Genomic DNA, 106,196 nt, shown 5'->3' with positions numbered 1-106,196 from the left:
ACTGGACAAACAGGGGGCTATGGGGGGGGGGAGGAGCTAAACACAATTAAAATCACTAAGAAGGTGGTACTCAGTATAATAATAGGACTTAAGGCGGATAAATCCCCCAGACCTGATGGCTTACATCCTACGGTCTTGAGAGAAGTAGCATTCGCGATTGTGGATGCATTGGTGATTATTTTCCAAAACTCCCTGGACTCAGGAAAGGTCCCAGCAGATTGGAAAACTGCTAATGTAATGCCCTTATTTAAGAAGGGAAGTAGACAAAAGGCTGGAAACTATAGACCAGTTAGCCTAACATCTGTGGTTGGTAAAATGTTGGAGTCCATTATTAAGGAAACAGTAACAGGGCATTTGGATAAACATAATTTAATAGGACAGTCAGCATGGTTTTGTGAAGGGGAAGTCATATTTGACAAATTTGCTCGAATTTTTTGAGGACGTATCATACAGGGTGGATAAGGGGGAACCAGTGGATGTGGTGTATTTGGACTTCCAAAAGGCATTTGACAAGGTGCCACACAAAAGATTACCGATCAAGATAAAAAATCACGGGATTGGGGGTAATATACTGGCATGGGTGGAAGATTGGCTATCTAACAGAAAACAAAGAGTTGGGATAAATGGTTGGTTCTCGGGCTGGCAATCAGTAACTAGTGGTGTTCCGCAGGGGTCGGTGCTGGGACCCCAACTCTTTACAATCTATATTAACAATTTGGAGGAAGGGACCGAGTGCAACGTATCCAAGTTTGCCGACGATACAAAGATAGGAGGGAAAGCAGTGAGTGAGGAGGACATAAAAAACCTGCAAAAGGACATAGACAGGCTAAGTGAGTGGGCAGAGACTTGGCAGATGAAATATAATACTGGAAAGTGTGAGGTTATGCACTTTGGCAGAAAAAATCAAAGAGCAAGTTATTATCTAAATGGAGAAAAGCTGCAAAGTGCTACTGTACAAAGGGATCTGGGGGTCCTGGTGCATGAAACACAAAAAGTTAGTATGCAGATGCAGCAGGTGATCAGGAAGGCCAATGGAATCTTGGCTTTTATTGCAAGGGGGATGGAGCATAAAAACAGGGAGGTCTTGCTGCAGTTATACAGGGTATTGGTGAGGCCACACCTGGAATACTGTGTGCAGTTTTGGTTTCCATATTTAAGAAAAGATATACTTGCTCTCAAGGCAGTTCAGAGAAGGTTCACTCGGTTGATTCCGGAGATGAGGGGGTTGACGTATGAGGAAAGGTTAAGTAGGTTGGGCCTCTACTCATTGGAGTTCAGAAGAATGAGAGGCGATCTTATCGAAACATATAAGATTGTGAGGGGGCTTGATCGGGTGGATTCGGTGAGGATGTTTCCACTGATGGGTGAGACTAGAATTAGGGGGCATAATCTTAGAATAAGGGGCTGCCATTTCAAAACTGAGATGAGGAGAAACTTCTTCACTCAGAGGGTAGTAAATCTATGGAATTTGCTACCCCAGAGAGCTGTGGAAGCTGCGACATTAAATAAATTTAAAACGGAGATAGACAGTTACCTGGCAGATAAGGGAATTAGGGGTTACGGGGAGCGGGCAGGGAAGTGGAGGTGAGTCTAGGTTCAGATCAGCCATGATTCTATTGAATGGCGGAGCAGGCCCGAGGGGCCGTATGGCCTACTCCTGCTCCTACTTCTTATGTTCTTATGTTCTTATCTCAGTATCTTATTCTCTTCAACAGGAAACCCTTCTGGGCCCTCTCCCCAAGGCCCTCCACCCTCACCTCAGACACTAAGCTTATCAAGTTCTTTGTTGCCAAGATCAAAACTATTGGCGTAGCTTTTTTTGCTGAATCCACTCCTTCTCTTTGCCCCCAGGCCCCAGTCCTGCCCCAGTCTTCCACCCACCCTGGCCTGAACCTCAATTTTATGAAGATGCTCCTTCATCTCCCACCCATGCTCCCCAAGCTTATTTCATCAGTGAGATCCTCCCCCTGGCTCCCTAATTGCCCTTCCCACCCAACTCATGACCACTCAACTCCCCTTCCTGACCCCAGGCTAACTGACATTATCAGCAGTTCTCTCCCTTTGGGCACTATTCCCCCTCCCCTTCAAAACTGTCATCATCATCCCCTGCTCAAAATACCCAGCTTTCACCTTCCATTCTTACTTTTTTATCTAAGGTCTTTGAATGTGCCATTGCCTCCCAGCTTTGTGCCCATCTCTCCTGTTTGATCCCGTCCAATCTGGCTTCCGCCAAGTGCACAGCGCTAAAATGGTGCTAACCATGATCTCAAATTACATCCTTAGTGACGGTAAATTACGTTTTTAAACGCGGCCCAATTGCGCTGATTCATGGCAAATTCTACGTCCGGCGGTATGCAAATGAATTTGAGCGGAATCTCGAGAGGAAAAACACTTTTCAAAACTAGCGCAATTTTGGGCACACTTTAAGCCCGTTTCTCCTATATAAGTACGAGTTGTTTTTGTTGTTGTTGATTGCGTCCAAAGCGGAAACTGACCAGGTTGTTGGTCATCACTCCTAATATCTCCTTCTTTTGCTCACCGTCCATTTATATCTGATTACGCCTCTGTGATGCACTTTGGGGTGTTTATCTACAGTAGAGGCGCTATATCAATGCAATTTGTTGTTGTTGGTCAGCTTTTGCTAGTTTTATAGCTTGGCATGTATGTAGTATTATAGTCATAATAGGGATTTCTGAGCTACATGATGTGTGAGTTAAAACTGCAAAACCAAATCACGGGGTAATAGAACTCATTGAATTTCTGCTACTCTAAGATCGTTTCTAGAAAGACAGAAGTTTACAGCACAGAAGGAGGCCCTTTGAGTCTGTGCCAGCTCTTTGCGAGAACATTCCAAAGTATTCCCATTGTCCTGCTCTCTCTCTCTCTATAGCCTTCAGCTTCAACAAAGTTTCCAAATCTTCTGTTTTATTAATCTGGCTGTGAAAAAGAAAAAAGGGTTAATGAAGATTGAAAAAAGTGCAAAGGAGAGATTGAACTTTAACAAGTAAGTTTTCTTTTTATAGTTATATACAAAGACTGGGTCAGTAAACAAAGTCACATGGTGCTGGAATAAAGTGTTGAGTATTGCACAAGAGTGGATGGCCACTGCCAGTAAACGCTCGACAGCAGCTCTTGCTCACGTTCAGCTGACAGACTGGGCGGGATTTGTTCTCTGCTCGTTGACTGCTGGACAAGTGTTTGCCTCTCTGGGAAACATGGAGCTCATGGTTTTCTCTGAGTTCCTGCACACAGTATTTGACAGATTCACCGTGCTGGCCGTGTTCTGCACTGTGTTTGCCCTGGTCTTTGACTTCATGAAGAGATGGAAGAAGTGTCAGAACTACCCTCCCGGGCCCTGGGGTTTGCCTTTCATTGGGAACATTCTTCAGGTAGACTTGAGCAACCCTCACCTGTCATTTGCAAAGGTAAACTACAAGCAGTGAGATGACAGAGAGTGAATGGGGCTGGCTGAAGGTGAGGGGCCTCATTGTGTGGAGCACATTTAACCCACTCAGTTTTTCTTTCCTTCTGTTGATGAGTTGCTTTTTCATCTGTTTTCCTCCATTTCCGTCTGATTAATTATGTCTCACTTTCACTTTTTTCCAATTTTATATACTTATCCTTTTTATTGACCATTGCTTTCTTTATGTCCTTCTTTCTTTAATGGAGTCAAGTATAACTTTTGTGTTTGGTCCTGAAATTCCGTTCCCTACGGGTGTGTACGCGATGTGTGTACCTGTAGGGCCAACGGAAGTGCCGGTTTTACGCATGCGCTGGAAACAGGACCTCCCGTTCAAGGTGAAAGGTCTGCACAGGTCAAACGCCTGCGCCGGAGAGGCAGCGTGTTCGGCTGCAACTTCCGTTTTTTTCAGCAGTGCTTCAGCCCAGTTAAATCTGAAACAGCTGGGCCTGGAAAGGCAGGCTCAAGGCTCACGGCTCAAGGCCTGCTTTTAACAAGATAAGAGCTGAAGAAAGTAAAAGTAAAACATTTTTTCCACAGATTTATCATTTTAAAATACTTTAAAGAAAGGTAAGTTTATTTTTACCTTCGTTAAAAACTTTAATTATTTTTTCAAAAATTTAAATTTTTGTTTAAAATAAATAATTTATGTAATTTATAGTCATTTTAAAAATGTGATGTTTTTTAAAAATTTATTTGAAGTTTTACTTATGTTTTGGGGCTGATCTCTATTCATAGATTTGACAGATGATCTGGGCTAAAATATACAGTTGAAAAGATAGAGAAGTGAGAGTTCACTAAACTGCTGGTTTGTTATAACCCTGTTTGGATGCCAGTCAATGAGCTCGATTAATCTGTAACTTCCACATTAGTAAACAATGAGACAATTCAGGAACCATCAAAATAAACAAGAGCAAATAAACTTTCTACATCTAGTGTTGTCAAGCACGAAATGTGAGGTTAATGTTTTGGACTGTTTAACAATTGTATTTTAAAATCTATTTTATGCAACAACAACTTTCTTTCTCTTCTCTCTGCATCTGTTTCATCTTTTTCATTACTTCTTTCTATTCATTTCATAGAATAATAGACATTACAGTAGAGTAGGAGGCCAATCGGCCCATCGTACCTTGTGTTGGTGTGAGCTTTGTAACTGGAGCTATCTATTCTAATCCCAGTTTCCCACCATTTCCATAATATCGTTTGATATTCTTCCTTTTCAATACCCAAATCCCTTTTAAATGTTGTTAATAGTACCTGCCTCATTTGTGATCAGACAGCCCAGGCCCAAAATACCCCGGGCCATATTCCGCCACTGAAAGGTCGGTGGGTGGGGTTTACTGTCGCCTAGTCTACTACTTAACTGATCTGGTCCCTAATTCCAGGATAAGGATCATTTGCTTGGTGGGGGGAGGGGGGACGCGCTCCTGCTATTGGCAGTGTTAGTGGGGCATCTGCTTCAGTGCGAGCACGAACCTTGGAGTGCCAGTTTGCCAGGGGCTGGCTCTGCGATCAATAGCCATTGGGAACCCAGCACTTGAGGCACTCATGGGAGCCATTTCCACCGAGGGCTGGTTCTGCCGTGCTAGTGCTTCTGCATCGTGCAGCCTTACTTAGCACTGGGGGCAATGGGGGGCAGAGTTGGCAGATTATCTGCTGGATAACATCATCCTTCAGTCCCATCTCTTGCAGAGAATTCCTCGGGAGTGGTGGCGGGGAACAGATGGAAGAAGCACTCTCCCTCACTTCTGGCAGAATTTGGTAACGTAGGAAAAAGGGGCGGAGCTGTGATACAATTGGGCCCTGTCCCAAGTTGTGGCCCGCCCAACACAATTGTGCTGCCACTGCCCCCCTAAAATCCAGGAATTTCGGGCCTTCCATGTTCTTATATCCCTCTATGTGAAAACATTTACTCTAACTCCCCCTTGATTCTTCTAATAATCTTGAACTTCTGCACCAATTTACCAATCATTGGAACCATTTTTTCCACGATTTACAATTTCAAAGCCTTTCATAATTTAGAAAACCTAAATTAAATCCTTCCTTAACCTATTCTGCTCAAGGCAATAAAAGACCCATTTTTTCGATCTTTACTTCATAACTACAGTTTCCCATTCAGGGCCAGATTTTCAGTGTGCCGTGAGGCGGGCTTTTAGGCATGCGGGGGGCAAGAATCCCAAATTCGGGGTCCTGACAACATCCCGCCCAAAACCCGCCTCCACGTAAGTTTCAGAGGAGGCGGGTACCTGCCCCGCACTGGGACCCGCCGACCCGAGGCGGGAAGGGATTAATGCCAATTAACTGCCTGTTAACAGGTAGTTAACAGGCAGTTTTTAGCCTAATCCCTATTTTGAGGGGTGTCGTGTGGGATTCCCGACGGCTCCAAACCACGCCAGGTTAGAGCAGGTGGGCCGTTGGGTTGAAGGACTTGGAGGGGTCGCAATGTCGGTGTTCAGGTGGGTGATGGGTGCATGAGTGCAAAGGTAAGTGTGTTTGGTGTGTCTAAAGTGTGTAAAGAAGTTTAAATTACCTGTACTTACCATAACAGCCTTTCTTCCTCTAGGCGTCGTGAGTCCATCACTCAGCCGGCACTGAAAGCTGAATGGCTGCGATCTGTCAAAAGTGACAGGCTGCAGCTTTCAGTGCCGGTGACAGTTCTAACAGAGTCTGTGTAGAAGGACTCAGGTTAGAACTCAGACTGTGTCAGTGTTTGACAGCTTCAAACAGCTGTGAAACACTGATATTTCATTTGTCAAGAACTCTTGACAGATGAAATTTCAGTCTGTGACGTTACCTGTTGCCGGGTGGCCCTTAATTGGCCTGCTGAGCCCGCTGGGCGGGCTCAACAAGGTCAATCAAGTGAAAATTGCGTCGATTGGCCGGAAGTCGATGGAGGCGGGACTAAAACCTGAAAGTTGTAGTCCCGCCTCCTTCCCGACTGCCGAATGAAAATCCAGCCCTTGGTGTCAGTCTAGTGAATAATAAGTGTGCCCTTTCCATGGTTTTAATATACCGCACAGAATTTTGTTCCCTTATACATTTTTTGATCTAGCTTTATTTCATACTGTCAGCCGTGGCTCAGGCGGAGCACTCTCGCCACAGTCAGAAGATGATGGGTTCAAGTCCCACTCCAGAGCACAAAATCTGGGCTGACACTCCAGTGCAGTACAGCGGGAGTGCTGCACTGTCAGAAATGCCGTCTTTCTATTGAGATGTTAAACCGAGGGCCCATCTGCCCTCTCAGGTGGATATAAAAGATCCCATGGCACTATTTCGAAGAAGAGCAGGGCAGTTCTCTCCGGTGCCTTGGCTAATATTTATCCCTCAACCAACATCACTAAAACAGATAATCTGGTCATTATCATATTGCTGTTTGTGGGAGCTTGCTGTGTACAAATTGGCTGCCACGTTTCCCACATTACAACAGTGACTACAGTTCACAAGTACTGGCTGTAAAGGCTTTGGGATGTCCTGAAGTTGAGAAAGGCGCTCTCTAAATGCAAGTCTTTTTTAAAATCTTTTTTTCTGAATCTCAGTTTTCTGATTTGGTCTGAAATTCATGTAAGCACACAGAAACTGTATCAAAGCTGAAGTATTATTTGCTTTTTCTTTGTTACACATTTGCAGTAATGCATTCATTTCAATGTTACTGGACCGCATTCATAATTTATTAACCAATCAGTATGCATGCGTGATACTGCTCCTCACTCATCAGTTAATGAGTCGTTAGAAGGAGTCTGCTGGACTGGGCAGGGTTGCCCAGGTAAGTGTGTTCACAATTTACGCCATCTAACAATGTTGCCTTACAAGACATTTTAGTGGCATATTCACTGTAAACTTGAGGCAGTGTCACAGAGGGAGTATAGAATCATAGAATGATACAGCACAGAAGGAGGCCACTCGGCCCATCGTGCCTGTGCCGGCTCTTTGGTAGAACTACCAATTAGTCCCACTCCCCTGCCCTGGCCCCATAGCCGTGTAAAAAAATTCCCTTCAATTATTTATCCAATTCCCATTTGAAAGTTACAATCGAATCTGCTTCTACCACCCTTTCAGGCAGTTCATTCCACATCACAACAACTCACTGCGTAAAAAAATGTTCCCTCAAGTCTCCTCTGGTTCTTTTGCCAATCACCTTAAAGCTGAGTCTCTGGTTACAGACTTTTCTGCCACTGGAAATAATTTCTCCTTATTTAATCTATCAAAACTATTCAAGATTTTGAACACTTCTATCAAATCTCCTCTTAACCTTCTCTACTCTAAGGAGAACAACCCCAGTTTCTCCAGTCTCTCCACGTAACTGAAGTCTCTCATCCCTGGTACCATTCCAGTAAATCTCTTCTGCATCCTCTCTAAGGTCTTGACATCCTTCCTAAAGTGTGGTGCACAGAACTGAACACAATACTCCAGCTGAGGCCTAATCAGTGTTTTATAAAGATTTAGCATAACTTCCTTGGTTTTGTATTTCTCTATTAATAAAACCAAGGATCCCATGTGTTTTTGTAACAGCCTTCTCAACTTACCTGTTACTAGCCTTCTTACCGTTCGTGTCATCTGCAAGCTTTGAAATGATGCTCTGTATACCCAAGTCCAGATCATTAATATACTGTATATCAAAAAGAGCAGTTGTCCCAATACCGACCCCTGGGGACATCTCTGTATACTTCCTTCCTGTCTGAAAAACAACCGTTCACCATTACTCTCTGCCTTCTGTCCCTTAGCCAATTTCGTATCCACACTGCCACTGTCCCTTTAATCCCATGGGCTTTAATTTTGCTAACCAGTCTATTATGTGGTACTTTATCAAAGGCCTTGTGAAAGTCCATATACACATCAACCGCACCACCCTCATCAACTCTTTCCATTACTTCATCAAAGAACTCGATCAAGTTAGTCAAACACGATTTGCCTTTGACAAATCTGTGCTGACTTTCATTTATTCGCCCAAACTTTTCCAAATGCCAATTAATTTTGTCCGACAGTCGGGGTGGTGTTTTTGTGGCCGGGGCGGCGATAATTAAAGGGCAGGTGCCGGGCGGCCATTTTTTTGTGCCGCCTGCCAGCACCTGCCCCCTCTGGCCTCCTGCTGCGGGGTGCCGGCCACGATCGGGCAACACGGCACTCCTTTTGAGTGCTGGGCTCTTTTGCCGACACCCCATCCCCCGGTGGTCCAGCAGGGCCCTGGTGTGCGCTGCGCTAGGCCCCTCCCCTTTAATCAGGGGAGCGAGGCCTGCAGTACCGCGGCGCTGAAAGTTATCGCCCCAAAGGGGGCGCGGGCCAATTTCCCCCCCAGGACTGTACACAGCACTCCAGGTGTGGCCTCACCAGGACCCTGTATATTTGTGGTGAGGCTTCTTTACCCTTATACTCTAATCCCTTTGTAACAAAAACTAACATACCATTTGCTTACCTAATTGCTTGCTGTACCTGCATGTTAACTGTCTGTGATTCATGTACAAAGACACCCAGGTCCCTCTGAATGCAAACATTTCCCAGTCTCTCACCATTCAAAAAATATTCTTTTTTGTTTTTCCTACCAAAGTGGATAACTTCACATTTCCCCACGTTGTATTCCAGTTGCCATGTTCTTGTCCACTCAGTCAACCTGTCTATATCTCTCTGCAGCCTCTTTGCATCCTCCTCACAACTTACATTCCCATCTAGCCTCGTATCATCAGCAAACTTGGATATATTACATTTGGTCCCCTCATCCAAATCATTGATGTAGATTGTGAATAGCTGAGGCCCAAGCACTGGTCCTTGCGGTACCCCACTAGTTACAGCCTGCCAACCCGAAAATGACCCTGTTATTCCTACTCTCTGTTTTCTGTCCATTAACCAATCCTCAATCCATGTTAATATATTACCCCCAATATCATGAGTCCTAATTTTGTGTAATAACCTTTTGTGTGGCACCTTAGAATGCTTTTTGAAAATCCAACTACACCACATCCACTGGTTCCCCCTTATCCATCCTACTAGTTACATCTTCAAAACACTCTAACAGATTTGTCAAACACGATTTCCCTTTCATAAAACCATGTTGACTCTGCCTAATCATATTACGATTTTCTAAGTGCCCTGTTACCACGTCCCTAATAACAGATTCTAGCATTTTGCCTACTACTGATGTCAGGCTAACTGACCTATAGTTCCATGTTTTTTCTCTTCCTGTTTCATAAATAGCGGGATTAAGTTTGCTACCTTCCAATCCTTAGGGACTGTTGTAGAATCTAGGGGATTCTGGAAGATTAATACCAGTGCATCCACTATCTCTGCAGCTACTTCTTTTAAAACCCTAGGATGCAGGTCGTCAGGTCCAGGGGATTTGTCGCCACTTAGTCCCATTAATTTCTCCAGTATTATGTCTTTACTTACACTGATTTCTTTAAGTTCCTCATTCTCTCTAGACCATTGGTTTCCTGTTATTTCCGGAAAGTTTTTTGTGTCTTCTACCGTGAAGACAGATATAAAGGGGGAAAAATTTGGTATCGCCCCGTTTGGGGCGCGATTATTGGCCGTGCGCAGATTAGCGCCTGGCGCTAATTATCGCCTCCAACTGCAAACTTGGCTTTTATCGCCCCTGGAGTTAATTGGAGCGCTAACCCTCTCTTAAGGCGCAAAGGCCGAGGAGCGAGGCGCTACCTCAGAGTGCTGGCGAAGCTCATGTGATGTCAGTCAGCAATGGAACACAGACACACTGGCGCCGGCCAGTTCTTAAAGGGGAGGGTCGATCTTGCTCTCCATCCACACCCTGCTCATTGTAAGCCTTGAATCTCGGCCTGGAGAGACCTGTGCATCAAATCTGCTGGAAAGAACAATGGAGAGGCCCAGGGAAAGAGCTCAGAGTGCAGCCCCCACAGTCTCTTCTAAATCGATACAAGGAAGGGCAAATCAAAATGAACCTGCAAAGTGCTGCTCAGTACCCAAAACTCCTTCACACAGCGTTGAATCTCTCCAGAAGTCTCTCTCTCTCTCAGAATGCTTGGTGCAAAAATGTCACCAAAAAAAAAGGCAGGAAGCGGTCGCCTTTAAATAGCGCTCTCCCAGTCCCTTCCTGATTGCAAAACGCTCCCCTCAATCTGTCGTTGCTAGCGGCAGGCGGTAAGGCAGGTGGCACCACTCAATATCCGGTTCGGGGCATTAGCGGGGCATTGCACACTTGACTGACGTCACGATCTGCCAGCGCAGGAGATCGTGGCGGTAGTGTTTAGCGCCGCCGCAAAATGTCTAGTTACCTGGACTACACTTCCTTCCACCCTGCCTCCTGTAAGGACTCTATTCCATTCTCCCAGTTTCTCCGTCTCCGCCGCATCTGCTCCGATGATGCCACCTTCCACACCAGTGCTTCCGAATGCCTTCCTTTTTCCTCAACCGAGGATTTCCCTCTACCGTGGCTGACACGGCCCTCAACCGCGTCCGTTCCTTCTCCCGCACTTCTGCCCTCACCCATGCCACTCTCTCCCGGAACCACAATAGGATTCCCCTTGTCCTCACCTTTCACCCCACCAGCCTCCACATTCAACGGATCATCCTCCGCCATTTCCGCCACCTCCAAAGTGATCCCACCACCAAACGCATCTTCCCCTCCCCTCCCCTTTCAGCATTCCATAGGGACCGCTCCCTCTGAGACACCCTAGTCCACTCCTCTAACACCCCCAGCACCCCTTCCCCTTCGCCTGGCACCTTCCCGTGCAAGCACAGGAGATGTAACACCTGCCATATACCTACCCCCTTCCCACTGTCCAGGGCCCCAAACACCCCTTCCAGGTGAAACAACGATTTACTTGTACTTCTTGCAATCTAGTACACTGTTTTCGCTGCTCACGCTGTGGTCTCCTCTACATTGGGGAGACCAAACGCAGATTGGGTGACCGCTTTGCGGAACACCTCCGTTCAGTCCGTAAGGGTGACCCCGAGCTTCCGGTCGCCTGTCATTTTAATTCACCACCCCATTCCCACTCGGACGGCACCGTCCTCGGGCTCTTGCATTGTTCCATGGAAGCTCACCGTAAACCTCGGCCCCTATTACATTTTTACTTATATTTTTCTATCCACACCTTTGTTTTGGCCTTTCCCCCCACCTTCTTTCTTTTTTTTTTCTCTCTCCCACATGGCAGCTGTCTTCCATTCTGCCAGCGCATTACACACCTAATCTAGAGCTGTCTTTTGTCTCCACTAGTCCTATCACCATCTCGTCTCCTTTTGAATACCTCTTAATGTCTCTTCTCTTTTGTTCTCTCCCAGCCTGGCCTCTTAATCTATTTCATTTCCTGTGCTTCTTTAGTCTTGACAAAGGGTTTTCACCCGAAACGTTGACTCTATTTTCTCTCTACGGATGATGCCTGGCCTGCTGAGTTTTTCCTGCATTTTCTGTTGTTATTTTTGATAAAGGTAGTGCAGTAGATGTTGTATATATGGACTTTCAAAAGGCATTTGATAAAGTACACATAACAAACTTATTCAGAAAATAGAAGCACATGGTATTAAAGGGATGAGGGTAACTTGGGTAGGTAATTGCCTAAGGGATAGGAGGCAGAGAGTAGTGGAGAACAGATGTTTTTCTGACTGGAGAGAAGTATGCAGTGGAGTCCCCCAGGGTTCGGTATTCGGACCATTGCTTTTCTTGTTGTATATAAATGACCTGGGCATAGGGAGTACAATTTTTGAAGTTTGTGGATGATACAAAACTTGGTAATGTAATAAATAGTGAGTAGGATAGTAGCAGACTTCAGAAGGACATAGTCAGACTGGTGAAATGGGCCGACACATGGCAAATGCAATTTAATGCGGATAAGTGTTGCCTCACAGTGCCAGGGACCCGGGTTCGAATCCGGCCTCGGGTGACTGTCTGTGTGGAGTTTGCACATTCTCCCCGTGTTTGCGTGGGTTTCCTCCGGGTGCTCCGGTTTCCTCCCACAGTCCAAAGATGTGCGGGTTAGGTTGATTGGCTATGATAAATTGACCCTTAGTGTTAGGGGGATTAAATACGTGGGGTTACGGGGATCGGGTGGGATATGTGTTGGTGTAGGGGTTACGGGGATCGGGTGGGATATGTGTCGGTGCAGGCTCGATGGGCCGAAATGGCCTCTATCTGCACTGTGGGGTTTCTGTGATTCTGTGAAGTGTGAAGTGTTGCACTTTGGGAGAAAGAACATGGAGAGGCAGTATAATCTAAATGGCACAAAAGCAAAATACTGCCGATGCTGGAAATCTGAAATAAAAACAGAGAATGCTGGCAAAGCAGGTCAGGCAGCATCTGTGAAGAGAAAAACAGAGTTAATGTTTCAGGTCGATGGGCTTTCATCAGAATCTAATCTAAATGGTACTATTTTGAGGGGGTGCAAGAGCAGAGGGACCTGGGGGTGCATATTGACAAATCTTTGAAGGTGGCATGGCAAGTTGATAAGGTGGTTAAGAAAGCAAATGGGATCCATAGACATACACATAGAAGATAGGAGCAGGAATAGGCCATTCAGCCCCTCGAGCCTGCTCCGCCATTCAATGAGATCATGGCTGATCATCCAAATTCAGTACCCTGTCCCTGCCTTCTCCCCATATCCTTTGATCCCTTTAGCCTTAAGGCTTTGTAAATAGGGGCATTGAATACAAAAAGCAAGGAAGTCATGCTAAACCTTTCCAAGTCACTGGTTAGGCCTCAGCTGGAGTATTGTGTAAAATTCTGGGCACCTCACTTTAGGAAGGATATCAAGGCCTTGGAGAGAGTGCAGAGGAGATTTACTAGAATGATACCAGGGAGGAGGGACTTCAGTAATGTGGAGAGACTGGAGAAGCTGGGATTGTTTTCCTAAGAGCAGAGAAGGTAGAGGGGAGACCTAATAGAGGTATTTAAAATTATGAGGTGTTTTGATAGAGCAAGTAGGGAGAAACTTTTTCTTCTGGCAAGTGGGTCAGTAACCAAAGGTCATAGATTTAAAATAATTGGCACAAGAACTAAAAGGCAAATGAGGAAAAAAAATTCACATGGAGGGTTGTTAAGATCTGGAATGCACCACCTGAAAGGCTGGTGGAATCAGATGCCTTGGGAACTTTCAAATGGCAATTGGACATGTACCTGAAGAGAACTAATTTGCAGGGCTATGGGGAAAAAGCTGGGGTGTGGGACTAAATTGGACAACTCTTTCAAAGAATTGGCACAGGCATGACGGGCAGAACGGCCTCCTTCTGTGCTGTAATAGGGCTAGAAATTCGTTATAGCCAAGGAATGGGCGGTGTCAGTAGAAAAGTTAGAGAATTAGCGCCAGGCACAAATGCTTTAGACTGCACGAAAAGTTCGTGCTCACTGCTCAATATAATGATTGGAGTCCTAAATCAAGCCTTAAAACCTAAGCTCATTGGCGTTAGATGTAAAGGGTGGACCAATATCGGGTGCAGTCTAATCGCAACTCATCATTGCCAAAGGATTTTTTCACTACTTAAAGGGGAGGATCATTGATGCTGCAGCTCCTCATTCTCAGCATTGCTGGCTGTGCAGCTGCCTCAGCAAGCAGAAGCAAAACAAGGAGAAGGAGCCGGAGGACTGAAACAGGTGTGCCCATGGCAGGTCCACGCCCCAGGGAGAGAGCCCGCAGATTCTCCGATGAAGCATTGGAGGCATTGGTTTTCACTGTGGAGAGATGGAGGGCGGTGCTCTACCCGACAATTGGCAGGAGGCCCTCGCCACAAGTCTTCCACACCATGTGGAGGGAGGTAGCACAGCAGGTCCCAGGGTCGACACACAGTGCAGGAAGAAATTTAACCATCTCACTCAGGTGGTCAGGGTGAGTGAATGCTTCAACAAATGCTACATACCACCATTTGTACCACAATCTTCACACACTGCCCAAAGCACCACACCCCCAGCACTCACCCACCAACAATATCTACCTAGCAACACTCACACCCACATCTCACACCTTGCACACAATGACAGCTATTCAACTATGGCAGGCACAAAGGTCATTAGTTATTGGAATTCATGTGATATGTTTATAGATAAATTTATTAATGGTCTTTGGAATATTTTGTTGTGTCTCTCATTTCACCTTTGTGCCCAGGAGGATGCTGTGATATGGCGTGAGACAGGGATTGTATGATGGGGATGTGGTGAGCTATGGGTATCTGGGGTTTCATTCATGCGAATCGGATTCTGATGAGCCAGTCACGGAAAGCCCATCCAGAAGGCTGATTGTCTCACTGCCTCCTCCCACCCTCCTGTTCCTCCTCCTCCTCTGCCTCACCCTCCTCCTGATGTGGTCCCGCAATCCCTGCTGGCAAGGGCTGCGCCCTTATGATGGCCAAGTTGTGGAGCATGCAGCAGACCACCACGAAATGGGACATCTACTCTGGCGAGTACTGTTGGGCTTCTCCCGAGCGGTCAAGGCAGCGGAATCGTTGCTTCAGTAAGCCGATGGTCTGCTCGATGATGTTCCTGGTGGCAGCATGGCTCTCATTATAAGAGTGCTGGGTATGAGTGTTGGGGTTGCGGAGGGGAGTCATGAGCCAGGTGGAAATCGGATTGCCCTTGTCTCCGAACAGCCAACCTCGAGTTTGACGTAGTGGCTGGGAAAGTGCTGGTACACAGGTCTGGCACAGGATGAAGGCATCATGGCTGCTGCCTGGATAGTGGGTATTGACATTAAGGATTCGCTTCTGTGGTCGCACACCAACTGCACATTAAGTGAGTGGTAGCCTTTGTGGTTACAGAAGATCTCCGGATTGTTATGCGGTGCCCACAAAGCCACGTCGGTGCAGTCGATGGCGCCCTGCACCATGGGGAAGCCCGCTATCCTGGTAAACCCACTTGCACGCTCATCCTGATTCTCTCTGGTGATGGAGAAGGAACTGTAGTCCCTTCTCCTACTGTAGAGAGCCTCTGTGACCTCCCAGATGCAGCGATGGATGGTGAACTGCAAGATGTTTGCTATGTCTCCTGTTGCAGACTGGAAGAATCCACAGGCGAAGTAATTGAGGGCCACGGTGATCTTCACTGCCATTGGGAGAGCTGTGGTCGCCCTGGTCTGTGGCTGGAGGTCTGGTTGCAGGAGGTGGCAAAGTTCTGTGATCACCTCCTTGGTGAAGCGAAGCCTTCTAATACACTGCTCCTCACTTAATTGGAGGTAGGAGAAGTGCTCTCGGAATACCCTTGGAAGATAAGGCCCCCTGTTGAGAGCCCTGATGGCCCTCCTCCTCCTTCTGCGAACATGTTCCCATCATTCTCGCTGCCTCCGCTCCCTCTGCCATAGATCCTGGAGGGCGAGGTGGCGCCAGTACAGCCCCCCATTAATGTAACCAAGTGTAGCAGTTTGAATCTTTGAAGAATAAATGTAACTACTTTTTAGTTACCAGAAGACACCTGATATAAAAGAACCTTGAATTTACTGAATAAAACTGTTGCAGTGGGTGAAACTAACAAAAAAAGCACTGAAACTACACTAACCTGACAGCTACGAGTGATTACCGATGATCCCTTTAAATAACGTCCCTGGAGCCGGCTTCCTGGTGCTGTATGCCAGCTCTCCCTGTCGGTGTTTACTCCAGGCAGTGAGATAAGTAGCAAGAATCAATTTTGCAATTGGGCGGTCAGTGAACATTGCACACTCACTGAAGTCACGATCTACCTGGTGTTGACGTTCCTGGCAATACCTCTTACCGGTAGTGCTACAGGCGGGCCGGATTTAGTGTGCGGCGTTGGATTTGCCTCACCCCGGCGATACTGGTCTTGCGCCCCATTAGCACCATCTACTGGCGCTAACAGGAGGCGCTAAGGGGACTAATTTTTCCCCATTTGATTCTACAGCTAACCCTGTCAATGTGAACTGGAAGGAGTGGGAATGATGCCAGTGTTCGTGAGGGCAGTGTGAGTCAGAACTGTGTGAGAAAGGGTGCCAGTGTAGGAATTAACGAATTCCTACGAATAACGGAGATCGACACAAGAGAACAATCAAACAGGTCTTTACTCAAAGGAGATGCCACGAGGACTGACTGGGCAGTCCCGTGGTTTGCGACATGACATCATCGCGTTTGCCCGCGTTTTCCTGCGCTCTTAAAGGGGCCACGCCCCGTACATGCAAACTCTATATACAAAACACAGTAATGCCTAACACAATGGTACAGGTTTAGGCTGGTGTTAGAGCATCATTAAAGAGAATTATATACAGCTAGCCAGAGTCATTCAGTGGTTCTGCCACATGCGCCCCCCCAGAATTTGCTTTAACGGACAAAGTCAAACGGTGAGAGGGTCTGACAAGCCTGTCAGAACGACTCCTGTACTCTCGAGGCGGAGGCTGCTGGGCGGCTGGTGGTCTGGCGGGCGGTCGCACTTGGTCTGCCGTAACGATGATGGGTGGCCGACCCCGTCTCGGCGGTTGTGCTGTCTCGACGGGGCGGTCGAGGTCCAAATGTGCTGGCTTTAAGCAGTCGACCGAAATGTGGTCCGGTTTACCACCGACATCTACCGTGAAGGTTTTGTTCCCTGCTTCCAACACGCGGAAGGGACCGGTGTATGGGGCCTTGAACGGATCCCTATGTGCGTCATGGCGAATAAAAACGTATTCAGCCTTGTGAAGCTCCGTGGGAACGTGTGACCTCTGCGGCCCATGGTGCGAAGTGGGCACCAGTGCGAAACATCTGGCCGCCTCTTGGTGACTTGCAAGCTGGGCAGACGCGGGCCATTGCTCCGTCGATGTTGGTAGGAAGTCCCCTTGGACCCGCAGCGGCTGACCATACACAAGCTCCGCTGATGAAGAGTGAAGGTCTTCTTTGGGGGCCGTGTGAAGGCCCAACAGGATCCACGGTAGCTTGTCTGCCCATCCAGCGTCCTGGAGGCTGGCTCTCATGGTGGCCTTCATTCACCGGTGGAAGCGTTCGCAGAGGCCATTCGCCTGTGGGTGGTAGGCTGTGGTGTGGTGTAATTTGACACCGAGTCCTTGGGCCACTGCATTCCAGAGTTCGGAGGAAAACTGCGGTCCCCTGTCTGACGAAATATCTGCGGGTACTCCGAAACGGCCGATCCAGGAGGAAATGAACGCCCTGGCCATGTTCGCCGAAGTAGTGGATGACAGGGGGACTGCCTCTGGCCATCTGGTGGTGCAGTCAACCATGGTCAGGATGTGTGAAAAACCATGGGAGGGTGGGAGTGGTCCTACCAGGTCCACGTTGACGTGGTCAAAACATCGCTCCGGAACTGTGAAGGTGGTCAACGGATCTTTGATGTGGCGCTGTACCTTGGCCTTTTGGCAGACCACACAGGTATTGGCCCAGTCGCGGACATCTTTATGCATGCCATGCCATACAAATTTCACTGACATCAGTTTCTGAGAGGCCTTCATTCCAGGGTGTGACAACCCACGTATGGCGTCGAACACTTTGCGGCACCAGACGACCGGCACGACAGGGCGAGGATCCTGTACGGAGACGCCACACAACAGCGTGGTACCTGCCGAATGGAACTTGACGTCGGCCAACTGGAGGCCAGTGATGGCCGTTCGGTAAGCTTGGACTTCCGGGTCTGAGGCTTGGTCCACTGCCATGAGGGCGTAGTCGATGCCCAAATGAACCGTATTGACGATTGCGCGGGAGAGGCGGTCTGCCACCAGGTTGTCCTTACCGGCCACATGCCGTATATCCATGGTGAATTCGGATATGTAGGTCAGTTGACGCTGCTGTCGGGCTGACCATGGTTCGGCGGTCTTGGACATTGCAAAGGTCAGCGGCTTATGGTCCACAAAAGCGGTGAAAGGACGTCCTTCCAGAAGGAACCGAAAATGGCGGATGGCCAGAAAAAGGGCAAGCAACTCCCGGTCGAACGTGCTGTATGCTCTCTCGTTCTGCCGTAGTTGACGGCTGAAGAATGCCAACGGCTGCCACGTCCCGTTCACTTACTGCTGTTGCATGGCACCGACTGCGTAGTCCGACGCGTCGGTGGTGAGGGCGATGGTGGCTCCTGGCAGCGGGTGTGCCAGCATAGTCGTGTTGGCTAAGGCACTTTTGGTGTTGGCGAACGCTCGGGCCATGTCATCCGTCCAGTCTACCAGGTTCTTGCCAGTCTTGCCCTTGAGGGCCTCATACAGGGGCTGCATGAGTAGTGCCGCCTTAGGCACGAAACGGTGGTAAAAGTTTACCATGCCTAGGAATTCCTGCAGGGCCTTTATGTTCTGCGGGCGTGGAAAGAATGTCACTGCCTCTACCTTTGAAGGTAAAGGAACCGCTCCCCCTGAGGTGATGCGATGCCCCAGGAAGTCAATTTGGTGCAGGCCAAACTGACACTTGGCCGGGTTGATTATCAGGCCGTGTTGGCTGAGGCGTCGAAAAAGGGTGCGTACGTGACAGGTATGTTCTTCCTTAGTAGAACTGGCAATTAGAATATCGTCCAGGTAGACGAAGAGGAACTTGAGGTCCTGCAGCACGGAGTCCATCAGGCGTTGGAAAGCCTGGGCAGCGTTCTTTAACCCAAACGGCATCCGTAAAAACTCGAAGAGGCCGAATGGGGTGATGACTGCGGTCTTCTGGACATCTTGTGGATGCACTGGGACCTGGTGGTAGCCCCGGACGAGGTCGACTTTTGAGAACACAGTGTTCCCTGCCAAATGGGCAGAGAAATCCTGAATATGGGGGATCGGGTACCGATCAGGAGTGCTGGTGTCGTTTAGTCGTCGAAAGTCACCGCATGGCCGCCATCTGCCGCCAGGCTTCGGGACGATATGGAGTGGTGAAGACCAGGGACTATTCGTCCGGCGAATAATCTCTAACCGTTCCATGGCTGCGAACTCTGTCTTTGCGACCGCCAGCTTGCCAGGTTCTAGGCGCCGGGCCCGCGCGTAGACCGGGGGGCCGTTGGTGGTGATGTGGTGTTCCACACCATGTTTCGTGGCTGTGGAGGAGAACGTGGGTCTTGTCAGGTCGGGGAATTCGCTGAGCAGGCGAGCGAAATCATCAGGAGTCGGGAACGCACAGGAGACGGTGTGTGACGTAGTGTTACTGCGGTAACATGGAAGAGAATTAAAAGTTGCTGCGTTGATCAGCCGCCGGTTCCTAACGTCGAAAAGGAGGCTGTTGGCGCACAGGAAATCCGCGCCGAGGAGGGGCTGGGAAACTTTGGCTGTAACAAACTCCCAGTGAAAACGTTGCCCCCCGAGGCACAACTCCACTCGCCGTCTGCCGAAGGTCCGAATTGTTCTGCCATTGGCCGCTTCAAGGGCGGGGCCGTGATTCCCCGTCTGCACATCGAGGGCGGACGCGGGTAAAATGCTGCACTGTGCTCCGGTGTCGCACAGAAAACGACGACTGGAGAGAGTATCAGTGATGAAGAGCAATTTTCCCGCGTTGCCGATCGCCATCGCGGCCGCGGGGTGCCCGGTAGACCCGTTCCTTGGTGGTCGCAGTGTCAGTCGTTGTTTTTTTGGGGGAAAACTGCAGGGAGGGCGGCAACGCTTCGCTTTCACGCCGAACTACGTGTGGTAGAAACACAGCCCAGCAGGCGGACGAGCTGGGGCGGTGTCTGCGGGGGATGGGTGCCTCGTGGCGGCGCAGTACTGCCGAGTTACAGCGAAAATTTTGTCAGCCTCCGCAGCGAGTGTTGCGCAGTCTTCAATTTCAGATCTGGCCAGGGCAGCTTGTACCTGTTCAGGCAGTTGGCTGAGGAAAATCTCGCGGAATAGGAAACATTCCCATTCTGAGCCCAGGAGTGTGAGCATTTGGCTCATCAACTCTGAAGGCTTGGAGTCCCCGAGCCCGGGCGTAGCGAGTAATTGACGTGCGCGCTCCAATTTTGTGAGCCCGAAAACCTGCAGTAACCGCGCTTTGAGGGTTTCATACTTGCGCTCCGTTGGGGGTTTTTCGAGGAGGCTGACGATCCGAGAGGCTGTAGAGCTGTCTGTAGTGTACCCGTCTACCTTTAAGAGAACTATTGTATGTAACCGTCCACCTTTAAGAGAACTACTTTAGGTGTTGCATTACTTTGTTGGCTTCTGTATACTGTAATACCGACGGTGACCACACCGGTATATAAGTGCTGTGTCAGGAGTTATTGGGCAGATTCGCCCTGACCTTCGAATAGTAAAGTCCTGTTTTAAGTTACTCTTGGAGTCTGTGCATTAATTAACTAAACAACCCACAGAGTTTACAGTGGCGACGAGTCCGATCGTACCCTGCGGCAACAATACGTCCGAAGCAGTTAATGAGCGTCGAGAAGAGGCAACCGCCCTTGTCGTTCTGCTGGGAGAAAACTCGAGGCTGCAGAACTAGAAAGGAGGAAGAATTTAGAGACAAAGACTTCCATCAGCAACAGGCACTGACTGTCCCTTCTGCCACGGTGAGGAGTGAGCCGATCAGCACGAGAAGCAAGGCGGCCACGATGACTGTGAGTAAGGGAAAGTAAAAAGAATAACCGGAGGATAAGGGCGGTGCACTCGACCACGGTCGAGGGGGAAAGGAGCCGGACAGAAGTCGGGTCCAGAGGCGCTGAGACTGGGGCAGCGTGGAGCAAGGAAGCCGCGGTACAGACAGGCTGGGGACGCAACGGCGTCGTGAGACAGCTAGACCGCGACCGGCGAAAAAGGCCGGGCTGCGACCGAAGCCACGAAGCGCTGCGACCGGGAACGTAGGCGCGGGAAGAGATAAACTCAGCCGCAGCCGGGGAGGGAAGCACCGGACTGCGAGAGGGCTGGGAGGCGTGATTGGGAGCCGAGCGAGCGGGAGAGGCAGAGCCGACCAAGGGAGACTGAGCGAGAGCCAGTCCAGCGGCTGAAACTGTTCTCCGTCAACGGGGTGTACCCAGCGCCGGTAGAGCCGAGCGAGCGGGAGAGAGACAGAGCCCGAGCAAGGGAGACTGAGCGAGAGCCAGTCCAGCGGCTGAAACTGTTCTCCGTCAACGGGGTGTACCCTGCGCCGGTAGAGCCGAGCGAGCGGGAGAGAGACAGAGCCCGAGCAAGGGGAACAGAGTGAGAGCCAGCCCAGCGGCTGAAACTGTTCGCCGTCAATGGGGTGTACCCAGCGCCGGTTGCCCTGCCGAGAAAAGGGAAAGCACTGAAGCCGACGCGCAGGCTGTGAACCTGAAAGCCAGCGGCCGTCGCCCATGGGGAAAGTGTACCCCTCCCGCCAGGGGAAGAAACGCGGGAAACCGCCATTAGGCGGAGAAGAAGACAGAAGCGGGGAACCGCCATTGAAGTGGGCGGGGAGAGAAGATAAGCGCGGGAAACCGCCATTTTCGCGGGAACCGCCATCTTGAAAAAAAAAAAGAAAATTTAAAGAAATAATCCGTGGTGTTATCAGGAAGAGAGGAAGATGCCTAAGCGTGGTAACATCAACGATTTTAACTCCGAGGTAGAAGACTGGGCCACGTATGTGGAACGCATTGAGATCTATGGTGAGGCCAATAAAATAGAAGAAGATGACAAAGCTATAACCTTGCTAAACTCGATGGGCGCGAAGACATACGGGCTCTTGAAGCATCTACTAGCACCAGCTAAACCGGCGGATCAGACTTTCGATGATATTGTTGCTGTCCTGAAGGATCATTTTAACCCCGCACCACTGATGTTAGTGGAACGATCCAAATTCTATGCGAGAACGCAAAGGAAAGACGAAAGCAACGCAGAATACTTGGTCGAACTGCGTAGACTAGCGAAACACTGCCAGTTTGGAGGGAATCTGACAGAGGCATTGCGAGACAAGTTCGTGTGCGGGTTGTCAAAGGAAGGAACGCAAAAGCGACTACTCGAAGAGAACGATCTTACACTTGAGAAGGCTGTCCTTATTGCTGCATCGAACGAAGCCGCAGCGAAAGGAACGGCGGAAATGCAGCTAAAGGCAGCGGCACTCAGGGTGCAGCAAATTACTTCGGGTACAACGAAATGCTATCGTTGTGGGAAGACAACACACGACCAGAACCAATGCTGGTTTAAAAACCAGGAATGTAGGAAATGTGGCAAGCTCGGTCACATAGCTAAGGTATGCCGGTCAGGAAAGAAGACCAACAATAATGAGTCACCACAAAAGAGGTACAGAAAGGTACATGAGGTGACTAGGAGGAGTCCGGAAGAACAGAATTCGGACTCACACTCCAACTGCAAGGAACTGGATAGTCTGAGAATTCACAATGTGAGTAATGAAGCTGACCGACAAGCTATCTGGATCACACTACAGATTGCAAAAGTCCAAGTGAAAATGGAAGTGGACACCGGATCGGCGTTGACGGTCATGAATAAGCATGATTATAAAAAGTTATTCAAGCATATTCCCCTACGGGATACGGAACTAGTATTGAAGACATACACGGGGCACAAAGTATACCCCATCGGAAAGATAGAAGTCAAGGTGAGATACAAAGACAAAGAGCACCAAAGGATGGACCTGTATGTGTTGCTTGAGGGAGGTCCACCACTTCTGGGACGGGAGTGGATCAGGAAAATAAAGCTAGACTGGCATTCACTAAACACCATGACGGTAGATTCCGGAAAGGAAGATGTCAAACCTGAACGGTTGTCCAGAATATTAGACGAAGCTAAAGAGGTATTCCAGCAAGGACTGGGAACACTGCGAGGAATTAAAGCAAAGGTTAAGATTGCAGAACATGCAAGCCCAAAATTTTTCAAAGCCAGATCGGTACCTTACGCGATACGACCTGCTGTGGAGGCAGAACTGGAAGAACTTGAACGATCAGCGATACTGTCAAAAGTGGACTGGAGTGAGTGGGCCACGCCCATTGTTCCCGTCATGAAGTCTTCACCAAGTGACAAGCCAGGGGGACCGGGGAAGGTCCGCATCTGCGGAGACTTCAAGATCACAGTGAATCCGGTGCTTCACACGGTACAATACCCGCTTCCGCGGATTGAAGATATCTTTGCTTCGTTGGCTGGAGGGAAACACTTCACCAAGATAGACCTGGCACAGGCATACTTACAAATGGAAGTCGAGGAAGAGTCGCGTCAGTACCTCACCATCAACACACACAGAGGCTTGTATCGTTATAATAGACTGGTTTTTGGGGTAGCTTCGGCTCCAGCAATTTGGCAGAGGGCCATGGAGCAGGTATTACAAGGAATTCCAAGCACGCAGTGTTACTTAGACGATATCCTGATTACGGGAGAAGACGAGGAAGAACACCTCACAAATTTGAAACTGGTGCTCACTAGGTTGAAGGAATATGGCCTTCGAGTTAATCGCAAGAAATGTGAGTTCTTCCAAAAACGGATCTCGTACTGCGGTCATGTCATTGACCGAGAGGGGCTGCACAAGTCACCTGACAAGATAGAAGCTGTCGTGAAGGCCCCAGCTCCGGAAAACGTATCACAGTTAAGATCATTCTTGGGGTTGATTAATTATTATCACAAATTTCTGCCGAATCTATCCACGGTGCTGCATCCGCTGAATGCTCTGTTGCGGAAAGAAGTACCATGGAAGTGGAGTGAGGAATGTAAAAAGGCCTTTCGCAGAAGCAAGGCGTTGATTACCTCTGAAGAAGTGTTGGCTCATTTCAACCCAACGTTACCTCTTCGTCTAGCTTGTGATACTTCCCCCTATGGAATTGGAGCAGTACTTTCACACAAGTTACCAAATGGCTCGGAAAGGCCAGTGGCATTCGCGTCCCGATCATTGACCTCCGCGGAGCGAAATTATGCTCAAATAGATAGGGAGGCCCTCAGCCTTGTGTGGGGCGTAAAGAAATTCAATCTTTACCTGCAGGGCAAGAAGTTCACATTACTGACAGACCACCAGCCGTTGGTGTCCATATTCAACCCTAACAAGGCCGTTTCCACCATGACAGCGCAAAGGTTACAGAGGTGGTCCGTGTTACTTGGGGCACACCAATATGACATCGAATACAAAAGGTCCAAACAGCATGGAAATGCTGATGGGTTATCGCGCTTGCCATTGCCGATAGTAGAAGAAGCGACTACAGTGGACCCGGTAGAGATGTTCCACTCATCCATAGTGGAATGTCTACCAGTAACAAATTCGATGATCGAAAACGAAACAAGAAATGACCCGACTCTCTCACGAGTCTATGATTTAACGGTGGAGGGATGGCCAGCACAGGGCGAACCAACACTGCCAGCATTTTCGCAGAGAAAAGAACAGCTGTCAGTGTGTCGAGGAACCCTGATGTGTGGATCTAGAGTGGTGATTCCACCCAAACTTCAACAGAAGGTGTTAAAGGAGCTGCACGAGGGACATCTGGGTGGAGTGAAAATGAAGAACCTAGCAAGAGCGTTTGTGTGGTGGCCAGGCATTGATGGGGACATCGAAGAAATCACTAAGAGCTGTCTAGGATGCCAGAAGGTCCAAAACGCGCCACCACAGGCTCCTCTGCATCCATGGGAGTGGCCCTCATCTCCTTGGCAAAGGGTACACATCGACTTTGCTGGTCCATTTATGGACTCAATGTTTCTAATAGCGGTGGATGCACACTCCAAGTGGCCGGAGGTAATAAAGATGTCCACCACCACCACGGAAAAAACCATCACAGTGTTAAGGACCATGTTTGCTAGGAATGGGCTGCCGGAACAGATCTGTTCTGATAATGGACCGCAATTTGTGTCCGAAGAATTCAAGAAATTCTTAAAGAGCAATGGGGTTAAGCACTACACGTCAGCCCCATACCATCCCGCCTCCAATGGATTGGCTGAAAGGTTTGTCCAGACCTTCAAGAAGGCCATAAAGGCCATGGTTAATGAAGCCATTAACTTACAACATAAGGTGGATAGCTTCTTGTTGGCGTACAGGAATGCAACACATGCGGTCACAAATCAAACTCCCGCCATGATGTTTTTTAATAGACGACTAAGATGCCGGCTGGATTTGCTTAAGCCAAACGTCAGAAGGGACGTAGAGAACCGGCAATTCCAGGGCATGAATGAAAGGCCAACTAGATCTTTTCAGATAGGTCAACAAGTTTTGGCCCGGGACTACCGTACCGAGAAATGGCAGCCTGGAACTATTGGAAAAAGGCTAGGGCCGTTGATGTATACGGTGGACATTGGGGACAGTATAATAAGGCGCCATGTTGACCAGATCATAGGGTCAGCCACAAATGGCCAATCTACTCCACCACCTTACACGGTTAATGTTGAGACAGAGATACCCAGAACACCTACCTCCGATCTGGTAATACTGGAATCAGATGAACCTGACACTGTCCTTCAAGCCGAATCGACCTTGCCAGAAGCACCTGCTACCCCACCGGGAGTTACGACACCACCGAGGCGTTATCCGGACAGAGTCCGGAAACCTCCAGAGAGACTGAATCTGTGAACTGTCTTGCATCAAGTTGTATATATGTTATAATGTATGTTTAATGGGGAATCGGTATGTTGTAAGCTAAAAAGGGAGGATTGTAGTGTATGTACCCGTCTACCTTTAAGAGAACTATTGTATGTAACCGTCCACCTTTAAGAGAACTACTTTAGGTGTTGCACTACTTTGTTGGCTTCTGTATACTGTAATACCGACGGTGACCACACCGGTATATAAGTGCTGTGTCAGGAGTTATTGGGCAGATTCGCCCTGACCTTCGAATAGTAAAGTCCTGTTTTAAGTTACTCTTGGAGTCTGTGTATTAATTAACTAAACAACCCACAGACTTTACACTGTCGAGTGCGGAGACCACGTAAAGATACTTGGTCTGATCCGCATCGATGTTCCTCAGGGCGAACTGGGCCTCGACCTGAATAAACCACGAGGGCGCTTGCTGCTCCCAGAACTGCGGTTGCTTTAGCGAAACGACGTTTGCCTCCATGCTGCGCTCTTCTTTTGTGAAAACGTTCACAAAAACGGGGTCACCAATGTAGGAATTAACAAATTCCTACGAATAACGGAGATCGACACAAGAGAACAATCAAACAGGTCTTTACTCAAAGGAGATGCCACGAGGACTGACTGGGCAGTCCCGTGGTTTGCGACGTGACGTCATCGCGTTTGCCCCCGTTTTCCCGCGTTCTTAAAGGGGCCACGCCCCGTACATGCAAACTCTATATACAAAACACAGTAATCCCTAACACAATGGTACAGGTTTAGGCTGGTGTTAGAACATTGTTAAAGAGAATTATATACAGCTAGCCACAGTCATTCAGTGGTTCTGCCACACCAGCATAAACAAGCTATTTTTAAGGGCGAACTGAGGCGAGTGGTAAAGAGTGCCAGCGTGAGCTTGGGGGGAGGGGAGAAACAGAGTGCTTCTGTAAACTGATGCCAGAGTGGTGAAGAATGCCTCTGTATCACCATGACAACCATAAAAACAAAAGATTTAGCAACAGATACAATACCCACAAATACTCACATAGAAAGGAAGGAAAATCCCTACCATCTTCAGCTCTAGAATGTTGAGTATACCTGCAGCTTAAAGTATTATAAACTCGTGCACCACTTCAGCTTTGGTGTAACCACATTATATTCAGGGCAGTTTTAGGAACTGTCAGATTTTTTATGGCTGTGCTGGTTTTCTTGAAGCCGTTGTGCAGCTTTTGCTAAGTGCATTACTCTCTCGGGTAGATTTTTCAGGGTCCTCCCCCATGGCAAAGCACCACAGGTCCACGGCACATCCAGATCTGCACTCACAGTGGACCTGCTACCTCGCCACAGGTGAGGAACTGGAAGATCTATCCTTACATGTAAATCAATGGTAAAACGGTGCCTTTAATACAGACTGCGGCCGATCAACAAATTATCTGACACGCGACCTGAACATTTTTTCTGCATATTTTGAGTGTTTCTCCATCTGTACGCTGCTTGGCTGAGGTGTTGGAGCATTCATCAGTATCAGATTCACAGTCGGTTGGATGAGTGATTAGTCAAGGAAAATAATCAATGCACATGAAGAATCCAGCCCCACCCTTGCCCGTCACATGCATTGGCACATGGAATGGAATGCCAACCTCCCTGGAGCCCAGCACCAGCTGGGCAGGGATGCCGAACAATTCCATACTGAGTTACTCGATATGCTGTGCCCGTTTGAAATCATTCTAAACTGCACTATCTCTGATCAGTGTTGTATTTGACCTATGAGGGAGCAATGTGTAAGTTACGATAATGGACTCATGTTTTTCCCCACTTAATTCTTTTCTTTATTTTTAAGCTGGCGAAGAAACACGGCAATGTGTTCAGCGTACAGTTTGGATGGAGAAACATAGTGATACTGAGCGGCTATGAAACCCTAAAAGAGGCACTGGTGAAGAAATCAGAAGATTTTGCTGACCGGCCATCCTTCCCGATATATGACGATGTGGTTAAGCGCATAGGAGAAGGTAACTGTGTACCAGGCTTCAGAGACAGCCTTGGGAACCGGCGGAGTGGGTTGGCTATTACTTGGGCTGAATGGCCTCCTGCTGTGCTTCTAATTCTATGATTCTAATTGAATGTAGTTGCTTCTCTTGATAATCCATACACTTCATCTTCTCAGCATGCAGGGGGTTCTGTCGAGACACAGGGGAACTGGTGTCAGTGTGTCCAGGGAAACTGGAGTCAGTGTGTCCAGGGGAACTGGTGTCAGTGTGTCCAGGGGAACTGGTGTCAATGTGTCCAGGGGAACTGGAGTCAGTGTGTCCAGGGGAACTGGTGTCAGTGTGTCCAGGGGAACTGGAGTCAGTGTGTCCAGGGGAACTGGTGTCAGTGTGTCCAGGGGAACTGGAGTCAGTGTGTCCAGGGGAACTGGTGTCAGTGTGTCCAGGGGAACTGGTGTCAATGTGTCCAGGGGAACTGGTGTCAGTGTGTCCAGGGGAACTGGTGTCAGTGTGTCCAGGGGAACTGGTGTCAATGTGTCCAGCGGAACTTGAGTCAGTGTGTCCAGGGGAACTGGTGTCAGTGTGTCCAGGGGAACTGGAATCAATCTGTCCAGCGGAACTGGAGTCAGTGTGTCCAGGGGAACTGGTGTCAGTGTGTCCAGGGGAACTGGTGTCAGTGTGTCCAGGGGAACTGGTGTCAATGTGCCCAGCGGAACTGGAGTCAGTGTGTCCAGGGGAACTGGAGTCAGTGTGTCCAGGGGAACTGGTGTCAGTGTGTCCAGGGGAACTGGAGTCAGTGTGTCCAGGGGAACTGGTGTCAGTGTGTCCAGGGGAACTGGTGTCAGTGTGTCCAGGGGAACTGGTGTCAATGTGTCCAGGGGAACTGGAGTCAGTGTGTCCAGGGGAACTGGTGTCAGTGTGTCCAGGGGAACTGGTGTCAGTGTGCCCAGGGGAACTGGAGTCAGTGTGTCCAGGGGAACTGGAGTCAGTGTGTCCAGGGGAACTGGAGTCAGTGTGTCCAGGGGAACTGGTGTCAGTGTGTCCAGGGGAACTGGAGTCAGTTTGTCCAGAGGAACTGGAGTCAGTGTGTCCAGTGGAACTGGTGTCAATGTGTCCAGGGGAACTGGTGTCAGTGTGTCCAGGGGAACTGGAGTCAGTGTGTCCAGGGGAACTGGTGTCAGTATGTCCAGAGGAACTGTAGTCAGTGTGTCCAGGTGTGGTAAACCACTTTTATCGTTCACTATCGTTACACTATAGTTATCACTGTTGTATTGTTCTCACTGTTCTCACTGTTGTATCACTATACGAGGTCGCCTCTTGTCGCGCTGTTATTCCTGGGCTGACCACCTCCAACTCCGCCCATGGCTCCACCTACCTGCCCAGGTATAAAGGTAGTCGACTGGCTGGTATTCCTCCTTGTTGGACCCGATCACCCACGAGGGTGGGCTCTGTTATTTAGTCAATAAAAACCTTTAGTTACGTTCCTAACTCATCGCTTTTTATTGGACGAATTGATAGGTATATCAATTTTATTGACTAAATTTTAAAGATGTCTACTACTGGCCAGCCAGAAGCCCTCCCAGAAGCACAGCCACAGCAGCTTTCAGACACCGGGCTACACCAGCCACACCAGCCGGCTTGGCTGCAAGCCCTCAAACCACCGTACCTGGATCTAAACCCACAGGCAGCAAACTCAGCCCTCAACTTCAAACACTGGCTGGACTGCTTCGAATCCTACCTGGAAGAATCCGGCATCCCTCAGAGATCCAAACTAAGAGTTCTGAACGCCCAAGCGAGCCCGAGAGTATACGCACTCATCCAGGACACGACTACATACAAGGCCGCTATCAACCTACTGAAACAGCAGTACCGGAGCCCGGTAAATTACATGTACACCAGGCACCTCCTAAGATCCCGCCCGCAACAGCCAGGAGAGTCTGTAGCTGAATTTTTACGGGCGCTAAGAGCACTCGGCAGGAACTGTGACTTTAAAGCGGTGACGGCTGTTGAAAATACGGAAGATAATATCCGCGATGCCTTTGTGAAAGGCCTACGGTCCGACTACTCACGGCAAAGACTGCTTGAAGCTAAAGACCTCGACCTGGACAAAGCTGAAGCCCTCGCTCTCTCCCTAGAGGTGGCCCATCAGGACCAGGAGGCGTTTTCCAGGTACTGCTCGCGACCCTGGGACTCGGGCCCGACCCCTACCGCAATACCCTTCGCAGCGCCACCCCCGGGACCTACCTCAGCGTCGGCGTCCCGGACCCGACCGGGACCGCCACCCCCGGTACCGGCTCCGACATCGGGCACCCGCGATCGGGCCGCCGGCTGCTTCTTTTGCGGCCAGGAGAAGCACCCGAGGTCGCGCTGCCCAGCCAGGAACTCTACCTGCTCAACCTGCAGGAAGAAAGGCCACTTCTCTAAGGCCTGCAGGAGCAGATCTTCAGAGGCCAGCAGTGCCTCATGCGAACTGTGGGGGCGGCCATCTTCTTTCAAGGCAACTGAGGCCAGCATCCCCACACGTGAGTCATGGGGGCGGCCATCTTTGATCAAGGCAACCGACCCCAATAGTGCCTCATGTGAGTTATGGGGGCAGCCATCTTCTCCGCCATTTTGTCCTACCTCGTGGGAGACGCCATTTTACCCACCACGCCCGACTGCCACCGGGCCCCCGGACCCGACGACCGCCTCGCTCGCAGACGACAACGACTCGCTTACCTACACACTAGCCTCCGTCACTCTGGATCAAGCCCGCCCACACCACCTGTCCAAGTCGATGATGGACATCAAAGTAAACGGCCACGCCACGACCTGCCTGTTCGACAGCGGAAGCACGGAGAGCTTCATCCACCCAGACACAGTGAGCCACTACTCCCTCCCTGTCCTGCCAACGCGCAACCGAATCTCGATGGCATCGAGGTCCCACGCCACGGACATTAGCGGCTACTGTGTTGTGACCTTGTCGGTTAAGGGTACGGAGTATAAAAATTTTAAACTCCTCGTCCTCCCCCAGCTCTGCGCTGCCGTCCTACTAGGGCTGGACTTCCAATCCCACCTCCAAAGTGTAACCCTAGCATACGGTGGACCCCTCCCCCCACTCACAGTCGACAACCAGCGAATGTTAAACCGCCCACCGCGTAACACCTGCAGCCTATCCACCCTCAAGGTGCCGCCACCTTCCCTGTTCGCTAACCTCACCCCCGACTGCAAACCCGTCGCTACCAAGAGCAGGCGGTACAGCGCTGCGGACTGAGCCTTCATTAGCTCTGAGGTGCGGCGCCTCCTGAAAGAGGGCATTATCGAGGGGAGCAACAGCCCCTGGCGTGCCCAGGTCGTGGTCGTTAAGACCGGCGATAAAAATCGCCTGGTCATCGACTACAGCCAGACCATAAACAGATACACCCAGCTGGACGCATACCCGCTTCCCCGCATATCTGACATGGTCAATCAGATTGCACAATACCGCGTATTCTCGACCATCGACCTTAAGTCGGCCTACCACCAACTCCCTATCCACCCCGAGGACCGCCAGTACACCGCCTTCGAGGCGAATGGGCGCCTATACTACTTCCTTAGGGTCCCCTTCGGTGTCACCAACGGGGTCTCGGTCTTCCAAAGGGAGATGGACCGGATGGTTGACCAGAACGGACTGCAGGCCACATTCCCCTATCTAGATAACGTCACCATCTGCGGCCGCGACCGGCAGGACCATGACGTGAATCTGGAGAAATTCCTCCGTACGGCCCAACGGCTGAACCTCACCTACAATAAGGAGAAATGTGTGTTTAACACCTCGCGCCTTGCCATCCTTGGCTGTGTAGTAGAGAACGGACTCATCGGCCCCGACCCCGAAAGAATGCGCCCCCTCATGGAGCTACCCCTCCCCCACTGCCCTAAGGCACTTAAGAGAACCCTGGGGCTCTTCGCCTACTATGCCCAATGGGTGCCCAATTATGCGGACAAAGCCAGACCCCTCATGAAGTCCACATCCTTCCCCCTCACGGAGGAAGCGTGCGCGGCCTTCTCCCTCATCAAGGGAGACATAGCCAAGGCCACAATGCACGCAGTGGATGAGTCCATCCCCTTCCAAGTGGAGAGCGATGCATCCGACTTCGCCCTAGCCGCTACCCTTAACCAGGAGGGGAGGCCGGTGGCCTTCTTCTCAAGGACCCTACAGGGCCCCGAGATCCGACACTCGTCGGTCGAGAAGGAAGCCCAGGAAATTGTGGAGGCGGTACGGCGCTGGAGGCATTACCTGGCAGGCAAACGATTTACCCTCCTCACCGACCAACGTTCGGTTGCTTTCATGTTTAATAACAAGCTGAGGGGCAAAATCAAGAATGACAAGATCTTGAGGTGGAGAATCGAGCTATCCACCTACGATTATGATATCTTGTACCGGCCAGGTAAGCTGAACGAACCCCCCGATGCTCTTTCACGAGTTACATGCGCCAGCGCGCATATTGATAGACTTCAGACCCTCCACAACGACCTCTGCCACCCCGGGGTCACCAGACTTTACCATTTCATTAAGGCCCGCAACCTGACCTACTCCATCGAGGAGGTCAGGACCATGACCAGGAACTGCCAGACCTGCGCCGAGTGCAAACCGCACTTCTATAGGCCGGACAGAGCAAGCCTGATCAAGGCCACCCGCCCCTTTGAGCGCCTGAGCATCGACTTTAAGGGGCCTCTACCGTCATCTGACCGCAATGTGTACTTCCTCAACATCGTTGATGAGTACTCCCGCTTCCCTTTTGCCTTCCCCTGCCCAGACATGACCAGTACCACAGTCATCAAGTGCCTGAACGACCTCTTCGCCTTGTTCGGGTTCCCGAACTATATACATAGTGGCCGGGGCTCCTCCTTCATGAGCGAGGAACTCCGTCAGTTCCTACTAGCGAGAGGTATTGCAGCAAGTAGGACCACCAGCTACAACCCCCGAGGGAACGGCCAGGTGGAAAGAGAGAACGCGACGGTATGGAAGGCCGTCCTCTTAGCCTTAAAGTCTAAGGGCCTCCCAACCTCCCGCTGGCAGGAAGTCCTCCCGACAGCGCTGCACTCCATCCGGTCACTACTTTGCACTGCCGTTAACGCCACCCCCCATGAACGAATGTTTGTTTTCCCCAGGAAGTCGACTACGGGAACCACTCTACCAACCTGGCTGACCTCTCCGGGGCCCGTCTTGCTGCGAAAGCACGTGAGGGCCCATAAAACGGACCCCCTGGTCGAGAGGGTGAACCTCCTGCACGCCAACCCCCAGTACGCCTACGTGGCTTACCCAGACGGGCGGGAGGACACTGTCTCCTTACGAGACCTCGCACCCTCGGGCACTCCGGAGACACCACCTTTACCCCCCCCACCACCCCCCCAATTCCAGCCCAGGTAGACAGCATGCCGGAACCCCACGAGCCTTCGCCGACCACGCAGACACCAGCATTAACACCGGATAATGCAGCACCGCCGCTGCGACGATCGGAGAGGCTTACGAGGTCTCCGGACAGACTGACATACCAGAACTGGTAGTACACTTCACCCCGCCGGACTCAAATCTAAACAAGGGGTGAATGTGGTAAACCACTTTTAACGTTCACTATCGTTACACTATAGTTATCACTGTTGTATTGTTCTCACTGTTCTCACTGTTGTATCACTATACGAGGTCGCCTCTTGTCGCGCTGTTATACCTGGGCTGACCACCTCCGACTCCGCCCATGGCTCCACCTACCTGCCCAGGTATAAAGGTAGTCGACTGGCTGGTATTCCTCCTTGTTGGACCCGATCACCCACGAGGGTGGGCTCTGTTATTTAGTCAATAAAAACCTTTAGTTACGTTCCTAACTCGTCGCTTTTTATTGGACGAATTGATAGGTATATCACCAGGGGAACTGGAGTCAGTGTGTCCAGGGGAACTGGAGTCAGTGTGTCCAGGGGAACTGGAGTCAGTGTGTCCAGGGGAACTGGAGTCAGTGTGTCCAGGGGAACTGGAGTCAGTGTGTCCAGGGGAACTGGAGTCAGTGTGTCCAGGGGAACTGGAGTCAGTGTGTCCAGGGGAACTGGAGTCAGTGTGTCCAGCGGAACGTGAGTCAGTGTGTCCAGGGGAACTGGTGTCAGTGTGCCCAGGGGAACTGGTGTCAGAGTGTCCAGGGGGAACTGGAGTCAGTGTGTCCAGCGGAACTGGAGTCAGTGTGTCCAGGGGAACTGGAGTCAGTGTGTCCAGGGGAACTGGAGTCAGTGTGTCCAGGGGAACTGGAGTCAGTGTGTCCAGGGAAACTGGAGTCAGTGTGTCCAGGGGAGCTGGAGTCAGTGTGTCCAGGGGAACTGGTGTCAGTGTGTCCAGGGGAACTGGAGTCAGTGTGTCCAGGGGAACTGGTGTCAGTGTGTCCAGGGGAGCGGGAGTCAGTGTGTACAGGGGAGCTGGAGTCAGTGTGTCCAGGGGAACAGGAGTCAGTGTGTCCAGGAGAACTGGAGTCAGTGTGTCCAGGGGAATTGGAGCCAGTGTGTCCAGGGGAACTGGAGTCAGTGTATCCAGGGGAACTGGAGTCAGTGTGTGCAGGGGAACTGGAGTCAGTGTGTCCAGGGGAACTGGAGTCAGTGTGTGCAGGGGAACTGGAGTCAGTGTGTCCAGGGGAACTGGAGTCAGTGTGTCCAGGGGAACTGGTGTCAGTGTGTCCAGGGGAACTGGTGTCAGTGTGTCCAGGGGAACTGGAGTCAGTGTGTCCAGGGAAACTGGTGTCAGTGTGTCCACGGGAACTGGAGACAGTGTGTCCAGGGGAACTGGTTTAAATGTTCCACCTTGTGCTCTGTTAACTTTTTTAAAAATGTGTTTATGCAATGTGGGTGTCGCTGGGAATGTCAGCATTTATTGCCCATCCCTAGTTGCCCTTGAGAAGGTCGTGGTGAGCCGCCGCCTTGAACCGTTGCAGCCCGTGTGGTGAAGGTACTCCCACGGTGCTGTTAGGGAGGGAGTTCCAGGATTTTGACCCAGCGACGATGAAGGACCAGCAATATACTTCTAATTCAGGATGGCGTGTGGCTTGCAGGGGAACTTGGAGGTGGTGGTGTTCCCATGCGCCCGCTGCCCTTGCCCTTCTAGGTGGAAGAGGTCGTGGGTTCCGGAGGTGCTACCGAAGAACTCTTGGCGAGTTGCTGCAGTGCATCCTGTAGATGGTACACACTGCAGCCACGGTACGCTTTTGGTGGAGTGAGTGAATGTTTAAGGTGGTGAATGGGGTGTCAATCAAGCGGGTTGCTTTGTCCTGGATGGTGTGAAGCTTCTTGAGTGTTGGAGCTGCACTCATCCAGGCAAGTGGAGATTATTCCATCACACTCCTGACTTGTGCCTTGTAGATGGTAGAAAGTCTTTGGGGAGTCAGGAGGTGAGACACTCGCTGCAGAATACCCAGCCTCTGACCTTCTCTGGTTACCACATTATTTATGTGGCTAGTCCAGTTAATTTTCTGGTCAATGGAGACCCTCCAGGATGTTGATGGTGGGGGATTCGACGATGGTAATGCTGTTGAATGTCAAGGGGAGGTGGTTAGACTCTCGCTTATTGGAGATAGTCATTGCCTGGCACTTCGGTGGTGCGAATGTTACCTGCCACTTATCAGCCCAAGCCTGAATGTCATCCTGGTCTTGTTTCATGCAGGCATAGACTGATTCATTATCTGAGGAGTTGTGAATGGCACTGAACACTGTGCAGTCATCAGCGAATATCTCCACTTCTGACCTTATGTTGGAGGGAATATCATTGATGAAGCAGCTGAAGATGGTTGGGCCTAGGACACTGCCCTGAGGAACTCCTGCAGCGATGTCCTGGGGCTGTGATGATTGACCTTCAACCACCACAACCATCTTCCTTTGTGCTAGGTATGACTCCAGCCAGTGGAGCGTTTTCCCACTGATTCCCATTGATTTTGGTTTTACCAGGGCTCCTTGATGCCACACTCGGTCAAATGCTGCCTTGATGTCAAGGGCAGTCAATCTCACCTCACCTCCGGAATTCAGCTCCTTTGTCCATGTTTGGACCAAAGCTGTAATGAGGTCTGGAGCTGAGTGGGCCTGGCGGAACCCAAACTGGGCATCAGTGAGCATGTTATTGGTGAGTAAGTGCCGCTTGATAGCACTGTCGACGACACCTTTTTGTAGTAATGACCTACAACAGACCGAAAGGATTTACAAAGTCCTACCTTCATTTGTCAGCAGGCTTTGCATGAAGAAGAGTCTTTCTTTACCCAAGAGAGTTGCTCATCCCTGTTGATATCGAAACACCAAACAAAAGTTTTAGGATTTGTGCTGATCCTTGTAACGGTAAATTAAAGGGCTTGGCATCGTTCCTGTTGTCGCTAATTAGAATAGACAATGAAAGGAAGATGAAATGGAATCGGTAATGGGCAGCCTTTGGGCATGTCCAGGTGGATCAGAGTAATCTTTCCACTCCTGCACATTCCTATGGTCTTATGCTGCTGAAAATCCCGAAGACAGCTCAATCCTGATCACTTAGACCAGAAATTGAAAGGAAAATGTGGGCATGCTCCAGGGATATATTCTTAGCTCGAAGATCACGTTAATTTTAAACTACAAATAGAGCAATGTAGGAGTTGTGCATCTGACCCCTGCCACACCTGACCTCGGAGATTGTGCTAAAGTTAACCAGTTCCCAGCATTCTCAAACCACATCTTAACGAATAACATAGAACATAAGATGAATAAAGCACTGTTCCTCTTGTACCCCTCTAGGTATTATCTTTGCTAGATATGGCCTTTGGTGGAGAGAGCAGAGAAAGTTTTCCCTTTCGACACTGAGAAACTTTGGGCTGGGGAAGAAATCTTTGGAGATGCGAATTGTGGAAGAGGCTGGATTTTTAAACCAAGCCTTTGAAGATGAAAAAGGTGAGCAGATTCCAAGGAAATCCTTGTCTTTTGTCGTTTTTGTTAGATCCGGGTATCTTAATGTGGTGTCCTTCAATAATCAGACAGAGTGCAGGGAACGATCAACAGGTTTTTACTGAATGAGGGTTCAAACTGCAACTGACGGTACAGAGCACCACTCAGGGTTTATATACAGGTGTGGTCACTGCCGGTACTACAGGATACAGGAGCTGTAAAAAGTAGTTCTCTCCCTTAAAGGTACATACACTACAATTCCTCCCCTTTTAGATTAACAGTACCATAACACTCATTTAACAATTAAATATCAAACTAATTACCATTAACGCTTTTAACATGCAACATTAACTGGAAATAGTCTATTTATAAATTCAGTCTTTGGGGAGGCTTCCTGATTCTTTCTGGATAACGCCTTTCCCGGGTGTCTCGCTCTTGGTGCGGAGGCGATTCTAACACCCTGTCGTCAGTTGATTCATCAGCTTCCAATGCTATTGTTTCTGAGGTAGATGCGACCTGTACGTCGGGTTCCTCGCCAGGTACGTATGGCCGAGACATGGGGTTGACTCGTTCCTGTGACTCTAGGATCTGGTCAGCATGGCGTCTCACAATGTTCTCCCCAACATCCACTGTGTACATTAGTGGCCCCTGCCATGTGCATATCGTTCCTGGTTGCCATTTCTCTGTTCGGTAGTCGCGGGCCAAGACTGGTTGCCCTACATTGAAGCTCCTTGTCGGCTTCTCATTGATGTGCTGGAATTGCTTATTCTCAACATCTCTTCATACATTTGGTCTGAGCAAATCCAGACGAGATCTCAACCTTCGGTTAAAGAACATCATGGCCGGGGCCTGGTTGGTGACTGCATGTGTCGCATTTCTGTAGGCTAACAGGAAATTGTCCACCTTATGCTGCAGTGGAATGTCGTCATCGCACATGGCCTTTACTGCTTTTTTTAAAGGTTTGTACGAACCTCTCAGCCAATCCATTTGTGGCTGGATGATATGGGGCGGATGTGCAATGCCTTACCCCATTCCTTTTCATAAATCTTCGAAACTCTTCGGACACAAACTGTGGTCCGTTATCAGAGCAAATCTGCTGTGGCAAGCCGTTCCTGGCAAAAATGGTCCATAGGACTGCAATAGTTTTCTCCGTGGTGGTGGAGGACATTTTGATCACCTCAGGCCATTTCGAGTGCGCATCCACGGTTTTCAGACCACTGTGGCTGATTTTACTCCTCAGTGCACCCTCTGTGGACCAGCTTTTGGTCTGCTCAACAGAAAGAAAATTGAGTGATGGTTAGAGCTTTGGGGCTTTGCCCCCTTTGCTCTTGATGGGCATATGGGATCTTGGGCTTCATAAATAGAGGTATTGAGTACAAAAGTAGAGAAGTTATGCTGAACCTTTATAAAGCGCTGGTTAGGCCACAACTGGAATATTGCGTCCAGTTCTGGTCACCACACTTTAGGAAGGATGTGAAGGCCCTTGAGAGGGTGCAGAGGAGATTTACCAGAATGGTTCCAGGGATGGGGGATCTTAGCTACAAGGACAGGTTGGAGAAGCTGGGGTTGTTCTCTTTGGAGCAAAGGAGGTTGAGGGGTGATTTGATAGAGGTGTTCAAGATTATGACGGGTTTGGATAGGCTAGACGGGGAAAGGCTGTTCCCACTAGTTGATGGTGCAAGGACTAGGGGACACAGATTTAAGGTTTTGGGCAAGAGATACAGGGGGGGCGTGAGGAAAAACTTTTTAACGCAGCGAGTGGTGAGGACCTGAAACTCGCTGCCGACGGAAGTGGTGGAAGCGGAGACACTCAATGTTTTCAAGGGGAGACTGGATAGGCACTTGAGGGAAATAAACTTGCAGGGCTACGGGGATAGAGCGGGGGAATGGGACTGACTGGATTGCTCTACAGAGAGCCGGCACGGACTCGATGGACGCTATGACTCTATGATTGCGTAGAGCATCCTTGACTGTTAAAGATGGGATCATTACAGTTCAAGCTGCCTCCTGTGTAATGTTCCAGCATTCTCACCTTGGCACTAGAGATGCCCGACCAGCCTCTTCAGATCGGAGGTTCTGTAAAGGAGCTGCCAGTGACCCACTAACACCTCTGGCAAGTTTACTTCCTTCCATCTAAGGTGCAGCAGCGCTCCCCAACAGGGCTGGGGGGCATCTGGCATCTGTTTCTGATGGCAGCCCAGAACCGAACAACAGCAGCTTGCATTTATATAGCCTCTCTAATGTTGTAACACGTCCCAAAGTGCTTCACAGGAGTGTAATCAGACAGAAACTGACAGCCAACCAAATAAGGAGACATTAGAAATAACAACAGAAAATGCTGGAAAAACTCAGCAGGCCAGGCAACATCCATGGAGTGAAAATAGAGTCAACATTTCGAATCAAACCCTTTGTCAAGACTGGAAAAGCACAGGAAATGAAATAGATTAAAAGGCCGGGCTGGGAGAGAACAAAAGAGAAGTGAAAAGATATTAAGAGGTATTCAAAACGAGACGAGATGGTGATAGGACTAGTGGAGACAAAAGACGGCTCTAGATTAGGTGTGGAATGCGCTGGCAGAATGGGAGACAGCTGCCATGTGGGAGAGGAAAAAAGGGGGGGGAAAGGGCCAAAACAAAGGGGTGGATAAAAAATAAGTAATAGGGGCCGAGGATATGATCTGAAATTGTTGACCTCGATATTGAGTCCGGAAGGCTGCTAAGTGCCTAATCGGAAGACGAGGTGCTGTTCCTCGAGCTTACGCTGAGCTTCCGTGGAACAATGCAAGAGCCCGAGTACAGTGAGGTCTGAGTGGGAATGGGGCGGTGAATTAAAATGACAGGCGACCGGAAGCTCGGGGTCATCCTTATGGACTGAATGGAGGTGTTCCGCAAAGCGGTCACCCAATCTGCGTTTGGTCTCCCCAATGTAGAGGAGATCACATCGTGAGCAGCGAATACAGTATACTAGATTGCAAGAAGTAAGTCGCTGTTTCACCTGGAAGGGGTGTTTGGGGCCCTGGACAGTGGGAAGGTAGGAGGTATAAGGGCAGGTGTTGCAACTCCTGCACTTGCACGGGAAGGTGCCAGGCGAAGGGGAAGGGTTGCTGGGGGTGATAGAGGAGTGGACTAGGGTATCTCGGGGGGAGCGGTCCCTACGGAATGCTGAAAGGGGAGGGGAGGGGAAGATGCGTTTGGTGGTGGGATCACTTTGAAGGTGGCGGAAATGGCAGAGGATAATCCGTTGAATGTGGAGGCTGGTGGGGTGAAAGGTGACAAGGGGAACCCTATCGTGGTTCCGGGAGGGAGGGGCAGGGGTGAGGGCAGAAGTGCGGGAGATAGAACGGACACAGTCGAGGGCCGTGTCAACCATGGTAGAGGGGAATCCTCGGTTGAGGAAAAAGGAAGACATGTCGGAAGCACTGGTGTGGAAGGTGGCATCGCAGCAGATGCGGCGGAGATGGAGAAACTGGGAGAATGGAATAGGGTCCTTACAGGAGGCGGGGTGGGAGGAAGTGTAGCCCAAGTAGCTGTGGGAGTCAGTGGGCTTGTAGTGAATGTTTTTCAATAACCTATCCCCAGAGATGGAGACGGAGAAGTCAAGGAAGGGAAGGGAAGAGTCGGAGATGGACCATGTGAAGGTGAGGGAAGGGTGGAAATTGGAGGCAAAGTGAATGAAATTGTCTAGTTCAGGGCAAGAGCAGGAAATGGCACCGATACAGTCATCAATGTACCGAAAAAAGAGGTGAGGGAGGGAACCCGAGTAGGACTGGAACAAAGAGTGTTCCACATATCCCACAAAAAGGCAGGCATTGTTAGGACCCATGCGGGTACCCATAGCAACACCTTTGATTTGGAGGAAATGAGTGGAGTCAAAGGAGAAGTTGTTCAATGTGAGAACAAGTTCAGCCAGGCGGAGGAGGGTGGTGGTGGATGGGGACTGCTCGGGCCTCTGTTCAAGGAAGAAGCGGAGTGCCCTCAGGCCATCCTGGTGGGGGATGGAGGTGTAGAGGGATTGTACGTCCATGGTGAAAAGGAAGCGGTTGGGGCCAGGAAACTGTTAAAGTGACGGAGGGCGTCCAAAGAGTTGCGGATGTAGGTGGGAAGAGACTGGACAAGGGGAGAAAAGATGGAGTCGAGATAGGAAGAGATAAGTTCAGTGGTGCAAGAACAGGCTGAAACTATGGGTCTACCAGGGCAGTCCCGTTTGTGGATCTTGGGAAGGAGGTAGAAGCGGGCTGTGCGGGGTTGGGGAACTATGAGGTTGGTGGCCGCGGGGGGAAGATCTCCAGAGGAGATGAGGTCAGTGACAGTCTTGGAAATGGTGGTTTGATGTTCGGTAGTTGGGGTCATGGTCCAGGTAGGGGTAGGAGGAGGTGTCGGAGAGTTGGCGTTCAGCTTCCGCTAGGTAGAGGTCGGTGCGCCAAACAACAACAGCACCACCCTTGTCAGCAGGTTTAATGACAATGTCAGGGTTGGATCTAAGAGAATGGAGTGCTGCAAGTTCAGAGGGAGGTAGGTTGGAGTGAGTGAGGGGAGCAGAGAAATGGAGACGGCCGATGTCACGGCGGCAGTTAGCGATGAAAAGATCTAGAGAGGGTACGATGCCAGGGGGAGGGGTCCAAGTAGAATGAGAATTCTGAAAGCGGGAGAAAAGGTCAGCCATGCGGGGGGAAGACTCCTGGCCAGAGAAGTGGGCACGGAGATGAAGGCGGCGGAAAAAGAGCTGAACATCGTGCCGAGCTCGAAATTCATTGAGGTGGGAGCGTAAGGGGATGAAGCTCAGGCCTTTGCTGAGGACTGATCGTTCGGGGTCAGAGAGGGGAAGGTCAGAGGGGATAGTGAAGACGCGGCAGGGGGTGAGATTGGGAGAAGGGGGGGTCAGAGGAAAGTGAAGGAGAAGAAGGTTCTGGAGGAGCGTTGGTGTTCAAGAGTTGATGAAGCTTGCGATCCTTGACATCAGAGAGGAAGAAAACAAATTTTTTGTTGAAGCGTCGGATGAGTCGAAGGATGAAATGGAACTGTGGACCCAGACTGCTTAGAGATAGAGTGTGATGTAAGAAAAAGGAGACTTACCATCAAGTACCTTTAAAGTAAGCTTTAAGTAACTTATAAACACACTATATACACAAGAGAGGTCTTTACCATGCCTCTGGTAGAAGCCTCTTACAATACTGAACAGACCAGTATTTATACCAGTCCAACAGGAAGTGACATATGACAGGAAGTGAGGTATGTACACAGTTCATAGTTCATAGTTCATAGTTCACAGGAAGTGATGACATAACTTCCCGGAAGTTATCATTTCTATCACATTCTTCCCTCCTGCAGGATTAGGAGGCTGTGGTCTACCTTTTGGTCCGCAGCCGCCGAACAAGGAAGAGTCGCACCTGTTTGGATTCCCGTCATAGAGGGTCGCTGGTCCGCTTACATGCGGTTGGCCATTGGTCAGAGTCTGTGTGGCCTGGATTGCCCTGTGAAGGGTCGGGGAGATCATGGCTTCGAGTACGAGCCCCAATAGGTTCAAAGTCGGACTGCCTCTGTTCAGAGGGAGGTGCAGAGCTGGTCTGTGGCGGATCAGTGCTTTCATGCGCGGTACTGGGAGGGTCGCAACCTTGAGCACGGGGTTCTACCGGCACCAAGCTAGTTGGTGTCCGATCAGGATCCTGGAGAGGGGTACCCGATAGGTCCCAAGAGTTTCCTGGTGAAATGCCATCACCCGATGTCCCACTAGGTTCTGGTGGGCAGGGAGCCAGATCCCGTAATGATACGGTAGATTCTCGGCCGTCGGAATATCGTATGTTTGCATAGGTGGGGTTGGCATCGGTTAGTTCGACTTCGTCTACAAGAGGGTCATTTTTAGACGTCCGAACGTATCTTCGGAGTAATACAGGTCCAGGAGTAGTTAGCCATGACGGGAGTGATGTCCCATGAGATGAGCGACGCTGGAATCCAAAGAACCGCTCATGAGGTGTAGTATTTGTGGCTGTAGAAAGCAGGGACCGTATAGAGTGCAATGCATCCGGAAGCACTGTTTCCCATTGCTGGTCTGGTAGGCCCCGAGATCTTAAAGCGAGACGTACGGAATTCCAGATGATACCGTTATACCTCTCTACCTGCCCATTTCCGATGGGATGGTATGGTGTTGTTTTGCTTGTAGCAATTCCCCGTTCTGAGAGGTAGTCCTTGAGTTCCCTTGACATAAAGGATGGACCCCGATCTGAGTGAATATAAGCCGGCATGCCACAGAGAGAAAATACCTGCTCAAGGCAGCAGATTACTGTGGACGCCAGCATATTGGAGCAGGGGAAGGCAAATGGAAAACGTGAATATTCGTCGATCATGGTGAGCAAATATGTGTTCCAAGTTGAAGAGGGCACTGGGCCCTTAAAATCGATGCTAAGTCGTTGCATCGGTTGGGTTGCATGTATGAGTATACCATCTGAGGGGCGGAAGAACTGGGGTTTTAATTCCGCACAAAGCCGGCATTCTGAGCATATTTTCTTTACATCTCCAGTGGAAAAAGGGAGATTCCGTGATCGTACGAAATGTAGCATGCGCGTAACGCCAGGATGACACAAACCATTGTGGACATCCATGAGAGTGGAGGATGACATAGTGGAGCAGAATGCCCGTGTGAGGGTGTCCGGGGCCACATTCTCCTTGCCAGGCCGATAGAGAATGGTATAACCAAAAGAGGCCAGTTCCATCCTCCAAAGTTGTATTTTATTATTCTTAATTTTGGTTCGTTTTCGATTATCGAGCATGAAGGCGACTGATCGTTGGTCCGTGATCAATGTAAAGTGCTGGCGAGCTAGAAAATGGTTCCACTTCCGTACTGCCTCTATGATGGCTGTGGCTTCTTTCTCAACCGGAGGATAATGTAGCTCGGCACCTTGTAAGGTCCTGGACATAAATGCTACAGGACGACCTTCCTGATTCAGAGTAGCCGAGATCGCCACCTCCGAGGCATCACATTCAACCACGAAAGGGAGATTCTCATCAATGGAGTGAAGAGCCGCTTTCTCCAACTGTTTTTTGAGAAGGTTAAAGGCTGCAACAGCCGCTGTTCCCAGTGGAAATGATCTAGCATGCAGCAAGGGTTGGATTTTGTCCGAAAAATGAGGAATCCATTTAGCGTAGTATGCAAACAGACCGAGAGCCCGACGTAAAGAAGCCGGATTCTTAGGTGACGGGAGCTCTTGGAGCGGGCGAAGTCTTTCTGGGCCTGGCTTAATGATACCATTGCCTACGCAGTAGCCAAGGATGTTGATGGTCGGTTGCGACTCAACAGATTTGGATTCATTCAGGGTCAAATTACGGCGATGGAGGGCATCCCGAAATTTTTGGAGGTTGGAGTCGTGTTCCTGTTGATCGTGACCTGCAATGGTAATGTTATCAAGATAGGGAAAAGTGTCCCTTAGGTTTTCCTGCTTAACCAGGCCATCCATTGCCCGTTGAAAGACAGCCACTCCATTAGTAACCCTGAATGGGAGGCGACGAAATTGGTACAGCCGTCCATTAGCCTCAAAGGCTGTGTACTGCTTATCTGAGACCTTCAAGGGTAACTGATGATAGGCACTTTTTAAATCGTAAGTTGAGAACACTTTGTATTCGGCCAGTTTATTAACCATATCATCAATGCGTGGCAATGGGTAGGCGTCCAAGTCGGTATATTGATTGATGGTTTGCGAATAATCGATGCATAGTCGCTGTTTGTGAGGTTTTAGAGGGTTCTTGACAATGACGATTTGAGCCCGCCAGGGCGACGAACATGGTTCAATGATATCCTCTGCTAGAAGTCGAGAGATTTCAGCCGCAATAAAAGATTGGTCTTCCTGATTAAAGCGCCGCGATTTCGTTATTATCGGTTGGCATTGAGGCGGAATACTGGCAAATAATGAGGGTTCATCAAGTGAAGCTGCTGATAATGCACAAAATGGTAATTTAGACGGTATATTAGAAATAGTAAGTCCGGGTTTGGATCCACCAAACTCAATGGTGAGTTTCTTATGCTGTTTTTGGAAGTCCAGCCCTAAGAGGAGATCACTACATAAGTCCTTGAGCACCGAAAGTCGGGTGGAGGGATACATACGACCATGAAGTGTCATATCAACAACACAAAAGCCGGAGATTCTGGCATTAAGTGATGACTGGGCCATCGCAATTGCCTGGTCCGATGGGAAGACATGTAGTTTCAATTTCGCAACAATCTGTTCCTTAATGAAACTATCAGTACTTCCTGAGTCAATTAAGGCATCTAAGGTATGCCCTTTAATTGAAATTTTTGTGGCTGCATGAGACAGGTTCTGTGGGCAAGCAGCTGTAATTGGTGTCGTTGCACAGAGAGTGGCTAAAACTCTCGGTGTGCTTCTTCGGGAGAGAGCTCGAGAGGAAGCTTGATAGGTCCTAGCTGGAGCATCTTGTTAGGCCCTAATTGGGGCAGTTCAGTAGGCCTTAGCTGGATTGGCCCTCGTAGAGGCCCTTGATAGGCAAACTTTAGCAAAGTGTCCTTTTTTCCCGCAATAACTGCAGATTGCATTGCGAGCAGGGCAGGTTTTCCTAGGGTGAAAAGCATCTCCACAAAAGAAGCATTCCTTCCTAGATTGCCAAGAGGCTGCTAAAGTGGGGTCGTCCTCCACTTCTTCATCAGAATTAGATTCCCCCATGATAGGGTTCACCTGAGACCGCTTGAATTGTCTGGTTGCAGCTACAGCAGCAGATCGAGATCTGGGCAGCTGATAGAGGTCTGCATTTCTCTTTGCCAAATCCAGTGAACAAGCTCGGTCAAAAGCTCTTTGTAGCTCAAGTGTTTTACTTTCTAGTAGACGCTGGCGTATAAATGGAGAGGCAATCCCGCAGATGAAAGCATCACGAATCATTTCTTGGCGGTACAGCTCAGCTGAGGCTGCCTGAAAGTTACAATCTACGCTGAGCCTGCGAAGTTCTTGCAGGAATTCGTCAATTGATTCCCCTGGCCCTTGTCGGGCTGTGGCCAGTAGATGTCTAGCATAGACCTCATTTGGGGTCTTCGCATACAGTTTCTTAAGTGCCCGAATCACCTCTTCGTAATTATCCCATCCATCAACATATTCGAACACTTTTGGGGTCACATAATTGACAAGTATCTTCAATTTAGCAGGAGCATCCGCTTTACATTCATCCAGAAAATTCTCAAAAGTACGATACCAATGCTTCCATACCCTGCCAGCTGCTGGTGTATTCGGGTCCAAGTCCAGACGAATAGGTCTAAGGATTTTCTCCATGATGGGTGGTTCCCTGGATCCTTAACTTCCGAGTTTGTCTGAAGGTCTAGTATTTGTCAGTGTAAATATTAAGTTACTTAAATTGATGTAAGAAAAAGGAGACTTACCATCAAGTAACTTTAAAGTAAGCTTTAAGTAACTTATAAACACACTATATACACAAGAGAGGTCTTTACCATGCCTCTGGTAGAAGCCTCTTACAATACTGAACAGACCAGTATTTATACCAGTCCAACAGGAAGTGACATATGACAGGAAGTGAGGTATGTACACAGTTCATAGTTCATAGTTCATAGTTCACAGGAAGTGATGACATAACTTCCTGGAAGTTATCATTTTTATCACAGAGTGCGTTGGTGCTGCTGAACAGAGAGGTCGAGAGTGTTCATGTGGCGCCGCATGGCATTGAGCGTGGATCTCAAGACATTAGGACTGGTGATCAAATGCGTGGTCAAAGAGGTAAGTTTTAAGCAGCGTCTTAAAGGACGAGAGAGAGGTGCTGAGGTGAGGAGGTGTGGGAGGAATTTCCAGAGCTTAGGGCCGAGACGGCTGGAGGCACGGCTGCCAGTGGTGGGGCGAAGGAAGTGGGGGGATGCCCAAGGGGCCAGAGTTGTAGGAAGGATGAGTTCTCAGAGAGTTGCAGTGCTGGAGAAGGTTACAGTGATAGGGAAGGGTGAGGCCAAGGAGAGATTAGAACATGGCTAAGATTTTTAAAATTGAGATGTTGGTGGTCTGGGAGGCAGGTCAGTGAGCACAGGGGTAATGGGTGAATGGTGCGCGTTAGAGATATGGAGAGCAGAGTTTTGGATGAGCTCATGTTTATGGATGGTGGAAATTGGGAAGACAGCTGGGAGAGAATTGGAATAGTCGGGTTTGCATAGCTGAGAATCCTGTTTACTTTGTTGATCTGCAATGACTGGAAACGGAGAACCTGGGTGCCCCATAAAGGGGAAGCAGTGGCCAGATTCGAAAAGGCCAGATGGAGAGTTTTAAATCTTAAATGAACACCCAGCCTTCAGTCAGTTGCTAAATCCCTCGGTACAATCTGTTCAAGTAAGAGTTTCAAATGTGTACTGTTACTAGATCATCTCTTGGAAAAATATTATAATTTGTTATTCTTTATTCAGGTCTCCCTTTTGATGCACATTTCCGTATAACCTGCGCGACCTCAAATATTATCTGTTCAATTATCTTTGGAGATCGTTTTGAATATCAAGATAAAAAGTTCTTGGGATTTTTACACATGATTGAAGAAAGTTTTATCTTGGAAGGTGCATTTTGGGGTCAGGTAAGGCAGATTCATTGGACAATGAATGTAGCAGAAGGTGTGGGTATTGTAGGGTTCTGCACATCAGTGTCAGGCTCAAATGATGCAAAGACAAGGTTGGGTTACATTCTTCAACTGTGGAACAGTGAGTTTTGATGAAACACTGGGATGACCTCGAGTTCAGGCGATGAGTGACCTGGAGCGACCTCCAGGTAAGGCGAGCGTCGACTGGAACTAGTTAGATAACGAAATAGGAACAGCAAGCTCACTAGACACATTTAAACATCAACTGAAGAATTTGAATTAGTAACTGTTGCGCTTGCCCAGTGACCTCACCCCTCACAAAGTTGGCAGAGTACAAGAGTACATCTAGACAGCATATGCCGATCAACCGAGACAAGACAAGACAGAGTGATGTGGCCCAGTTCTGTAGAATTGCATGTGATCAGCTGCATGCGTTTCCTGACTTTTATTTACACAAAGTTTTCCACCAAATTTTCTACCCCACCATCTCCTCTCTGGACTTCTTGTTGGTTCCACAGGCCCTGGTCATCTTTCATTACCTCAGCAAAGTGACCACTCATCATATGTGAGCTTATACAGTGTAGCATAGATTTTTCCTGGGTGAGAATTGGCTGCACTTACGGTCCGCTCCACCGCACTTCCATCCATGGAATGAACCAATCAGAATTTCAGCCCTAGGTATCTTTGGCAGCTGAACTGAAGCTGAGCACAATATAGATGAAGGTGTATTTGAGGGCAGCGGTGAAGGTATAAGGAGGACTTATAAGCAATGGGGTATGTAAGAGAAAGTCTCATCGATGATACAGCTCCAGCTGTTGGCAAATACGCAGTTGTACCTTTAAGCTGGAATTACTCCCCTGTGTTGTCTTCCTGCTCCTAGTGGTTGCCCTCCTTCTCTGGAAGCTCCACATTGATGTCTTATTCGGGGACAGTAGCATAATGGTTATGTTACTGGACTAGTAATCCAAAGGCCCAGACTAATGATCCAGAAACATGAATTCAAACCCTAACACAGCAGCTGGGGAATTTAAATTCACTTAATTAAATAAATCTGGAATAAACCGCTTGTATCAGTAATGGTGACCATGAAACTATTGGATTGTCGTGAAAACCCATCTGGTTCACTAATGTCCTTCAGGAAAGGAAATCTGCCGTCCTTACCCGGTCTGGCCTATATGTGACGCCAGACCCACAGCAATGTGGTTGGCTCTTAATTGCCTCTCTGAAATGGCCAAACAAGCCATTCAGTTGTAACACACTGCTACGAAAAACAATAATAAGAATAACACCGGACGGACCACCCGGCATTGACCTAGGATCCGGCTTCAGACATGACAATGGCACACCCACACTCGTTGTCCCTGCAAAGTCCTCCTCTCTAACATCTTGGGACTTGTGCCAAAATTGGGGGAGCTGTCCCACAGACTGACATAGTCATACTCACAGAATCATACCCTTCAGCCAATGCCCCAAACTCCTCCATCACCATCACTGGGTATGTCCTTTCCACCGACAGAACTGACCCACCAGAGGCACTGGTACAGTGGTCCTGTGTGAGCATGGGCAAGGAAACCTCCTGCTGATTACCACCTACCGCCCTCCCTGAATCAGTACTCCTCCATGTTGAACATCACTTGGAAGAAGCACTGAGGGTAGCAAGGGCACAGAATGTCCTCTGGGTGGGGGACTTCAATGTCCATCACCAAGAATGGATCGGTAGCACCACTACTGACCGAGCTGGCCAAGTTCTGAAGGACAGAGCTGCCAGACTGGACCTGCGACGGGTGGTGAGAGAACCAACACGAGGGTAAAACCTACTTGATCACGTCCTCACCAATCTAACTGTCGCAGATGCATCTGTCCATGACAGCATTGGTAGCAGTGACCATTGCACAGTCCTTGTGGAGACGAAGTCCTATCTTCGCACTGAGGGCACCCTCCATCATGTTGTGTGGCACTACCACTGTGCTAAATGGGATAGATTCAGAACAGATCAAGCAACTCCAAACTGGGCATCCATGAGGCGCTGCGGGCCATCAGCAGCAGCAGAATTGTATTCCACCACAATCTGTAACCTTATGCCCTGGCATATCCCTCACTCAACCAACACCATCAAGTCACCAACACTGGTTCAATGAGGAGTGCAGGAGAGCATGCTGGGAGCAGCACCAGGCATACCTAAAAATGAGGTGCCAACACAGGACTATAAGAAACAGCTGAATACACTGGATACAGAAAAGGCTATGGGCCCCGACAACAGCTCGGCTGCTGTGCTTAAGACTTGTGCTCCAGAACTAGCCGCGCTTCTAGCCAAGCTGTTCCAGTGCAGCTACAACACTGGCATCAACCCAACAATGTGGGAAACTGCCCAGGTATGTCCTGTCCACAAAAAGCAGGACAAATCCAATCCGGCCAATTACCGCCCCATCAGGCTACTCTCAATCATCAGCAAAGTGATGGAAGGTGTCATCGACAGCGCTATCAAGCGGCACTTACTCACCAATAACCTGCTACTGATGCTCAGTTTGGGTTCTGCCAGGACCTGGCTCCAGCCCTCATTACAGCCTTGGTCCAAACATGGACAAAAGAGCTGAATTCCATAGTTGAGGTGAGAGTGACTGCCCTTGACATCAAGGCAGCATTTGACTGAGTGTGGCATCAAGGAGCCCTAGTAAAACTGAAGTCAATGGGAATCAGGGGGAAAACCCTCCATTGGCTGGAGTCATACCTAGCACAAAGGAAGATGGTTGTGGTGGTTGGAGGTCAATCATCTCAGCCCCAGGGCATCACTGCAGGAGTTCCTCAGGGCAGTGTCCTAGGCCCAACCATTTTCAGCTGCTTCATCAATGACCTTCCCTCCATCATAAGGTCAGAAATGGAGATATTCGCTGATGACACAGTGTTCAGTTCTATTCACAACTCCTCAGATAATGAAGCAGTCCATGCCCGCAGGCAGCAAGACCTGGACGGCATTCAGGCTTTGGCTGATAAGTGGCAAGTAACATTCGCGCCACAAAAGTGCGAGGCAATGACTATCTCCAACCAGCGAGAGTCTAATCAGCTCACCTTGACATTCAATGGCATCACCATCATTGAATGCCCCACCATCAACATCCTGGGGGTCATTATTGACCAGAAACTTAATTGGACCAGCCACATAAATATTGTGGCAACAAGAGCAGGTCAGAGGCTGGGTATTCTGCGGTGAGTGTCTCACCTCCTGACTCCCCAAAGCCTTTGCGCCATCTACAAGGCACCAGTAAGGATTGTGATGGAATACTCTCCACTTGCCTGGATAAGTGCAGCTCCAACAACACTCAAGAAGCTCGACACCATCCAGAACAAAGCAACCCGCTTGATTGGCACCCCATCCACCACCTTAAACATTCACTCCCTCCACCACCGGCGTACCGTGGCTTCAGCGTATACTATCTACCAGATGCACTGCAGCAACTCGCCAAGGCTTCTTCGGCAGCACCTCCCAAACCCGTGACCTCTACCACCTAGAAGGACAAGGGCAGCAGGCGCATGGGAACACCATCACCTCCAAGTTCCCCTCCAAGTCACACACCATCCTGACTTGGAAATATATCGCCGTTCCTTCGTCGTTGCTGGGTCAAAATCCTGGAACTCCCTCCCTAACAGCACTGTGGGAGTATCTTCACCACACTGACTGCAGCGGTTCAAGAAGGCGGTTCACCATCACCTTCTCAAGGGCAATTAGGGATGGGCAATAAATGCTGGCCTTGCCAGCGATGCCCGCATCCCAGGAACGAATAAAATAAAAGTTGAGGAGCATGCAGCAGGCTTCATCTGTCTATACATCTGAAGCACTCCTTGAACATTCTTATGGTGTGTTTGATGACGATCTGATGGATGCATGCAGCTCATTATACCTGTGCTCAGCAGGTGTATGCCGCTGTCCTAGAGTTGTCATGAACTTAGGCGCCAGAGGGCAGCCTTGGTCTCCTAGGGAGCCAACCTTGCCTTTTTCTTAGTGGGTCAAGTAAAGTGGGATGGTGGATTAGGTTAAAATAAAGGCATATGACTGCTGCCTGGGGAAAGGGAATTCACCTGCATAATCCTGCCCTGATGGCCACTGCCAAGCTGCACATGGATGGAGTGATTGCCCATGTGGCACCTGAATGCACCACCATTTGTACAGGAGCATATAGCGCCACATGGGTGGCCATTATTACTGCTCTAGACTTTGAGGCTATTTGAAAAAACTGCAACGCCCTCTTTTTTATTGTTCCCAGTTTTCCATTGGGAAAAGTAGTGAAGTTATTAATGCAGGCACTGAAGATATCAGTCACCTACTTGATACATCTTTGGCCTGCAGATTGTCCAACACTTCCAATGCGCTCCAGGCCGGCCTCCCACATTCCACCCACCGTAATCTGGAGGTCATTCAAAACTCTGCTGCCCATGTCCTAACTTGCACCAAGTCCCGTTCACCCATCACCCCTGTGTTCGCTGACCTACATTGGCTCCCAGTCCGGCAAGGACTTGATTTTAAAATTCCCATCCTGGATTTCTAATCCCTCCATGGCCTTGCACCTCCCTATCTCTGTAGCCTCCTCCAGCCCTCCAAGATCTCTGTGCTGCTCCAAATCTGTCCTCTTGCGCATCTCCGATTTTAATCCGAAATGGGCGATGAGCCGGAAGGAAATCTAGCTCACAATCTGTAAAATCGTCAGAAATACTTTATGAGCCTGGGAATCATGGGCTTATCCTGGGAATTATGGTGACACTGGGAAAAATATTGGAGTCTATTCTAAGGGCAGTAATTCTACAGCATCGAGAAATACTTTCCTCAGTTTGGTCATTTTAATGGAACAATAGGTGTAATTTATGTCTACTTTTTCACTGAATTTAGAAAATATTAAAATATCCCCCTAATCACAGCAAAGGCAGTCAAGCCAAACCAACACGGATGTCTGAGGATTATGTTTATAAGCAAACTCATTGGAATTCGATGTGGATTAACAGAGATAGTGACTGACACAGTTGATATTATTATTTGCTAAGATACCAGATTTAGATGACAGGGGAAATAATTCCTCTTTGTGCTGGGTTCATTGTAAATATAATGGGATGAATGTCTGTGTTCACCATTTTCAGCAGAATCAGAAAAGTGTAAACGAATGCATTTAATTTCAAACCCTGTGTTTGTTGCAGCTGTTGAATGCGTTGCCCTTTATTCGTCACTTCCCCGGTCCACACAATAAGATATTTGAAAATCAAGAGAAAATCATACACTTTATACAGGAAATAATCACCGAGCATAAAGAATTATACAATCCAAATGAGCCCAGGGACTTCATTGATGCTTTCATGGCAGAGAAGGAGAAGGTATGTAATGGATCCTGGAGCATATTACAGGCAGTGTTGTATGTATGTGTTTTAAATCCTCTTTTTGTAATGAGTACTGCCTTCTTAGCAGAGAAGGAGAATGTAATTGGAGCATATTACAGGCAGTATTCTTTGCATTTGTTGCTAGGCCTCCACTTCCCTGTTTTGAAGATATTTTCTGCCTCCTCTGATCCCCCTTTTAACAGCCAGTAGACATTCCCTCCCCATGAGGCCTATTGGTGCTCTTGAACTAGCTATTGGTAGTTACATAGCATCAAACTTTCAAAAGGAATTTGGATATATACTTAGAAAGAAAGAAAATTGCAGGGCTATGGGGAAAGAGTCGGGGAGTGGGGACTATGGATAGCTAGCTGGCTGCGAGATGGAAAGCAGAGAGTCGGGGTAAAGTGTAGCTATACAGTGTGCCCGAAGGTGGGAAGCGGGGTCCCACAAGGATCAGTGCTGGGACCACTGGTCACAATTTAGATTAACGATTTAGACTTTGGAATCAAAAACAGAATTTCTAAATTTACGGATGACACCAAATTTGGAGGGGGGTGGTGGGAGATAGTCAATACCGCGGAGGACTGCAACAAACTACAAGAAGACATTAATAAACTTCCAGAATGGGCATATAATTGGCAAATTAATTTCAACGCAGATAAATGTGAGGTATTACATTTTGGTCAGAAAAATAAGGAGGTCACATATTACTTGGAAAATAAGAATCTAAATGGGGTAGAGGAGTAAAGGGATCTCGGAATACAAATACATAAATCACTAAAAGTAACGACGCAGGTTAATAAGGCCATAAAAAAAGCAAACCAAGCACTAGGGTTTATTTCTAAAGGGATAGAATTGAAAAGTAGTGAAGTTATACTAAACTTGTATCGAACCTTAGTTAGACCACACTTGGAGTACTGCGTACAGTTCTGGTCACCATATTATAAAAGGAAATATAGAGGCACTGGAGAGGGTGTAATTATAACAGAACTGCGAGGTTATACCAATCAGGAAAGGATGAACAGGCTGGGCCTCTTTTCTCTTGAAAAGAGAAGGCTGAGGGGTGACCTAATATAGATCCTTAAAATATTGAAAAGTTTTGATAGAATAGACACAGAAAGAATATTTCCACTTGTGGGGAAGAGCAAAACTAGAGGCCATCAACATAAGATAGTCACCAAGAAATCAAATAGGTAATTCAGAATAAACTTCTTTACCCAGTGACTGGTGAGAATGAGGAACTCGCCACAGGGAGTGGAACTCGCTACCACAGGGCGAATAGAATAGATGCATTTAATGGGAAGCTAGATAAGCATGCGAGGGAAAAGGGAATAGAGGGTTATGCTAATAGATTTAGATGAGGAAGGATAGGAGGAGGCTCGTGTGGAGCATAAACGTCAGCATGGACTGGCTGGGCCCATGGCCTGTTTCAGTGCTGTACATTCTATGTAATTCGATGTAATTGGAGAGCTCCATCAAAGAGCCGGCACAGGCACAATGGAATGAATGGCCTCCTTCTGTGCTGTAAGATTCTTTAATACTATGATCATCCTGAGGTGACTCCCTTAGCAGGTCCTCCTCTCTCTCTCCCTGTGGAGATGTGTTTGCGCTCCACTCTGAAACCAGGAACTCACCATGTGGGGTAATGCAGGTACAATCACGTCTCCAACCATCCGTGGGTCCGGTTGAAGCATCAAAGTGCCGAACCCTTATATCATCCACATTTATACTTGTGTTCAACACTCTCACATTTTATTTTGTATTTTGTTTTGCTTCCAATTTTCTTCTCTTTTCTTTCTTCCTCTTATGTAGGCAGTGTCTCATCCTTGGACATGGTCCCATGGTTGGCCTCCTCAAAATCGACCACTTTAATCTTATTTTTGGCCCCATCCCTAGTCGTTCTCCCCACTTCTCAGTGTCTGGTGATTTTTGCTTCTGCAAAGCACTTGTGGCTTTAATCCATGAAAGGCACTGTATAAATGCAGTGTTCTGTATACTTTGTTCAAGTGGCCATTTTTTGTAATGATGCTCAGGCTATGGGTGTTGCCAGGTTGTTTCACCATGGGGAGGTATCACAGCCAGGGCTGGTCATGTGCTCACTTAATGGACACATAGGGCTGGATTTTCTCAGCCCCGAGGAGGCGGGACCGCTGGGAAAGTTCCAGAATTTGGGTGCAGGTGGCAAACCCGCCTCCAACCCATCTCCATGCCCTCTTGCCAGGAGGCGGGCAGCCGCCCTGCCCCGGGTCCTGTCTCCTTGGAGGCAGGAAGGGATTAAAGCCTATTAACTGCCCGACAACAGGTAGTTAACAGGCAGAAAATAGGATTATCCCCATTTTCCGTTCTGAAGTGTGGGCTTCCCGACCTGGGGGAAACCCATCGAGGTGTAGGAGATGAGTTGCATGTCTGCGGGGGTCGGAGGGGGCTGAAAGTGCGATGTAGAGGTGAGTGATGGATGCAAGTGTGGAGTGGTAAGTATGTAAACTGAGTGCAAAGTGTTAGAAAATGTTAACTTACCTTTGTTTCTACCTGCAGCCTTCAGCCGCTGTGGAGCCGGAGTCCCCAACATCTCCATTGTAGAGATCAGAGACTGGCTGTTGCATCCTCCGATCCAACAGCCAGCTAATTTCTGCAAAGTAGAAAGGTTTGATGAGCCCTGAACACAAGGACTCATCAAACTACACAGAATGTCAGTGTTTGACAGAGCTGTCAAACGATGACATTTCTTCTTTCAAAAGTTCTTGACAGATGGCACGTCCGACGTTGACGTGCTCTGTCACTGACTTCCCCCTAATTGGCCTGCTGAGCCCACCGGGCGGGTTAACAAGGTCAATCAGGGAAAATTCCCACTGGTTGGCCAGAAGCTGATGGAGGCGGGACTGAGACCTGGCAAGCAGCAGTCGCACCTCCAAAAGCTTCCCATTCAGAAAATCCAGCCCATATAAGGAGGACAGTGAACAGGAATGATTTTTCTCCTACTTACTTTACTGACGGCAGTTTTTGCCCTGGTTGAGAATAACTAACAGCTTAGCCCAGGTGAACTGGTGTCAGTGTGTCCAGGGGAACTGGAGTCAGAGGCCTAGAAATTCAGTATAGCCACTTTTGGGGTGGTAAAGTCGGGCGGGCGCTAAAGTTAGCGCCCGCCGGAAAGTGGAGGCCACTTCGCCGATATTCAGTAGCTTTGGCCAAGGAGTTTGGGCGAGCGCTGAAACTGGCGTTGCACCCCTATCTTTAGGCGCTAAGCCGGCGGTGCAGAGTGATAACGCCGAGGCCGGGCGCAGCGCAGGTGCGGTCATGTTTTGATTGACAGCAGACACCCTGACGCCGGCCAGCTCTTAAAGGGGGAAGGGTCGACTTGGTCTGCTGCCACGCCCTGGATAGTGGAGCCCTCCAGCTAGGCCTGAACACTGCTGCTGGACCCAAATAGCGCCTGAAGCCATGCAGAAGGCCCGTGAACGAGCGCAGCGCTTCTCAGAGCATGCTTTGAGGGTGCTGCTTAGGGGTTTGGAGAAGAAAAGAGATATCTTGTGCCCGGACAGTGGCAAGAAGGCTCCCAAGAGGCTGTACAGGAGAGCCTGGAGGGAAATCGCCCAGAGGGTCACAGCCAACAGCGATGTCCCCAGGACTGGTGACCAATGCTGCAAGAAGTTCAACGACCTCACTCGGTTGGTCAGGGTGAGTACCCTTTCCAGTGTCCTCCTCATCCTTGCATGTGCACCTCACATTATGGGCAAAGGGACCTCAAAGACCTAATGGCCAGCCCTCCTCCAGCAGCTATGGCACTGGCATGATCATCAGTAGCACTTTCTGCACTTGACACACTGGCCAAGCTATTCGACCATGGGAGGCAGTGCACACAACAACAGGGCACCACACTGGCCAAGCTATTCGACCATGGGAGGCAGTGCACACAACAACAGGGCACCACACTGTACTTAGAGGCCGTCCTTTCTCTTGCAGGCCAAGCTGGCGCAGAATCTGAAGAGCCGGACTGTCACCGGGGGAGGCCGTGTCCAGTTCCAGGAGCTCAGTGACCTGGAGGAGCGCGTGGCTCGACTCATGCGTGCCCGGGAGATTGGCCCCGTTGCTATTGGAGATGCCGACCCTGTGCTGGGCCCCAATGGTAAGGACATGACCGTTTGGACCTCTCTCGTTCCCCTTGCGCTTCAGATCTACATCCTTTGCCACTGTCCCACCAATGCGCATAATGCCACCACTCATGCCTCCCTCGCTGACGCCCTGTCCTCACTCTAAAGCTACTCTTGCGCCTTCCTGCTTTCAGCTGGTGAGGAGGAGGTCCCTGAAGCTGCGAGTGTCAGTCCCTCGGAAGAGGAGGACGACGAGGACCAAGAGGAAGGCGGCACATCGGGGAACCCTCATCCGCGCCAGGGGATGGCAATGGAGGGGACTCGTCTTGCCTGGAAGAGAGCCAGGGGGAAGTGTTGCAGGGGGGTGTAGCTCCTGTGCCCAGTGGCGTCCAGCCACGCGGGAAGGGTCGGGCAGCACGGCTGCCTTCTCCCCAGAGGGGGGAAGTGTTGCAGGGGAGGGCAGTTGCTGGGCCCAGTGGCGTCCAGCCACGCGGGAAGGGTCGGGCAGCAAGGCTGCCTTCTCCCCAGAGGGGTAAGTGTTGCAGGGGAGGGCAGTTGCTGGGCCCAGTGGCGTCCAGCCACGCGGGAAGGGTCGGGCAGCTCGGCGGCCTTCTCCCCAGAGGGAGAGTCCGGCCTCCAGTCCGGAGACGGTCCTCGCCCAGGAGGTGCGCCTCCTTGATCAAATGTCCGTGGATTCGGAGCGGCGCCACACCGAGTTCATGGGGGTTGTGGGACAGTTGCCTCAGGCCATTGAGTCCCTGGCTCATAGTGTGGCCGATTTCGGGGACTCACAGGCCAGGGGTGTCGAACAACTCGCGGCAGCACAGGATGCGAGTCGAGAGTTCATGAGTGGTGCCGTGCAGACACTGGCTGGTCTGATGCGGGCACAGACCAGGGCAGTACGGGCACTCACTGCTGCCACACTCGCTGTGTCACGCACGCATCGCCAGGGCACCCGCCGCGCTGCTGCAGCACAGCGGTCTGGCCTTCACCAGATTGCTGCGCTTGCTGCAGTGCCAGCCCGGCCGAGTGCCAGTGTCTCTGGCGACCAGCGAGCGCCTGGCATCAGCCAGCTTGCCCCCATTGCTGCAACCGCCACTGCCACTCCCCCAGCAAAGCTGCGACGAGCTGCTGGAGAGACTGATGCTGCCCAGCCACAGCTGCAGCAGTCAGCAGCCGGCCCCTCCAGGGCCGGACCTCGTCTAGGCCGACCCCCAAGTGCATCTGCCGTCACGCATTCTGCCCCTCAGGAGCCTTCCCCCAGCCTTGCAACACCCACAGGGCCCAGGTTGAGGCGGAGCAGCAGGTCGGGCAGGGGCCGGAGAAGCCTGCACAAGGACTCGCCCTCTCGGCACACCAAGTAGAGTGTGTTGCCAAATGTTTTTTTATATGGGGGTGTTTGTGTTCTGTATGGGGGGGGTTTATTTTGGTAAGGCCGAAGATGATGGCAAATGTTTTTTTAGATGGGGGGTGTTTGTGTTCTGTATGGGGGGGTTTGTCTTGGTAAAGCCGAGGATGAAGGCCAATTGGATGGACAAGTTTTGTTATTCCTCCCCAGGTTGTGGGAATGAGATATGTTTTTGACTGTTTTTTGGGGGTCTTGTCTGTTTTTGTGTTTCATGTGGGAAGGGCCCTGAGTTTGTTAAATGAAGCTTTTTATTTATTCAGCTTGTCCATGTGTCATGTTTCAAGTGGTTGTTGCGTTAACCGGCTGAGGGCTTGCGGAGCGGCTGCATTCAGGTGCGTTCATTGCCACAAGCCATTCCCTGACAGGGGGCCTAGAAGTGTCGTTCAATAAGCCGCCGGTGGACGGCCCTTGGACCTTGTGGCTCCCTCCTGGGCTGGTACTCCTCCTCCTCCTCCTCCTCATGCTCCTCCTGCTCCTCCTCCTGAGGTGGTGGTCCAACGTGAGGTGGCAGTGCCTGAGTCCTGCGGATAGCCAGGTTGTGCAGCATGCAGCAAATGACGACGAACTGGGAGACTCTATCCGGCGAATACTGTAGAGATCCGCCGGAACGATCCAGGCAGCGGAACCGTTGCTTGAGGACGCCAATCGTTTGCTCTATGATGTTCCTTGTGGCTTGATGGCTTTCGTTGTATGCCTCCTCAGCAGGGGTCCTGGGCGCGCGGAGCGGGGTCATGAGCCATGTACACAAAGGGTAGCCCTTGTCCCCGATAAGCCATCCCCTTTGGGGAGGCTGTGCCTGGAACATGTCAGCCACAGTAGTCTGGCGCAGGATAAATGCATCGTGGCTGCTTCCTGGAAAGCGGGCATTGACAGCTAGGATGCGCTGCCTGTGGTCACACACCAGCTGTACATTGAGGGAATGGTAGCCCTTCCGGTTGCGGTAATCCTCGGCATTGTTGATAGGTGCCCGCATAGCCACATGCGTGCAGTCAATGGCGCCCTGCACCATGGGGAAGTCGGCGATCCTGGCAAATCCGACTGCACGCTGCTCCTGCCTCTCTAGGGTCATGGGGAAGGAGATGAATTGGTGTCTCCTTGCGAAAAGGGCATCGGTGACCTGCCGGATGCAGCGATGCACGGCGAACTGGGAGATGTTCGCTATGTCCCCAGCAGCAGCTTGGAAGGAGCCGCTTGCATAAAAGTTCAGAGCCACCGTGACCTTCACTTCCACCGACAGAGACGTCCTGCACATCAGCTGTGGACGCAGATCTCTGTGAAGCAGCTGGCAGATCTCTGCAACCACCTCCCTTCTGAAGCGCAGCCTCTTCACACAATGCGCGGCAATCATGGTGAGATAGGACACCTGCTGCCGGTATTCCCTGAGTGGGTAAGGCCTACGTTGCCGACGCCTGATGGCCCCTCTGCGTCTAGGCATGGCTGCCCCTCTCACACAGCGTCTGCGAGCCCTTCGCACATAATGCTGGAACTGAGGGTTGGAACCCCATGCAGCCCCCATAATATACTTGCAAACAGTCAAATCACAATGAGTCAAATTTCCAAGCTCTGGCCAGGAGCCAAAAATACCTCTCCTATGTTGTCCCAAATCAGTAAGGTCTGTTCCTTGGTCTCTGTCCAGAAATCCAAAGCACTAAAGTCATTGCAGCAAAATGGCTGGCCTTCATACCTCAGCCTAAGTGCTCTTTAATTAGCGCTCCCCGAGGCCCGCAGGGCCTCTGCTGCGTTCCACTTCACAGTTCTAAGCAGCGCCACGCCCACATTGGGCGGGCACCACTGAAGTTCCGCTTTGGGGCGCACAAACGGCGTTGCACGACGAAATGACGTCATAAGGTGCGCGCGCAGCTGAGCGCATGCAAACACTTTGCGCCGGCGCAAAATGTCAACTGAAGTTGGGCGTAGGCGCAGATCGCTCTGCGCCCGGGCGCAAAGTGCCTAGCGCTCGAAATCTACTCCTCTTATGGCGCTAACGGCTGGCGAACGCAACTGAATTTCTAGGCCAGTGTGTCCAGGGGAACTGGAGTCAGTGTGTCCAGGGGAACTGGAGTCAGTGTGTCCAGGGGAACTGGAGTCAGTGTGTCCAGGGGAACTGGAGTCAGTGTGTGTAGGGGAACTGGAGTCAGTGTGTCCAGGGGAACTGGAGTCAGTGTGTCCAGGGGAACTGGAGTCAGTGTGTCCAGGGCAACTGGAGACAGTGTGTCCAGGGGAACTGGAGTCAGTGTGTCCAGGGGAACTGGTGTCAGTGTGTCCAGGGGAACTGGAGTCAGTGTGTCCAGGGGAACTGGTGTCAGTGTGTCCAGGGGAACTGGAGTCAGTGTGTCCAGGGGAACTGGAGTCAGTGTGTCCAGGGGAACTGGATTCAGTGTGTCCAGGGAAACTGGAGTGAGTGTGTCCAGGGGAACTGGAGTGAGTGTGTCCAGGGGAACTGGAGTCAATGTGTCCAGGGGAACTGGAGTCAATGTGTCCAGGGGAACTGGAGTCAGTGTGTCCAGGGGAACTGTTGTCAGTGTGTCCTGGGGAACTGGAGTCAGTGTGTCCAGGGGAACTGGAGTCAATGTGTCCAGGGGAACTGGAGTCAGTGTGTCCAGGTGAACTGGTGTCAGTTTGTCCTGGGAAACTGGAGTCAGTGTGTCCAGGGGAACTGGTGTCAGTGTGTCCAGGGGAACTGGAGTCAGTGTGTCCAGGGGAACTGGAGTCAGTGTGTCCAGGGGAACTGGAGTCAATGTGTCCTGGGGAACTGGAGTGAGTGTGTCCAGGGGAACTGGAGTCAGTGTGTCCAGGGGAACTGGTGTCAGTGTGTCCAGGGGAACTGGAGTCAGTGTGTCCAGGGGAACTGGAGTTAGTGTGTCCAGAGGATCTGGAGTCAGTGTGTCCAGGGGAACTGGTGTCAGTGTGTCCAGGGGAACTGGATTCAGTGTGTCCAGGGGAACTGGAGTCAGTGTGTCCAGAGGAACTGGTGTCAGTGTGTCCAGGGGAACTGGAGTCAGTGTGTCCAGAGGAACTGGAGTCAGTGTGTCCAGGGGAACTGGAGTCAGTGTGTCCAGAGGAACTGGAGTCAGTGTGTCTGGAGGAACTGGAGTCAGTGTGTCCAGGGGAACTGGAGTCAGTGTGTCCAGTGGAACTGGAGTCAATGTGTCCAGGGGAACTGTAGTCAGTGTGTCCAGAGGAACTGGAGTCAGTGTGTCGAGAGGAACTGGAGTCAGTGTGTCCAGGGGAACTGGAGTCAGTGTGTCCAGGGGAACTGGAGTCAGTGTGTCCAGGGGAACTGGAGTCAGTGTGTCCAGGGGAACTGGAGTCAGTGTGTCCAGGGGAACTGGAGTCAGTGTGTCCAGGGGAACTGGAGTCAGTGTGTCCAGGGGAACTGGAGTCAGTGTGTCCAGAGGAACTGGTGTCAGTGTGTCCAGGGGAACTGGAGTCAGTGTGTCCAGGGGAACTGGAGTCAGTGTGTCCAGGGGAACTGGAGTCAGTGTGTCCAGGGGAACTGGAGTCAGTGTGTCCAGGGGAACTGGAGTCAGTGTGTCCAGGGGAACTGGAGTCAGTGTGTCCAGGGGAACTGGAGTCAGTGTGTCCAGGGGAACTGGAGTCAGTGTGTCCAGGGGAACTGGAGTCAGTGTGTCCAGGGGAACTGGAGTCAGTGTGTCCAGGGCACAAGCATGATTGGCCAAATGGCCTCTGTCTGTCTCTCTGTTCTGTCTCATTCTATGATTCTATCTATGATTCCATATATTATCACGGATTTCTTTTTTTAACTGATTTTAGATGAAGCACGACCCCAAGACAAGTTTCCTGGAATCCAATTTGATAGGGACGATTATTGACCTCTTTGTCGCAGGTACAGAGACCACCTCCACCACCCTGCGCTGGGCCCTGCTCTTCATGGTGCTACATCCAGAGCTTCAGTGTAAGTATAGATAGGCTTCCTATACCTGGCTGGGTGATAGATGCCGTTATGGACTGTGGAAGAGGGGAGGCGGAAGATGTCATTGTGAACTAAGATGGAGGGGTCAAATGCGGGCGAGCAAAGAAGATTACTGGAATGACTTGTAGGAGGAGGAAAAGTTCATTTGGAAGTAAGGTTACAAATTGTTCATTTTCTGCCTACAGCCCTGAATGGAATGATCCTATATTCAGTAAGACAGGTTTTGAATCCTCTATTTGCTATTCCCTAAAACAGATGATCTGATCACTTATCTCATTGATGTTTGTGGGATCTTGCTGTGCAGGAATGTGCTGCAGTACTTCCTGCTGTGATTACACTTCAAAAAAGTACCTTATTGGCTGTGAAACTCTTTGGGACATCTCGAGGTTGTGAAAGGTGCTATATAAATGCAAGTTCTTTCTTTCAACTGATCCTCAGGAGTTGTTCTGTTTTTGCTTCTGCAGCTAAAGTCCATGAAGAGATTGAGAGAGTAGTTGGGAAGGAGAGAAAGCCAATGTTGGAAGACCGTGAGAACATGCCGTACACTAATGCTGTTATCCATGAAATCCAACGCTTTGGAAATATTGTTCCAATTTCACTTCCTCATCAAACATACAGAGATACGGAGGTCATGGGATTCACAATCCCTAAGGTACGGTCTGGAATTAATCTTGCATATGCAGCCACCCCCCCCTCCACCCCCAAGACCTGTCTTTCTCTGAAAGCACAACTCCTACTCAATTATAATTGTGGATTTTCTCAAGGCATTCACTGCTGTAGTGAGCCCTCATTATTAGGAAATATGAAGATTCTAGTTAACAGATCTGCTCCCTATATCTTAAAGAGCCGAGTTTCTCTAAAACAGATACCATTGATATGTTAGATGTGCCTGTAAGTCAGTCAGTGAGCAGCTCCTGACAGGAGGAGGCCTCTGTTGTTTTTTCTTATACTACAGTAGTAGATCTCCCATGGCATTGCTGATGGACTGCAGGGAACAGGTGGATGTGGTGATGAACAGAGGTTTCTCGGTGTATGGCGGGGGGGAGGGGGTGGGAGTAGTTTAGATGCCATTTGTCTGTGATGGGGAGACAAGCATCTGGGACTAGTTACGAGTTATGGTCCTCAATCTAGAGGGAACGGTCAGAATACAAGGTAACAAGTGGTGGGCTCCTCCTTATTGCTCTGACGGTCTATTACAAATATATTCTTGGCTAATGCGTGTCTTTAAATGACTTATAGGGAACAATGATCTATCCAAACATTTCCTCCGCCTTGTTTGATGAAAACTTTTGGTCGACTCCACACCAGTTTAATCCAGGTCACTTCCTTAACTCGGAGGGGAAGTTTGTGAAACCAGACGCCTTCCTCCCATTCTCCGCAGGTGATGTAGAATTCAAGGGATTTTTACATGTATCAAAATATGTAGCTGTGAATTAATGGAGGTCTCACCACATCTCTATGTAGAAGTGGGGGTCTTAGTCTGCTCCTGGACCTCAAAGAGGATGTATAAAATTCCATAAGTTAAGATCTAAATTTGTCAGCTCTCAAAGCCCCTTATGTTTAACCCAGTTTCTAAAGAGTACATTTTATATTAATTGAATAAAATTAAATAGAATAACATTTACTTAACTTTGAACAAGGTTGGAAGTGATTGTGATTCTGTGAGAGATTAAGATGTGGTTGGATGCTGCCAGAACGGTCATGGAATTTAAGACTGTGTGAGAGCCAGTTGCGGTTCGATGAGTGCGACCCCGCAGTGACGCTCCGACCTCTCTCCCGCAGGCGCTAACTACTCTCGCTCCTCACCCTGCAGGTCATCGCGTGTGCTTGGGGGAGCAGCTGGCAAAGACCGAACTCTTCCTGTTCTTCACATCCATGCTCCAACATTTCACATTCCTTCTCCCGGAAAACGAGCCAAGACCAAGCTACACGGAAGCCAAATATGGAATTACCCTTAATCCACTTCCTTATCGACTGTGTGTTAAACTCAGATAAGATGTATGGGGGATGCCCAGCAGAGACGAGGAGAGTTGCATCTTCTCCATTTTGAAACTGATCCACTCACTAATTTTTTTTCTGTCCTCTTAAGTATGAAATCCTAACGTTATGGAGTGTAGCATTTTGTTATGGAGTGTAGCTTTCACAGGAACATGCCTAGTGGTGCACTGGAGCACGGCTCCCTTGCTTCTGGGATCTAAATTCTGATCTAGCCAAGACCATCTGGCAGAGAGACGAGATTAGAGTCTCCTCCTCCTGTTAATGGTTAAGCATCTTTTGTGAAATTGGTCACCTGAGCCTATTGAAATCACAGTGGGCAAGAGTTTTCAGCAAAAGTTGCACAGATATTCTGCACTGATTGGTTGCTACGCAACAGTGAGGGTGAAGTTGGTCTTCAGCAATAGTGCAAAACACGCAATAGCCAATCAGAAGCAGGAATTACTCCCCGTCTGATTTCTCCTTCCATTGAAGTCGGCTGGTGATTCACAATCGTCCCTTTTGCTCTAATATCAAAGCCCAAATTCACCCTATTGAACAGCGATTGAGCAACTGCTCAGGTCTGTTGGAATGCTCACCATTTCTTCTCAGTCTTTCTGTCAATGTCTTCATTAATTTACAGATTTAAACTTACACCAACAGGACAGATCTAATTTTACCAATTGTTTATCTAGTTAATTATCAAAAAAGAAAATTGTTTAAATCCTTTTGCGTATTGTTTAGTTTGGGCCAGTTATTCTGAATGTCATGTAAATCTGTGTATCGCTTGGTACAGTTTGTTTAATGGGTGTAGTATGTGCAGCCCTAAAGGTGTAATGGATCGGTGCACCAACATTGTAATGATGTCTCCAACATGTATCTTAAATAAAAATAGAAAATACTGGAAACACAAAGCAGATCTATCAGCGTCTAAACTTTCAAAGTTCAACCCATAACATGCTCAAATTGTAGCTTTGCTCAGAACAAATTTAATTACAAACACATTACAGAACGGAATGCCGTGTGTACCATCTACAAGATGCACTGCAGCAACTCGCCAAGGCTACTTCGGCAGCACCTCCCAAACCCGCGACTTCTTCCACCTATGTAAGAAGTCACACAACACCAGGTTATAGTCCAACAGTTTTATTTGAAATCACAAGCTTTCGGAGCACTGCTCCTTCATCAGGCGAAGTGGAGAGATGCATAAAGACACAGCTTATATAGTCAGAGAATAATGCCAGGTGATTACAGGTAATCTTTCTAACTGTCATTTATCACACCTCGGCAGAGAGATAATCACAGCAATCAAAGGTGTGAATGGTGTCCATACAGGTTAGTCAGGAAAACATTACATCAAAGAACAATGAGGTGGGGTCACAAGGGGTCAAATGTTGCAGATGCTGGGGTCTGTATGAAAAACAAAAAACAGACAAAAAAAATTTTTTTGCTGGAAATCACAGCAGGTCCGGCCGCATCTGTGTAGAGCGAACAAGCCAACGATTTGGGTGGAGATAAGGAATAATAAGGGGAAAAAGTCACTAGTGGGCATAGTCTATAGGCCTCCTAACAGTTGCAACTCGGTTGGTCGGAGTATAAATCAGGAAATAGTTGGGGCTTGTAATAAGGGGACAGCTATGATCATGAGGGCTTTTAACTTTCATATTGACTGGACAAATCAAATTGGGCGTGGCAGCCTTGAGGAAGAGTTCATAGAGTGCATTAGGGATGGGTTCCTTGAGCAGTATGCAACTGAACCAACCAGGGGGCAGGCAATCTTAGATCTGGTCCTGTGTAATGAGACAGAATTAATAAAAGGTGTCCTAGTAAAGGATCCCCTTGGAATAAGTGACCATAACATGGTTGAATTCCAAATGCAGTTGGAGGGTGAGAGAGTTGGATCTCAAACCAGCGTACTGAGCTTAAATAAAGGAAACTATGAAGGTATGAGAGTAGAATTGACTAAAGTGGACTGGGAAAATAGATTAAAGTGTAGGATGGTACAAGAGCAGTGGTTTACATTCAAGGAGATATTTCACAACTTTCAAGATAAATATATTCCACTGAGGAAAAAGGGGAGTAAAAGAAAAGATAGCCATCCGTGGCTTAGTAATGTACTAAAGGATAGTATCCAACTGAAAACAAGGGCATATAAAGTAGCCAAATCTAGTGGGAGGATAGAAGATTGGGAAGCATTCAAAAGCCAGCAAACAATAACTAAAAGATTAATTAAGAAAGGGAAGATAGATTATGAAAGTAAACTAGCAAAAAATATAAAAACGGATAGCAAAAGTTTCTACAGTTATATAAAAAGAAAAAAGGTGGCTAAAGTGAACGTTGGTCCCTTAGAGGATGAGACCGGGAAATTAGTGGTGGGGAACATGGAGATGGCAGAAACGCTGAACCAATATTTTGCATCAGTCTTTACAGTAGAGGACACTAAAAATATCCCAACACTGGACAAACAGGGGGCTATGGCGGGGGGGGGGGGGGGTGGGGAGGAGCTAAACACAATTAAAATCACTAAGAAGGTGGTACTCGGTATAATAATGGGACTTAAGGCGGATAAATCCCCCAGACCTGATGGCTTACATCCTACGGTCTTGAGAGAAGTAGCGTTCGCAATTGTGGATGCATTGGTGATTATTTTCCAAAACTCCCTGGACTCAGGAAAGGTCCCAGCAGATTGGAAAACTGCTAATGTAATGCCCTTATTTAAGAAGGGAAGTAGACAAAAGGCTGGAAACTATAGACCAGTTAGCCTAACATCTGTGGTTGGTAAAATGTTGGAGTCCATTATTAAGGAAACAGTAACAGGGCATTTGGATTAACATAATTTAATAGGACAGTCAGCATGGTTTTGTGAAGGGGAAGTCATGTTTGACAAATTTGCTCGAATTTTTTGAGGACGTATCATACAGGGTGGATAAGGGGGAACCAGTGGATGTGGTGTATTTGGACTTCCAAAAGGCATTTGACAAGGTGCCACACAAAAGATTACCAATCAAGATAAAAAATCACGGGATTGGGGGTAATATACTGGCATGGGTGGAAGATTGGCTATCTAACAGAAAACAAAGAGTTGGGATAAATGGTTAGTTCTCGGGCTGGCAATCAGTAACTAGTGGTGTTCCGCAGGGGTCGGTGCTGGGACCCCAACTCTTTACAATCTATATTAACAATTTGGAGGAAGGGACCGAGTGCAACGTTTCCAAGTTTGCCGACGATACAAAGATAGGAGGGAAAGCAGTGAGTGAGGAGGACATAAAAAACCTGCAAAAGGACATAGACAGGCTAAGTGAGTGGGCAGAGACTTGGCAGATGAAATATAATACTGGAAAGTGTGAGGTTATGCACTTTGGCAGAAAAAATCAAAGAGCAAGTTATTATCTAAATGGAGAAAAGCTGCAAAGTGCTACTGTACAAAGGGATCTGGGGGTCCTGGTGCATGAAACACAAAAAGTTAGTATGCAGGTGCAGCAGGTGATCAGGAAGGCCAATGGAATCTTGGCTTTTATTGCAAGGGGGATGGAGCATAAAAACAGGGAGGTCTTGCTGCAGTTATACAGGGTATTGGTGAGGCCACACCTGGAATACTGTGTGCAGTTTTGGTTTCCATATTTAAGAAAAGATATACTTGCTCTCAAGGCAGTTCAGAGAAGGTTCACTTGGTTGATTCCGGAGATGAGGGGGTTGACGTGTGAGGAAAGGTTAAGTAGGTTGGGCCTCTACTCATTGGAGTTTAGAAGAATGAGAGGCGATCTTTCGAAACATATAAGATTGTGAGGGGGCTTGATCGGGTGGATTCGGTGAGGATGTTTCCACTGATGGGTGAGACTAGAACTAGGGGGCATAATCTTAGAATAAGGGGCTGCCATTTCAAAACTGAGATGAGGAGAAACTTCTTCACTCAGAGGGTAGTAAATCTATGGAATTTGCTACCCCAGAGAGCTGTGGAGGCTGCAACATTAAATAAATGTAAAACGGAGATAGACAGTTACCCAGCAGATAAGGGAATTAGGGGTTACGGGGAGAGGGCAGGGAAGTGGAGGTGAGTCTAGGTTCGGATCAGCCATGATTCTATTGAATGGCGGAGCAGGCCCGAGGGGCCGTATGGCCTACTCCTGCTCCTACTTCTTATGTTCTTATCTCAGTATCTTATTCTCTTCAACAGGAAACCCTTCTGGGCCCTCTCCCCAAGACCCTCCACCCTCACCTCAGACACTAAGCTTATCAAGTTCTTTGTTGCCAAGATCAAAACTATTGGCGTAGCATTTTTTGGTGAATCCACTCCTTCTCTTTGCCCCCAGGCCCCAGTCCTGCCCCAGTCTTCCACCCACCCTGGCCTGAACCTCAATTTTATGAAGATGCTCCTTCATCTCCCACCCATGCTCCCCAAGCTTATTTCATCAGTGAGATCCTCCCCCTGGCTCCCTAATTGCCCTTCCCACCCAACTCATGACCACTCAACTCCCCTTCCTGACCCCAGGCTAACTGACATTATCAGCAGTTCTCTCCCTTTGGGCACCACCCCCCTCCCCTTCAAAACTGTCATCATCATCCCCTGCTCAAAATACCCAGCTTTCACCTTCCATTCTTACTTTTTTATCTAAGGTCTTTGAATGTGCCATTGCCTCCCAGCTTTGTGCCCATGTCTCCTGTTTCATCCCGTCCAATCTGGCTTCCGCCAAGTGCACAGCGCTAAAATGGTGCTAACCATGATCTCAAATTACATCCTTAGTGACGGTAAATTACGTTTTTAAACGCGGCCCAATTGCGCTGATTCATGGCAAATTCTACGTCCGGCGGTATGCAAATGATTTTGAGTGGAATCTCGAGAGAAAAAACTTTTCAAAACTAGCGCAATTTTGGGCACACTTTAAGCCCGTTTCTCCTATATAAGTACGAGTTGTTGTTGTTGTTGTTGATTGCGTCCAAAGCGGAAACTGACCAGGTTGTTGGTCATCACTCCTAATATCTCCTTCTTTTGCTCACCGTCCATTTATATCTGATTACGCCTCTGTGATGCACTTTGGGGTGTTTATCGACATTAGAGGCGCTATATCAATGCAATTTGTTGTTGTTGGTCAGCTTTTGCTGGTTTTATAGCTTGGCATGTATGTGGATAGGGATTTCTGAGCTACATGATGTGAGTTAAAACTGCAAAACCAAATCACGGGGTAATAGAACTCATTGAATTTCTGCTACTCTAAGATCGTTTCTAGAAAGACAGAAGTTTACAGCACAGAAGGAGGCCCTTTGAGTCTGTGCCAGCTCTTTGCGAGAACATTCCAAAGTATTCCCATTGTCCTGCTCTCTCTCTCTCTCTCTCTCTCTATAGCCTTCAGCTTCAACAAAGTTTCCAAATCTTCTGTTTTATTAATCTGGCTGTGAAAAAGAAAAAAGGGTTAATGAAGATTGAAAAAAGTGCAAAGGAGAGATTGAACTTTAACAAGTAAGTTTTCTTTTTATAGTTATATACAAAGACTGGGTCAGTAAACAAAGTCACATGGTGCTGGAATAAAGTGTTGAGTATTGCACAAGAGTGGATGGCCACTGCCAGTAAACGCTCGACAGCAGCTCTTGCTCACGTTCAGCTGACAGACTGGGCGGGATTTGTTCTCTGCTCGTTGACTGCTGGACAAGTGTTTGCCTCTCTGGGAAACATGGAGCTCATGGTTTTCTCTGAGTTCCTACACACAGTATTTGACAGATTCACCGTGCTGGCCGTGTTCTGCACTGTGTTTGCCCTGGTCTTTGACTTCATGAAGAGATGGAAGAAGTGTCAGAACTACCCTCCCGGGCCCTGGGGTTTGCCTTTCATTGGGAACATTCTTCAGGTAGACTTGAGCAACCCTCACCTGTCATTTGCAAAGGTAAACTACAAGCAGTGAGATGACAGAGAGTGAATGGGGCTGGCTGAAGGTGAGGGGCCTCATTGTGTGGAGCACATTTAACCCTCTCAGTTTTTCTTTCCTTCTGTTGATGAGTTGCTTTTTCATCTGTTTTCCTCCATTTCCGTCTGATTAATTATGTCTCACTTTCACTTTTTTCCAATTTTATATACTTATCCTTCTTTTTATTGACCATTGCTTTCTTTATGTCCTTCTTTCTTTAATGGAGTCAAGCATAACTTTTGTGTTTGGTCCTGAAATTCCGTTCCCTACGGGTGTGTACGCGATGTGTGTACGTGTGTACCTGTAGGGCCAACGGAAGTGCCGGTTTTACGCATGCGCTGGAAACAGGAACTCCCGTTCAAGGTGAAAGGTCTGCACAGGTCAAACGCCTGCGCCGGAGAGGCAGCGTGTTCGGCTGCAACTTCCGTTTTTTTCAGCAGTGCTTCAGCCCAGGTAAATCTGAAACAGCTGGGCCTGGAAAGGCAGGCTCAAGGCTCACGGCTCAAGGCCTGCTTTTAACAAGATAAGAGCTGAAGAAAGTAAAAGTAAAACATTTTTTCCACAGATTTATCATTTTAAAATACTTTAAAGAAAGGTAAGTTTATTTTTACCTTCGTTAAAAACTTTAATTATTTTTTCAAAAATTTAAATTTTTGTTTAAAATAAATAATTTATGTAATTTATAGTCATTTTAAAAATGTGATGTTTTTTAAAAATGTATTTGAAGTTTTATTTATGTTTTGGGGCTGATCTCTATTCATAGATTTGACAGATGATCTGGGCTAAAATATACAGTTGAAAAGATAGAGAAGTGAGAGTTCACTAAACTGCTGGTTTGTTATAACCCTGTTTGGATGCCAGTCAATGAGCTCGATTAATCTGTAACTTCCACATTAGTAAACAATGAGACAATTCAGGAACCATCAAAATAAACAAGAGCAAATAAACTTTCTACATCTAGTGTTGTCAAGCACGAAATGTGAGGTTAATGTTTTGGACTGTTTAACAATTGTATTTTAAAATCTATTTTATGTAACAACAACTTTCTTTCTCTTCTCTCTGCATCTGTTTCATCTTTTTCATTACTTCTTTCTATTCATTTCATAGAATAATAGACATTACAGTAGAGTAGGAGGCCAATCGGCCCATCGTGCCTTGTGTTGGTGTGAGCTTTGTAACTGGAGCTATCTATTCTAATCCCAGTTTCCCACCATTTCCATAATATCGTTTGATATTCTTCCTTTTCAATACCCAAATCCCTTTTAAATGTTGTTAATAGTACCTGCCTCATTTGTGATCAGACAGTCCAGGCCCAAAATACCCCGGGCCATATTCCGCCACTGAAAGGTCGGTGGGTGGGGTTTACTGCCGCCTAGTCTACTACTTAACTGATCTGGTCCCTAATTCCAGGATAAGGATCATTTGCTTGGTGGGGGGAGGGGGGACGCGCTCCTGCTATTGGCAGTGTTAGTGGGGCATCTGCCTCAGTGCGAGCATGAACCTTGGAGTGCCAGTTTGCCAGGGGCTGGCTCTGCGATCAATAGCCATTGGGAACCCAGCACTTGAGGCACTCATGGGAGCCATTTCCACCGAGGGCTGGTTCTGCCGTGCTAGTGCTTCTGCATCGTGCAGCCTTACTTAGCACTGGGGGCAATGGGGGGCAGAGTTGGCAGATTATCTGCTGGATAACATCATCCTTCAGTCCCATCTCTTGCAGAGAATTCCTCGGGAGTGGTGGCGGGGAACAGATGGAAGAAGCACTCTCCCTCACTTCTGGCAGAATTTGGTAACGTAGGAAAAAGGGGCGGAGCTGTGATACAATTGGGCCCTGTCCCAAGTTGTGGCCCGCCCAACACAATTGTGCTGCCACTGCCCCCCTAAAATCCAGGAATTTCGGGCCTTCCATGTTCTTATATCCCTCTATGTGAAAACATTTACTCTAACTCCCCCTTGATTCTTCTAATAATCTTGAACTTCTGCACCAATTTACCAATCATTGGAACCATTTTTTCCACGATTTACAATTTCAAAACCTTTCATAATTTAGAAAACCTAAATTAAATCCTTCCTTAACCTATTCTGTTCAAGGCAATAAAAGACCCATTTTTTCGATCTTTACTTCATAACTACAGTTTCCCATTCCTGGGGCCAGATTTTCAGTGTGCCGTGAGGCGGGCTTTTAGGCATGCGGGGGGCAAAAATCCCAAATTCGGGGTCCTGACAACATCCCGCCCAAAACCCCCCTCCACGTAAGTTTCAGAGGAGGCGGGTACCCGCCCCGCACTGGGACCCACCGACCCGAGGCGGGAAGGGATTAATGCCAATTAACTGCCTGTTAACAGGTAGTTAACAGGCAGTTTTTAGCCTAATCCCTATTTTGAGGGGTGTCGTGTGGGATTCCCGACGGCTCCAAACCACGCCAGGTTAGAGCAGGTGGGCCGTTGGGTTGAAGGACTTGGAGGGGTCGCAATGTCAGTGTTCAGGTGGGTGATGGGTGCATGAGTGCAAAGGTAAGTGTGTTTGGTGTGTCTAAAGTGTGTAAAGAAGTTTAAATTACCTGTACTTACCATAACAGCCTTTCTTCCTCTAGGCGTCGGGAGTCCATCACTCAGCCGGCACTGAAAGCTGAATGGCTGCGATCTGTCAAGTGACAGGCTGCAGCTTTCAGTGCCGGTGACAGTTCTAACTGAGTCTGCGTAGAAGGACTCAGGTTAGAACTCAGACTGTCAGTGTTTGACAGCTTCAAACAGCTGTGAAACACTGATATTTCATTTGTCAAGAACTCTTGACAGATGAAATTTCAGTCTGTGACGTTACCTGTTGCCGGGTGGCCCTTAATTGGCCTGCTGAGCCCGCTGGGCGGGCTCAACAAGGTCAATCAAGTGAAAATTGCGTCGATTGGCCGGACGTCGATGGAGGCGGGACTAAAACCTGAAAGTTGTAGTCCCGCCTCCTTCCCGACTGCCGAATGAAAATCCAGCCCTTGGTGTCAGTCTAGTGAATAATAAGTGTGCCCTTTCCATGGTTTTAATATACCGCACAGAATTTTGTTCCCTTATACATTTTTTGATCTAGCTTTATTTCATACTGTCAGCCGTGGCTCAGGCGGAGCACTCTCGCCACAGTCAGAAGATGATGGGTTCAAGTCCCACTCCAGAGCACATCTGGGCTGACACTCCAGTGCAGTACAGCGGGAGTGCTGCACTGTCAGAAATGCCGTCTTTCTATTGAGATGTTAAACCGAGGGCCCATCTGCCCTCTCAGGTGGATATAAAAGATCCCATGGCACTATTTCGAAGAAGAGCAGGGCAGTTCTCTCCGGTGCCTTGGCTAATATTTATCCCTCAACCAACATCACTAAAACAGATAATCTGGTCATTATCATATTGCTGTTTGTGGGAGCTTGCTGTGTACAAATTGGCTGCCGCGTTTCCCACATTACAACAGTGACTACAGTTCACAAGTACTGGCTGTAAAGGCTTTGGGATGTCCTGAAGTTGAGAAAGGCGCTCTCTAAATGCAAGTCTTTTTTAAAATCTTTTTTTCTGAATCTCAGTTTTCTGATTTGGTCTGAAATTCATGTAAGCACACAGAAACTGTATCAAAGCTGAAGTATTATTTGCTTTTTCTTTGTTACACATTTGCAGTAATGCATTCATTTCAATGTTACTGGACCGCATTCATAATTTATTAACCAATCAGTATGCATGCGTGATACTGCTCCTCACTCATCAGTTAATGAGTCGTTAGAAGGAGTCTGCTGGACTGGGCAGGGTTGCCCAGGTAAGTGTGTTCACAATTTACACCATCTAACAATGTTGCCTTACAAGACATTTTAGTGGCATATTCACTGTAAACTTGAGGCAGTGTCACAGAGGGAGTATAGAATCATAGAATGATACAGCACAGAAGGAGGCCACTCGGCCCATCGCGCCTGTGCCGGCTCTTTGGTAGCACAAAGTTTCTTGTACTCCAACTGAGGCGTAATCAGTGTTTTATAAAGGTTTAGCATAACTTCCTTGCTTTTGTACTCTATGCCTCTATTAATAAAGCCAAGGATCCCATGTGTTTTTGTAACAGCCTTCTCAACTTGCCTGTTACTATCCTTCTTACCGTTCGTGTCATCTGCAAGCTTTGAAATGATGCTCTGTATACCCAAGTCCAGATCATTAATATACTGTATATCAAAAAGAGCATTTGTCCCAATACCGACCCCTGGGGACATCTCTGTATACTTCCTTCCTGTCTGAAAAACAACCGTTCACCACTACTCTCTGCCTTCTGTCCCTTAGCCAATTTCGTATCCACACTGCCACTGTCCCTTTAATCCCATGGGCTTTAATTTTGCTAACCAGTCTATTATGTGGCACTTTATCAAAGGCCTTTTGAAAGTCCATATACACATCAACCGCACCACCCTCATCAACTCTTTCCATTACTTCATCAAAGAACTCGATCAAGTTAGTCAAACATGATTTGCATTTGACAAATCTGTGCTGATTCGCCCAAACTTTTCCAAATGCCAATTAATTTTGTCCTAATTTATTGTCTCTAAAAGCTTCCCCACCTCTGACATTAGACTGACTTGCCTATAATTGCTGGATTTATTCCTCTCCCCTTTTTTGAACAGGGCTATTGCACAGTATTACATAGTATATACAGCACAGAAACAGGCCATTCGGTCCAACTGGTCTGTGCCGGTGTTTATGCTCCACATGAGCCTCCTCCCACCCCGCTTCATCTCACCCCATCAACATATCCTTCTATTCCTTTCTCCCTCATGTGTTCAGCTTCCCCTTAAATGCATCTATGCTATTTGTCTCAACTACTCCTTTTCATTGTGAGTTCCACATTCTAACCACTCTCTGGGTAGAGAAGTTTTTCCTGAATTTCCAATTGGATTTATTAGTGACTATCTTTTATTTTTGGCCCCTAGTTCTGGTCTCCCCCACAAGTGGAAACATATTCTCTATGTCTACTATAAGATCCCAGAGGGACCCAGGTTCCAAATGATTCGAGGTTGACCTGTATTGGAGATAGTGATTTAACTTTATTCAGCACAAGCAAGGCTTAATACATTACAGTATTCGAGCAGCAGTTTACAGAGAATAATTGAGACTTATATTAACATTTATACTCTGGGTAGAAACACAGCTGTGAGCAGGCTGCACCCTGTGTCTCATGTGTGTCTCTCTCTTTCCCTCTCCCAGGTGTCTCCTTGATTCTTCCTGAAATCTTCTACTCCTGAAATCTTCTACTCCTGAAATCTTCTACTCCTGAAATCTTCTACTCCTGAAATCTTCTACTCCTGAAATCTTCTACTCCTGAAATCTTCTACAATTTGTGGCTGTTAAGGTCCCCTTCTTATACCTTTACTTTCATTTAAAACCTGTGGGTGGGAGAAATTCGGTTGGTTAGCGCCTGGCGGGGGCGCTAACGGGCCGCTAATGAAGTAGCGCTGGGGCGAGACAAATCTAGCGCTGCACGTCAAATCCAGTCACCCCTTAGTGCCACCGCTAACAGGTAGCGAGCCTGGGGCTTTAGCGGCAGGCAGATCATGACATCAGTGAGTGAGCAACGCTCACTGAGCACCCGATCTGCCAAATTGATTAGCGCCCCTTGCCTTAGCGCCTCGCTCCAACAATGACAGGAGGAGGAGGTGTGAAGCAGGCTTCAGGGGTGATACTTAAAGGGATCAGTCGCAGCTGTCAGGTTAGTGCTGCTTCACTGCTTGTCAGTTTGCGATTGTGCAAGTGTTTAATTCAGTCATTTAAAGGTTCTTTAGTATCAGCATTGTTGTGGCTACTAAAAATTTGTTACATTTATTCTGACAAAATTTCAAAGTGCTACACTTCCTTACATTAATGGGGGCTGTACTGGCAGTCAACCTCGCCCTCCAGGATCTATGGCAGAGGGAGCACAGGCAGCGAGAAAGATTGCAACATTTGGCCAGAGGGAGGATTTGGGCCATCAGGGCTCTCAACAGGAGGCCTTACCCTCCAAGGGTATTCCGAGAGCACTTCTCCTACCTCTAATTAAGCAAGGAGCAGTGCATTAGAAGGCTCTTCAGGAGGGATGTGGTCACCGAAATCTGGCACCTCCTGCAACCAGACCTCAAGCCTCAGACCAGGGCGACCATGCCCGCGCAGACAGTGGTTGGGTGTTGGCTTGTGTGCTCCTGCTCCCTCCTGTTGTGAGTGACCTTGGCCGGCAAGAGAGAGGAAAGTGTGTGAATCAGTGTGGAGCAATGTGTTTGGGTGATGTGCCTGCCATAGTTGAATATCTGTCATTGTGTGCAAGATGTGAGTTGTGGGAGTGAGTGTTGGTAGGTAGAGATTGTTGGTGGGTGAGTGCTGGGGGTGTGGTGCTTTGACCAGTGTGTGCAGACTGTAGTTCAGATGGTGGTATGTAACATTTGTTGAAGCATTCACTCACACTGACCACCTGAGTGAGGTTATTACATTTCTTCCTGCACTGCGGGTTGGTCCTGGGGACCACAGTGCTGCCCGAGACCTGATGGGCAACCTCCCTCTGCATGGCACGAAAGACTTGCAGTGAGGGCCTCCTGCCTCTTGCTGGGTAGAGAACCTCCCTCCGTCTCTCCACAGCGAGGACCAAGGCCTCCAATGCTTGGTTCGAGAATCTGTGAGCTCTCTCCCTGGGCCATTGATCTGCCATAATGACACCTCCTTCAGTGGTCCGGTTCCTTCTCCTTGGCCTTCTGCTGCTTGCTGAGACAGCTGCAGAACCAGCAATGCTGAGAATGAGGTTCTGCTGCATGATTGAACCTCCCCTTTAAGAACTGGAATGAGCCTGTGGCAATGATGACTAGCGATTAGACTGCACCTGAAATTGCTTAGCGCTTTGAGTCTAACGCCACTGAGCTAGGTCGTTAGCACTCCCGTCCTTTCTTTGAGCGATGACACTGAATTTTGCATGCAGCGAGATTCATTAGTGCCTGGCGCTAAACCTCAAACTATTCCAAAGTTAGCGCCCCCATGGAGTCCTCCTGAACCAATCACTGGCTGACACCCAAACCCAAAATCCAATCATAACGATGCCACGTTCGCAGGGATCATCTGTTTTCGACCATCAAGACTCATATCTGGGGTAGTTACGGCAATGCAAAAGGAATATGTCCCCACAGGTTGCGTTACGGCCCTGCTGTTGGCCTTTGTTTTTCCAATCCACTGCAGATGTTCTAACATTCCAACACCGTGGCAATTGCACCTAACCTTGGTTCCCAGGCTAACTGCAGTCTATTCCACCATTCCAAATTGCAGGCAACGGCTCTCAGCTGTCGCATCATTTTACTTCAAGGTCTATCTACTTATGATCTGGATAGATAGAAATATCTAAATATGTTTTTAGTTTAGTATCCCCCTTACTGCCATTTAATATTTATTTATTATTTATGTACACCAGATTTTTATTTAATGCAATGTGGATCCCTTTAATGTTGACATCCTCTACTTAGTTCATTTTAATTTTAACCCCTTAGATCTAATTAATAATTCTGATTATTTATATATTACTTATTTGCTGTTGCCCCTTGGTTTAAATTAATTAGCCCCTCCTTCCCTCTCTGCACCGAATTCCCACCTCACCAGATTCCCATCGTCACTCCGTTTAGCAGCTTCATCCAGCTCTCGCCAAGCTCGCACTCAAAACTCTGTCAACTACTCATCTAATTATTAAAAACACAGCCATGCCCATGTTTTATCAGCACACTCTACAACGTGTTTGTCCAGTTGTAAAAGTATAATAAGTAATCTCCAAGCACAGTGCCCACATAATGTACCTGTATGCTGCATGTTAACACGGTTATATAAAATGGCTGCTGCTGTGGGAACTTGGGTGCCCCATATTTCTCAGATGACTTATTTTAACATATTCCCTTTGCTTGTACCGCACATAAGAGGGGTTATCTAAGCTGTGACCCTTTACTCATCAGGAGAGAGACCGGGAGATTCTGGGATGGAGTAACTGAAGGAGTAGGGGAGGAATGGTTGAGTTTCTCTCACTAGTTCAAGTCCAGTATCATCCTTTCCTCTATGCTCTCCTTATCTCCTTATCCACTCGCTCATTCACTCCCTCACACATTCTGCCACTGTAGCACAATAAACGGCAACGTTTTATCAATTTCAAGGGCTATTCTATTGCCAAATTCTAAAACATGTTTCTCTTCTGCTCCTCTAGATAGCCAAGAGGACATGGTTGAGGCCAATCTGCAGCCTCCTGCATCATTCACTCCAGCAGTGGCAAGCACTGTATCCACTCCAGGGGCAGGGGGCAATCAGGTATTGAGATGCAAGAGGAAGCAGTTGGTCAGACATAGAACCCAAGGATGAGGAGGAGCGTGAAAGTGGAATTGGAGGAGTTGCAATCTGCTAGCTGAAGGACCAGCTAAAGAACCTCTTCAGATGCTGAGCCTTGGGATTAGGACCTCATATGGCCAGCTTACAAATGGAGCTTGGCAGCTCAGTGCCAGCACTTCATGCAGCCATTTGAGGGCGTGTACAGTTGCGATACTGCAGCATTTCTTAGTTTCAGATTTGCAGGCGGTTGGATGGATGATTGCATTAGCCAAGGACAACATTCACTGCACATGATGAACCCAGCACCAACCTTGCATGCATTGGCACATGGAATGGAATGCCAACCTCCCTGGAGCCAACACCATCTAGGGCAGGGTGCTGAATAACTCCATACTGGGTTACTCAATCTGCTGTGCCTGTTTGGAAACATTCCAAACTGTACTATCTCTGAATATAATGCACAACCGCTCGAACCAAGAGATATGGGAATAGCGCAGGAAGGTGGAGCTGAGATAGAAGATCAGCCATGATCTTATTGGCTGGTGGAGCAGGAATGAAGGGCCGAATGGCCGACTCCTGCTCCTATTTCTTAGGTTATTATGTTTTCTGATCGGTGCGGCATTTGACCTACGAGAGATCGATGTGAAAGTAACAATAATGGACTCTGTTTTTCCCCCATTTAATTCTTTTCTTCATTTTTAAGCTGGCGAAGAAACACGGCAATGTGTTCAGTGTACAGTTTGGATGGACAAATGTGGTGATACTGAGTGGCTATGAAACCATAAAAGAGGCACTGGTGAAGAAATCAGAAGATTTTGCTGATCGACCATTCTTTCCAATATATGAAGAATTGTTTAAGCGCATAGGAGAAGGTAACTGTGCCAGGCTTCAGAGACAGCCTCGGGAACCGGGGGGAGTGTGATGGGAATTGTTTGACTAGTTATTTCAGTTGTTGATCAATAAAGCTTCCATCCCTCAGTCTGCAGGACATTCCGACAAGGAATGGGGGAACAGGTATCAGTGTATCCAGGGAAACAGGCATGAGCTTGTCCAGGTACACAGATCCTCTGCAAACACTGACTCCAGTTCCCCTGGACACACTGACTCCAGTTCCCCTGGACACACTGACTCCAGTTCCCCTGGACACACTGACACCAGTTCCCCTGGACACACTGACTGCAGTTCCCCTGGACACACTGACTGCAGTTCCCCTGGACACACTGACTGCAGTTCCCCTGGACACACTGACTGCAGTTCCCCTGGACACACTGACTCCAGTTCCCCTGGACACACTGACTCCAGTTCCCCTGGACACACTGACTCCAGTTCCCCTGGACACACTGACTCCAGTTCCCCTGGACACACTGACTCCAGTTCCCCTGGACACACTGACTCCAGTTCCCCTGGACACACTGACTCCAGTTCCCCTGGACACACTGGCCTAGAAATTGGGTTGGTAGCGCCGGCGCTGAGCGCCTAAAGAGACCTAGAATTGGGGCGAAGCCCTATGTTGGGGCGAGCGCTATGAAGATAGCGCCAACTCAGATATTGACTATACATTTAGCGCCTGCGCTAAGTGTTTGCGCGCGCCCGCGAGCGCAAGCAGCTCATGACGTCATTTCAGTGTGCAACGCCTTTTAGGAGCGCCTGAGCGCATATTGGGTGGCGCCCGGAGCCTTAGCGCCCAGCGCTATTAGTGACAGTTCGAGGGAGGGCTAACAGGCCCTTCTCGGAGTAGGGGGGCGCTATTTAAAGGGGACAGCTCTAGTGCAGAATCTTCTGCCACTTGGCCTGCTCATTGCGAACGCTGCTAGAGAGAGTTGGCGAGCTAATGTGGAGCGGAGTTCTGGGAATTTAGCTTTACAGTACTTGGGACCTTCAACCCTGTCCGAAGCACTTGCAGCACTACACCTAAAAGCCTTTTGACCAACTGGCATCGGAATGGGAGCTTGTTTGGAGGGCGACGGCCTCATCGCCCAACACTGTGAAGGGGCAGAGAGACGGCGGGAGAGAGGGCCGGGATTGGCCAGAATGAGGAGGGGCAATGGAGGTCGGCCAATCCGACGGGATGCTGCGAGGTTCTTTAGGCAGCAGGTGACAAGCCTTGATATCACACAGAAACACAGAAACCCCACAATGCAGATAGAGGCCATTTCGGCCCATCGAGCCTGCACCGACACATATCCCACCCGATCCCTGTAACCCCTACACCAACACATATCCCACCCTATCCCCGTAACCCCACGTATTTAATCCCCCTAACACTAAGGGTCAATTTATCATAGCCAATCAACCTAACCCGCACATCTTTGGACTGTGGGAGGAAACCAGAGCACCTGGAGGAAACCCACGCATACACGGGGAGAATGTGCAAACTCCACACAGACAGTCACCCGAGGCCGGATTCGAACCCGGGTCCCTGGCGCTGTGAGGCAACAGTGCTAACCACTATGCCACCGTGCATATGTCGGAGGAGCAGTGTTTGCGAAGGCTCCGAATTTGGAGGGACATTGTTACTGATCTGTGCCACCTGCTTGGTCAGCATCTGCAGCCGCGTGAACGCTGCAGAACCTCTGTCCGTTATGGCTAAACTGACTGATGGCCTCCATTTTTATGGCCACGGATCCTTTCAGTCAGCCATTGGGGACAATGCGACTGTCGCTCAGGCTGCAGTCCGCTGTTGCATCCAGCAAGTGACAGATGCCCTTTATAGGCGAACGCGTCAATTCATTACCTTCCCTCGGACCCTGCACAAGCAGGCTGAGGAGGAGGAGGAGGAGGAGGAAGAGCAGGCGGAGGAGGAGGAGGAAGATGGAAGGGCTGCTGAAAGTGGAAGGTCCATATGTCAGAGGCTCCACTGGACTCGTGTCGACACCCCTGTGGCGGAATGATGAGAGTCTTAACTCATGCGCACTTTGGATGTTTGAGGGCCTCTGAATGCCAGCATCACTGAAAGTAGTCACATGCACCATGCAACATTGAAACTTCTGTTTATTGACACAAAAGTCTTTCATTACAGCTAAACAACATAATGTGAGCACAAACCATAACTTTCAAAATAACTGTTAACTGTTCGGCCAAGCCGCAAAACTCAACAGACCTCAGCAAATATAACAGCAGGTGAGGGTGTCCTTGAATTTGGACAAACAAACGTCTCAGCACCTCCCTCTACAACTGGCCCCTTGAGGGAGAACGACTTCTCTTTCGCACCCGGCCCCTTCCCTCCCTGCTGCTCCTACGTAATTGGACCCCAGTGGCGGGCTCAAGGCTGGGGGACGCCTCCTGACTGTCTGGAAGCGCAGAAGCCCCTGAGGGACGGCCTGGCCGACCTCTGGGCTTGGAGGGTGCGGGCGCAGGATGCTTGCTGTGACCATGGCTGGAAGCAGTGTGGCCTGCAGGTGGTGGCAGCTGCAACGCAGGCGTCCCAGCACTGGCATGTGCAATGCTCTCCTGCCGAGAGAGGACACCTGCACCATGGTCGGACGAAACACTGGCTATCTGAGGGGAGCGGCTCGGCTCATCCGCCACAATCGCATGCTCCTCTGATTCCTGGCCTTGTACGGGAGTGGAAGGGCCCGGGGTGATCCTATCTGATGCAGAGAGGGTGGCTGCAGTGAGAGATCGCGTTGCGTCAATCTGGCTGTGGAGGAGCCCAGCAAGTGACTGCGTGGCAACAGTGAGGACCTGTGTGGCAGGTGCCAGTGCTTCGGAGAAGGCCTGGACAGTTCTTCCCATGGCTTCGGACAAGGCAGGTGCCGACCGCTCCACTGCCTCGGACAAGCCCTGCACAGACCTTTCCAGGGATTGTCCGAAGCCCTGAACAGTCCTTTCCATTGCCGACTCAAAGCCGTGGACAGTCCTCTCCATTGTTGGGCTGAAGCCCTGGATAGTCCTGTCCATTGTGGCCCCGAAGCCCTGGATAGACCTGTCCATAGTTTCCCCGAACACCTGGAGAGTCCTCTCCATTGTTGCCCCAAAGCCCTGCAGAGTCCTCTCCATTGTTGCCCCGAAGTCCAACATAATCCTAGCCAATGAATCTATTGACTCAGGCATCTTCTCCACTGCAGCCATCAGCTCCGTGTGTCTGACCCGGGCCTGTTTGCTCATCTCAGCCAGGCGACGGACATCATCTGCACTCTGTGCAGCAGTCATGACGACCTGCCTTGCCCTGCGGGGAGACGGTGGCCGAACTTGCCTATCCCCCGTGCGTTGCTGCATGCCGCTTGGTCCGGCAACTGGTTCATCCTCAGAGCCACCCCCCCTCCCCTCCAGGGGACTACTATCCCCAGTCTGCAGATGTCTCAGCTCCCCGGATTCTGCAGCGGCTGGTCCGGATTCCTCCTGGTCCTCGCCTCCGGTGGCACTGGCACTGGCAGCTTCAGCGCGTTGAGTCCGAGTTGGTGCTGCTTCATCTGAAAGTGGGAGGTGGAAGAGTGGCTTTAGCAAAAGGACAGCGTTGCTGAAAGGCAGGCCAGATTGCGGCAAGGCTCTGACATGGCTGCACACTGAGGATGCATGCTGGCGGGGGGACCAAGTGGAAGGCAACAGGTGAAAAAGCTGAGAGTCTTACCCGCGCTGTCGGTAATGGGGTCGGCAGATGCAGTGGTCACAGGACCAGTCAGATGTCCTCCAAGTATCTGGTGCACTCCTCCAGATCCGTGAGAGTGACCACTTGTGCAGGTCCGCCACCGGTTCGACGCTGCTCCTTTCGAATCATCGCCAGCTTGGACTGCAGGGGAAAGAAGGGGAGGTTCTGTTACACGATGCCTTGAGACCTCATCGCATGCCCCCCATGGTGCAAGAGCCCTTACATGAGGCCTTGAGACCTCATCGCATGCCCCCCATGGTGCAAGAGCCCTTACATGAGGCCTTGAGACGTCTGTCCATGTGTGTGCCCAGAAAGGGCCATGGGTGCATACTGACAGATGGCCATTGGCGCATCATTGCAGCAGGGTGCCCGAAGTCAGCTGCAGATGGAGGGAAGCACAAGTTTGGTAAACCATCACTTACCCTAACAATCCGTGTGAGGTCGTTGAATTTCTTCCTGCACTGAACAGGGGTCCTGGTCGCCATGCTGCTGGAGTTCACCCTCACAGCAACCTCCCTCCAAGATTGTCGATAAGCCTTCTGATTCGGCCTCTTGCCATTATCCGGATACAGGACCTCTCAACGGTGTTCAACTGCAGCCACCAAGTGGTCCAGAGCCTCAGTGCTGAAGCGCTCTGCTCTCTGCCTAACCTTCTCCATGATGAACAAGTTTGTACCGCCAGACAAGGGCGAGCGCTGAATCTGAGGCCTACAGGGCGTTGGGTGTTGAAGCTCAGGCTGACTGACCCACCCCTTTAAGAGCCGGCCGGCGCCTGGAGGTCTCGTGCTTTCCCGTAATTGAGTTCACCTGCGCTGCGCCCGTCCGCGTCGAAATTGAGTAGCGCCTGACCTTTTGCGCCTTAAGAGCACCGTGCAACGGCTGATTTAGCGCCTCAATCCCCTTTGGGGGCGATGCAACCCAATATCGCGCCAGGCGGCGATAAGTTTCGTCTGGCTATAAACTTTGCGCATCGCCAGTTCTAACGCCTCAAGCGGGGCTATACCCAATTTCTAGGCCACTGACTCCAGTCCTCCTGGACACACTGAGACCTGTCCTTCTGGACATATTGATATCAGTTCTTCTGGGAATACTGATGTGTGGGATCTCTGTAGTTGATTTATCCTGAAGTAGGATGTCCTGGGTCTCTTCGCAGTATATTATAATGACATGTAATGGAGAGAAAGGGCTCTCAAAGTCCTACCCTCGTATCCCAGCACGCTTTGCATGAAGCAGAACTTTAATTTAGGCAAATGAGTTCCTCCTCCCCGTCGTCATCGACACAGGAACAGATTTAGAATCGGTTCTGCTAACAGTAATGATAAATGGAAGGGATTGGCCATCCATCCTCATGCCGTTAATTAAAACAGCCAATGAAAAGAATCCAAAATAGAATCGCCAGTGGGCAGCCTTTGGGTCTGTCCGGGTGAATCAGAGTGAATCCACTCCCTCCCATTCCTTTCCACCCCCTCCCATTTCTTCCCACTCCTGTCCATTCCTTTCCACCCCTCCCATTCCTTCCCACTCCTGTCCATTCCTTCCCACTCCTGTCCATTCCTTTCCACTCCCTCCCATTCCTTTCCACCCCCTCCCATTGCTGCCCATTCATTTCCACTCCCTCCCATTCCTTTCCACACCCTCCCATTCCTTTCCATCCCTGCCCATTCCTTCCCACCCCCTCCCATTCCTTCCCACCCCCTCCCATTCCTTCCCAACCCCTCCCATTCCTTCCCACCCCCTCCCATTCCTTCCCACCCCCTCCCATTCCTTCCCACCCCCTCCCATTCCTTTCCACCCCCTCCCATTCCTATCCACTCCTGACCATTCCTTTCCACTCCTGTCCATTCCTTTCCATTCCTAACCATTCCTTCCCACTCCTGCCCATTCCTATGTTCTTATGTTGCTGAAAGTCCCGCAGTTCCTGATCATTCAGCGCTGAAATTGATAGGAAATTGTGGGATGCTCTAGGGCAAGGTGGGCAATTATTTGGGCTGGAGGGCCACTTATCAAGTTGTGGTGAGCTGTTGAGGGCCGCACACCAATGTTCCCCTAAGAAGTGTGCGGCCGCCTGGTTGCGCACCAATGGCGAGGTCCCGTGCAGGCCTCTCGTCAGCTCCGGCCACTGGAAGAGATACCGCCCAGCAAATTTACAGTGACCGCACACGAAAAATAAAATTAGAGGGCACATTGCCGCACACACAAAATAAATTGTGTTAACAACAGCTCCCATTAAAATTTGTTCTGGCATTTTATTGTATAAAGAACCCTTGATGTCGTTTCCACACTTAATACAAATAACAACAATTATTAACAGGCTAACCAACATGATTCAGGTTTACAATTATAAACAAGGTATGAGGCACAGTCAAGGATAAAATCACTTATGCAGCCTTCAAAAATTGCACATGAAATGCTGTTGAATCCTTGCTAAGAAATAATTAGGTGACTTGGAAAATTATTTAAGCTGCAAATTGCGCCCCAGATCGGCCGTCAAATTGGGTTTGTTCATTGTCAACGTGCGATCACTCCTGAGGAACGCCAAGACGCCGATAGAGTTTGTGGACTTTCAATAGAGAATGACCACAAGTAATGCACCATTATAATGCACATTCCTTCCCCGAGTGCTATTTATTACTGGGACTGACCAACAACATAAATCTCTACAACCCTCTTCCAGTCATGACAATAAACTTCAATTGTTCGTGGTATGTGGTTAAAGGGCTTAAATTAAAAACAGTGAATGCAATGTCCAATATACCTGGGTCCATTTCGTGATAATATTAAAACGAGTGAACAATTGTGTAAGAATGAATAACCCCACTAACAGCCATTTGTGAGAGGAAAGCGTTAAATTGGTAAATGTGAAACAGGCCAACTCATAGTGTTAATCATCACTCCCACTTCTACCGTCAATAATTTATAAACATAAATTAGATGGCAGTCAGATACTATCTTAAATACACAAAATGTAGTGTAAAATCGTAAAATCTTCCATTACTAAATGAATGAAATGATTGAGCGATCGATCGATGATATGTAGTACTGAAAGTCTACGTATGCTGAGTAAGGGAGCCCGAGGCTTCACAAGGCCTGAACTACAGTCACGTGCCATTACCTGGAGTCCTTGTGCTCCGGGATCCCCTCCCGTATCTAAGACGGTGATGAGAACCCCCTGCCATCGTACTCTGCCATTGGGCGAGGAAAGACGCAGCGCCGGTCTCGTTCTTCAGTAAAAGAGTCATCGAGATGAGCAGCCGCGACTCGACTCAGACCAATGAGCAGCTCGAGCTCCGGCTCGCCTTCTATTTCTGTCCTGTCCAGCGAACCGGATAGAGTGAACTGGCAAACTGGATACGGCCCGCGGGCCATATTTTGCCCCACCACTGCTCTAGGGATATATGCTTAGCTCTAAGATTGAGTTCATTTTAAAATCAAATTGAAGAAAGAAAAGCTTGCATTTCTATAGCACCACTCATGACCTCAGGGCGCCCCAAAGCGCTTTACAAACAGTGAAGTACTTTTGAAGTGTAGTCACTGCTGTAAATTAGGAAACACGAACTGCAACGTGATAATGACCGAATAATCTGTTTTTTAGTGATGCTGATTGAGGGATAAATGTTGGCCAGGGCACCGGGGATATCTCCCCTGCTCCTCTTCGAAATAGTGCCATGGGATCTTTTATGTTCACCTGAGAGAGCAGACGGGTCCTCGGTTTAACGTTTCATCTGAAAGACGCAACTGAGCCACAGCTGACACACAATGTGCATCTGACCCCTGCCACACCTGACCTTGCAGATTTTGGTAAACTTAACCAGACCCCAACATTCTCAGACACACCTTAATGAGTAACGTAGAAAATAAAGATGAATAAAACACTGTGGGGGTTTATGCCGTCAGTAATACATCTCTTCAAATTTTCATTTCCATTGACGGCTGAATCGATATCGTCCATTTTACAATATCACCCAAAGTTAAAATTACTCAGTTCCTCTTGTACCTCTGTAGGTATTGTCTTTGCTAGATATGGCCTTTGGTGGAGAGAGCAGAGAAAGTTTTCCCTTTCGACACTGAGAAACCTTGGGATGGGGAAGAAATCTCTGGAGATGCGAATTGTGGAAGAGGCTGGATTTTTAAACCAAGCCTTTGAAGATAAAAAAGGTAAGGAAATGACATTTTCAGAGAAATGTTAGATGCATTACCCCACCCACCCGCCCCTTCAACCACCGTCTGCCCCACCTGTGACAGAGACTGTAGGTCCCGCATTGGACTCATCAGTCACCTGAGAACTCATTTTTAATGTGGAAGCAAGTCATCCTCGGTTCCGAGGGACTGCCTAAGAAGAAGAAGAAGGAGGTGTAAGTTATTAGTTTATGCAGGCACTAAAATGCAAGAAGAATTTACAAGGAATGACAATGTTTCCAGTTCATTCTAATAGGAAGCTAAAATTTCTGATTAGCAGGAATGTCAGTGATCTTGGAGGTAGTGTCAGAGTTGTATTGTGAGGTGAATCAACATCTGTCGAAGCTTCTGAGGCTCTGCTTCAAGATGCCAATGATATGGTTTCTAAGCCTGGTAGCTGCATGGGTTTTGTTGGATATGTGCGCTGGCTCTGTTTGTGGCTGCTGGACGGGTGTCATTGATGGGAATGAGGGCATTGAAGGTAGAGGGGGTGAGGGAGCAGGCCAGGTCAAAGGCAGTGGAGGTGTCGTGATGAGTTGGGGGTCCGGAGGAGAGCGAGTTGGAAGTCTGAAAATGAATGTGTGAGAGAGCTGAGGGAGAGCTTTTTCTCATGGGCAGATGATGAGGCTGGTGAGATTGGGGTAAAGTAGGCGATCGTGGGTGGTAAGGTAGTCAAGGAAGTGGTCAGAAATAGCTTTTTCGATGTTCTCAACTTCTGTATTGTCTCCCTGATGAGCCTGGCCTTCTTGACCTGTTTCTCCTAATCGTCCAGTTCTTCCTCTTCAAAGCACAGGAAAGGGAATTCTTACTGGAAATGCCATTATGCAAGGGTGGGCATTCTGTGGTAAATTTGGATTTTTGGGGAAATTTGCGAATTAAAAATGTGAATTCTCCTTATTGTCCCATGATGCCAGCTCTACTTGTTTGAATGTAGGGGGCATGATTAAGAAGTTTGCAGATGATACAAAAATTGGCCGTGTGGTTGATAGTGAGGAAGAAAGCTGTGGACTGCAGGAAGATATCAATGGACTGGTCAGGTGGGCAGAACAGTGGCAAATGGAATTCAGTCCGGAGAAGTGTGAGGTAATGCATTTGGGGAGGGCCAACAAGGCGAGGGAATACACAATAAATGGTAGGACACTGAGAAGTGTAGAGGAAATGTGGGAGTGTGTGTCCGCAGATCCCTGAAGGTAACAGGACCGGTAGATAAGGTGGTTAAGAAGGCATACGGGATACTTTCCTTTATTAGCCGAGACATAGAATATAAGAGCAGTGAGGTTATGCTAGAACTGTATAAAACACTAGTTAGGCCACAGCTAGAGTACTGCGTGCAGTTCTGGTCACCACATTACAGGAAAGATGTGATTGCACTAGATAGCGTACAGAAGTGAATTACGAGAATGTTACCAGGACTGGAGAATTTTAGCAATGAGGAATGATTGGATAGGCTGGGGCTGTTTTCTTTGGAACAGAGGAGGCTGAGGGGAGATTTAATTGAGGTGTTTAAAATTATGAGGGGCTTAGATAGAGTGGATAGGAAGCACCTATATCCCTTAGCAGAGGGGTCAATAACCAGGAGGCATAGATTTAAAGTAATTGGTAGAAGGATTAGAGGGGAGTTGAGGAGAAAACTTTTCACCCAGAGGGTGGTGGGGGTCTGGAACTCACTGCCTGACAGGGTGGTAGAGGCGGAAACCCTCATCACATTTAAACAGTACTTGGATATGCACTTGAAGCACCGTAACCTACAAGGATAGGGACCAAGAGCTGGAAAGTGGGATTAGGCAGGATCGCTCTTTTTTAACCAGCACAGACATGATGGGCCGAATGGCCTCCTTCTGTGCTGTAACTCTCTAAGATTCTATGATTCAGTGGCTGGGTTTGAATAGGCCCAGATAGAGTGAGTTGAATCTGAATTGAATCCCAAGCCCTCGTCAGTTACTAAATCCCTCAGTACAATTGGTATATTTAAGATTATCAGAATGTTTGTTACTTAGATCATTACTTGGGAACATTCACAACCTGTCGTCATTTCTTCAGGTCTCCCTTTTGATCCACATTTCATTGTAAACAACGCAACCTCAAATATTATCTGCTCGATTGTCTTTGGAGACCGGTTTGAATATGAAGATGAAAAATTCCTTGAATTTCTTCACATAATCGGAGAAAGCATTGTCTTGGAAGGTGGATTTTGGGGTCAGGTAAGGCAGATCCACAGATATACCAGACGGTGTGGGTATTGTAGGAGTTTGGACATCAGTGTCAGTCTCGTATGAAGCAAAGCCCAGGTTGGGTTACAGTTTGAGACGGTGATAATCGTGAGTATGGAGGAAATACAGGAATGACCTGAGAGTTCAGATAGATGAAAAGGCCAATATTTTGCCACCATAAAGACCACCTAAACTGGTCGACATGGGGCTTTATGGAGTGGGAAAAGGGTCATTTGATCTCCACCCATCTAACAAATGGGAGGGGGGGTTAAAATCATAGAATGGAAATTAAAATCGGGGGGGAGATGTATAATGGGCAGTTGAATCAATATCACCTGTATTACACTATCACACGAAGCCAAAATGACCCCCGATACTGTGCATTTCTGGTTCACGAGGAGTGCAGCCAGCTGTTCCCACATCATTAAAACATACAGGCCATTTTCTGGTCTGAATGAAGTAGTCAGACTCGCTCATGATGGCAAGAAATTTAAAGGGATAACCAGCAACATCCATGTGCAATTTAAGATTGTTGTTTAGCACTGCTATTACTTTTACTTTGCTGTATTGTGAGCTTCCTAGTATGAATTTGAAGTTGCACAATTTTGCTAATTCCCGTATCACTTAGGGCAGTGGGTGTCCCAGTGGAAATTCCTCTTTATTTCTGCCAGTTGGAAAAAGAGGAGGAGGAAGAATGGAGGGTGAGGCAGAATACATCAGAAGACGACTGCACCTACCCTTAATCACCCTTCCAACTTGAAATGTAGATCATAGCGGTGTTAACTAGACTTTTCTGATCAACAATGTATGCAATTCACCAGAGAGAAAGAAATACTTGCATTTATATAGTCAGAAGGCCATGGGTTCAAGTCCCACTCCAAAGACTTGAGCACATTATCCAATCTGACACTTGAAGTGCAGTGCTGAGGGAGTGCTGCACTGTCAGAGGTGCCATCTTTCAGATGAAACTGAGGCCCCATCTATCCTCTCAGGTGGATGTACAAAATCTCATGGAACTATTCAAAGAAGAGCAGCGGAGTTGTCCTGCCTAACATTTATCCCTCAACCAACACCACTAAAAAAAACCATTATCTGGTCATTTATCTCATTGCTGTTTGTGGGATCTTGTTGTGTGAAAATTGGCTGCTGTGTTTCCCCACATTACAACAGTGTCTACACTTCAAAGGTACCTCATTGGCTGCAAAGTGTTTTGGGATGTCCTGAGGAAATGCAAGTTCTTTCTTTGTTTATGTAGTAAATATAGTGGAATGAATTTCTGTGTTCACTATTTTCAGCAAACGTGTTGTAAACTAATGCATTGAATTTCAAACCCTGTGTTTGTTGCAGCTGGTGAACTCCTTCCCCTTTATTCGTCACCTCCCCGGTCCACACAATAAGATATTCAAAAATCAAGAGGCGATTGTTCAGTTTTTACAGGAAATAGTCACGGAGCACAAAGACTTATGGAATCCAAATGAGCCCAGGGACTTCATTGATGCTTTCTTGGCAGAGCAGGAGAAGGTATGTAATGGACACTGGAGCATATTACAGGCAGGGTTGTACGTCTGTGTTTTAAATCCTCTTTCTGTAATGCTATGGAATGGATTTTGGCACATTGGTTAAGCATGGGGCAGAATCGTTTGACAGTGATCAGCAATGGGTACTTGGAATAATTCTGCTCTGGTTGAGAACAGTCGATGGCATAGACCAGGGTTTGAATCGAAAACGTTCCTGGTCTGTAGGGCTCAGTACCACACTGGGCAGTACAGTAACGCACTGAGTCACCAGAGGAACCTGCCATGCCTCTTAAAATCAGATTAAGCTCAGAGAAATCTTGGCACACCTCAGTGAAAGGCAGTGGAGCAGCTGAAAAAAAAGCTAGCCGCACATGATGTGCGGGAGAACTTAATTCCCTAAGTTCATTAGATTGATTCCTGGGATGAGAGGGTTAACCTATGAAGAGAGATTGAATAGATTGGGCCTATACTCTCTGGAGTTTAGAAGAATGAGAGGTGATCTCATTGAAACATATAAGATTCTGAGAGGGATTGACAGGGTAGATACTGAGAGGTTGTTTCCCCTGGCTGGAGAGTCTAGAACCAGGGGGCATAGTCTCGGGACTAAGGGTCGGCCATCAATGTGTGCCAATCGTCAGTCCAAAGATGTGCGGGTTAGGTTGATTGGCTATGATAAATTGACCCTTAGTGTTAGGGGGATTAAATACGTGGGGTTACGGGGATCGGGTGGGATATGTGTCGGTGCAGGCTCGATGGGCCGAAATGGCCTCTAACTGCACTGTGGGGTTTCTCTGATTCTGTGATTCTGTGATCTAAGACTGAGATGAAGAGGAATTTCTTCACTCTGGGGGTTGTGAATCTTTGGAATTCTCTGCCCCAGAGGGCTGCAGATGCTGAGTCTTTGAGTATATTCAAGGCTGAGACAGATAGATTGTTGGACTCTAGGGCAATCCAGGTATATGGAGATAGTGGGGGAAAGTGGAGTTGAGGTCGATGATCAGCCATGATCTTATTGAACTTCGGAGCAGGCTCGAGGGGCCATATGGCTGACTCCTGCTCCTAGTTCTTATGTTCTTATGTTCCCTTTGTTGGACAGTCTGAAACCCACAATCCAGTGCGCCGGAAAACATCGAGTCATTTTGGAAGCTCCAAAGGAAAATACCCAACGGATTCAGGTTGACAGAAAAATCCTTTCAGCTCTGTATAATTCCTTTAGAATGTATTATTCTTGCTGATATTTTTTCCTTCTGTTTAACATTTAGAAAAAGGACGATCCCAAGACAAGTTTCCTGGAATCCAATTTGATAGGGACGGTTGTTGACCTCTTTGCCGCAGGTACAGAGACCACCTCCACCACCCTGCGCTGGGCCCTGCTCTTCATGGTGCTACATCCAGAGCTTCAGTGTAAGTACGACAGCGTGTCTCTGTGTCAGAGTCGAAGCTCAGGCCGCACGATCATAGAGAGACTCCATTACTCAATCTGGTTATTACAAGCAGATAACCTTACTGTTGGATTCATGCAAAGCAGAACACATCAATTACTCATCCTCCCCATAATTCCCTCATGGCATTGGGAGAAGGTTCTAGCACGAATGGGAATGGGGGCGCTGGAGAAGCACTCAAAGTGGTGCCTGGGATGGCTTGGCCCATGCAAATGAGGTGCCCTCCCATTGACTGCGTATCCCAGAAAGTACCAGTGTTTGTAGTTTGACTGAGCGGTTTCTGGGCCAAAATTTCCTGAAGGGGAGCGTGACCCCAGACCCTCCTTGAAAATAATTCTTGTACCTTCCACAGTTGCAATTCATGTTCTTAGTGAGGGAACATTGGGCACATTCAGAGCTTTAGTTACAAGCCAGTGTATTTTCAGTATAATTATAATTAGTTTTCACATATCTTCTATTCAGGGTCTGTTTTGAGTTTGGGGTTGGATCAGTTTTTTCCAAAGCTTTTGGCCAGCTTTGACTTGCTTTCTAGGTTGGCACATATGTAACTAACACTTGGACTTGTGTCATGCAGGTGGCCATGGAGATGACTCCCAGCTTCATAATACACCTGGGTCTTATTGTTTTGCATAACTTGCAGGGAATAAAATCTACCTTCAATTTACCAAGGTCCTGTCTGCGCCCTTCTGGTTAATGTAAAAGATTCCATGTCACTATTAATAAGAGCAGGGATTTCTCCCGGTGTCTTGGCCAATATTTATCCCTCAACCAACATCACTAAAACAGATTATCTGGTCCTTCATCACATTGCTGTTTGTGGGACCTTATTACGCACAAATTGGTTGCCTGCATTTTCTACGTTACAAGAGTGACTGCACTTCAAAAGTACTTTATTGGCTGTGAAACTCTTTGGGACATCTCGAGGTTGTGAAAGGTGTAATATAAATGTGTGTTCTTTCTTTCAACTGATCCTCAGGATTTGTTCTGTTTTTGCTTCTGCAGCTAAAGTCCATGAAGAGATTGAGAGAGTAGTTGGGAAGGAGAGAAAGCCAATGTTGGAAGACCGTGAGCACATGCCGTACACTAATGCTGTTATCCATGAAATCCAACGCTTTGGAAATATTGTTCCAATTTCACTTCCTCATCAAACATACAGAGATACGGAGGTGATGGGATTCACAATCCCTAAGGTACAGTCTGGAATTAATCTTGGATATGCAGCCCCCCACCCCTCCACCCGCAAGACCTGTCTGTCTCTGAAAGCACAACTCCTCCTCAATTATAATTGTTGACTTTCTCAAGGCATTCACTGCTGTAGTGAGCCCTTATTAATAGGAAATATGAAGATTCCGAGTTAGCAGCACTTCTCCATATCGCTTAAAGAGCCGAGCTTCTCTAAAACAGATACCATTGATAGGTTAGATGTGCCTGTATGTCAGTCAGTGAGCAGCTCCTGACAGGAGGAGGCCTCTGTTTTTATTTAAAGGAGTGGCTCTCCGGTGGCATTGCTCATGGATTGCAGGGAACAGGTAGATGTGGAGGTCTCTCGGTGTATGGTAGGGTCATCTGTAATACTTCTGGGTCTAATGAGCTGCAAACGCACATTGAGTGCCCAGAAGACTAAGGTGCCAGCAGCCAGTCTTGGTCTCATAGGGCTTGGTTTGAATGCCATCTGTCCATGACAGGGGAGATGAGCATCCTGGACTGGGATTATGGTCCTGAACTCAGAGGGGTCAATATCTCGCGCCCAGAATACAAGTAGCGGGCTCCTCCTTATTGCTCTGTCGGCCTATTACAGATATAATCTTGGCTAATGTGTCTCTTTAAATGACCCATAGGAAACGGTGATCATTCCAAACATTTCCTCCACCTTGTTTGATGAAAACATTTGGTCGACTCCACACCAGTTCAATCCGGGTCACTTCCTCAACTCGGAGGGGAAATTTGTGAAGCCGGAAGCCTTCATTCCATTCTCCGCAGGTGATGTAGAATTCAAGGGATCATTAAATGTACCGAAATATGCAGCTGTGGGTTGATCATGGATGTCTAGCCTCCTCCTGGGTAGGGTTGCCCATGAAGGGGGTAAAAGGAATAGCAAATCTTCAATGAGCGCTTGGGGAGGAGGGGAGACAAGTTTTTCATTTTATTTACATGATTTAATAAGCAAGTGAATTAGGAAAGTGGTGGTTGGGGGAGGGGGGGGCGCAAAAGTAATTGAGAGAAGTGGGGGCTGTTCCGAGACCTGGGGGAGTGGGTGGGGAGGGGCGAACCTGCTCCTGCTCTCAGAGGGGTGTGTAAAATTGTCATAAATTTAGAGCTGAATTTAAGGCAACTGTCAAAGCCCCTAAGGACAAGCAAGTTTCTAAAAAGTAATTATTGGCTGGCAAAATGGAATAAATGGCTTTTTATTTCCAAACAATTTTGCAGATGAATTAGAATTTATGACGGTTTACATCCCAGAATTGAGAACTACGTTTGCATTGCAACATGAGGGGATTTCACAACTTGCGGCAACACCGAGGTAAACTTGCTGGTTATGTTAAGGCTCAGGGTTGGGAAGATCCCAGTAAAAGTGGGACCTTCCTGTCTGCCAGCCTTAGTGAATTGGCAAGTTTACTACATAGCGTTCCCAGACCAGGGGATTGGGAGCTGATGACACTAGCACAGCGGCAGCAGCACAACAGCGACATGATAACACTTGAGAAACCAGTTGCGGTTCGATGAGTGCGACCCCGCAGTGACCCTCCGGCCTCCCTCCCTCAGGCGCTAACTACTCTCGCTCCTCACCCTGCAGGTCATCGCGTGTGCTTGGGGGAGCAGCTGGCAAAGACCGAACTCTTCCTGTTCTTCACATCCTTGCTCCAACATTTCACATTCCTTCTCCCGGAAAACGAGCCAAGACCAAGCTACACGGAAGCCAAATACGGAATTACCCGTAGTCCACTTCCTTACCGACTGTGTGTTAAACTCAGATAAGATGCATGGGGGATGCCCAGGAGAGTTGCTCCCTCCCTCTGCTTCTCTATAATATTATTTGTACTTCCGTAGTATACTATACTTTTCAACTGATTCACTGTCTGATTGCTTATAAAGAAAGACTTGTATTTATATTGCACTTTTCAAGACCTCAAAATGTCCCAAAGCGCTTTACAACTAATGAGATACTTTTGAAATGTAGTCACTATTTTAATGTAGGAAACGTGGCAGATATTTTGCACACAGCAAGATCCCACAAACAGCAAGGTGATAATGACCAGATAATCGGTTTTAGTGATGTCGGTTGGAGAACTCCCCTGCTCTTTGAAATAGTGCCGTGGGATCTCTTACATCCGCCTGAGAGAGCAGACGAGGCCTTGGTTTTACATCTTATCCAAAAAACAGCACCTCCAACAGTGTAGCACCCACTTGTTACTGCACTGGAGTGCTAGCTGAGATTTTGTGCCCAAGTCTCTGGAGTGGGACGTGAACTCATAACTTTCTGACACAGAGGCGAAAAACCCTGAGCCACGGCCAACTGGTAGAATTTACTATGTAGCTTTCACAGAGACTGTGCTCGAGCACTCGCTCATTGCCTCTGGGATCTAAATTCAGATCAGGCACAAAACTATGGCCAGAGAGTAAAGGTCAGAATTTCCTCTTTCCGACAAGAGTTAAGGATCTGAAGTGAAATTGGTCATCTGAACGCCCCCAAATCCCAGTGGACAAGAGTTTTCAGTGTAAATTGCACTTAAATTCTAAACTGCTTGTTGATTTGTACCAATAGGCCTTTGCATAACCGCCACAATTGACGGCTGGCCATACCTAATTGAATGCTGCCCATTTCTGCTCAGTCTACTGTCAATGTGTTCAGTGATTCACAAATTAAAATTTATTCATGACAATGCAGACAGAACTAGTTTTACAAGAAACTGTTTTAAGTCCTTGCACCTATTATTTGAGCTGGGCAAGTCTCTTTGAAGATCCAGCTTTGCAATGTTGGCTTCATTCAGGCAGCCATTTTGAGCAGTTTGATGATGGCAGTGGATTAATGGACGAACCTTGGCTCTGAAATTCCTGTGTCGGCGGGAGCAGCGGCGGCAGTATTGAGAGAGGTGTCGCGATCAGTGAGAGCAGCGGCGAGAGGAGCGGACCTGGGATAAAATGGCGAGAGCGGGGATGGAGGCGGCGCTATATAAAGAGAGCGTCAGCGCGAGGAACCATCAAAACAGAAAAAAATCAAGGAGTGACATCACAGGGCAGCAGGTAGGTGATTGGTTGGTGAGTATTACGGTTCTTTTTAGCCTCTAAGCTGGGGAAGTGAGTTAAACTCAGAGCTCGGAAACTGTAACTTGCTGTTACTGTACTGAATTAGTAACTTAAACTAGAGAAACCAATTAATTAATAAAACTAAAATAATTGATTGAAATAATAATAATTAATTAACTAATCAACTAAATAAAGAAGGTGAGATAGACATGGCAGGGCAGGTGGTGTGCTGTAACTGCAGCATGTGGGAGTTTGTGGAGACCAGCGAGATCCCGAGCAACCACATCTGCGGTAAGTGTCTGCAGCTCCAGGAACTTCGGCTCAGAGTTGTTGACCTGGAGTACGAGGTGCAGACATTGCGGGGCATCAGGGAGGGGGGAGTTACCTGGACACTTTGTTCCAGGAGGCAGTCACACCCCTTAGGTTAAGTAGTACTTTAGAGTTTGTCAATGGTCAGGGACAGGAAGGTGTGACTGCGAGTCAGGAAGGTATGGGAACCCAGGATGTAGTGATGGAGCAGCCTCGGCCCTTGACTTTGACCAACAGGTATGAGATAATTACTATTACGTCCGTGAATGATTGAGACACGGACAGCAGGAGTGGAACAAAATAAGTCTTTACTGATGGAAGTCAATAATGAAACTGAAACAGCAGAGGCTCACTAGCGCCTTTTATACAGGGGTGGTCACTGCCGGTACTGCAGTCTGAGACCAGTTATTCTCTTAAAGGTACATACACAACAATTCCTACCTGTGGGGATGAGAACAAGGGCTGCAGGGTGGATGAGCATGGCACCATGGTGCAGGAGGCCATTCAAGTGGGAGGCGTGTAAGATTTGCCAAATTTGTGCATCTCCCCGAAGGTTATTATCGACAAAAGGGACCCTGCGTGGACATTTTTGAATTAAAAAGGGTACCCAGTATGGCGTCCGTGCCTCGTGGCAGAAAGCTTACGGGTCTCCAAAATGGATTCTGCAGCGCAAACAGCTTGGGGGAAATCGAAACTAAGGCTGCAGGTTTTCTGTGAAAAGAACTTTGTGTTTTGGGACCCAGACAGAACTGTGAATTATGTATTAGACCGAATTGGAGACAGATCTAAATTCAACGAGGCCTACAGTTAAAGCTATCAAACAGTCTGCATACATAATCGGAAACAGATTAAGCACATCCATCGAGGCTGGACAAGCCCATCAAGGACTTTCAGGACAATACGAGTCAATTATTGGGCCGGTAGATGCAATTACCGGCCATCTAAAAACCGTCAGTATAGATTGCTACCATTATTTTAACTAGCCCACCAAAATTAAAACAAAGAACTAACCTGATTTGGCGCACAGATAAGGGTTTTTCGACGAAGGTATAATTGAAGGCCCCCAGGTAGCAATCGGTGAACTCCTGCTCTGCTCTCCTGCTGCTGTGCTGTGCTGGTGCTGCCGCTCCCCGGCTCTTCGGCCCCTCGCCCTCGTGGCTGCCGCTCTTTCCCCGTCCCGCGCTTACCCCCTGGCCTTTGCCCGTGCCCTCTCCCACTCTATCTGGACTCGCCCCGGCACCGGGTCGGGCGAACACGGGCAATTCAGGCCAGGCGAAGCGGGACGCGACGAGGGGAGGAGGGAAGACCACCGGAGGGAAGGCCAACTAAGGGTAGGCTTCGAATCATCGGGCCTTCAGCCTCAGCTGACCTGCGACTATCTTCATGCAAACTCAAGCTGCCGACGAAGGACCATCTCTGCAAGGTAAAATACCCAAGCAGAGACTTTAACTTTGGGGTACTCGAACCTGGACAATGCCCTTGCAGCACCCGGAGCCCACGTGATGACGGCAGGCTCCAGAGAGCACCAAGAGTGAACCCCGAACCCAACCGCTGTTTTGAGTCTAACAGACCCTTTTTTGATTGGTGAGCATGAATTCTGACCCCTCATAGCTTAACCTAGTTAGGTATAGGGGGTGGGATAAGGATAAGGGGATTGTTAAGATGGTTGTTTTCCCTCGATGTGCCGTGTGTTCCCCATTTCCCTGTATAAGTATATAAGTGTAGTATTATTATGACTCTCTTGTAATTTTTGCCTGCAGAAGTGTACTCTAGTGATTTTCCATAAGATTGTATCAAGTTTTCCTCTTCAATAAAAGTCTTGGGGCTAGATTTTCAGTATAGGCAGTTTTGGGGCGCTAACCTTAGCGCCCGCCCGAAGTTAGCGCCCGCCCCAAAGTAGCGCCCCGTTGCCGGAAATTCAGTGGCTTCGCCCTAAGAGGTTGGTGGAGCGCTAAAAGAGGCGTTCCACTACTATCTTTAGGCGCTAAGCCAGCGGTCCAGAGGGATAGCGCCCAGGCGAGGCGCAGCGCGGGTGCGGTCATTTTTGGACTGACAGCAGACCCCGTGGCGCCGACCAGCTCTTAAAGGGGGAAGGGACGAATTGGTCTGCTGCCACGCCCTGCACACTGCAGCCTTGCAAAGAGGCCTCAACACTGCTGCTCAGCCCCAGGGAGTCATGGCAACGCCAGAGAAGGCCCGTCAGCGTGCCCTGCGCTTCTCAGAGGGTGATCTGGACATAATGGTCACAGCTCTGGAGGTGAGGCGCAAGATCTTGTTCCCAGAGAGTGGGAGGAATCCAACCCACCACGACTACACCAAAGCCTGGAAGCAGATCGCCCAGAGGGTGATGTTCACCGGCGATGCCCCCAGGACCCACAAACAATGTCGTAAAAAATACAACGATCTGACCAGGATTGTGAAGGTGAGTAGCCTTTCCAGTCTCCTCCTCATTCTTGCATGTACACCTGACATGATGGGCAAAGGGAGCTGAAAGTCCTATTGGCCAGCCCTCAGCCAGCAGCATTGGGACAGTCATGAGCATCACATGGCCATTCAGCACTCTACACTCTGGCCAAGCTATTCCACCATGGGAGGCTGTGCACACTACATCAGGGCTTCACTCTGTCCAAGCTATTCCACCATGGGAGGCAGTGCACACTACATCAGGGCTTCACTCTGGCCAAGCTATTCCACCATGGGAGGCAGTGCACACTACATCAGGGCTTCACTCTGGCCAAGCTATTCTACCATGGGAGGCTGTGCACACTACATCAGGGCTTCACTCTGGCCAAGCTATTCCACCATGGGTGGCTGTGCACACTACATCAGGGCTTCACTCTGGCCAAGCTATTCCACCATGGGAGGCAGTGCACACTACATCAGGGCTACACTGCGCACTTACAGCCCGTCCTTTCTCTTGCAGGCTAAAGTAGCCTTTAATCGCCAGGCCCGTGCCAGGGGTGGCCGCGCCAAGCTGCAGAAGCTCACTCGGCTGGAGGAGCGCGTGTGTGTGCTCATGGGAGCCCGTGTGATCGTCCCCACAGCGTGCGGAGTATCCGACCCTCCACTGCCCGGCAATGGTAAGGACCTCGCCTTTTGGCCCTCTCGCATCGCACTGGCCCATCCGAGCCACCTCCTTTGCCACTGTCCCACCAATGCGCTGAATGCCACCAGTCCTAACTCCCTCGCTGACGCCGTCTCCTCACTCTGAAGCTACTCTTGTGCATTCCTGCTTTCAGCTGGTGACGACCAGGACCCTGAAGCTGCCAGTGACAGCACCTCCGAGCAGGAGGAGGAGGAGGAGCAAGCCGGACCATCGGGGGAACAGTCACGTCCCGCAGGAGAGGAGGAAATGCTTGACACCTCCTCACTGGACGAGTGCCTGGAGGAACTGTCGCAGGGCAATGCAGCTTCTGGGACCAGTGGCGTCCAGCCACCCAGGAGCCGTGCGCGTGGCCCGCGGCCTTCCCCCCAAAGGGGGCAAGGATCAGAGGGGAGTGCTGCTGATCGGCACACTCGCTGCCACCAACGTGGCAAGGGTCCCCTAGTTCGGCCCCCTCCTCCCCAGCGGGAGAGTCGCGACTCCAGTCCGGACACCTTCACCTCGGAGGAGGTGCGGAAGCTGGATAAGATGGCCGAGGATTCGGACCGGCGCCACACGGAGCTCATGAGCGTGGTGGGGCGCATGCCTGAGGCCATCGAGTCGCTGGCGACCAGTGTGCGCGAGTTCGGGGCAGCAACTGCCGCGAGTGGCGGCATGCTGACTGATGCCGTCAAGACCCTGGCGGATGTGATGCGGGCGCACACCAGGACAACAGGGGCACTCACTGCTGCCACACGCGCTGTCTCAGGCAGGCATCGCCAGGGCAGCCGCCGCGCTGGACCATCCCAGCAAGCCGCCCCTCGGCTGATTGTTGCGGATCCTGCAGTGCGGTCCCGGCCGAGTGCCACCGCGCCACAGCACCAGCCAGCGCATCCCAGACGTCAGCTGGCCCACATTGCGCCATCCGTCGCCGCCATTCCCCCACTGGGGCGTCAAGGGCAAGCGGCTGCAGCTGATGGTGGGAAGGCTCAGGTGCACCACTCAGCAGACAGCCCCTCGAGGCCCAAACGCCGTGTAGGCCGCCCCCCAGCGGCATCTGGCGGAAGGGCATCTGAGCCTCAGGCGCCTTCCCCCAGCCTCGCAGCAGCCACTGGGCAGAGCTTGCGAAGGAGCAGCAGGCCGGGCAGGGGAGGCAAAAGGCTGGGCAAGGTCTCGCCCTTGTTTAGTTAATTTGTGTGGTATGCGATTTCTAAATAAAATATTTGTTCTTGCACCAAACAGTTGTCTGCCTACATCTATCACATCCCCTAAATAATTCCAAGCCCCAGAACCAGGGAGTGGGACGATTCGAACCATCAAGGTCAATTTGAAAAGGCCGACAAACCCACCCTACATAAAGACAGTAGAGAGAAAGGATCTTGGCTCAGAAATACAAATTGTAGAATCAGTTTGGGTGGAGCTGAGAAACAACAAGGGGCAGAAAACACTAGTGGGAGTAGTCTATAGGGCCCCCTAACAGTGGTTGTAGTGTCAGGCAGAGTATAAATCAGGAAATTAGAGATGAATTTAACAAGGATAATACAGTAATCATGGGGGACTTTAACTAACATATAGACTGGGCAAACTAAATTGCAGTAATAGTACAGAGGAAGAGTTCATGGAATGCATTCAAGATAGTTTTCTAGATCAGTATGTCAAGGGACCTATGAGGGAATTGACTATTTTAGATCTAGTACTGTGCAATGAGACAGGGTTAATTAATAACCTTGTAGTAAAGGAGCCTCTGGGGAGCAGTGATCATAATATGGTAACATTTTATGTTGAGTTTGAGAGTGATTTAGTTAAGTCCGAAACTAGGGTCTTAAATCTGAACAAAGCAAACTGAGAGGCAAGTTGGCCAAGGTAGGTTGGGAAACTAGATTAAAAGATATGACAGTAGAAAAGCAATGGCAAACATTTAAAGAAATAATTCATAATTCGCAATGAATATACATTCCCTTAAGGAATAAAAACCCCACGGGAAAAATGGTCCAACCGTGGTTAACAAGAGAAGTTAAAGGAAGAGGCTTATAATGTTGCCAAAAAGAGTAGTAAGCCTGAGGATTGGGAGGATTTTAGAATTTAGCAAAGGAGGACCAAGAAATTGATAAAGAGATAGAAAATAGAATGTGAGTGTAAACTAGCGAGAGACATAAAAACAAACACACTTAGCAGCGCAGTATTACAGGCCTCCCTTCCCTGATTAAAGGGGAGGGGCCTAGCGCAGCACGCACCAGGGCCCTGCTGGACCACTGGGGAGCGGGGTGGGGGGAAAAGAGCCAAGAGGACTCGAGAGGAGTGCCGGGCTGACCGATCGCGGCCAGCATCCCGCAGGAGGAGGGGAAAGGGGGCAGGGTGCTGGCAGGTGGCCCAAAAAAATGGCCACCCGGCACCTGCCCTTTAATTTGCGCCACCGTGGCTGCTAAAACACTATCCTGACCCTATCGGACATATTGTCCGGTGGTAGGTCAGGGGGCACGAGCGATGTTTGCGGCCGGGGCGCTGCACACGGCGATGATGGCATCACCGGAGGTGAAGCACTGTGGGGTGCTACCGGCTACCGCCGCCGCTAACCTCCCGCTGAATTTCGCAGGAGGCGTAAGCGGTGCTGCGCCCGGGCGCTAGTTGCTTTGTGCCCCGTTAGCATCTCCTTGTGGCGCTAACTGGAGTCATAAAGCAACCCAATTTTTTCCCCCTGGAGGAGTGTGTACAGAATTGCTCTCTTTACTTAAGGAAGGATATACCTGCCATAGAGGGAGTGCAATGAAGTTTCACCAGACTGGTTCCTGGGATGGGGGGATTCTCCTATGAGGGAGTAGACTCGGCTTATATTCACTAGAGTTTAGAAGAACGAGAGGTGATCTCATTGAAACATACAAAATTCTTACAGGTCTTGACAGGGTAGATGCTGGGAGGATGTTTCCCCTGGCTGGGGAGTCTAGAACCAGGGGTCAGTCTCAGAATAAGGGGTCGGCCATTTAGGACTGAGATGAGGAGAAATCTCTTCACTCAGAGGGTGGTGAATCTTTGGAATTCTCTACCCCAGAGGGCTGTGGAGGCTCAGTCACTGAGTATATTCAAGACAGAGATCGATAGATTTTGGAATATTAAGGGAATCAAGGGATATGGGGATAATGCAGGAAAGTGGAGTTGAGGTTGATGATCAGCCATGTTCTTATGAGTTCACTGCCCCGTTGAAGTGTAAGAGGATGCAGGAGACAAGGACAGAGAGAGTGGGCAGGGAGTGTGAAGGAATGAATGACCAGTGGAGGCAGCAGGGAGAACTGAGCCCCTTAATCCAGGGGAGGATGAATGCTTGGGATGATGGGCTGTAAGATTCGCAAAATTGTATATTATTACATAAGGGTCTATTGGCAGAAGAGGCCTTGTTTTAAAAGGACTGTTTTAAAAGAAGCCCAGAAAAAGGGACACATAAAATGGCCGCCAGACCCCGTGACCGACTTATTGGGACACTTCAAAATGGTTCCTGCAGTCCCCAGACAGCCTTTGTGGATTCAACCCACAGTAAGTTCTGGAAGGCCATTTTGGAGAAAACGAAACTAGACAGAACACATACATATGGATTGGATGCAGATCCAGTCAGATCGGCCTGTAGATAAAGGCCATCTATATGTAGCCAAGTGGGAAAATGCAGTGAATATTTAAGTCCACTAGATGGCGCGGTTCATTTTCCCCTTTAGAATTTGAAAAAAGGAGAAAAGGGTTATGGGTAAGGCCATGTGATGCCAAAGGAACCTCCCCTTTCTTCACAGCCTCCATTTTCTAGATCCAGCGTGGGGGGTGTGCTCTGAGGAGAGTTGGGGTGAATATGACTTTTGAAATGAACTTAGTCTGCGTAAAGTACAACTAAAACAGCATTTAGTGCAGCCAGACATAGTTTTAAAGTGATATTGTTTCCCAAATCACTCGATATCACGGGGATGCTTGTAGATTGTCCCACCATGTGCTGGTGTTAACCTTTGTTAAAATTGTTGTTGAGTCCTTGGGGCTACGTTTCGAACGAGTTTAATACTTTCTGTTTGCTTGTAAGAGGTGACAAGTGATAACGGGACATACGAATGTATGGTATGATATGTTTTGTTTTGTATAATGATTGTTAGTTAATTAACTGCCTTCACCTGTGGTTTGCCTCATGTTCTGTTTTGCAGCAAGCCACTGCCGTATTTTGTCGACTGTGTTTTATGTATTTACAATTTCATCCTAAACCTAGACCCAAGTTATTAATACAGAATAAAAAAACCCAAAAACGAAAGTTCGTGTCCTGTGCTGCTCCATTTCGCCAGGCTACACATTTTGGTACCAGGAGTGGGGTCTGTTAGCTTGGAGTTTCTCAGGTTTGGGAAAGTTACATAAAATACGGCAGTGGGGGAAGAGCGGTGTGGTGCCAAGTGGACCTGGAGACGGACGGAGAGTGCTGCCTGGGGTTGCTAAGGAGGACCAGACCAGACAGACGGGATCCAGAGGGCGCCAGGACCAATCTGGGAGAGGACCCATCAAGGCACCGAGGAGGGACACCATTGGAGAAGAATCGTCACAGCGGCCATCCCATTCAGTGACTGTCAGGGACTTGTGAACTGAGTCAAAATGTTAGACCCTCCTGAGGAGGCGGGTGGAGCTCACAATTCGGATGGTGAGGACAATACCTCGAGTGTGGGTGAGGGCAACCAGATAGATCAACTCAAGGCACAGATTTCAGAGTTGAAAAAAAACCATGACCAAGCAATGGCAATTATTGCCACTCTAGGTAATGGGGCAACCAAGTCATATGTGTATGTACCCAGAGAGCGTCAGATCCAACCATTCAGTGGTGAGGTATCTAAAGATAGTCGTTCAGTTGATGAGTTCATTGAAGAGGTTGAAAGTGTACTACGAGCTAGAGATCAGACTCCTGCAGAGCAGGTAGATTTCATTCGATCTTTGTTGAGGGGGGCAGCCCTACAGGAAATTAGGTTACGGTTGGGTGGAGAGTCTAAGCAGCCCAGTGACCTGTTCAGTTACCTAAGGGGGGCTTTCACCGAAAAACGCAGTGAGTCCCAGCTGTTAGAAACTTTCTATGGACGCAAGCAAGAAGAGGGTGAAGGTTTCCAAGAATACTCACATGCACTCTCTCAGATTATTAGAACTTTGGTAAAGCAATCACCTGATGCTGTGCCGGACACAAAACGGGTTGTCAGAAACAGATTTGTTGATGGTGTTAGAGATCCCTCACTCCGGAGAGAGTTGCGCAAGTTTGTACGAGACAACCCCCAGTCTACCCTGTTCGATGTACGTGAGGAAGCTGTCTTATGGTCCTTAGAAGACCAGCCCTGTAGCACTAAAGTTGCAAAGAGCAAGAATGTAGTGTGTGACAGTACGGGGAGGGATCTTCAGTGTTCTGCCATTGGGGTACCAGGCAGCCAGGCTGTCACTTTACAGGATGTTCTTAAAGTGGTGGCGGAACAGGGTAAAGCTATCGGGGAACTAACAGAGGCAGTACGGGGTCTTGCTCTACAGAAGGAAAACACGGGTAATGACAAGGTTGGGAAACCTAGAGCCAAGCCAAAGTTCACTGATGAAGGTCAGCCTATTTGCTTTAAGTGCAACGGGGCGGGGCACATTGCCAAACAGTGTCCTCAGAAGCACGAGGTAGCAAACACATCCACCAATGCTGGCTGGGGTGCAGGAAAACTAACTCCCTCGATTGCCATGAGCCGGGCAATGCGAGGAAAACCTGCAGGCTCTCAGAACAGTACTGGTATTCGTGACAGATTTCTTGACCGTGCAGTAGGTAAATGTCCAGTAGTAGATCTCAAGATTGGGGGGGTTACTGCTAACTGTTTACTGGATACCGGGAGCCAAGTCAGCACTATTACTGAAGTTTTTTTCAGAGAGCACTTACTTGGGAGGGATGAGGATATGCTGCCTACAACCGGGTGGCTTAAGATCACTGCTGCCAACGGGTTGGACATTCCCTACTTGGGCTACCTTGAGTTAGACGTTGAAACTATGGGCATAACCTTACCCGAATGTGGTTTCCTGGTAGTCAAAGAGCATCAGCAGTCACAGCCTGCAGCACCAGGTCTTATTGGTATGAACATCATCAGCCGATGCAGACAACTAGTTCATGCTGAGTTTGACACTACTCTAGGGGGAAAGTTGGATTCAGATTGGAGGGAAGCATTTCAGCAAGTACAACAGTGTAACATCACTCCAAAGTCATCTTCTGTCCGTGTAGCTGGTAGGGGTGCTGTACATGTGCCTGCGTCTTCCATAGCTACAGTCTACGTAAAGGGACTTAAAACTCAGTCAGGTGGCAGCACTAAAATGCTGTTGGAGCCAGGTAACACACCATTGCCAGGTGGCCTGGTAGTTGTCCCCACTCTAGTTGAATCAAAGGGACATTTATTTCCAGTGCAGGTGGTAAATTTCTCTGAGGAGGATGTGTGGTTAAACCCCAGGACCAGGCTTGGTATTCCGACTCAGGCAGAGTGTGTAGACAAGGACTCCTGTGAGGTGCGATTTCAACGCATCTC

At 48.9% G+C, this 106,196-nt stretch overlaps 2 protein-coding genes across 7 annotated transcripts; both read left to right on the top strand.

Annotated features, from left to right (window-relative positions):
* Positions 1–3,109: 3,109 nt before the first annotated feature.
* LOC147102081 (cytochrome P450 2D15-like) lies at positions 3,110–64,793 on the top strand. 2 transcript variants are annotated; one of them, XM_085964257.1, is made up of 9 exons: positions 3,110–3,425; positions 27,531–27,699; positions 36,418–36,570; positions 46,954–47,114; positions 52,299–52,472; positions 61,746–61,887; positions 62,370–62,557; positions 63,145–63,286; positions 63,719–64,793. In XM_085964257.1, exons 1-9 carry the CDS (start codon positions 3,216–3,218, stop codon positions 63,898–63,900), a joined length of 1,521 nt encoding a protein of 506 aa, XP_085820383.1. In that variant the 5' UTR covers positions 3,110–3,215; the 3' UTR covers positions 63,901–64,793. The 2 variants fall into 2 exon arrangements, with proteins under 2 accessions (XP_085820383.1, XP_085820384.1); XM_085964258.1 differs by having other exon boundaries at positions 3,397–3,474.
* Positions 64,794–69,453: 4,660 nt separating this feature from the next.
* Positions 69,454–95,912, top strand: LOC147102080 (cytochrome P450 2D6-like). Of its 5 annotated transcripts, none has more exons than XM_085964252.1 (10): positions 69,540–69,755; positions 77,976–78,076; positions 78,798–78,966; positions 86,685–86,837; positions 88,899–89,059; positions 90,416–90,589; positions 91,848–91,989; positions 93,030–93,217; positions 93,866–94,007; positions 94,822–95,912. In XM_085964252.1, exons 1-10 carry the CDS (start codon positions 69,653–69,655, stop codon positions 95,001–95,003), a joined length of 1,515 nt encoding a protein of 504 aa, XP_085820378.1. In that variant the 5' UTR covers positions 69,540–69,652; the 3' UTR covers positions 95,004–95,912. The 5 variants fall into 5 exon arrangements, with proteins under 5 accessions (XP_085820377.1, XP_085820376.1, XP_085820378.1 ...); XM_085964253.1 differs by lacking the exon at positions 69,540–69,755 and adding an exon at positions 70,198–70,371; XM_085964251.1 differs by lacking the exon at positions 77,976–78,076 and having other exon boundaries at positions 69,454–69,719.
* The last annotated feature ends 10,284 nt before the right edge of the window (positions 95,913–106,196 follow it).

The sequence above is a fragment of the Somniosus microcephalus genome, chromosome 22 (assembly GCF_052327205.1).
Source record: "Somniosus microcephalus isolate GS21.2 chromosome 22, FLI_Smic_1.0, whole genome shotgun sequence".
Taxonomy (NCBI): Eukaryota; Metazoa; Chordata; class Chondrichthyes; order Squaliformes; family Somniosidae; genus Somniosus; species Somniosus microcephalus.
Note: the sequence above shows the minus strand (reverse complement) of the source record. Positions and strands in the feature narration are given on the sequence as shown.

What these genes read in the sequence shown, in the direction of transcription:
- LOC147102081 (XM_085964257.1), top strand. Translation starts at nt 3,216, where the DNA reads ATGGAGCTCATGGTTTTCTCTGAGTTCCTGCACACAGTATTTGACAGA. An exon ending in CTCACCTGTCATTTGCAAAG is followed by an intron (nt 3,426 to 27,530) that starts GTAAACTACAAG and finishes TTTATTTTTAAG; the next exon opens with CTGGCGAAGAAACACGGCAA. An exon ending in CTTCCTCCCATTCTCCGCAG is followed by an intron (nt 63,287 to 63,718) that starts GTGATGTAGAAT and finishes CTCACCCTGCAG; the next exon opens with GTCATCGCGTGTGCTTGGGG.
- LOC147102080 (XM_085964250.1), top strand. Translation starts at nt 69,546, where the DNA reads ATGGAGCTCATGGTTTTCTCTGAGTTCCTACACACAGTATTTGACAGA. An exon ending in GTTTAAGCGCATAGGAGAAG is followed by an intron (nt 78,967 to 86,684) that starts GTAACTGTGCCA and finishes GTACCTCTGTAG; the next exon opens with GTATTGTCTTTGCTAGATAT. An exon ending in GCTACATCCAGAGCTTCAGT is followed by an intron (nt 91,990 to 93,029) that starts GTAAGTACGACA and finishes TTGCTTCTGCAG; the next exon opens with CTAAAGTCCATGAAGAGATT.